The sequence below is a fragment of the Quercus robur genome, chromosome 9 (assembly GCF_932294415.1).
Source record: "Quercus robur chromosome 9, dhQueRobu3.1, whole genome shotgun sequence".
In the NCBI taxonomy this organism is placed as follows: Eukaryota; Viridiplantae; Streptophyta; class Magnoliopsida; order Fagales; family Fagaceae; genus Quercus; species Quercus robur.
In genome coordinates, this window is record NC_065542.1 from 17773707 (window position 1) to 17904814 (window position 131108).

Genomic DNA, 131108 nt, shown 5'->3' on the forward strand with positions numbered 1-131108 from the left:
TGTATAGGAAATTACAACGGAAGCGATGGAATTCGAGCTTGGGGACACAAAAAGTACTACTTGGTGCTAGTATGGACTGCAATTATTTGTCAATGTCTCTATTTGGGAGTAATACGAATCATTTTTTGCGCTTCGTCTTTGCTATCTGGTATTTTAACTATGGTTCTACTCCCCGTGACAGAGATCTTAGCTGTTATTTTCTACAAAGAAAATTTTCAGGCAGAAAAAGGAGTTGCTCTTGCACTCTCTCTGTGGGGATTTGTTTCATACTTTTATGGTGAGCTAAAACATAACAAGGAAGCAGACCCCAGATAGAGTCAGTAATGCCTCAAATTCCCAATTTATGACATAAAAGTTTAGTTTTTGCTAGTAGGAAATACCGTAGTATATATTTAGAATTTTAAATGTAAGCATGTCTCTGGATTACTTGGATCCATTTGTTCATTAGGGCCGGAATGCTCTAAATTTGGATTGCATGTGGAAATCTTAGAAGGGGAAATTCGATTATGTCCTATTTGCTAGCTTATCCATGTCCAAAGCAAAATGCTCAGGATTGTTAAATACATAAGAAATCTTTCCCTGAAATAGTAACATTGAAACACATTTCAATAAAGGATCTGCTAATTTTCACAAAGTTCTTTGGCTGTTTTGGAGTTTCTCCCACCATTACCATTTAGGTTGGAGAGCTGCTCCTTACTTTGAGGTCACATCACAGGACTTACTTCTCCCACCATTATCTTTTATGGATCGTTTATAGCAGTTCATTGTGCAAATTTATCACAAATGATGTGGCCGAGAGGTTGTGACAGTAATACTAAAATATAAAAAATGAAAGAGACCATAATCCGTCGGGTTGATCACAAGTAATTTGAGTCTCACTAAAGATAAATTGCCTATCACTATTTGTAGAGTCATCATTGACAATCAAATATCACATTATTATCAGCAACCAACCAATGTAAGTCCACCACACAACAATCAAACATGAAGCATTGCAACGCAATCACACAGAGAGCAATTACTGTGCAAACACGCTTGCGAAGATGGGTTCAACATATTCCCCCTTGATTAAGTTTTTTCTCATTTGTATTCAAACTGCTCTAGTAGAGTTTGTACTAGAACTGTTTCGTTATTGTTTTACTAGAAATGGTAATACTTGGAAATGGAAAGTATGTGTACTAGAAGCTTTAGGGGTTATTCCTACTTTCCATTTCCAAGTATTACCATTTCAAAATTTTGCAATCCACCAATCCAACCAAGAAATTTTTGCAATCCTCCTATCAGGTATTGGCCACGTTTTGTTAGAGTATAGCTGGTTAAGGAACTGATGAACAGGCTCTTAATTCATCATTACTCATCAATATGTACCCCACTGCTTTTCTAAATGAAAAAAATACCGCCTAGCCTCGAAGACCTTGTTGGCTGACCAAGGTTCAAAATCCATTTTGGTGCCAACCACCAACTTGAACCTTCTACCCAACACCAAAGAAGAGAGAGAGAACCACTAAAAAAGTCTGTTTCAAGGCAGAACAGATCGGTAACATTACCCATCGTTTAGCTTCAGAATTGAGTTTATTTCTTTTTTGGACAAGTAGAACTGAGTTATACAAATAAACTATTCAGTAGAAAAGGAAATCTTAATGAAAGATCCGAAAAGAATGGAAGACAGACATAAGTAGATGAACATTATTATTATAATATAATCAAAATATAACTAGTTCTATACAACAATAGTATGTGTGTACAAACACAGGACCTGAAACCAAAAAATAAGGGATTCAATAGCAAACATTGAGCCTGCAAATACATTGAGAATGGGAAAAAAATGTATAGGGAATGATTGTGAACCTTTTATCAACAAAAGTCCGAAGTTTGACAAAGGCAGCGATCCTGTTTCATTAAGGCTTTAGTCCAAATATCTTCATCAAAATCACCTTGGTCAGCTATCAGCCCATGGTTTTGTTCAGGAACAGCAGGATCAACATGAATAGAGATAGTTCAAGCATAAACCTAGGACCCGTTATACGTTCAAGAATTTGCTGCCACCTGTAAGTTCAACCAGTAGATAGCTGCTGGTAAAGCCTGTTATCCATTTCAGGATCTTCATTACAATCAGAAGAGTGACTAAAGGAGCTAACAATCTCTAGTCAAACATTCACCCAACTGATCTTTGGTAATTTGAGCAAAATTATTCAAAATATGAATGCAAGTTGAATGCTTCAATCCGATCATACTACTAATACTCACTAGTATGCAAAAATAAAAGAGACAAAGGTCAGTTTCAATGATGATACCCACTGAACCAAACAGAAGATTTCTGAAAACAATGGTTCCCTGTAATGGTTGTTTTTAACTGTCTTTATTTTGCCTTTGGATGCTGAAAATTAAACCAAAAACCCCACCTCTTTACAACCCGAGTGGAGGCTTATGCACATGAAACAAAGCGGTCTCCTAACAAGTAACAACCAGTTTATGAAAGATGATAATAAGAATCCCGCACAAATGGTTTAAGCTTCTCATCTGCTCTCACATAAAGCAGTATAAGATGTGCAGTATGCAATGTAAGAAGGCTACAACAGTGGTTTATGCACACAATTACATTATGCCTAGACTTGGTTTATAGTGGAAACTTACACCATTCATATAGTCATGACAGGTATCCAAGTTCAAAAGAATGATAAGCATCTTACACACACTATGAGGACCTACAACAACAACAACAACAAAACTCACCAATTTCCTTCAGCTGAGTTACCGTTTGAGGAATTTATTTCCTCCTCCGCTAATTCTTCAAGTATAGCACACTGGCGTTCATTTATTTCACTAAGAAATAGAATAAAACAGAACACAAGTGAGTCAATACAGCTCACTGAAGCAAATTAGCTCCAGAACTTCAAAAAAAAAAAAAAAACCAAAGCTTGATGAAGAATTTTGCTTTACTATAGTATTGGGAATGTAAAACACAATATCAGTCTTTGCAAAGAGCCGATTATCTGATAGTCCTCATAAAAATGGGTGATAATATTACAGACATTAGTAAACTCAAGTGATCAGAATCCAGCCATTCACATAAGTACACTCCAATGGAAACAATAATCAAAAGTATGCCCTAAGAGCTCTTATTGGGGAACCTAGCCACACTGATGAACAAGACAACAATAATAATGAAAAGAGGTACAAGGCACAACAAAGATGAGCCTGCCTAGAAAATATAGTATGCCCCTTACAATCAGTCACGTAAATCGTTCCCAATTTTTTTTTGCAGGAAGGAATGGGGTCACAAATAGTAACTAACATGCACAAACAAATCAAATTAGAGGCAAAACTTAAGGCATGTAAACAAGCCAAGCAGAAACATGAAGCTAGTTCTGGTTGAACTTGGTTCCAGTTTGACCAATCCCAACTTCATCAGCAAAGCGATTTCTTTATTAGTCACAACAATTTCAAGAACTCAGAGAAAACATTGCAACATTATGAGGTACCACGGCTCTAATAACCGGCTTCTCTTCATCATAAGCAATCGTGCATCAGCAATCGAACATATTTAATCCAATTTTATTTTGCTAGGAACCAATACAAAGCTTTTAAGAGAAATTTTCAATAACTCTTCTTATTACAAAGTGATACTGCAGTTATTAATTTCTCAATACTATCGGAAAGGTAAGGTAACAGACATGTATATAATATCACAATTTCTTCAGAATTTTTTTCTTTTTTTGAAACAGACAGATATATGTATATATAATATCACAAATTTCTTAGATCAAATATCAATATTCAAGTGTAAGATGAGATTAAGGCAAAAATTACTAAGGAAAAATCAAACAAAGAAAAATAAAAGGATTGGATTACGTACATCATAAGCTTCATTGATTTTGTGAAACTGCACTCCACAATTGCTTCCTCTGCATACGTCCGGATGATACTAGTGCCAAAAAAAAAAAAAAAAAAAAAAACCACACAATTTTAAATCAATCAGAGAAAGTTCTATTTGACATGAAAACAAAAAAAAACAAAATCAATCTTAAAGATCAAATTTTGAAATTTCATTTATATAAATATAAGCCAAGGCGATTTTTTTTTCTTTTGTCTTTAAAAAAAAAATCCTAACCAAACCTAGGATTTAACTTAAAAAAATTCAAACTAAACCAAGAAACCCAAGAATAAAAAAGAAAAAAACCTGCAAAGCAAGCTGTCTGAAAGCCTTCTTGACATCAGATTCAGAGGCACCAGGTTGGATTTTCAAAGTCTTGTAAGATACTATTATTGAGAGTTTTACATTGTCACAAGATACCATCTAACGTTAATCATGTTTAAAATCCGGGAACCTTTTTTTCTTATTGGTGAGTTACACTCACACCCAATGGGTATGAACCCATGATCCTGCCCTCCACTCACACTTGTGAAAGGAAGAAGATCTATTTGAGCCAAGGATCATTGGCTTAAATAACCAGGAACTTATCAAAGAGATGATGCATGTATACAAAAGGTCTCTTCCATAATTGTTTCTTGTCTTAAGATACTTTCCACTTGAAAAGTATGGTCGAGGTAAAACAGAAGTTTAATTTTCCAAGAGATATCTCTGTTGCAACTAAGTTATGACTGACAACAACAACCAAGCCTAGCGACCCCACCCCCCCCCCCCCCCCCCAAAAAAAAAACAACAGAATAAATAAATAAATAAGTTGGCACCCAAGTTTGGACCACTTCAAGTGTGTGATCTACATAGACTGTATGTTTAGCAAATCCTTGATTACCGAAAACTTTAAAGTTAGAACTCCATCTACTGTTAAGAGTTTTTATTTTTATTTTTTATTTGGGATAAGAAATTAGAATTTATTATTGAAAAAAAAAAAAAAAAAGTAAAAAAGAAGACACTATCCTAAATACACAAGATGTATAAAAAGGAAAAGCCAGGAAGAGAACACAACAAGAAACAAAGGCTACAGTTCCAAATTCACCATTATAGAATGTCATTCATACAAAAAAACAAAGAAAAAATAACTCCCCTAAATACACATTAAGTTCAACATCATCATCTGTGGATGAAGCTATTACAGAAAAAGGCAGCAACAGAATATTTGAGTATTTAGGCTAGAATTATAAAACAACAGAGAGTAAGAAGCCTACGTGGGAAAGTTAACATGGAAGCGAACATACTGATCTCCATGGTCTACAAGATTGGCAGTCCTGCAGCAACTTATAATGTATGCATAGTTTTTTTTTTTTTTTTTTTGGTTGGGGGGGGGGGGGGGGGGGGGGGAGAGAGAGAGAGAGAGAGGGTTAGGGTGGGGATGACAATATACCTTTGCCTCTTAGAACCAGAAGTTGTCCTGGCTGAACCCCTTTTGGTATTGAGAAGGCCAAAATTGTAATGCATCAAAAGTCAGTGTCAAATTGAGCTGGTGCATGTCCAAATAAGGGCCAAAAGATATTGTGTACACCAACAGACATGGCCTGGCATATTTTTACATAAAAAGGTAGGAACTTACAAATCACAACAATGAAAAAAATTCAGAGCTGCCATCATATCACTAAAATCATCTTCTGATTCTCAGAAAACTAAAAAATATTTCTTGATGTATTCTGTACAAAAGCAGTTTCTGAAGTTTCATCAGATCACATATAATCTTTTCCTCATTCTTTCTAAATAAAACTAAAAGGAGGGAAAAAAAAAATAAAGAAAAGAAGAAGAGATGGGAGAAAAAAACTTGGGAAGGGAATGTTTACAAAATTTGGGGAGAAAATCTAACTGTCATGCCGATTGCTTTTGGAATTTAGACTCTGTGCAAAATTGTTGATATAAATTAAATCCGTCTTGCCATTTAGACCATTTCTTCTTCAAAACTTTGTATATCTTTATTTCATTTGGCCCAAAGTTCTTGGCAGAAGTATCAAATCTCAAATCAATGGGGCAGAGATCATCGAACAGTTCTGGTCCAACGGTTTCCACCAAGCCATTAGGAACATGCTTCTTCTCAGGCACTTTAAAAATCAGGTTATCAAATTTCTCATCCTTAAAGACATTGTCCTGTGCATGATCCATGGTAGAGCACTTAAATGCAACTGGATGGTATAAACAAAAAGGTTTTGGTTTTTGAGAACTGCCCCAGATATCTTCTCTTTCATCAGCAAGGGAGACAGCTTGGTCGCCATGAAGCTCACAACTAGAATCTGACGAGGCCATTTCACTGGCCACCTGCTTGATTTCATCACATTGCAGGCTAATTTCCCTCTCTAAAGAAAATACACCTGCTTCTTCTTCCAATTCTGAATGGCCATTACGATACTCATGAAGTGTAAGTAAAATAGGAAGAGGAAGTACTGGGCCCACTAGAGCATCATCCCGCTGCACTTTGTGTGACCACTTATTGCTACGGCATGAAGGCCTTCTTAGGAAGAAAGGAGGCAATTGAGGTAGGTCAGGGACAACTAGAAATTCCAAAGATACTTTTTTCTGGTCCAAAAGTACCTCAAGGAACTCTGAGTAGTTGGAATAGGCCAGTTGTAAGAGTTCCATTGGCAGGCCTGCCCACAACCTTCTCAAAGCAACCTCATGTATGCTTGCTGGCGAGCTGATGTCATTAAAAATAGCAGAAACTGCAGGAGACGATCTCAATCGCCCGAACCCACAAGCCTTCAACTTCTCACACAAGATTTCATGAGAGTCTGAGCTAAAAGATTCCTTTTCTCGAGGACCCTTGCAAGGCTTTTTAAATTTTGAAACCAGGACTTCAGTTAGACTACCATTCAAATATGCAGAGAGTTTATCAAGTTTCACGTACTTAAATCTTCTAGGAAATTTGTACTCCTCATCATCCATAATATACAGGGAATTATCTTTAAAATGGAACCGTTCTGTGTGAAGTTCTTTCAACTTCCACGAGGCACAATAGCTTTGTGATTCAAGCTTCCCTGATGACATAAGTCTTATCAATGTAAAACCACCAAATTCATTTGATTCAGAAAGCATTGCTGATAGATCTTTGTCTAAAATGACAAAACCCAAAGCCAATTCTTTCTTATGCTGCCAATCAATCCATTCAGGAAGATCATCCTTCAAAATCTCCTCTCTCACAAGACAACTTCCACATTGACACTCACGACCCGACAATAAGAGATCTGAAGGGAGCTCCCACGCATAATGGGTTTTCAAAACTTTCGAAACTTCAGAAACAATGGATCCTCTCAGGGTTGGTAAAGTAGGTCCATAACAAAATAGATTAAACTCACAATTCCGAAAAGATCCCAATATAATACAAAAACCCGATTCAGAAGCCCACCTATATTTATCATCCATTGAGTTTGATCTCAATTCCGACAATCTAAATACATTAATATGGCACGGATTATCAAGACCGTGAGCCCATTGCAACAGTGGCATCATTGGTTTCCGCACATCACAAAGAACCAACAAACTATCTGAGGCCAATGCAAAACAGAAACCATCAGATCCCGCCATTGTAAACGTAAGGAACCGTTCATTTTGGACCGAAGTATACATCCTCAACATCTCAACCTTAGCTAAACAACTCACAGCACACCCATCAAACCTCAAATCGACCAAGAAAACAGCATCAGACCGGGCAACAATCAAAATCCTAGGATGCCAACTGAATTCACAGCTCAACCATTTACAGTTCCCCGAATCAGCATCAGCATCCCACGATACAGGCAACTTAGTCCCTCTAAAACGCGCATTGGAATTGGAAGTCCTGCTTCTTCTAAAACAAGACTCCAAATCAAACAAGAATAAAGCACCACTTTCTAACAAAACTACACTCTCCTCGGGTATATGCGGACTCCAACAAGCATACACAACAGAACTAGTCTTAAAAACCTTAGAACCTAAACAAGAAACTCTGGGAAATTTACCAGAATTATGAATTTCCTGAACAACAAACCAATGCACAGAGCACAATGTAGAAGCCAGCAAATACCCAACAACAGTGGAATGATTACGATTATTACCTGGAAAGGGAAAAGGGTTGGGGTTGGGGTTAACCGCGATCCTGAGAATGCGGTACTCGAACCCGGTACTTTCATGTAAAACGTCATCGTCTTTGGCGCCCCAGGTGTCGAAACGGGAAGCTTTGATAGAGAGAAGCAAGAAGCCGAGCCGGTCGGAGTTGGGACCGGTGGGGAAGAAGAGAAGGAGGGAGTTGGAAAGAGGGAGGCGAAGGAAGGAGAGGAGGTTGTGGGTTTGGGTTTGGAGGAAAGGTGGTGCGGCGTTTGGGAGAGATGGAGAGGTGAAGAGAAGAGAAAGGGTTTTGGGTTTAGGGTTGAAGAAGAGCGGACCCAATATGGGTTTTGAGTCTGAGTCTGAGTCTGTGAGGAGAAGTGGAGGTTTGAAAACTGATGATATTGGGAAGAGGGATTTCCAGTCAGACGATAGCTCCATTTTTCACTCATTCAACCTCTCTCTGCAATTGTTTATGAAGAGTTTTAGGTGGACTATATTTTTACAAAGCCCAGAAAAATAAAAGCCCAAACAAAAGAGCTTGGAGTCAGATAGGACGAGAGAAGAAGCGTCTGAGATAGAGTGAGAAGAGAGAAGAGAAGTTTGGGTCAGAGAGGAGAAGAGAGAGAATGGAGAGTTATAAATAACGTCTGTTAAGTCTATTTAGTTGTATTTGGGACCAAATTGGTTAGTTTTGAGTAGTTGTGGACCTGCTTGACATTACCTCAAATCACAGGGGTAATTAGTAAAATTTATATAAACAAAATTTTTTAAGCTTTTAAATAATATTATATGTTTTTTCATAAATTTTTTTTGACCCATATATATTTTTTAAAAATACAAATAGTATTACTAGTACAACATTATTAATATTGAATTCTATACATATATTGCTTAAAAATATACATATAACTTGATTGTGAGGGTATCAAATTTTATACGAAACTTGATTTTGTTAAAATTGAGTTTAAAAAATAATGGCATTTCATTAAATAATTAATATTTTTAAAAGTAAAGACAAAACCCCATTTTTCCGTACTTGGGTGCTAATTCTACGAGGCTTTTCATCGGCGAAAATGGCCAACTGGCCTTAAAAACCAAACTATCTAGTTAGTAGGCGAGAATTAGAAACATATTTTATTTATAGCATCTCGAGTCTTAAAGACTCGATTTTCGGCTTCAAAATCGAGTCTTTAAGGCTCGGTTTGTATGCTTGACCACGTCTGATGTGGCAGAGTTGCCATCTGGCATTGACATGGAAATCGAGTCTCTTAGACTCGATTTCCACGTGTATTCCAACCGGAAATCGAGTCTTAGAGACTCGGTTTCCAATTGGGGTTTTTCAAATTTAACGTCTTCGTCTATTGCATTTGTCTCACTTTCACTCACACTCACGCTCACACCCTCTCACTCTCACACAAACCAGAGCGCTCTCACTCTCTCACCCTCAGTCTTACATTTTCATTTCCCACACTCACAAAACTCTCTCATTTTCTCTCTATCTCTCACACGGCCTCTCACATTCACACACGCTCACACACACAGAGAACCCCGCCGGCGTCGACGAGTAGAGCCCAGCCCAGCCCAGCGACGACGCCGACGAGGCTGAGCCCAGCCATCGGCTCCTCTCCTCATCGATCTCTCTCTCCCTCACTAGGAGATCCTTTCTCCTTTTCTCCCTCTCTCTCATTACCACCCCCATACCCATTCATTTTTCCTCACCATACCCATACCCATACCCATTCCGATTTTGGTTGGTAAGTTATTTATATGATTTTTTGTTTTGATTAATGTGAAATTTTGGGTTTGGATTTGGATACTTAACATCTAGGTTATTTATTTAATTTTCAGTTTTAATTTTTGTGAAATTTGGGTTTGGATTTTGTGGTAGATACTTTATTTAATTTTTATTTTATGATTTTTATGAAATTTGGGTTTGGATTTGGTGAGTGCAGATGACATTGTTGCTTGGATAGTGCATATTGTTGCTGCCATCCTTAAGAGTTTCCAAATTTCTGCCTTCAGGTTAGATTGTTATTGCTGATTAGGATTATAGCTTTTACGAGAGAATTGTATATCTCATTAGGCCCATTTGCTTGTCTATTAGGAGCTTAGAACTTACAAGTTTATATGAAATAGTTATCTCATATATTTATAGTGCTTGCGTACCATTACAAATTACTAAATTATATGCATATAAAAAAGCACTTAGTAGTTTGCTATTGAAGAAACAAATTACATAGTCTTTTTTCAGTTATGTATTTTGGTTGATTGGTTATGATTTAGGTTTTTCGGTTAGGAATGGTTTTGTTTAATTAGTTTAAATAGATGGATTAGATTTAGTTTTGATTAAGGGATTTTGGTTAGAAGTTTTGTTTACGTTAGCTGGCTTGGCATAAATTGGTTTTAGGTATCTAGAATCGATTTTGCATATTTGGGTGGCTTTGATTCGGTGAACAAAGCACATAGAACTTACGGCTTTAAGCTACGGGTGCTTTTGAACTCTAGGAACCAAATGCCTCTTTGAAAACAAAACCTAAACCCTATTCAATTATTGAGGGGGATTTAAACGCTGTTTTCCTTATAAAAGAGATCAGGAAATGTCACTAAATTACAAGATTCTTGGCCCATTTAAACTGATTCTAAAGCAGAATTGGACAACAATATCTCTAGAAAGTTTAGATGTTCAAACAAGCATATCTCATCCAATTTAGTCTGATTTAGAACTGGGTTCTAAGTTGGCTATGGAAAAGTTAACAAATTTTTTTCTTAGTCATTAATATTAGTATAAAACACAAATAATGTGTCACATCATATTATTTTTCAAGTATAAGCATGATTTGTCAATTATCACCAAAGTTGTATCAACACCACTTTAAATGCTATCTTTACTAGCGTTGTCAACTTGTTGTTTCTTTTTTTATTTTTTTCTCCCCTTCTTATTTTTTTTTTGTTTTTGATCAGTCATTAGCTACTTCACAATTTGTCTACATCGGCATTCCTCTTTTATCAAACTTTTGCATAAGATTTCTCATTCCGAAGGGATAAAATAAAATAAAATAGAGAAAAGTCAAAATATCCTCCATTTAAGATTATGTCTTACTGCAATATCATATGGATCCAATCCACTTACGTGTGGCTTTGGACCATTATTCAATATAGGGAAAAAAATGGGAAGGTTATGAACACCTAAGTGTTCTCATTGGAGTATAGTAATTCTAGTAAGACCTAAGTGATCTCATTGAGATTCTAATCAGCAAGTTTATATAGCTAGTAAAATATTAAATTATCATATTTTTGTTTTATTTAGCTCAGAAAAAACTTTTGCACCATCATATCTATGTTTACTTGCAATGTCAATATTACGTGCTAATTGCTTATCATTCTTGTGCAGTATGGATGCTGCAAATGCTGGACGGATTGACCATACACGGCCTGGCCCTATTGACGATTCGGTGTTAAAGTTGCAGTCCACCCATCGGTCAGAAGCTATTTGGAATGGACAGGTACAATACAGCAGTAAATATTTATGTAAAATGTACACGTATTTAATTCATACAATATACATGCAGACGTTTGTCATATGTTAATCCAAGGATTCGTTTTGTGCAGGATCCAGGGGCCCTTACTTGCCGTGGCCGTACTGAAGAGTTCTCCAACCGAGAACCAATGGTAGATGATCGAGTTGTTGACATTATTAAGGCATTGGGGTTGGAGGGACTGCTGAGGCAGCCGGGTAGAGAGCTTGACCACGGCCTAATTACAGCCTTAGTGGAGCGATGGCGGCCCGAGACTCACACCTTCCACATGCCACATGGTGAGATGACCATTACATTGCAGGATGTGGAGGTGATTCTCGGGCTTCCTATCGATGGTGACGCTGTAACAGGGAGCACACAGAAAACTTGGACGGCTGTGTGCGAGGAGTTCCTTGGCTTTCAACCTATAACTCAAGACCAGCATAAGGAACTTCATGGCCAAAGGATTCTCATCAAACGGCTTTTGGAGCAAGTTGCTAATCCATTGCCGCCTAATGCCGAAGAGGATGAGCTGCATAAGTACGCACGATGCTATATCCTAGCGCTACTGGGGGACACAATATTCATGGACAAATCTGGCGATAGGGTGCATCTAATGTGGGTGCAGCAGTTGGAAGACCTTTGCAACCCACGAAGGTACAGTTGGGGGAGTGCTTGCCTTGCATGGTTGTACCGAGAGCTATGCAGGGCAAGCCATAAGGAAACCAGTCAAATCGGTGGATGCTTACTGTTGGTGCAGTATTGGGTATGGGCCAGGTTCCCTTATTTGTGCCCGGCAATTGAGCGTGGCCCACCAGTAGGCGCTTATGGTCCTCCAGCGCGTGGTCCTCTGTACCTGAAGTAAGTCTCTACCTTATAAGGATTATTTCTTATTGTAGTGATATTATTAATTGCCTAGTTTTTATCTATAACATTGTCTTAGTAGTTATATGTGATAACATTATAGTTTTAGTCATGACATTATCTTAGTAGGAAAGTTATAAATATTAATCTTTTGTTCTTGACAACACTTGTAGGTGGGCGTGGGTCCCAAACAAGAAAAACAGGCCTGCCCACATCTTCAGGGATAGGTATTGCCAGCAAATAGCTTCAATGCTGCCAAGCCAGGTATGAAAATGCCTTGTTTAACATGTTAACATGTTTAGGAACAAGATATATGTTTGGTGAATTTTGAAATATAAACATAGTTGCCTAATATGTTGCGTACTTGTTTTTGGGCTACTGTAGGTGGTGTGGCAGCCGTATGAAGCCGATTTTGAGGACCTTCCGCCATGGTGCGTTGCAGGGAGAGCTGTGTGGACGGCAACGGTGCCGCTTGTATGTTTCCACCTAGTAGAGATACATACACCAGATCGTGTCGTTCGTCAATTTGGGATGATCCAAGAAATTCCCGAAGATGTTAACACTGACCCCGTGCTTCATGCCATTGATTTGAGGGGGAAGGTGGGCGTTGATTGGATGCGGAAACATGCCACCCATTTACTAAATTGGGGTAACCGCCTTCAACGGTGTTGTCAAGCAGTGCTTGGTGATATGCCTCCACAGCATGAGTACTTCGACTGGTTCAAAAGGGTGACTCGAAGGTTTATTGATGTTCCTGGTGCTACATTGACTATACTGGTAACTTCTCCACATCTTGTACATTTTACCGTACTCCTTAGCATGAAACAATATTGCATGCATGAAGCAACATTACAAATTTGATAAAAATCAGTTTTAGAAAATTCGGTAAACATGTTACTAATTTATTCAAAAAGAGGGTATAGAAGAGCGGATATGAAGAAATTAGGTTTTATACCATTGGTGCTAAGAATAAGGAAGCATCTGTAACCCGGGAAGTTATTATCACGTTTGGCTGGTACTTCTCCAAACATTCAACAATAGGAGCAGCTCCTAGATATGTACTAGCACCCTTAATACATTAAGACAAAAAGATAGGATTCAGATTTACAAAGTAGTAATAAAAAAGAGGGGAATTTCAATAGTGATTAAATAATTCATTAAAAGAAAAGGTTTATTTATGCAAGCATCACATGCTAATGAAAAGGTGCCTCAGATTATGTAGCCAGTGTAGTCAAAGGGAAAAAAAATGAACTTAAGGCACATCCTCGTGAGTTGACAAAAAAGTGCTCACCTGAGTGAACCAAGGTACTGAACTCTAAATATAAATATTATAAATTGTATGTATCTAATGCTTGTTAGGCATGGTTTGAATTTTTCAAACTTTACAGTAATCTCATATATACAATTAAAAAAAAAAAAAAAAAAGGAGAGAACCAACTATTATTTCTAAATTGATGCAGAAAGAAAGAGAGGTGAGAAAGAAGAATGCAAGAGAAAGACACAGCCACTAACTTGAATTGAAGTATATAACTATCCTTTTTTGCCAAATTACAAAACTGCCTCTCTTTTTCTTTTTTTTCTTTCCTTTTTGCTGAATTTCATTGAGACTCTTGCCTCAAATGCCTTACAGTCTGTTTAAGGTGCTCAGGTGGTTGCCTAGAAGGCAAGAGTCTAGGCGAGTGCCTAGATGGCCTTTGACTACACTGTATGTGGCTAACATGTAACAACAGAAGTTTGAAAAATAAAAAAATAAGGAGTATACAAGTTTTTTTTTTTATTTGAACATCAAATACTAATGAAGAGAACATGCAAGACAAGAATCTTACGCCTCCCATTAAATATGATTTCTCGAGTGAGGATGGTGATCCTGGATACATAATTGCTGAATTTGTGTACATGTGGTTGTGGTGGGTTTGGTGTTAGGAGAACTCATGATCATGTTAATTGGAGGGTTATTCAAATATACGATCATATTAATAGAATTTGTGTACATGTGGTTGTGGTGGGTTTGCTAGTGCACATGCGGGTTATTCAAATATTATTGGAGGATGACAGCAATAAGAACCAACACTTAGCTCCAAATATTTGAGTTTGGTTATGGAAACTCGACATATTAATCAAGTTCAAAACGTATTCTTTCATTCTATTATATCCGAAATCATAGTTTTTTTTACATCTTTAATTGACAAGTGCTGTTTTGCTAATTTTATTAGTAAAAGTTTAGGACTTCCTCTACCTTTTTCGTTCCATTGACTAGAATCAAACTCTATTTTTTATTGGTGCATTAATTGCTCTACTTGGCATATGACCAAACCATTTCACATGACTCCCACCGATCTTTTTATTAATAAAGGCCATCCAATTTTTAAGCGAATTTCCTCATTTCATATTCTGTCTTATTTTTTTCATTTATTCATCTTAACATTCTCATTTCAATTACACTTATTTTATAAACATATTGCTTCTTAACAACATTTAGAGGGGCTAAGCCTCATGAAGTTGGGGAGTTTGAAAATGTGTTGTATGATTATGTTGTTTATCAGGACCGTATCTATTTTTGAACTTTGCTCTGTACGTAGGGTCCAAGGAAACTGATGAAAAGGCTACGAGGTTCTAAAGTTGGATATCTTGGACTGTTGGACGCCAGAAAATCACTATCGATGGACTGAATCTAAGTGTTAAACATTTCTAGGTTTAGACCATCGATAATGATTTTCTGGAGTCCAATCGTCCAAGATATCCAACTTTAGAACCTCGTCAGCCTTTTCATTAGTTTCCTTGGACCCTACCTCTGAGGTCCACGAAAATGGAGGTGTATCATAAGAAGTCGGGTAGGTGTATTCAATCGATAAGTGGACCAAATGGGGACTGTATGCCCGTCAGCTACTCCAACTCAGTACATGGTCTTCTTCTTCGGGCTCTATCTGGTTGCTTTGGGGGCTGGTGGGATCAAACCTTGTGTTGATCAGTACTGCCTTGATGATTTAGGTTAGTTTTTGGTGCGTGTAGCGCTGCTGCTTGGTTTTCTTTCCTTTTTGGGTGGACATCATACTATGTTGCTTTTGTCATGGTTTTATTTCTGCGCAAACGGCTTCTCATTTATTGAAATATCTTTGATATGGGTAGGAGCTGGCAGAACCATCGATAAGAGATGCATTTTTTTCTTGCATTCAACAAGGTGCAGATCATGTGATTGTAAGCCCATTTTTTCTCTTCCTTGGACGACACTGGCATTAGGTAGCTCGGCTTACTTTCCTCTGGTGCCTTGATTATAGATATACTGTACAGAATTGGTGACTAGATTGATTTTTTTTTTTTTTAAATAAAAATGCTTTGTGTCACTTTACAGGATATTCCTTCGTTAGCTGCAAAAGAACACCCTGATGTGTCATATATCGTTACTGCACCTCTTGGTCTGCATGATCTACTTGTGGCAAGGAGCGAGATTGTATGACAAGGTTTATATTATGAGATTTGTATTACTAGAAAGGTTTGCTCTATAGAAATTTGTATTACAAGATTTATATTATGAGATTCTATGTTGGGCATTTACAAAGTTGGACAGTAATGTTCTTGGTGTATTTTATAATAATGTTATATTTAATAATTTCAAAATGCAATACATTTTGTTTTTAATGTACTACATTCACGTTTTTGATGCTCTTAGAACTAGTCTAGATAGGTGATTACCGAATACAACCCTTTGAATCGAGTTTCTGGTTTACATCTACAGGAATGCAAAACAAATGAAAAGAAAAAAAAACTTCCCAGTGGAAATCGAGTTTCTAAAACTCGATTTCCAGTAAAATATTTACAAAAATGCCACTTCAATTACAGGAATGCAAAACAAATTAAAAAAAAAAAAACTTCCCAGTGGAAATCGAGTTTCTAAGACTCGATTTCCAGTAAAATATTTACAAAAATGCCACTTCAATTACAGGAATGCAAAACAAATGAAAAAAAAAAAAAAAAAAAAAAACTTCCCAGTGGAAATCGAGTTTCTAAAACTCGATTTCCAGTAAAATATTTACAAAAATGCCACTTCAATTACAGGAATGCAAAACAAATGAAAAAAAAAAAAAAAAAAAAAAAAAAAACTTTCCAGTGGAAATCGAGTTTCTAAAACTCGATTTCCATTTGTGTGGCATTATCGCAAATAAATGACACTAAGCAATTTACAAAAATGCCACTTCAATGGAAATCGAGTTTTAGAAACTCGATTTCCACTGGGGAATTTTCTGCCAACCCGAGAGCAAAATTTTTTAGGGGGAAGTGTGAGAGCAAACTTCCCAGTGGAAATCGAGTTTTAGAAACTCGATTTCCGTTGAATGTGGCATTTTTGTAAATTGGTTAGTGTCATTTATTTGCGATAATGCCACCCAAATGGAAATCGAGTTTCTAAAACTCGATTTCCACTGGGAAGTATTTTTTTTTTTTTTTTTTTCCGTTTGTTTTGCAGTCCTGTAGGTGCAAAACCAGAATTACTTTTGTCCCGTCCCCTACAATAGTAAAAGATATCCAGAACACATCACATGGTCAGCGGTAAAGAAGTAGATACAAGCATAATCACCAGTCAAGGAGAGAGTACATCAGATGCAAATAATTGGATTCAAACAGTTACTATTCATGGGCATTTTAGTTGCCCTTAGCACACAAAAACAGTCAATACATTATCATCGGTTCAAACAAGACTGCTGTGGTTGAAGTTGGCAAAGTAGTAGCTACATTGCCAATGCCATATCATTGCATTACAGGCAAAAGCTGCACAACGCAATTAATGTAACGAGTACAATGGATAACAAATGTTCAATTAGCACAATATTTAGCAATAAACAAAATACAAACTAAGTCAATACAACATAGTCTACATAGTCGTCTAACACTTGTCCATACTGATACAACATACTCTACATAGTCACCTATAACATTTCCATACTGATACAACATAGTCTCCATAGAATTTGCTGCACTTGTCCATACCGAACATAACCACAAGTCCCACGTACAATGCCATTCAAAAATCCAGTCTCCGCTCGCCTGACAACCACGAAGGTACAATTGTTAGTTTCCAAATGTGAAGAACAACAACTAAATGACATTCTGAGCATATTATATAAAAACAGTGACAACACTTGCCTAGTTTGCAGCACTACCACTTGTCGAAGCCCCATGGGAATTGGGACAGCATCTGCGGTTATGCCCCTCTTGATGACACACTCCACATCGTTGCCTTGGTTGAATCTCCCTCAAGTCCAGATCTTCCCTCCGGCTTCCCCGTTCTCGTTGTATCCCATCCATTTCATTCCTTAATCTTGACTTCACAGGACGACCTTTGCCCCGCAACAGCTGTGGGTTAGGCACCCACCGTGGTCCGCGAACATCCCTCCACAATGACTCTGATTTTGGCACCACAAAATGATGTGAATATGTCTGAACGGCGTTGTTCAAACTGTAACATGGGTCAATATAGCTGGTCGCATCGAGGTGCAGACCTTTAAGAACTTTAATTGCATGTGAACAAGGGATCTTCAAGTTTTGCCACTTCCCACAACCACATGTTTGCTCAATTACGTGCACTTCATGACTGTGGTTTCCCCCTCCACCTCTATGATCGTTATACGGGGTAACCACTTGATATACACCAATTTCATGATTAAAATTCCTCAGAGTGTGTCCTGTAGTTTTCTGCTCATTTTTGTTATAGATCTTCATTGCATAATCACTCCACACCTTACCTTGAGAGAGATCAGAAAGAATTTTTTCATGTCGATCGTAGAAATATGCAACAAGTTTGGACCATGTGAACTCAACCATTGCAGCAATGGGCAAACCGCGGGCACCTTTAAGTACCCCATTAAAACACTCAGAGATATTGGTTGTCATTGTCCCGTAACGTCTTCCACCATCCTGTGACTGGGTCCATTTATCAACATCCTCACTCATTAGATATGTGTAAGGCATATAGCGTAGGATGTGGCGATCAGTAGGGTCTACACCCCTCAGTAAATTAATCTTGGCCTCCTTAATGGTTTGCATTATGGACGTGAATTTTGCTTCATGAGTTGCATATCCAGCTTTCAAGGCCAATGCCTTTAAAGTCGGGTCCTTAAATTTTGTGTTGAAGTTGCTAGCAACATGCCAAAGGTAATATCGATGATATACCTGTTCTCTTCCGTCCTCACCTATAGGCCACTCTCGAATGGCGCATTTGATACCTTTATGTCAGTCAGAAATAATGCAAATGCCATCCTTAGGTATGACATGCTCTATGGAAGTCATAACACACTCTAAAAACCAACCCCAACTAGGCCCTGACTCCTTGTCTACAACAGCAAAGGCGAGAGGCAAAACCTTTTGGTTAGCATCAGTTGCCATTGCAATCATCAACACCCCTTTGTATTTACCATACAAATGAGTCCCATCAATACTGATCACTGGCCTGCAATATTTGAATGCAGCAATGCATGGAGCGAATGCCCAATATACATAGTGAAGTACCGCAATACCTTCGTATGGCCTAGGTATGGTGTGATAGCTGTACTTGGTACCTGAGTCCTGATCCAAGTATGCCAACAACAATTTCCGCAACCTTTGGTAAGACTCCTCCCAATCCCCAAATATCTTAGCAATTGCCTTTTGTTTTGCGTTCCATACTTTATAGTAAGAAAGCTCATGATTATACTTAGTACGTATGATCTCCCAGAGCTCATCAATACGAGCAGTGTGATTTTGTCGCAATTTTTCCACAATTTCTGATGCAACAAAATTAGAATCCATCATTCTACCGTCTCTTCGCAGGCCAAAAGGTATACAAGTGTGTGGACCCACATAAGACGTGACCACCCACAGACCATTAAGTTTATTCTTCATGAATGCCCCAACATACCACTTGCAGTTGTCATCAACGCATGCGACGCACAATTTTGTGGTGTTCGACCTCTGGGTTATAAAATTTCTATTATCATTTGCTGCGTATATTGTCAATGCACGTTTCACCGCCGATTTATTTGCAAAAGTCAACCCTTTACAAAAATGCATCCCATCTTGCCAAGTACAAACAAATGGTTCTAATAGACGTGAAGGATCAAACATATTTTCCCAAGTATTTGCGTAGAATGAGTCGGCAGGAGGTCTATAGCCAGTGGTCGTATTTGTATCACGCTGGATGCCAATATCATCGTCTGCATCATCTTCATCATGGAACTCCATATTTTCCTCTTCAAAATGGGGAACGACTTCATGGTCATCCACATCGTTCTCAAGGTCACCTCGTTCAATCCTCTCTTCGTACTCATCCACACCATCAATACTTTCACCATCATTCGTAGCATGATCTTCGTCTTCGTCTTCGTCTTCGTCTTCAACATAGTCTTCGTCTTCGTCATCCTCCTCTAAATGTGTCTCTTGACAATGGAGGGTTTCACCAGTATTTACAACATGATCTTCAGATGGGAGCATATAATCTCCCATTGTATACCCTCCCATTGCAGTGCATCCATCATCAAGGGCTGTAAATTGTAAAGACGTAGTTGTTTGTTGCACCATCTCAGTATCAACTTCCGCAAGCGGCTCTGAACTTATGTACAACTCAGCAGCATTTACTTGGGGCATTTTCTGGATCCTATTAAACATCATCTTCACATGTTTGTCTTCTTTAATCGCCATATACCCGTAATTTATCCGTTCATGTAGGACTTTTTGTGGGTAACGATAAATAATCTTGATGTCATACCAAGCAGAGTTCAAATTCAATTCGTCCATTATTTTCAACTTCAAATCAATCAACGTCTTCAACTTACGACGTATCATCATGGGGTAGCATTGGATACCCGGCCCTGTAAATGGAAATCCCTCAATCCCCCCAGGATTGTTAAGAGGTCCACCGTAGTATACATTTATATCAATATTCTTCAGATGTTGTGAACCTATTAAAGAGTCAAGTATAATATGTTAGCGACATATTTTTTTCTTTCATTTAACCTCAATTACAAAACCTTTTCTATCTACTCAAAGTACAAAAATCACAAATTCTCACCCCACAATTGCATATACTCACCCCACATCACATACAAACACACTCAATCATTATCATTTCGTACTCAATCAAATAAAAAAACTAAAAACAAAACTCACCCCCATTACAAAATTTCAACTCAGCTCTAACTAATATAAATAAAAATATCAAACCAAACAACAAGAAAAATAGCCATGATAAAAGCCTAGCAATACAAATATATATCTACAATATTTTTTACTTGTTATAAAATCCTAGCAAATATATACATTAACTTGCAAAAATAGTCATGATAAAAGCCTAACAATACAAATATATATCTACAATATTTTTTACTTGTTATAAAATCCTAGCAAATATATACATTAACTTGCAAAAATAGTCATGATAAAAGCCTAACAATACAAATATATATCTACAATATTTTTTACTTTGTATAAATCCTAGCAAATTATATACACTAACTTGCAAAATTAGTCATGATAAAAGCCTATATACCTAAATATATTTTTTACTTTGTATAAAATCCTAGCAAATATATACACTACCAAATATAACTTCTTACAAACCCCACATTTGCATATTCACATACAAACACACCCAATCATTATCATTTGTTTCCAAAATAAAATAAAAAATAAAAAATCATTAATTATACTAAAAAAAAAAAAAAAAAAAACTAAACACACAACTCACCCCATTACAAACCTTCAAATCATTCTATCAAAAATATAAAAAACAATATCAAACCAAACAAAAAAAATTAATCATGATACACATACCCATAAAAAAACCTAATAATATATATATATATATATATATATATATTATATTTATATATGAAACTAACAATTAGAGAGATTGAGAAACCTTACCTGACATGAGGATGTGGGGTGAGTTGAAGTTTATGCTGAAATGAAAATGAGTGAGAGGAAGGATGTGGGTCTCTTTTTCAAATTTGATAAATGTTGCTCCTATAAGAACTTAGTGCTCAGTGCAGTCAGGCTCTAACCTTACTTCCTCTAACCCTACAGGAGAAAGAGAAAAGTAAAAAGCAGCATGTGTGTACCTATAAGCCAGACAACTAAATGTAACCTACAATGAGTGAGCATGTGCAAACTGCAAAGGCTGACTCCTGGAGCTGTGGGACTTGACATGACCAGACATCAGACACGAATAAAGCAAGAGAACTGTACTCAAAAATCGAGTTTGTGAGACTCGTTTTCCAGCTGGAAATCGAGTCTTAGAAACTCGATTTTCACGTGGAAATCGAGTCTAAAAGACTCGATTTCCAGCTGGACCATTCCACCGTGTGCAGGCCAGATCACACAAGAAAATCGAGGCTTAAAGGCTCGATTTTGAGACCAAAATCGAGCCTTTGAGGCTCGAGATGCTATTAACGAAATATGTTTCTAAGTCTCGCCTACTAACTAGATAGTTTGGTTTTTAAGGCCAGTTGGCCATTTTCGCCCTTTTCATCAGACATGTAGTGTGCAATTCCGAATTAGAAATCCATTGCAAAAGTATGAAAGAAAAAGAGCGATTTCTGGGTATTGGGTCCATCCAATTCTTAACAAATGACATATTTACATGCTTCGGAGTTCAGTGTACCAAGTATAGAGAGAGAGAGAGAGAGTGAGAGAACATACCAAGCGACAAAAGCTAACAACTATGAACTGGAAGTCTCTGGTTTGATTCTCTTGAAATCTTAGCAGCGAGTGAGTGAGCTACGTAGATAATAATAGAACGATTCTTATTAGTTCACTTCAATGTTCAAATCATAGGATAGAAGCACGCAAAGGGAACTCAGCTGCTTAGCTCAACCAAGTTACCAAAAATAAAAAGAAAAAAGTAAAGAAAGAAGAAGTATCTCGTGGCTAAAAATAACACTCGCAGATACATTCAGATTAGTTTTTTTTTTTAAATCTGTATACAGTTTTTGAAAACAAAAGAAAATTTGTTCCCTTACACTTTGGGTTTTTTTTTTTTTTTTTTTTTCCAAACTATCCTTCAAACTCTTCCTATGATTTTTTTTATATGGCAATTTTGAAAATTTAATCGGTAAATTGCATATACTTATTATATCTTCTATACTTACAAAATTTTAAGAAAATCAAAGATAAATAGTTATATCATCACATATTTAAATTTCAAATTTTTGTGGTAAAAAATTATACTTAAAAAATATGTTTATTAATCAAATAGTAAATAATATCTGATTTGAATAAAATTTGACATACGTATTAAGAATATAAAGAATATGCAATCTAACGGTTAGCTTTTCAAAATTCACATTTAATTTGGAGAAAAACTTTATCCTTTTTTATTTCCTTGATTTTTTACAATTTAAAATTTTTATTCTGGCTTTTCATTTTTATTATGATTTCATATTGGATCTATTTTTGTTAGTAATCTTTTTGATAATTCAATTACAACAGGGACAGGGTTTTTAAACCATGAAGGTCTTGGAAAGATTAGGAAGTGTTAACTAATTGAGCTATCATGTTTCCATTATATGTATCCACCCTTTCACATTGGATAGGTCCATCTCCTACTACATTCTCATTCGGTACATTCTCATTCGGCTACAAGTAGGGTGCCTTTTGCATCCTATAATAGACTTTTGCATCCCACAACTATAAGGCACTTGGCATTTTCATTAGTCGATAAGTGCCTTTCATGTTTAACTCTTTCAAAAAATAATACCACTAAAATGTTGTGAAATGCAATAATTTCGTTATTGTAATGAGAAAATCATATTATGGATGAGCATGTTATGAACATAAATGGACTGCAAGAAAAGTAGAATCACCACTAAAGACCAAAATAAAATTTTAAAACATAAATGGCCAAAATGAAAACAATTCTAAGTGTACTTTAGTTTACAATCACCCATGCAAGCTTCAATTGAGACGTTACTAAGTAATGAAATATTATGGTGCTAGCAGTGGCAACAAAATTGACTCAACGTTACCTGTTTATGTATTTTATAATTTTTAGTATCTTATTTGCATTATTTATTTTAATCAAAAGATATAGTTTTCGGTAACTTTTATGCTAAATATGTGACAAAAAGCTACTTTGATTTATATTTTCAAAAATGTTACATACACCAAAAAAATTATAACATAATAATCAATGAGGATTCCTACTAGGGAAGCAACAATATGGAGCAAGAGTATTCACATCCATTCTGCTAAAAATTTAGCACGGTTTGCTAAATAAGTTAGTATTTAGCATACCAAAAAACTAATTTATTTATTTTAATATAACACTTAACAATATAGCTTACATCCCATATCCTATTTTTATACCACTTCATTTAAATATTCTTTTTTTTTTAATTCTTTATTAGTATTTCTTTATGCATGGAAGAGAAAGAAAATTGAATTAAGAACAATTTTTTAATGTTTAGTGTAGTAACAAGTAAAAGCAAATGAAGTTATGGCTCACCAGATGTAGATCTTTTTTTAGTAGTTGGGGTGCTAAGGAATGCTCTTAAAGACCATTATAGGATAATGAGGGAACATCAAAGGCAAGGGCCCAACTTAAAGAGAAGCTACAAACATTGGGTGAGTTTGGTTCAGCTTTTTGAAAAAGTGCATAATGAAAAAGTGGAGTTTCAAAAAGCTGAATGTTTGGTAAAAGCTGTTAAAAAGTGCATAATGAAAAAGCTGAGTGTTTGGTAAAAACTGTTAAAAGTGGCTTTTTGAGGGATAAATGACCAAAAAGGACAATGTATATATAAGGGATATTTCAAACTTTTTTTTTTTTTTTTTTTTTTTGTGGATGTGAGTTTATTTCATACTTATTATAAATCATCTATTTCATATACTTACTAAACAATAATAATAATAATATTAATTAAATCTAAATAATTTCCATCAACATGAAGCACAACATAAAGCTAATATTAGTCATAAGCTAATATTAGTCCTAAGCTAATATAGAGTATCACATAAGGTTGGTCACTTCTTTTACTTCCAAGAAATCAATTCTTGTAGGTACGCCAACTGTAACTCTGGCTCCTTGAAAGTTAGAAACATATCCCTATGTATCTTTTTTAGTAACGCTAAGGAAGCTTGAACCACAAACTTACTATCCACTCCAGGAAGTGCTCTCACAATCGCCATGACATTATCAACTGAACTTGGTGACTCTCGAGAAGTACCTTCAGACTTATTCTGACATACAGTTATTAATTCACTAATACGATTGTCCAACATTGCAACTCCTCCTATCTTCTTCTTTTTCTTCTGTGAGGGTATTGATTCACTAGTTCGCTTAAGTCCTGAACTACGTGATTGACTAGTATGTCCTTGTTGCAAACTATCAATGTCTAAACTCATGTCACATTGATTATCCTTAAATTCGGAGCTACCATCCGAATCACCAGCACCCTCTTGTGGCATTGTTGGAGGGAGTGTATTTGAAGAAGGGGTCCATGCAGCTTCTCCAGTTGCTGCAACATCCCTAAACATTATATCAAGCTGTTCTGGATTCTGTAGACCTTTCTCTCGAAATTTTTTAGCTTTGGGTAATTCCTACAAAATGTAAAAGTGCTTTCACTCAGATAGCAACAATATAAAAAAACTATTTCCAACTAACTACATATTAATAAAATACTCAACTCACCTTCAACTTTCGGTCCCACCAATCATCAGGAGCAAGAATTGTTCCCTTCGCTGTATCCCAACCTAAACCTGTGTCATGCATCCTCAATTTTTCCCACAATCTCCAATCACCTTTTAACACATCCCACCTACTTTTTAATTGCTCCCTATCATAATTTTGACCGGTTTCATCACAAAATTTGGTCACTATATTGGTCCAACCTAGGGTACTAAAGGCAGCACCTTTATTCCTATTCCCAAGTTGAATCTGTTCCACACAAAGATTACAAAAAGTAGTGGTCCAGCTTGAATTATTATCCCATAATGCTCTAGCCTTTTTTGCCTCGGGGTTGGAAGTTGTGTTTTTACCCATCTATAAAGTTAACCAATGAGGTTGAAGCATATTAGCAAAACTATAAATTTTTTATTAAGATCAAAACAAATAGGTACAAGGACTAGCAGGTCCAAACAGAATTATAAAGCAGAGTTAGGCTCTTTCTAAGGAGAGTTAGTCATGCATATATACATATTACAGAGGTCATGAACATCAAACATATCACAATCAGGGTAATAGAAGGTATGAGAAAGCATATACATGTATGATAGAGAGGGACAGAACTAAATCAAAGGGACTTAAGTCTTGCTCAGATGATAAGGTCAAATGAATTCATTAAAACTATAGATGAAAACTCTGAAACTTCACAGCTGTTTTTTTTTTTTTTTTTTTTTTTTCAGAAATTAATAATTAATTTTATATTTCAAGGCCTCCTTACTTTTTATCTCAAAATATGTATATCCCATAATTTCAGAGAGAGAAAAATGCATTAGTTTAACAAAAAACTTTTTAATCCCCTCCTACTCCCATCGTCACCACGCACCACCCCCTCCCACCCCACACACACACCTCAAAAAAAATAAAAAATAAAAAATAAAAAATCCTTGTCTTTGACACTTTCTCTATTTTCCAGGCTATATGTTGACATCAATACATAAGCATAAACGAGCACACAGTGACCACCTTCCTAGGCACTTGCACTTTTGGAAAACTTGAATTTGTTTAAGAACAAGTACTTAAGTGGCTGAGAAAGTTTCAAAAGCTATCATACATGCTTCTCACATTAAGAACTTCAAGTTCATGCAGTGACCAAAGTACAGTCACATATGCATGCATTGTTAAATCAGCAAAGTACAGTGACCATGTTATGTTATGTATATGTTATTTTTGCAAACTAAGAGAGAAGTTCAATACAGAGAAGTCTATGTTCTATAATTTATGTAAACAGAAACGTTGCAAACATCTCTATCAACCAATAAATGCAACCTCAAATATACATGCATGTTGTGAAGAATGAAGGTTGTCACTAAAGTTAAATGCATAATGAATTTGAGCAGTTTTAGAGAAAATCCTTGCAGCATCCTAAATCCTATGGCTACTAGGGAAAATTAGGACATCTTTACCTCTTTCACTTCCATCAATCTCATAACCTCCAATATTGGGATGAGAAACTAACATACTCAAATGCCAAATTACATAGCATAAGTTGTCTTATGTGCAATTCTATGAGAGGAAAGCAGTTGAATTTAATGACATGTTAAACTTAACATAGCTCAAGAAATGGAAAATTGAGCCTGTAATAACCAATGATTACAAGATTGTAAAATTTTAGTATAAGCCAGAACATAGCATTTGATTTCTCTAATTACGACTGAGGATGCATTGGCAGCTTCAAAATAACTTGCATTGATTCTAACAAAAGAAGATTTTTCTTAAAATCTACATTTTGGATTAGGAAAAGGACAAATAGTTTCATAATCAATCAGGAAAAAAATTGATTTTGACATATACATGCTTAAAATAAAAGGCACTTACAGAACTCACCTACATTACTGAACCTAACCCAGGCCCCACAATTCTCACTATAACTCACCCTAAGAATAAATGATTACGGAAAGCGATACACCTTGGATAATTACATTTGATGGGCGAATGAACCACTCCACCTCTACGTGACAATTTACACAGCACAGTGACACTAGAGACCATTGATATTGGTCATGCTATCCATTTTCACTAATCTAACCAACAGACACCCTGAAGATTTAACTATTTCATGGAATACTATCTCTAAATGTTGTGGAATGCAAGAATTTAATTGTAGGTAGAAAAACATATTATGGATGATCAAATTACTAATGGAAATAGACAGTAGAACTAATATGAAAATGGAATCAAACATAAAATGCCAAAATAAAATTTTGAAACGTACAAGGCCAAAATAAAAGCAACTCAAAATTTTAAGGGTCAAATTAAGTATCCTGGGGAATTAAAATAATTTAATCATATAACCTTTGCTAATACTTGCTTGAACTGCTTTGACATCAGTAAAGGAAAACACAGAAAAGTGAAATCTAAACGTCCATTACAGGGAGAGGCGAATAAAAAATAAATTGTATCATTGATCTAGACATTAAATGTTACAAACCAAAACACAAGCTAACACAACTGAAATATATAAGTTCTTCGAAGAGTACAAAATGTTACAACCAGTCTGTGAAGCATAACAATATCTCCAAGTTAATACACATTCATAGCAAGATCCGAAATTTTGTTATAACAAAACAAATAAACAAAAACACTTCATGAGAACATGTATATATTCCAATCAGCAAGATCCGAAAACAATACCCATTATATATTCATCAAACTAACACTTCATTATATATTCCAATCAGCAAAAACAAATAACAAAACAAGTAAAGGAACAATACCCATTCATAGCAAGATCCGAAATTTTTTTTCCCACACTCGGTAAAAAAAAAAAAAAATCAGATCAGTGTTGGTACCTGGTTTTTGGTAGCAGATCAGTGTTTCTGGTACCTGAGAAATCAAAACCCACACACCAAAAGTGAGAAATCAACCAAAGAACAGAGAAATCAAACCCAGATCCATGAGAAATCAACCAAAGAACAGAGAAATCAAAACCAAAAAAACCCAAATCAGACCCATGAGAATCAACCCCGGTTCGGTCCAAATCAAAACAACCCATACCCATGACAAATCAACCCAAAGAACACACAGAAAAATCATTACCCATAAAACAAACCACAATCCAAAACTACAGAAAGACTTACGGAGAGGAAGAACCAGAAAGAAAGAAAGAAAGAAGAAGAAGAGGAAGACGAAGCGGAAGAAGAAAAGGAAGACAAAGAAAAAAGACAGAGAGTAGAGAGACTTACGAAGGCAGAGCAAGGCAGAGAGAAGAGATGGAGGCGTCAAATGCGAAGGGAGAGCAGAGATGAGAGATGAGGGGCGTCAAACGTGTGGGTATTTCGGTTTTTCAATGATTGCAACGGTAATATAACAAAACGCGCATAGTGCGTTTTGATTTATGGACCGCTGATGGTCCATTTTCGTTGCGCGTTTTGTCTTCAGTTTTTTCTAAAAGTTCAAAACGCAACTTTTATAAAAAAGTTGCGTTTTGAACTTACCAAACGCAGAAACGGGCTTAGCTTTTTTGAAAACGCCCGTTTTGGGCTGAAAAAGTGGAACCAAACGGGCTAATTATCTTAATGGCTTACTAGTTACTAGTGATTAACCCACTTTGCCCTTTGCACAAGCTTATGTCCCTAATTTTTGTATTCAATTTCCAACCATCATGTATTATTGCAAACACTTTCACTAATTTGCATGGAATTAATTTTCTTAGAGAAACCCCAAGTCCTTGATCTGGAAATTAAGAAATTAATCTGCTTCCTAGCCAAAGAAACTTTGCTCCAAAAGAAGTACTCAATTTACATCTTTAGGCATGTGCTTTATAAAATCCTTGTTTTATTTTTTTTTTACTAAAAAATCCTTGTTTTATAATGCTAATAAGATTTTTTTTAAATGTATGTAAACATACTTACCAGAACCCCAAAAAAAAAAAAAAAAAAAAAAAACTACCAAACAAATTAATCCACTCTTACTAAATTTCATTTGGGCCCTTCCCAAATGAAATCGATTGTTTGGAATTTGAACGTGTTGTGAGATGCAAAAGGTGCCCTACTTGTAGCCGAATGTAGTAGGAGATTGACCCATCCTATGTGAGAATGTAGATACATACGAAAACATGATAGATTTTCTTTAGAGGGAGAGCAAGTAGTGATGAAGAGCAACAAATAGCAGGCATGCGTTGTGGGTTGGAATTTGGCACATCGTATGGAGTGACAGATGTTACACTAAAGGGGTCCAACAATACATCCTCAAACGCTTCTTGTCCATGTCCACCTCCCTGTGGCTCTCTCCACTGGATCACATTTTTGAAGAAGTAGGTTACGATAAGGAAGCATTCCAATCCATTTATTGGGCCTCAAAGTCTAGATCTATCAATAAAGCTCTTAGGCAATATTTGCACTATGTAATTCCATAGACAGGATAGGAAATGGCATAATGAACTTCCTACCATGTTCAATCACTTGATGTAACTCCTTTTACATTACATTTCAGATGTGTGATATTGATTAACACAATATGGGAATTTCATGTTAATTAAGAATTTTATCATGAAATTTTTTTTTAGAGAATTTTTTAAATTTAATTTAGTCCTTTGTGAAATTTTTTTGGCTCCCCATTGTATGCTAGCTTCCCCAAATCCAAAGTTCAGGCTCCATCTTGGTGGTGGTGGTGGTGGAATTAGTCACAATCTAGTGGTGCTTGTCACTGTCACAAATTGCCAAGCTTGGAGGTCGCATATCGGAGATTTGAGTTTTCTATCGTACTGCCACCAACTTTCATATTAGAGACTAGCTTGGTTTGGTTTTTGCGGTGGCAAATTTGGGTATTTAAAGGTTGATTTTAATCAGAAAACAACAACTCATATCCATCCATACATACTTGCATCCTCATATGCCAGCTCTTATATCAACCATTTTGATCTCATTACTATTTAGTAGTTGGCCTTTATTTTTCATCAATCCTAGTCCAGCATATAATCTAAGTTTAAATAAGGAGAAAATTTTTGTTTAGCAAATCATCCATTGATCATTTCAACAGGGGATATTACACAAAGCATGAAATTATAACATAATAAGAAGAAATGCCAAATCTCATGCTTAATCCAAGCATAATTATCTTTCAGTAGTTTTATGCGCTTGTAGTTTGAAAAAAAGTTTGTTAGTTCACAGTTTTATACATGGAAAACGACAATAGGAAGTTCATGGGTTCAAATAATGTGAAAATTTTTGTTTAGCATTTTGATTGTGAATGAGAAAATTAAGAACAATTTTTTTTAAAATACAACATTTAAATAAAAAAGTTTGTAAACATAAACATAATAATTTTATAAGCTAAATTACAAATTACCCATTTAATTTAGGCTAAAATTGAAATGAATTCAACGACTTTAATTGCAGTCAATTTAATCCTCTTGTTTTGATTTCAATCGTTTATTCCTCCTATTAATTTTTGTTGTGATTGTTGTTAAGTGCCCAGAACAATGTAATTATGATTTTTTTTTTTTAATTTCCATAAAAAAATTTCAAAAAATTAATAATAAATATTTTTTGAAATGGACATTTATAGTATTGTACAACTCCGTGTTATGAAAGAATGAAAAATTTAGATTATTTTTCATACTTCTTTAGGAGTGTATGGGAATTTGCTATGAATTGTACTTGATGGATTACGTAGTAACCACCACATCTGAATAATCTACTTAATTTTTTAGCTATCAAAAATACAAAATAAGGTAATTATTTTTATTTAAATCTCAATTATTGACAAAGTTAGCTTATATATATATATATATATATACATATACATATACATATATAAAAATTATATAAGTATAATTTTATTATTATTTAGGTTTGTGCTTAATGGCATTTTATTTTTCAATATTTAAATGTTTTGCTGTTGTCTTTTATCATTAGATGCTTAATTAATTCTAACAATCATGTTCACTTTTCATATACCATTTTAAAAATATTAAAGGGTTAAGATTCAATCACAATCCAAGAAGCTGTACTTGAAGCTGCCATCAAGGCTAGAGACTTGGGATACAACTTCCTTTTGTTTCTCAGTGATAGTAGGAGATCAGTTTTTGTATCCAACAGAAAATGTACACCCAACTGGCAGAAGAGAGTTTTGTTGGAAGATTGGTCTAACTTAGTCGACTCTGACTTAGTCTATCACTTTATGCATGTCCCAAGGGTTGTAATTAGTAATGTTAGCTACCTAGCCAAGTTGGCAACTAAAATGCCAATTAACCACTGTATGTTTTAATCAACTCTTTTGTAAGCTTTTCTAGATTTTTTTTTTTTTAAAAAAAAAAAGGTAAAAATGAAGAACCAATTTTTAAATACAATATTTAAAATAAAAACTTTATAAACATTGTTTTTAGAGTCAAAAACTATATAAACATAAACATTCAAATTTTCCCATATAGAGTATAGAATTTCTTTACCACTCTTGGGGTTGCTTGAGCTTGACACAATTGTAAAATGAGGAAAGCACTATGTGTTAGTTTAGAGATAACAAAATGGTAGCTTCGTTGTGCGAAGGACGACAATCACACTGGACTCTTCCATGTATACAATTCTTATTATCTTATGCACATATATATATATAGTCCAAAGGTGGTGCTATATTTTGGGGTATTACCCTTGCATTCGATGACTTTGCTGAACTTTTAAAGATTGTGGATAATCTTGAACTTTGACAATCAAAAAGTGGACAAAGAGAATTGAGTGCAACTATGATCAAATATTTATATATATATATATATATATATACACACATATATATAGGCCAAAGGTGGTGCTATATATTGGGGTATTACCCTTGCATTCGATGACTTTGCTAAACTTTTAAAGATTGTGGATAATCTTGAACTTTGACAATCAAAAAGTGGACAAAGAGAATTGAGTGCAACTATGATCAAATATTTTTTAAATGATTATTTGATATACATTGTCTATACTCTTTTTTTTTTTTTTTTTTCAATAAAAGTAGAATCTTACGATTCTCGATCCGATTCAATGATTCAATAAAATAGACTAGCTTGGTTTGGTTTTTGCGGTGGCAAATTTGGGTGTTTAAATTTTTTTTTTTTTTTTTTTTTTTTTTTTTTTTGTGGGTTTGTGTTGATATTTGGTTTGATTTGTGAGGTGGGTATGGTGGTTGATTTGGATTTAGATTGATTTTTGGTAAGAGAAAAAAATAATATTTAAATGAGTTAGGGATAGAGTATTGAGACCGATATAGTTATCTATTAATGGCAAAACTTAGGTACAATACTTAGGTACTATTCCTTAAGTTCACCTCTTAAGATTCTGTCATGCAAATTTTTTTTTTCATGAAATGAAAGTGTATTTTTTAGTTAAATAGCCACACAGTTGAATCTTAAAATTGGAAATTAAGGAACAACACCTAAAATACTATGCCTAAGTTTTGTCCATCTGTTAATAGTAAATTAGTGAAAGTAACAAATATGACCAAATTTCACTTAAAAGTGTAGCGGGGGCTGTGATGCTGTTGTGAATGCTCTACTTGTTATGAGTTCTCTGGTCATAAATTGAGCATGAATGCCTGAGTTCAAATTAACATATTCATTTTATTTTATTTTTATAGAATTGAGTTCAAGTTAACTCAATTTGTAAAGTTATGCCATTGGTTCAAATCCTAATAATAATAATAACAATGAAAACAACAGCATTTTACTTTCAATAATTATAAAAACTTTTTAAAAAAAATAAAAATGGACAACCATTCAATATTTTGTTAGTATTTGAGAAGTCGTAACCTTAATTAAGTAGCTTTTGCTTTGCTTGCATCCAGTACTCCAATGTAGACTCGACCGATGATGACCAAGTATCGTGTCGGCCTCATATTCGTCCAGTTTACTATAGTACTAAGCAGAAGCTTTCCCCTGTCAAAGGTTCTCTTGCAGTTTATTTTCATGTATTTCCAAAACTTATTGAATAGTGGGACCGGTATGCACCCCTAATGATAATGGCACGAAGGAACCAAAAATGTTTCATACAAGGCCATTAATGATATTTTGTAAGATGCTAATTGGTGGCAGAAATTATTTCTGTGGCTTATATGCGTTATAAAATAGTACAATTTTAATTTCATACCATGACATGCCGGTGAATTCAAAACGACATACTTATAGAGGAAGGACCTGTAACTATAACAATCGCTTGTAATTGAATGCTGGCATTTGCATTGGAAGTATGTAACAAGTTGGCCTGTATACTGTCTATTTGAAGGGATGTGTATTACACAGTATATTTACACAGTTTTATGCACAACTCAACAAATAACTTAGACCGTGGACCACTGCATATTCTTAATACGATGGTCACTCCATAAATATAAGTGCTTGTGGAGGGCAAAGATTGGGGTTCAAATCTTTAAAAGGAAGTTTCACACACATATACATTTAGATTAAGTTATTTGAAGGGACATGTATTACACAGTATATTTACACAGTTTTATGCACAACTCAACAAATAACTTAGACCGTGGACTAGCGCATATTCTTAGTGCGATGATTATTCTACAAATATAATTGCTTGTGGGGGGCAAAGATTGGGGTTCAAATTTTTAAAAATGAGCTTCACACACATATACATTTAGATTAAGTTATTTGAAGGGACATGTATTACACAGTATATTTACATAGTTTTATGCACAACTCAACAAATAACTTAGACCGTGGACCACCGCATATTCTTAGTGTGATGGTCACTCCACAAATATAAGTGCTTATGGGGGGTAAAGATTGGAGTTCAAATCTTTAAAAGGGAGTTTCACACACATATACATTTAGATTAAGTTATTAAATTAAGTTAAAGTAGAATTTCTATATTGTATAAAAAAAAAATTAAAAAAAAAAAAACTTAGACAATGAATTAAATTCATGATTTCCAACTATGATTTCCAAGCAGTACCGGCTGAATAGTGGAGCAAGAGAGGCGGTCGCCTAAGGCCCCAAGTAAAAAAAAGACCCCAAGTAAAAAAAAGGCTCCTAAATTTTAACCAATAGGGTTATTTATAATCAATAAATAAAATAATATTTTTTATCAAATGAAAAACAAATAAAAAATAGAAAAAAATGCAATGTTTACAATATTTTTTATAACACTTTTACAATTATGCTAAGTAGCAAGTTGTTACAACTTGTTATTGATGACAAAAAAATAATTATAGTGATATTTTCAAAGAGGAAAAAAAAAAAAAAAAAACTTAAAACCTAGGATTTATTGTAAAAAAATATTGTGAATGTTGTACTTAAAAAAAATAATAATAATAATAATAAGAGTTTAATTAGCAAACTTTTACTAGTTTTCGTCTAAGTTCACCACTAACACCATTCTTTTACTTACTATTATCAATCTACCATATCAACAAGTAGAAAAAATTTGTCATATTTTTTCTATTTATAAAATTTCTAAAAAAAAGAAAAAATTCTACATAATTTATGTTAATTAGTAGTAATTTTGCATCTAAAACAAGATAATCAATTTTCACCTTAGACCCCCAAATACATCAAGCCGCCCCTGTTCCCAAGTTAGAAACCGTGACTTTAAAGTCAAGTCATGATCTTAGTTGTTTTTTGAACTGCGTAATACTGTGTAAAACTTTATGTGTTCAACAAGTATACTGTTGGTAGTTAATTGTAAATTACTCAACATTGTCTCTCCTAAAAGTTTTGTATTTTCTCAATTACATGTAGATTCATTTCATGATTTATCTTAAATATTACAAATTCAAAGGTATGAAAGTTAATTAAAAATAAAATAAAATCTTAATCATAAAATGAAAACGTAGTGAAAACAAGAAACACTCAATACAATTATTTAAAAAAAAAAAAAACATATATACTATCAAATATAGCACCTTAGAAGTACCTCCTGCATTAAGTGTATTTAACAATTGTAAGGGGTTCACACAGCTGAGATTTTCTTCATTGAATTTCCCCCTATCATCTTCAGCAAACTTTTTTTTGGGTACCATAAGTGTAAGTGTATAACTGCTAAAATCTTAACCACCCATTTTAATTGCTTTGACTTTTGAGTGATGACAGGACTCAGGAATACTACAGAGTTTATAACCAAATATGTCACCCAACACAAAAGACAATTCAAATATTAATTAGTTATAAATGCTAAATTATGAGCTGTAATGCACATTTTTTTTGAAAAATAAAACAAACTTTTTAATTATTCATTGGTTTATGACCACAAATTTTGTGTGCTTTTTTTGGGATATATGTGTAAAGTTTAACTTTGTTTTTGAAAAAAAGTTACAAAATTTTTATTTAATAAAACATTAAATACACCTTAACCACTACCGGCAAGGCATTTGCGGCATTCTTTAACAAAGCCAAATTATTAGTTTTAGTATTTTCCTAACGGTTTCAATCCAACCCTCCATTAATAATTAATGATCAGATCTATTAAACACTATCCTATTACACACAAAATACACAATTCAATTTTTGAATTGAAATCATGTTTTAAAATCACAATTTCAATTCAAAACTTTTCGAACTAAAATCGTGATTTCAAGACATAATTTCAATTCAAAAAATAAAATTGTGTGTATAGTATATGCAACCAAATGTGTATAAGAGACACTAACCTAAAATTAAAGACGGAGACTTTTTAGAGGTGTATTAATTACTAGTAATCAGTTATTAGTTATCAATTATCACGCATACAAAGACCCACAAAGATCCATGCAAAGACGAGAAGGAGTGTGTGTGTCACAAGGACTTGTTAGAGCTCAAGCTTCAAAATAACCCAAGCATGAAGAAAGTACTTTTCTTACAAGTTGCATCCTATTATGTATAGGCAAATGGCAATTGCGGCGTCCCACTAATTTTCTGATGGAGATTCAGATGGTGATGTGTTTTTTTGCAACTCTTTTCTGCACCGTAGGGATGCTCATTGACAAGGACTTGAGGTATCTTTCCATCGGTTAACTCAAAGTGCACTTGAACTAATAAGGACTCTAACCTAACCTTCACTTCTTCCCATTTAATTAGATAATTATTCTTAGCTAAAACTTAGGCAATACCCATTAACTAATTTTAATTTTAATTATTTTAATATTGAAATATACTAACCCATCCTATACTTACTATTACAAAAGTTGGATTCTAAAAAGCATGATTGTATCAAATGAGTGAATGACTATCTTCTTTTTATGACAAGTGTCTACATTCTTATTAATTATTAAAATAAATTATTTTAGATTAAACCCTAGAATCTGCCAAGAGTTTTGTAGCTTATTATCATAAATTTCTAAAAATATTCCCTAAACCAATGTCCTTAAGACATTCATTAACTTTTCCATATTTTATTTTATTATACAATTAAAACTCTATTTCTAAAATTTTGAGTGACTCATTAATCATTGAAATAGTTTTTATGATAATAGTAGGATTTTTTTTTTTTTTTTAAATTTACATATCATTTTTATTTAATCCATGTAAGAATATGACCTATATATTGTATCGGAAATTACAAGGGAAGCGGTGGAATTCGAGCTTGGGGGCACAAAGTACCACTTGTTGCTAGTATGGACTGCAATTATTTGTCAATAATGTTTCTACTAAGGAGTAACTGTAATCATTTTTTGCGCTTGGTCTTTGCTATCTGGTATTTTAACTACAGTTCTATTCTCCGTGACAGAGATCTTGGCTGTTATTTTCTACAAAGAAAATTTTCAAGTAGAAAAAGGAGTTGCTCTTGAACTCTCTTTGGGGATTTGTTTCCTACTTGTATGGTGAGCTAAAACATAGCAAGACAAGGAAGCAGACCCCAGAACTAGAGTCAGAAATGCCTCAAATTCCTAAATTATGACGTAAAAGTTTAATTTTTTTAATTTTTGCTAGTAGGATATACCGTAGTATACATTTGGAATTTGAAATGTAAGCATGTCTCCAGTTTACTTGGATCCATTTGTTTATTAGGGCCGGAATGCTCCAAATTTGGATTGCATGTGGAAATCTTATACGGGGATATTCTATTACGTCCTATTTGCCAGCTTATCTATGTCCAAAGAAAAATGCTCATAATTGTAAATTACGTAAGAAATCTTTCCCTGAAATAGTAACATTGAATCATTTCAATAAAGGATCTGCTAATTTTCACAAAGTTCTTTGGCTGTTTTGGAGCTTCTCCCTCCATTATCTTTTGGGTTGGAGAGCTGCTCATTACTTTGAGGTCACATTACATGAGCTTTTTTTTACACCATTATGGTTTGTGTATAGCACTATAGCGGTTCATTGTGCATATTTATCACAAATGATGTGGCTGATAGGTTGTGACAGTAATACTAAAATATAAAAAATGAAAGAGAGACCATAACACGTTGGGTTGAGCACAAGTAGGTTGGATTTGGGTTGACCCTAAACCTATCACTGAATCCGATCACGTCAAGTTCGAAAGGAAACAAACCTTTACCGGCCAATCATCACCTAGAAATTGACCGAACAAGTCAAAGAGTTTGACGGTCAGATCTGTCGGATTTTTGGTTGGTGAGTTAATGGCGACAGCAACTGCATCGATAGATAAGGGGGGAAATGACGAAAGACGAGGGAAATCTTGACCTCCAAGATTGTCACTGCCAGATCTCAACCTCCAAGATTATATCTAGCCATCCCTTGCAAAATAGCAACCTAGCCAGCATTGAATGCCTCTCCCACTGCCGCAAATTCCACTGGCTATTGCAGGGAAAGAGGCAAAAGAACAAGGTAGGGTGGTTTCAACTATCTGAGCCCCCATTACCCGATATATGAAGAAAAAATTATCAGGTTTCTTGTCAAAGAACCCGCTACTGACCAAAGCAATGGCAGGTCAGACACATGGGTCGGATCCAACGATCTGTCGCCCATCCCCTACTAATTCGAGTCTCACTAAAGATAAATTGCCTATCACTATTTGTAGAGACATCATTGACAATCAAATATCACATTATTATCAGCAACCAACCAATATAAGTCCACCACACAACAATCAAACACGAAGCATTGCAACACATCTACTGAGAGAGCAATTACTGTGCAGACACGCTTGCTAAGATGGGTTGCACATATTTCCCTTTGATTATGCTATTTCTCATTTGAATTCAAACTGCTCTAGTAGAGTTTGTACTAGAATTGTTTCGTTATTGTTTTCAATTTGTTAATGTTTACTCAAAAAAAGAAGAGTATTTAGTGTGTGTTTGTTTTGTGATGATTCTGAGTTTGCGTTTGCATTTGGTTGGTCCATGGCACTGTTCATGGACCAGCCAAACACTAAAAACGCGTGAAAAGTTTTTGCTACTGTGTTTTTGCCAATTAAAAATTATTTTACTACAGTGTTTTCAACAATAAGTTTTTAGTTTTTAGCAATAAGCAGTATCCAAACAAACCCTTAAAGTTAAAACATCACTGTATCTATTAACCAGGCCCCCAAGTCAGTGCAACTAATTCTATCAATTATCATATAAGGTAACAAATCACAAGCAAATCTTCAATTGTCACAAATTTTTTGTAGCATAGAACTTGCAACGGGTCAAATTTGGGCTAAGCATTTACAAACTTGAAATGGTTAACAATATACACGTCAAACTCATCCCAAACCAATATGTTTATTTTATGAATTTGGGTGGGATTGATCTAATATTTACTCAACATTAAGAAATAAAATAATAGAAGATTATTGTATTTTATTTTAACATAAATTCAACAGTATAATCATTCAATTCACATGACACTTCATCAAATACTATGTCAACCAAATAACACCATAACTAGTTATACTTAAAAACCATCTAACAATACTAATAACGGCCCCAAATAAGATTCAAACTATCTTAGATTACATAGATTTTTATAATACACAAGGGTAAGGTCATGAAGAGAAAGTCTTGGCTGACAAAAAAGAGGAAAAAATTGGCAGTTAAGGGTTATAGGGACCCTAGGATTTCTGTAAATATTGTTAGTATTAGAAACATTTTAGTAATCACATTATTTAGTTGGATCATGTTAGGGTTCCTAATACCAAAAGCACCAACCCATCCCAAATCCTGTCAGGTTTTAGATTGGAATCGAAACTCCAACTTGAAGTCATTTTAGAATCTCAAACTTGTCCTATAAAAGTTGAAACAGGTCAGGAAACCTACCAAACTTTTGTTATGGGTTATGTGTACTTTTCAAAATAGAAGCTTTAGGGGTTATGCCACCTTTTCATTTCCAAGTATTACCATTTCCAAATTTAGCAATCCTCCAATCCAACCCAGAAATTTTTGCAATCCTCCTATCAGGTATTGGCCAAGTTTTGTTAGAGTAGAGCTGCTTAAGTAACTGATGAACAGGCTCTTAATTCATGATTACTCATCAATATGTACCCCACTACTTTTCTAAATGAAAAAAATACCGCCTAGCCTCGTAGTAAGAACTCGTTCGCTGACCAAGGTTCAAAATCCACTTTGGTGCCAACCACCAACTTGAAACTTTTACCCAACACCAATGAAGAGAGAGAGGACTATTAAAAAAATCTGTTTCAAGGCAGAACAGATCGGTAACATTACTCATTGCTTAGCTTCAGAATTGAGTTTATTTTTTTTTGGACAAGTAGAACTGAATTATACAAAGAAACTTTTCAGTAGAAAAGAAAATCTTAATGAAAGATCTGAAAAGAATGGAAGACAGACATAAGTAGATGAACATTATTATTATAATATAATCAAAATATAACTAATTCTTTACAACAATAGTATGTGTGTACAAACATAGGACCTGAAACCAAAAAATAAGGGATTCAATAGCAAACATTGATAGCCAGCAAACACATAAAGAATGGGAAAAAAAATGTATAGGGAATGATTGTGTACCTTTTATCAACAAAAGTCCGAAGGTTGACAAAGGCAGTGATCCTGTTTCATTGAGGCTTAGTCCAGATATCTTCATCAAAATCACCTTGAGTCAGCTATCAGCCCATGGTTTTGTTCAGGAACAGTAGGATCAACACGAATAGAGATAGTTCAAGCATAAACCTAGAACCCGTTATACGTTCAAGAATTTGCTGCCACCTGTAAGTTCAACCAGTATATAGCTGCTGATAAAGCCTGTTATCCATTTCAGGATCTTCATTACAGTCAGAAGAGTGACTAAAGGAGCCAACAATCTCTAGTCAAACATTCACCCAACTGATCTTTGGTAATTTGAGCAAAATTATTCAAAATATGAATGCAAGTTGATTGCTTCAATCCAATCGTGCTACTAATACTTGCTAGTATGCAAAAATAAAGCCCATCTTTTGAAGAGACAAAGGTCAGTTTCAATGATGGCACCCACTGAACCAAACAGAAGATTTCTCAAAACAATGGTTCCATGCAATGGTGGTTTTTAACTGTCTTTATTTTGCCTTTGGATGCTGAAAATTAAACCTAAAACCCCACCTCTTTACAACCCGAGTGGAGCCTTTTGCACATGAAACAAAACAGTCTACTAACAACCAGATTGTGAAAAATGATAATAAGAATCCCGCACAAATGGTTTAAGCTTCTCATCTGCTCTCACATAAAGCAGTATAAGATATGCAGTATGCAATGTAAGAAAGCAACAACAGTGGTTTATGCATACAATTACATTATGCCCAGACTTGGTTTATAGTGGAAACATACACCATTCATATAGTCATGACAGGCATCCAAGTTCAAAAGAATGATAAGCATCTTACACACACTATGAGGACCTACAACAAAAAAAACTCACCAGTTTCCTTCAGCTGAGTTACCGTTTGAGGAATTTATTTCCTCCACCGCTAATTCTTCAAGTATAGCACGCTGGCGATCATTTATTTCACTAAGAAATAGAATAAAACAGAACACAAGTGAGTCAATACAGCTCACTGAAGCAAATTAGCTCCAGAACTTTAAAATATCACAGGAAAGAGAGAAAAAAACAAAGTTTGATGAAGAATTTTACTTCACTATAGTATTGGGAATGTAAAACACAATATCAATCTTTGCAAAGAGCCAATTATCTGAAAGTCCTCATAAAAACGGGTGATAATATTACAGACATTAGTAAACTCAAGTGATCAGAATCCAGCCATTCACATAAGTACACTCCAATGGAAACAATATTCAAAAGCATGCCCTAAGAGCTCTTATTGGGGAACCTAGCCACACTGATGAACAAGACAAAAATAATAAAGAAAAAAGGTATAAGGCACAACAAAGATGAGCCTTCCTAGAAAATATAGTATGCCCCTTACAATCAGTCACATAAATAGTTCCCAATTTTTTTTTTGCAGGAAGGAATGGGGCAACAAATGGTAACTAACATGCACAAACAAATCAAATTAGAGACAACACTTAAGGCATGTAAACAAGCCAAGCAGAAACATGAAGCCAGTTCTGGTTGAACTTGGTTCCAGTTTGACCAATCCCAACTTCATGAGCAAAGAGATTTCTTTATTAGTCACAACAATTTCAAGAACTCAGAGAAAACATTACAACATTATGAGTTACCAGCTCTAATAACTGGCTTCTCTTCATCATAAGCAATCGTGCATCAGCATTCTGATTTACCTTCAACTTCTCCCACTCTAAGGCAGTATGTCAAACTACATGATCTTACCAGGTTTCCCTAAACTTATGAGTGAAAATATATATGATAATGAGTATGAACTTGGAAGCAACCATGAAGAAGAAAACTTCTTGATGGACACAAGTATGTGTTCTAATGAATGTTCAGAAAACATAAAAACTATTATTGAGAGACAAAGGTCTCTTCCATAAGTGTTTCCTGTCTTAAGATACTTTCCTCTTGAAAAGTATCGTCGACGTAAAACAGAAGTTCAATTTTCCAGGAGATATCTCTGTACCAACTAAGTTATGACTGACAACAACAACCAAGCCTAGCACCCCCCCCCCCCCCCAACCCCCCAAAAAACAAAAAACAAAATTAAATAAATAAATAAGTTGGCACCCAAGTTTGGACCTCTTCAAGTGCGTGATCTATGTAGACTGTATGTTTAGCAAGTCCTTGATTACCAAAAACTTTAAAGATAGAACACCATCTACTGTTATTTTTTGGGGATAAGAAATTAGAATTTATTATTGAAAAAAAATGTTAAAAATGAAGATGCTATCCTAAATACACAAGATGTATAAAAAGGAAAAGCCAGGAAGAGAACACAACAAGAAACAAAGGTTACAGTACCAAATACACCATTATAGAATGTCATTCATACAAAATCAATGAAGAAAAAATAATTCCCCTAAATACACATTAAGTTCAACACCATCATCTGTGGGTGCTATTGCAAAAATTGGCAGCAACAGAATATTATATTTAGCTAGAATTATAAAACAACAAAGAGTAAGAAGCCTACGTGGGAAAGTTAACACGGAAGCGAACATACTGATCTCCATGATCTACAAGAAAGCCATGCTTTGGTAGTCCTGCAGCAACTTACAATGTAAGCATAGTTTTTTTTTTTTTTTTTTTTTTTTTTTTTTTTTTTTTTTTTTTTTTTTTTTTTGTGTTTGTGGGGGGGGAAGACAATATACCTTTGCCTCTTAGAACCAGAAGTTGTCCTGGCTGAACCCCTTTTGGTATCTGAGAAGGCCAAAATTGTAATGCATCAAAAGTCAGCATCAAATTGAGCTGGTGCATGTCCAAACAAGTGCCAAGAGATATTGTGTACACCACCAGAGATGGCCTGGCATATTTTTACATAAAAAGGTAGGAACTTACCCGCTGCAATGACTTCCAACATAGCAGTCTTAAGATAGCTAACATAACACTTTTAGCATAGATCATAAGAAATATATTTCTTCTCTTTAATATTAATTTGGAGGAATAGAGCACTGAAGATTCCAGTGCTGCATAATTTTTTTTTTACTGCCACAGTGCCATGTCTACATTCAATTCTTCAAGACCTCACTAGTCACTACTACATGTCAAGTTCACATCATATCTGTGACTCATGACCAAGTTCATGCTAAAAGTTTGCCACTATTTTGTCAAATTAGCTCATTTTATCTGACAATATTTGATCCTTTGATCCCTTTTCTTAAACTATAGCACTTCCTATGCCTTCACAGTGAATCTTTAAAATAAAAGTTAAGCCATATTTCAACAGATTCCATTCCCATCACTGTTACATTGTTTATAAAAAATCAAGCAGTTTCCTTAGAATATGAAGAGGAAAGAAACATTCTGTTAAACAAAAAATAACAAACAAAAAGAACAATATAAAGAATAAAATTATTACTTTTAGTTGCGTCTTCCCTGATAAAGTTGGCACATCGACCGTGCCACCCAGAATAGCCTGAAAATGGTTCAAAACTCAAATTAATTGACCAAAGTATATTTATCTGAAAAATAAAATAAATAAAGAAAGAAGAAGATAAAGTTCATTTTACACCATCTAAATTTGGTGTAGTTGCCATTTTGGAACTGAAGTTTCAGCTGTTAATTTCATCATCCAAGTATACAATTGTTGTCAATGTGGTCCTTCCATCCACTGCCGTTAAAAAAAGTTGCCATTAACCCCATGAAAAAGACATCGTTTTCTTTTTTCCAGTTTTTCAATTCATTTTTTTTTTAATAAGTACTTTTTTTTTTTTTTTATAAATAAGTACTAAAAAAATTAAAATCTTTCAAATAAAAAATTAAACTTTAATATTTTTTATAAAAAATTCTTTCTTCTTTCACTCTTTCGCCTCTTTCCCTCTTTGTTTCTCTTTATCCTTTTCTCTTCTTCACTCTCTCTTTCTCAATCTAGCCCATCCAAGCTTCTCTCTCATCTCACTCTAGTATGGTCATTCATGGGTCATGGGAAACAGTTTGGTCTTGCCAATGAGAACCAGTTGGTTATTATGTTTCACACCAATTTAACCTTTCCATGGGACTGCGAAATCCTTTTGCCTCTCAACTCTAGTGGGTCATTCTTTTCTTTTGAGGTCCTACACTCCCCCCACCTCCTCATCTTTGCTACCCCATTTTCAAACTTCCCCAATAGACTCTCTCTCTCTCTCTCTCTCTCTCTTTGATAATTCAATTGTTACAAGTGGGGGAGGGGGAATTTGAACTCTAGTTCTACTTTTTAAAGGAGAATAAGCAATGTCATAGAGCGACAAGACTCTTGAAAACTCTCTTTTTTATGTGTTCTTCTCTGCAACCAAATATCTTTTTTTTTCTTCAATCTTGGTTTTCAATCGTAATATTCTTTTTTTAATGGTCATAAAAGATTTTTTCTTCAATCTTGGTTTTCAATCGTAATATTCTTTTTTTAAAGGTCATAAAAGATCAGAGTTCTAATATTGTATATGTCTAACATTGTTAATGAATTCCTTCATGAGTTGCTCACCATATCATGAAAGATATAGTACGCAGAAATCCCTTGATGACCACCTATACGGCTATACCCAGCATGGTTCATATCAAGGTCAAAAGGGACAAATTGATAATTATGCAGCAGCAGCTTGAAACTTCATAACTGAAAATATATGTCTATGATGTTGGTTTTCATGAGGGAGTTTGGGTCTCGGCAGTTATGGTTTTGGCCTTAGGCAGTGGCTGCTTATGGTGAGTTTGAAGGTCTGCATGTGGCCAGTGGTGTTTGCTTGGGGTTCTGTTGTGATGGCTCAGCCTGATTTTTGGCAGATGGTTGTTTTGGGGGTGCTCAACGGCCATGAGGGAAGGGGGTTTTCATGGGTGGGCCCCATTGGAGATTTGCACTTGTCAGGGTGGTGGTACTGCTGCAGTGCAAGGTGTTGGGGATTTGGCACAGGTGTAGAATTTTTTATGAATTTATTTTATATTGAAAAAAGGTAGTTATTGAAAAAGTATAGTAGTTTTATTTTTTAATGAGTGTATTTTCTATTATACTTTTTTAACATTAGTGGATAGAAGGTCCACATTGACAACATTTGCAAAATATGAGGACAAAATTGGCAAAATTGAAACTTTAGAGACCAAAGTAACAATTACCATAATTTAGAAAGTATAAAATGAACTTTTAGCTTTTTTTATTAAAAAAACAAGTACATTATGCAAAAATATAAATAAGGTGTTATAAATGATAATGTTCGCATTTTTTAACGTGGAAGGAAATTAAATTTTTCAAGTGTGACAGGTATTTACATAAGGATTTAGTTCTCACTTGGGTAAAGCTGATATTAGAGTTCACATAGATATCTGCACCGTCTCTAGTAAAGACAGGATCTTCAGCAACCTAATTTACCAAAACAACAGAAAGTTCAGAAGGACTATGACAAAAAGCATCCACAGCCAACAAAAAATGTTTACTTCTAAAGCAGCAAGCATTCCTCTTTTAGTCAAGTTCAAGTAAATTCACATTCTATGCTTCAAACATAGGTGTCCAGATACAGTCAAAAGGAACTAAAATTTCCAAAAGAAAAGTTATTGCACTGCAAAGATAGCATATTGCTGCTTATCAAGTTCATGACAACATATAATGCATATTAATAATATAAAGTCAATCTAAAGGAAGTAAAAGGAAGGGGCTTGCTTTAATTGTGATAAACTGGAATTGCACTGATGAGTTCATGAAAATACTCTGCCTCTGTGACAGACAGCTAAAGTGCAGGAACAATGTACCAAATGATTATCTATGCTATATGCACCTTTATCTTAAATATGCGAATAAGAGTTGCAGGCCATTGAAATGCACACGAAACATTGCAAACAAGATGGCTTTTTCTTTAGTTTTTCATTGGAGGGAGAAAGAGCAAGAGAGAAATCATTATTTTAAATGAGATAGAATTTTTCCTGAAGAAACTTTTGTACTTTTTTTGGTTGGTAATAGATTGGCTAATCTAATTTCTCCATGCAACAAGGAAAAATGAAACTAAACAAGGCATTATTATGTTCCTTAAAATAATGAGAGAGTAATTTTCAAAAGCAGGCTTAGAAAAATTAAAATGTTGGTTTCAGTTACTGTACACTAGGTTAGCATAATTTGCAAAACAGAAAATGAAAGGATGTCTACCAATTCTTAGTTCATAAGATTTAACAATGAGTGGTCGTTTGTATCCTTCATTAGTTCTCTCTATGAGTGGTCTTTTGTATCGAGTCTCACAGATAGTGACTTTTTTCAATTCTTCATAGAGTCAATTCATATGTACATATTATTTCAATTGTAATTCTTTAGGCTACTTCATATATTTTTTCCACGAAGTAGTCTCATTTCAATAAAATTAATACCTATAAAAAAAATAAAAATAAAACAATGTTCACAATTAGTTTATTATTGTTCATACCTATCAAAAAAAAAAAAAAAAGTTTATTATTGTTCATTTGCCCTCAAGACCAGGCTGAGAAAATATATTTAGAACAAAAAAAATACACCCCTTTTTTTTCATGTGGACCCATCTTTGATTTGACTGACCCAGGACTTTTTTGTAAGTTTATGCACCAATTTATGATAAATGCAGTAAAGTAAAAGAAATTTGTATTGATATTATTCTAATTATCTGGATAGATCAGCCTTCAGACACTAAATTATCCTTGAGACAACCAGGCAGAAATCAGGGACTAAGAGATCTGAAACAGTCCATATAATTAGCAAAATATAACAAATGCAAGTCTATTCTATAGAAACTTTTTGAAAATTAAAAATCATAATTTACTTACGTTTCCAATACATTTTTAATTGACATCAATGACCAAATATTTAACCAAGGAAATAATAGAAGCATCATATCAAAGTTTAGATAAGATTCAAAGTACTATCAAGGTTGGACAGTGGCTTGCTATGTCACATGATTTTAAATTACAGAGCAAGAGACCATTTAAAAATTCACTTCATTATGGTAAAAAAATTCAAATGGAAATAATGAACAAATTGGGAGGTGATATACATGCACACACATTGATAAATAAACAAATTAGGAGGTGATACATGTGCACAGTGTTTAGTTATTGATTAAACTTAATTCAGATAGTGAGAAAGATCCAAGTGCTTTGCTCATATATCATAACAGATTATTAGGACTACTCAACAGAAAACAAGAACAAAAATCATGTCCTTATCTTCTTCTTTTTCTTTTGTTCACTTCTTTTCTAATTTTTCATAGACAATGGATATGCTGTTTCCCACCATCTCCACAACCTAGAAACCTCACTTATTGAATTTCAACTACTTTTACCATCATGAAAACTTATAAGAAGTTGCAAGCATACAATCTTCCAGACTCCAGCAACAAATCTTTGAATAAGCTATATAATCAATAAGTAAAACTAGTTTAGAGAGAGATCCAAGTGTTTTTACTCATACAATATGACAGATTAGGACTACCCAACTGATTTTTTTCTTTTTTTCTTTTTTAGATAAGTAAAGAGTAACAGGACTACCCAACTGAAAACTAGAACAAAAATCATTCTTCTTTTTTCTTTTTCTTTTTTTCTTTTTTTTGGGTTTTATTTTTCATAGAAAAAGGTTATATGCTGTTGCCCACCATCTCCCAACCTAGGAACCTCCCTTAATGAACTTTTCATTTATTTTACCATCATAGAAACTAAGAAGAAGTTGCAATCACACACTCTTCCAGACTCCAGCAATGAATCTTTGAGTAAGCCATATTATGAATAAGTAAAACTATGCCTTTAGCTTAATGAATAAGTTGCCAGGTTGACTTCCTCGTCCTCCATTACCAGCTCCTGGTACACGAATCGTATCCCCAGAGTCCACACCTAATCCATTTAGAAAATAGAAATAATGATAAGATAAAATACATGAAATCCTACCAATAAGATCTATCTATAATAGTTCTTTGTCATTTGAGATAGATCACAACAAAAGGGAGGTTTTTCAGTAAAAACTTTTATTTTCCCCTTCTTTTCACCCTGTAAGGCATTCTGTATTCAATTTCAACTCCAATTCCTATGTGTCTATAGTCATATCGCTTTTCAATTTTTCAAAAGTTTGTGTTATTATGTAAACCTTGCATTCATGTCAAAGACAGAACCACTGCCTGTCCTTGTCATAGAGAAGATTCAATTAATGATAAATGAAAGAGAGAGAAAAATACAATAAAGAAAATCGCACCAAACTTCCATAACCATTAATGCCATATAACCTCTCAAAAGTATTTTTCCCAGTTTTAAAATCATATATTGAGCATTTACATGTGTCCGGACAATATTTGTTGGGCCAACCTAATAAAAAGAAACATGTTTCTCATTATAACTGAATGATAATATATGTGATAATTCCTTTGCAGCCTCTTTTTTTTTTTTTCCTTTTATTTGCTAGAATTAGATGTATGATTTTCCTCTGCACACCCCCAGGCCATGTCAGCTACATCTTTAGTGATTTCTGAGAAGAGAAGAGTCTACGACCAACCTGCTGGAATTGTAACTTTAATCTCCTTTACACCTTCAACCGTCCCTGATCCTCTACATGACATACAGTGTTCCTGCACCAGATGAACTAAAAAATCATTAACATATCTTATAATTAAATCAAGAATCAAGCTCAACAAAGTTATTCACTGAAATTCATATCAGACCTTAATGATTCGGCCAGACCCTTTACAAGAGCCACACCTTGATGTAAACGGAGGAATTGTTACCTGGTTGATGATTTAGATAGGATTAGAAGCAAAAGAACATTCAAACTATTAACCTGTCACACTTCCAAAATAAAAGGCAAAAGAAATCCTCCTCACAACGTGAGTCCTTTCAGAATGATTTATCCACTAATCATCATCAATGTAGATCTTCAAAGCACTTACACTCCCTGTGCCTCCGCAAGTTGGACAAACTTTTGTCTTGGCATCAGGTGGATAGCCACGCCCATCTACATCATGAGATAAACATGAAGATAAGAGCAGCCCAATCATTTATACGAAGTAATCAATAGTCTTAAAAGGGGATTACATAAAGGCATAAATAAGATCAAAGCATGCTTTACTTTAAACATGTTCATCAAGACAAAGCAATATTTTGAATATCCAATTGTTCATAATCGGTTCAAAATTTTTACAATAGACTTGTGGTAATTAGGTTTTCCTTGATAATGAAATAAAATTAGACCTAAGGACTCTACATGATTGGATGAAAGTCTTGAATCCACTTTCTTTCATGAATTTCTTGGAATTGTTAAACCTTCTAACTTTTAGATGCTAATTAAATGTATTCCAAAAAAATGGTTTTCCCCTGATGTGCTTCCTCTACTGCTATCTAGAGAGAGAGGGAAAAAAATTGTAATCACAATTATTTGATATGGCCAAGCTTAATCTCAACTTTACCATCAACTTTAAAGGTGACAAGAAAACATCTTGCTATATTCTTCCAGTCTGATTGAATTTTCTCCATTGAGCTTTGTTGGGCAATTTGCTATCACAAAGTATTATTTATATTATTAATGTTCTAATAATGATTAAATTCACCATTTCATAATAGTTTTAGCTTTTGGGACAAGTAATTATCATGATATCAAAGCTTGTGGTCCTAAATTCAAACCTTGTCTCTAATCTACCACCCATTTGAACAGTTAAAATCCCATGTGTTGCACCCCACTTATTAAGGGGGAGTTTGAGCTCACAAATGAGGAGGAATGTTAGAATGATAGTTAAACGATTAGATTCACCATTCCTAAAAGCTTAAGTTTTGGGGACAAGTGATAGTTTATCAAAACATAAAGCAGTTTAAAAAGGGGAAGGGGGGGGGGGGGGGGGGGGGGTTGTTGTTAACAACAACAACAAAAGAAAACCCTTTCTGCAGAGGTGCACCTGGTTAAAATGCACTGCACTAAACTTGATTTTATGAGCACAACTAGTTGCTACGTTACTATAAATTTTGTTTAAGTACTGACTTACTTGGAAATTTCTAGGATGTAGGCACTGTTTATCAAGCCATCATGGTATAGAATGTTTCAAGGCATGAGCTTACATCATTAAATATCCATTGAAGATTGTTTTCCTTACAGTCTTTAATCCCCAAACTCCTCATCCCCTTCCAATCCTATCAAATTAAATCAAAAAAATTTATAAAAAAGAAATGGCAAAGAGCTTCTCCCCATCTTGCCTTGCCTGTTTCCAAATTGACCCCTATGCCCCCCTTCTTCATTCCAGCTCTTCCCCACATCTAGTTTCAGAGTGATAACAATTTCATTTTGACAAGTCCGGGTTTAAAGTAAATGGTTTGAAAGAAATTTTGAGCAAGTGGTGATACTAAACATATGCAGCAGCAAGCTGGATAAACAGGCAAAAAGAGAAGGCGTCAAAAACTCCTCCACCTCCTACAACTACACAGGAGCAGTCATCCACTACTAGCACTGATACATTTAATCTTGACTGGTTGGGATTTCAGGCATATTCTCCTATACCTCCACACGGGTTCTTAGCGTCAAGTCCCCAGGCTCCCCATGTATGCTTCCCCATCTACTTATCAAAAAAATATATGCATCCATGTCCATATGTAGCAATGTATCCACACGGTGACAAATATGTTCACCATCCATTCCTCCAAGATCTTGTCCTTTTAGCCCTTTTGCCATGCCTTCTCCTAATGGGATGGCTGAGGCTTCTGGAAATACACCTGGCAACATGAACACAGATGGTACATCTGCTAATAGAGTTTATTCTAAAAGTTCTGCAATGCAAGTGAAAGTACAAGTGACGGGAGTGATATATTCTTAGCAAGACTCAACTGAAATCAGTGAGTGGGTAAGATTCTATGGAAGATGGTCAATAGGTTGTCCTCAAACCTATTACATCTCAAACTCAATTATAATTAAGTTAGGCTACTTGAATACTTATTATCCTCTATTTACATTCATGTAATTGACTTTTAATCCCATTTTACAGTAGGCCTTCAAGAATTGTTTTCAGGGACCTGAAACTGACAGATTTGGTAAGCTATAACACAAACAAGCACTTAAGCTGCAGGACAACGATAATTTAGACAACATCATAGCAAGTTTTTAAAAAAAATTCCCTAAATTAGAATGTGGAGTTAGAAGGAACCCATAAAAATTCTTACTTATACATTTAGAATAAAGGCACTTTCTGCAGTGATATCACACACATAATTAATTCCAACAAAATATGAGTTTACTTACAGCAAGAATCACAGGGCACAAATGCGTCAAAAGACAGATCCTTTGTGCATCCTTTTACAGCTTCAGAAAAGGAGAGTGACAGCTCGACCTTGGAAATTTCAAAAAGATTAAGATCACATGTTTTACCAAGGTAATACAGGAAATTAGCCTCATTTCATAATTGGAAACTAAAGGCAAAAGGAGTTCACCTGGATATCAGATACAAATGGATCGGCCTCTTCTTCAAAGATCTGTAAGGTATCAAATGACTTTTAAATTTATCCATGACAAATTGACAATAGACTGTATTACATTTAGGGTTATGAAAACTACCTCAGAGAATATTTTATGGAATGAATCAGAGAAATGAGTTCGATAAGCATATCTAAACCCCTCTGCATCACCAGCAGCATATTCTACATTTTCTTTACCTTGTGTACGCTTCTTTATTGTAAATAAAGACACATAAAAGAATTCAGTTAGTTTGAAAACCTTAAATAGGAGGTACAGGCTTTAAATTGCAGAAATTTTGAAAATTTCAAGAGACACAAACTCAGCAGCAACCACTGGATGGATGACAAACATTGTTACATTAATGAATGCACAACAAAGACAATAACCACAAAAACTAGCATAAGTTGACAGCCAAAAAAAAAAATGATAATAATATAGAAATCACAGATAAGCAAAGGAAGAAAGAAAAAAGTTCTTACCCTATCATACTGTGCCCTCTTCTCAGAATCATTTAAAATCTGAAATTCACCACAACAAAATGATGAACAAGATTACCAATTATATGCAAATTTAGGCAATTTAAGATACCATTTGAAAATTTCAGAATTTCAATATTAATTGGGAGGGGAACACAGAAAAATAAGTGTTTGATGTCCTGCCACCCAAACACAACTACAGACCTCATAAGCTTCTCTTATCTCTTGAAATTTTCTCTTTGCAGATGCGTTGTTCTTATTCGCATCTGGATGGTACTTCTTTGCAAGCTGCATAATAAAATGAAACTCAGCAACTTAAACAGAGAATGACAACGTTTTTGCTACAATGATTATATGCAAGCAGGTGCATTAGCCAAAATAACAAATTTCAAAATGATGCCCAAAAATGTATAAAATCAAAATGAAAATTCAATCTGCAAAGGGTCAAATGTTTGTCAATTATCACATTTGTAGTGCGATAGAAAATTAAAAAGGAACCATCCCATAGGGATTCCACTATTCTTTTAGAAACATAAAACAAATTAACACTCTCATGTCATGTTGTAAGTTAAATCTAAGGCATCTAAAACTCTTAAAAGAATACATCTATCCAACTTTTCCCCTGTTTTCCTTTTCACAAATTAGCCAAGATAACAAGCCCCATCATCTCAATTTGTTTGTATAATTGAGTGACCATTTCACTCACGGTGAGAATTTAGTTTTGCACTAAATTAAAGGTGTAAGTGATGCCATCTCATTTCAAATCAATTATCATTCATTATTTGAATGAATAAGTTTTTTTTTTTTTTTTTTTTTTTTGGGGGGGGGGGGGGGGATGACATAGGAGAACTTCACTCAGATTAGTTGCATGTTGCAAAGCATACTGCACAATAATTCTCACTGTTAATCAAACTCTTACGGCCAATTAACCCCACCTGCCAAAACCAATTACCAAGTAATCTAGGAGTTTTTCACCCCTAAAGGGCTAAGCAGTTTATCCTCATGCCCAAGAGGCTTGAATGAATAAGATTATAAAAAACATGGTACCATGTGCACCTTTAGATTAATATAAATTATATCTAGATCATAAATGGACCGTCTCCATTTCAAAGCAAATGGAGAGGATCATGATCCATTGAGGGGAAGCCACATTCGTGTTGGCTTTGGAGGCAGGCACCTTAATCACTAAATTTCACTCTTTCTCAGTTGCAATTGCCATTCTATACTTTTTTCAACCCCTCATAGACTGTATAAATCTAACTAAAGGAAAGACAAAAAATAATAATAATAAGATTCCATCAAAAAAGATATTTCGAAAATGATATAATTAAAATGATCCAGAAGAAGAATTTGATATTACATAATACAAGGCAGAACAAGACATTATTGAGTTCATTCCCAACACAGTATGTCCAAGTAAATGTGGGCAAATTTAGAATGGTTTTTATACCACATGCTTCCCTTACATTTACTGATATTAATTAAAATGCAAAATTTTGGGGTCGGCTATGGATCCTCAACAAACTAGTCAAGGTCAGCCATATATATTCATTTCCGTCATTCTATTGTATGTGAAATCATGCCTTTTGTTACTTACTTAATTGGCATTTTTTTAAACTACTTCTATTAATGTTATCTTTGTCTTCCTATACCTTTTTTTCCCCTCAGCTTGAATCACCTTACTCTTTCTCTTAATGCACTAATTGCTCTCCTCTAAACCATGACAAAACCGACTCTCGCAACTTTTCATCAACAGAAGCCTCGCCTCTCTTTAAGCAAATCTCTTAATGTCTTTCCATGTATTTCCACTTATCCATTTAACATTCTCATGTCATCCACACTCGTATTATGAATACGTTACTTCTCAACAACCCAACATTTAGCACCATAAAGTATAGCTAGTCTTATTAAACTTTCTCCTTAACTTCATAGGTATTTTCAACCGCGCACTAATAATCATAGAGTTACATATAGTGATTGGAACATGGTTAACTACATTGATAAATGTAAATTCCAAAATGTACTCACAGCATGGAATGCTTTTTTTATCTCATCTCGACTAGCATTTTTCGAAATGCCAAGAATTTCATAGTAGTCACGTTGATTCGAAGAACAAAATCCTACAAACACAAAGCACCTCAATAAAAACCAAATCCTATCAATCAATTAAAGGATCCAATTATTCACAAAAGTAATCGAAATTCGAAAAAAAACCTGTGGCATGAATATAACGATTTCCGAACCGCACTCTTCCGAGTGCATAATCAACAGGTTTCCCTAATACAAAACTGCAACTATGCAAAGCTGATTGCACCAAAAAAAACAAACACATAAATCAAAATTAAAGCTAATCACAAGTTAATCACTGTGAATTTTTAGACCTCACATTACCTTGTGAGCGAAATGAAGAAACTCTTCGAAGCAAATCATTGTTATCGATGGCCGGTTTTACTGTTCCAGAAGACAGTAAATGCCGCCGATACTGCGAACAGTAAAAAAAAGTTACCGAATTGATTGTTTCTGGTTGATTAAATGTGTATTGGAGTGTACGGATGGACTTACCAGCCCTAACAAACTGAGTCTTCCCATTTGAAGTAAACGAAGTGAAATTTTTTAGCAGTGAGAGTTTTTTTTTTAGTGTTTGAAAAAATTTGAAGAGAAATAGTGTGTGGTTTAAAAGAATGAGAGAAAAGTAAAGTAAAAGTTGGTATTTTTGTTATGTAAGAAAAGAATGATCGGAGAGGTGAAGAACTATGAGGAATTGATTCATCGGTGAAATTAAATTTTGGTGGCCGGGGTTTAGGGTTTAATGTGACTGTTAGCGGTTGCGTAGTGTGTACTGTATTGATACTTTTTTTTGGGGATTACGAAAAGTGAAACGGCACCGTTTTTTTTTTTTTTTTTTTTTAAGCTAAAATCTTAGAAACTTTTTAAAGCTAAAATCCAAACTTAAGGCGCCGGTTACCATGTTTAAACACTAGTGTTCAGTGTTTAAACACTGAACATTAGTGTTTAAAAAAAAAAAATGTTTGGTGTACCAGTTTTGTCCTTATTGTTTGGAAAACATTGTTCAAAAACTAATGTTATAAAACCCATTTTTTGAAATCAGCTCTGGATAGTTTTTAAACAATAAACACTAGTGCTTAGTGGCAATTCCGTAATTATCTCAAACAATAAACACTAGTGCCGGTCAGCTTTTTCATACTTTGTCAGTTTTTTTTTAAATGTTTTAGCTCTCTCCTTATTTATGGGCTTCTCTCTCCTAATTTAAAATATATTTATTTTGTACTTTGATCAGTTTTTTTTATCATTCAAAACACACATACCAAACACATATTTTATATTTTTTGAACACTGAAAAATGTTATTTAAACCATGATACCAAACACATTTTTTTGTTTTATTCACGCCAAAAATACGATTTTCAACAACATTTTTTAAACCACAATTTTCACATCTTTTTAAACAACAATTTTTGAAAACTGTAACCAAACGGGCCCTAAATTTCTGTCTCTCTTTTTCTTTTCTTTTTTTAATTAATTTATTTAATAAAGTTCATAAAATTTAACATCATTTTAAATTTGGCTTACATCCTTTTCCAATCTTTTTAATAAATAAAAAAATTTAAAAATATTAAAAAAGGCTTACATTCATTGCTTTGGTACATAAAAAGCAATAGCAATAGCATTAGGGTGTAAAAACCCTTGAAATTGCTATTTTAGCAACATACATTTTCAAATTGAACTATACCCGGGTGTTTTGCTGCAAAATTTTAGCAACCATGAACAATATGATTGTGTATATATAGCCTACTATAACTAGAGGCTAAAATTGAAATACTATATTTTATTGTCTCTCTTCCAGTTATCTTTTTTTATTATTATTAAGGTTGTAACTTGTAAATTAGTCGAACCAAGTCAAGTATTAAAAGTTTAGACGTATTTATTTAGTTTTATTTCAAACACAATTCAAACTTGAACTTATTATCAAATCAGATTATATGTTTAAGTTTGGTTATTTCCTTATCGAATAAATTCGAGCATATTTATGAATTACTTGATTAACTTATTATTTTTCAATATATAGTAAAATCATGACTTAAATTATGTACCCATCACAAATCAACTAGCTATATTATCAGTAACTACCAATGGTAATTTAATATCATGGACCTATTTACAAATTTACATAATGTAATCTCAAGTCTAAATATATATAGTTTAAACGAGACTTATATTCACTAATACATTATTATGTATGAGTTTGACTCATTAAATAGTCAAGCCTAACATTGGGCTTGAGTTTGGTTTGTTTATTAACATAAACAAACATTCAAGATGTTTATAAATAAGTCGGTTCATTAACAACGCTATATGCAAACATGTTTAAATATATGATCTCTTGTATTCATCGTGTCTAATACACTTGAGAATTGGATGAGAAGCTCTACCCATTTTGATTGTACCATTATACCATTGATATAAACCTCTTCACAAATAAAATGTTCAAAGCTCACGTGAAACTTTTTAAATACTTATTTTTTTTAGGTATAAAGTATTTGGCTTATTTGCTGAAAGATAAAAATAAGGAGAATAAAGTTTTCCTCCAAACTCATTGTATGACATTCATAAAATCATTTATTTGTATGAAAATAACATGACTCGGCAAATTATTTAAATAAATCATATGTCTCATTAAATATGTAATGAAAAAAGTATATTTGGATGATCATTTGAATTATTACAGAGTGAATTTGAAGAAATTTCCTTGTAACTAATTTTTGGAAATAAACTCTATCCAAACATAAAATAACGTTATAAGACACAAAAAGTGATTTTTTTAAGCAAATAAGTTAGTGGTTTTTTAACCTTTTTATTAATTAAATTTTTTTTTTCCAAATAGTGAGCTTAAATTAAAAGTATAATTTGGATTTTTTTTTTTTTTAAATGTGCCATTCATGTAACGGGTCAAAAGCTTTTAACAGACCTGGACCTAGGAAGTACCAGATCCGAAAACAGATAGCTCTTTAAATTTTACTGCCAAACTATACACCACCGTTACTCCGTCAAAACCTTCAGGAAAGCAGAGCACAGCACCGCTGAAACAGGTGGTTTCTATGGCGAACCGCTCGCTCTTTACCACTCTAATAAGACGGTAGGTCCCACCTTTCACCTCTCTCTCTCTCTCTATCTCTTTCTCAGTTCTCGCAATTGACACTTTGAAAATTTGAAACTAACCAAAAACGCAGCGTCAAGCATCAACTCGGAGCAACAAGTCCGTGGAGACCCATATCCTCAAAATCATCACCACTAAACGTTACTGCACAATCTGGAATCGGCAACAAAGACCTTATGAGCGAGATTCTGAGGCTCAAATCCCCAAAGCGCAGCGCAATTACCTTGCTTCAGAATCGAGCCGAGCAAGGCCACAAGCTCTCAATCTCCGAGCTTCGACGCATCACCAGGCAACTAATTAAGTCTAAACGCCATGACCACGCACTCGAGGTTTCAAGTTCAACTCTATCGCTTATAAATATAACCCATTTTCATTTTAATCCTGCCTAAACTAATATTCTTGCTTTATATTGTAACACACTAGCCACTTCTACATGGTACCCAATTGTATATATTTTTTTTAGATACAAACCCAGTTCTTTATTTGGCGAAAAAAAACTTTACCAATTGAGCTACAAGTAAATAATCACTTATATAGCCTGGGTAGACCAATGTGGACTCTTTTTGATAGATATGATTGGATTTGAACCTATCGCGTGTACTTCATGATGATTACTCTTTATTGTTAGGTCAAGAGATCAATAGAAATAGATTTTATTTTGGTGTAGGCGAGATTCAATCTAGGCTCTTATTTAAGTGACTTTATAAATTGAGCTAACTGGAACTCACAATGTGTCCTCAACACACACCTTCACAATGCTGTCACTGTGTCACACAATCCAATCCACAAAATACACAATACTTCATAATTGATGAAAAGTAATTCCACATATAAATTTAATTTCTGTCTCAATATCAATGCCAGTAATCTGTGTGAAGAATTCCATTGTGTTATTGCTAATTTTAGGTTGCACGTCAGTGTCACTACTAGTATTAGGTCACTAATAAGCACAGTCAAGTGGCTGGAAAGGAGTAGCGAGAATGTGAGATTATATTTAGCATGGCTAATTATGTTATTGTTAGGTAGTTCATTAAATAACACATAATGTGTTTGTTTAATGTACAGATAGTAACATGGATGGAAAATAGAAATGGTTTCCGGATGTCACCGGGCGATCATACTGTCAAACTGGAATTAATCATCAAAGTGTGTGGTTTAAGAGAGGGTGAAGACTATTTTACACGATTAATTGACAGTGCTTCGAAGAAAGCGGCATGTCTAGCTCTTCTTCATGGTTATGTCAAAGAGAGGGACACCAAGAATGCTGAGGCTCTAATGGTGAAGTTGAGTGGGATGGGACTGATTGTGACTACTCATCCTTTTAATGAGATGATGAAGCTGTATATGGCCACATCTCAGTGTGAGAAAGTGCCGCTTGTCATTCAACAGATGAAGCGAAACAATCTACCCCGAAATGTTCTGTCTTACAACCTTTGGATGAATGCATGTGGTGAGGTATCTGGGGTTGCTTCAGCGGAAATGGTTTACAAAGAAATGGTGAGTGATAAGAACATACAAGTTGGATGGAGCACCCTTTCGACTCTGGCTAACGTTTATATAAAGGCAGGACTTGTTGACAAGGCTATTTTGGTCCTCAAGAATGCAGAAGAGAAGCTGTCTACTTGTAACCGGCTTGGTTATTTCTTCCTCATTACGCTGTATGCCTCTTTGAATGATAAGGAGGGAGTATTGAGGCTCTGGGAAGGTAGCAAAGCAGTAGGAGGGAGAATCACATGTTCCAATTACATGTGTGTACTGTCATGCTTGGTGAAGCTAGGTGATATTGTAGAGGCTGAGAGAATTTTTATGGAATGGGAATCTAGTTTCCGGAATTATGACATTAGAGTCTCCAATGTACTTCTAGGTGCTTATATGCGGAGTGGAATGATAGACAAAGCTGAGTCGTTGCATCTTCACACATTGGAGAGAGGTGGGTGTCCAAATTACAAGACTTGGGAGATTCTCATGGAGGGATGGGTGAAAAGCCAAAACATGGTCAAAGCCATTAATGCCATGAAGAAAGGATTTGCTATGTTGAAGCATTGTGATTGGAGGCCATCACATGGTATTCTAATGGCCATGGCGGAGTACTTTGAAAAGCATGGGAGTTTTGAAGATGTAAATTGGTATATTAGACTTATCCACCGTTTTGGTCTTGCAAGTTTACCTTTGTATAAATCATTGCTTAGAATGCACCTTCAAGCTAAGAGACCAGCTTTTGACATCCTTAAGATGATGGAGAAAGATAAAATCGAGATGGATGATGAGACTTCTGCACTTGTTCAAGCCTTCAATGTTTAAGCAAAGTTGTTGCCAGGGATTAAGTCCTAGTGGCTTCTAGCAAAGACATGGAATACAGTTCATATTTTTGGATTGCCTGATTTGGGTTTAAAGATTCACGAGGAAAAATTGACGCATGAGGTGAAATCATTAACAACTGAAGATTCTTTTGAAGAGGATAGGATAATAGCTTATGTACCTGGCACAAGCTTTTCAAAAAAAAAAAATTTTTTAATAGAAGAAGCAGAAGTTTAATCCAAAAGCTCATTCTAAGTGTTCTGATTATAATTGTTCAGATATTGGAAGGCAGATGTCACTTGGGCACATTTCCTCCAGGGAGATTGTGGCAGTCAACTGATAAGATAATTAATTATCTTTTTGGAGGTATTAACATCCTGCAATTATTTTATTGAACTGCAGCATTGTATTTGTGATTGCAAAAGATGCATATGTATAATATTTCCTAGTAATTTTGCAATTCTTATTCATCAGATTTTGCTAATCTTACATGCATGATATTCAGATCAAGAATATCAGCTCAAGTCCACATCCTTTATAGTTTTATATAACCCACTAACAATCATTCATACGCCTTGTGCAGGTAGCCTTAAGTACGCGCTCAGAGATATAAAGACTTCAAGTCAATGCTGCAGTCAAAATTTTGTGTAATTCCTTGCTGTGCTCTAGCAATTTATCCTGAGGTGGCATACATTCTTTAATAAGAGGGATCCCAAGGAAATCTTGGAACCAAGAATCGAGTAAAGGCATGGTCTCTGCATCAATCAGCTTTATGCCTATGATTTCCCCAGTCATTTGAGCCCAGCATCCAATCCAGCCAGCAGCAATATCAACAAAGCCTATTGTTTCACCCCCAATAAAGCGCTTCCCCTCAAGACCACTTTCAAGAATCTTCAAATTCTCACAAGCTTCTTTCACAGCTCTCTCTTGTTCCTCCCCCTTTTTGCTAAATGCAGCCATCAGTGCTGGCACACACTGAAAAGAGTAGACTGATTAATGTTTTTAGAGTTTGAAATAAGAATTTGCTAGTCTATGCTAGTTAGCTTAGATGGAAATCTGAACATTAGGCCCACAACAAGGATAAATTTTTGTATATGCCAGTCTTGTGAGACCATTTTGTGGAACCCACATGTCAGTTAAACAATAGTCTGGTGAGCCTGGTGCAAAAGATACCACCTCCACAACAAGGGAGCACTAAACCCATTAGCCAAAAAATATATATATATACTTTAAAAAAAGTCTATTTTGTTAAGCTTAGGTCCAGTTCTATATGTTGTAGGTTAGGGGTGAATAATTATCAAGTGAAACTTAAATACATTGATCAATAAGCCACGTAGTTATGCTATATTGCTATATTGACAAAAAAAAAACTACATGAACCTAAGATGTACATAACTACATATACCTTAAAAACTATAGATAAATTTTATCCAAATCCCTATGGATGAATCCCACGCAAGATGGATCAAAGCTATTCTTGGAATATCCACTTCTATTCTTAAAGAGTTCATAGGTTCCCTATGGGTGATCCCAACATACTCAATCCTATATGTTGCTTTACTAATTGAGAGAAAATCTAGCACCACAACTTATTTTACAACTTTTTTGCCACAATTGTTATGTGGCAGAGTGTGAGTGGTGAAAGAAAAACGGTGGGTTTATGTGTAAGTAATATACAACCACTCACAATCTGTCATGTCAAAGTTATAACAAAAAGTTGTGAAAAGGTGTGTGATTCTAAAACTATTCACTAATTGAAGCTTAAATTAGATGATGAAGGACAAACCACATATGTTGCCATGCAATTGAACATACTCAAAAATAAAAAAGATGCATCCAATCCCTCACCTCCAACATCACATCAAAAAACAAAAGCACAAAAATACAGAAAACATGTACTTTCCAATATTGCATAGTAATTTTGCAATTCTTATTCATCAGATTTTGCTAATCTTACATGCATGATATTCATATCAAGAATATCAGCTTAAGTCCATATCCTTTATAGTTTTATATAACCCACTAACAATCATTCATACGCCTTATGCAGGTAGCCTTAAGTACGTGCTCGGAGATATAAAGGCTTCAAGTCGATGCCGCAGTCACAATTTTTTTGTGTAATTCCTTGATGTACTCTAGCATTTTATCCTGAGGTGGCAAACATTCTTTAATAAGAGGGATCCCAAGGAAATCTTGGAACCAAGAATCGAGTATAGGCATGGTCTCTGCGTCAATCAGCTTTATGCCTATGATTTCCCCAGTCATTTGAGCCGAGAATCCAATCCAGCCAGCAGCAATATCCACAAAGCCTATTGTTTCACCCCCAAAAAAGCGCTTCCCCTCAAGACCACTTTCAAGAATCTTCAAATTCTCATGAGCTTCTTTGACAGCTCTCTCTTGTTCCTCCCCCCTTTTGCTAAATGCAGCCATCAGTGCTGGCACACACTGAAAAGAGTAGACTGATTAATTGTTTTAGAGTTTGAAATAAGAATTTGCTATTCTATGCTAGTTAGCTTAGATGGAAATTGCATGTTAGCATGTACTAATAAACTTGCATGAAAATCTTGTGTTTATTTTAAGATTGTTGTCTTGTAAGAAAAATCTCTATATAAGTCATCTAGTATTTGAATTACCAATAGTCATCCAACTGATGCATGCATTCTTTTTAGAACAAAGTTTCTTTGGAGAGAAACTCTTCATACTTCTTATATGTTTCTTTTATGGGTGTGAATTTTGAAAATTTAACTGTTGAATTTCATGTTCTTTATGTTCTTAACATACATATCAAATTTTGTTCAAATTGAATGTTATTTACTATTTGATCAATTAACTTATTTTTTATATACAACTTTAGATCACAAAAACTTGAAATTTTAACATTTATTTGATGATATAGCAATTGATCTTTGATCTTCTTGAAATTTTGTAAGCATTAAGAATATAATAAGAACATACAATTTAACTGTTAGATTTTCAAAATTCACAGTTAATATAAAGATATAAAATGAGTTTGTAAGGTTTCTCTCCAAACTAGTTTGTAGAGAAACTTTATTCTTCTTTTTAATGAATAAGAGCATAATTTAAGAGCTATCCCCAATGATCAGGGCTGTGATAGTTGGTGTAACCAGCATAGTAGTTCATATAACTAAGCTCATGGAGAAGGTGGCTTCTTCTCTTACCTTATCATCAACGAATTTGGCCCAGAACCGTGCTTTGGCCCTTTCATATGGATCTATTGGAAGGAGGGGATTCTGCTTCCACACCTCATCAATATATTCAAGAATTATGACTGACTCTGCCAAGGGTTTATCATCATGGACAAGGACTGGAATTTTTTTATAAACAGGGTTGTACTGCAAGAGCATGGGACTTTTGTTTTGGAGATCCTCTTCCACATACTGGTACTGGATCCCTTTCAGTTTCAAAGCCCACTTTACTTTAAGGGAATAAGGACTTACCCACTTGCCTAGCAACTTCACAGAGTCTTCAGCCATTCTTAATTTCTACAAAGCAGGCATCTCATGGCAATTTATAGATGTACCTCTCCCAATGTCTCGAAATAAATTTTACTGAAAGTCTAAAAATAAACTTTGACTAGCTTTTTAAATAAATATTGACGTCTAGAATAATTTAGCCGCCTTGATGGACTCTTTTCTTTTCTTTTCTTTTCTTTTTTTTTTTTTTTTTTTTTTTTTGAGCACATGACAAATGAAAAGAAAAGAGAAGACAGGGGGAAAACCAATCCCACCATGGATGATGACAAAAGAAAAGAATAAAATCATCGATCAATCAATATCATATCATATTATATATAATAAAAGTTAGGTTTAAATGTTATGATTGTGCCAAGTAGAGACATCAAATTGCAAAAAAATTCTTAGATTTTTAAATTTAAAAAAATATATATAAGTTTTCTTGAAATATAATTTTTAAGTGGAGGGCTGTTTGGTACCCTATCTCAAACTCATATTTTTACATTTTAAATAATATTACATATATTTTCATATATTTTTTCACTCACATGTATTTTAAAAAACTACAAACAATATTTCTCAAACTACTCTACTAAACACCCTTCTTCAACTATAATTTTTAAGTGGATAAAAATCTTAATTTGATTAAAGTTAAATTACATTTTAAGTGGATAAAAACAGAATTAAATGTGAATCTGATGCGTATGTAGAGATGGTATGACACTTTTCCGAGGAAAAAGACTGATTTTAACAAAAAAAAAAAACAAAAAAAGACCGGCCTACAATGTGCGGATAAGGCTCCCATCAAAAAAGAAAAGGAAAGAAAAGTGTGGCTAAGGCCAACCGTTAATGGACACGTTGATCTGTGTATATTCTTCACGTGGCCCAGCAATTGGCATATCACATTGTGGTTTAATTAGTTTTAGACTTTTTGTTCATATAAAATTTTTCAACATGGAGTGTATGTATATATATATATATATATATCAAATATTTCATAATTAATACCTATTATATGTTCTTTTGTGCTATTATTCTTTTCTTCTACTAATAATCTCTATTATTCTCTTCTTCTACTTACAACTTTACAAGTACATATTTGTTTACTCTATTTTTTTTCCCATCAAATTGAATATATTTTGCGTATTTGTTTAAATTGATTTCCTTAAGTTTAATCCAATTTAGAGAATTGTTATGGATTGTCAATTGATTTTTTTTTTATAATGTTAGTTTGATTGTTAAGAAATTGAGCTTTTATGTCTAATTAACTAAGAAATTAATTTTTTAGTTTTGTGGTAACTCTTAGTCGGTTAACTAAGTTTTTTTAATTATATATTATATTACGTTTTTAATTTTTAATTGCTACTAAAGGGCTTGAATCAGGTTAGTACCTCCATGGAACCATAACTTTCACGGACCAATGATGCTGCATTGCAAAAATATAAATATATATATATATATATATATTTTTTTTTTTTTATTAACAAAAATATTATTTTTTTTTATTAACAAAAATATTATTTTTTAAATATATTATACTCTTTGCAATTGTTGTGCATCTTATTAATATGTTATTATGTTTGCATAATAAAAGTTGGGCTTAAATGCCGTGATTAAACCATATGGCTTCACCAAATTGCAGAAATTTTATTAAATTTTTAGATTTTTAAAGAACTAAAAAGGAATAGTGATGCAGATACGTTAAGGAAGAATAAAATATTTTAATATTTTATGTTGTTTTCTTTTTTCCTAGTTGAATTAGGATTTTAATTGTTTTTCTTTTCCAAGTTAAATTGTTTTTCCTTTCTCAAGTAGACGTAGGTTTATTATGTCTTTTCCTAAAAGGAGTAGGAGAAATTTTATTCCTATAAATACTCTTTATAGAGAGGTTGATTAATGTTATGTGTTGATTAATAAAAGCTTGTTAGAGAGGTTTTCTCTATTATTTTGCCTACTAGCCTAGTGTTCTTGTAGAATTTAGGTTTCGTGGAAGAATTGTAGTAATTGTGTGTTACAGATTCTGCTTCTACACGCCTACGCTGCATCAGTTGGTATCAGAGCAAGGCTAGGTTCCTACCATGGCACAAAGAGGAGCATGTGGGGGAAGACTTGTTGCCATAGATGACGTGTATGAATGCGATGAGGTTGCACACGATGCGCAATTAGAGGCGTTCTTTCAACGAACAGAGGAGTGGTTTGATGCGCTTTCAAAGCAGCTCACCGCCTTAGCCGTTGAAAACCAACCTCAAAACTGTCATCCAAATCCATGTTATGTGGAGGAGGAGGAGGAGGAGTATTTTGATGTTGAGGAGGAGGACTACGATATCAAAAAGGAGGATGAATACATTGAAAAAGTCTGTGTAATAAATTGGGATTCTCCACCAATTTATGATGACTATCCTGAAGATTTTAGTCAAGAAGACAAGATTGAGCTTGATAAAAATAAATTCATATACATACGAGATGAGCCAATAACTCACATCGTTGATGAGACTTTCGATATTCAGAAACAAAAGGTTTTTGATCCATTCTGGGAGGATTTTATTGAACATGAATTGATAGAGGTCAACAAGAGGCGTGAGCGAGTGATTTTAAGTAATCTTTGTCAAAGAGGAAATATGAAGTTTATGGATGTGTGCATGGATTTTTTTTTAGTACTTGCTTCATATATCCCGTCGTGGCAAAAGAGGTCAAGAATAAAAATCCGTACATCAAGATTTATTATGAGTGAGAAAAGATTAATAAGTAGCATATTGATTCGTCTTGTCTTGCGCAGAAGAATAGGATGGAGAGGATTATTCGGGGTTCCAATTGATCGTGGAAGATTGCCACAAAACTCAAGGACGAGTTTTCCCCAACCCCGAGAGAATGATGCAGATACGTTAAGGAAGAATAAAATATTTTAATATTTTATGTTGTTTTCTTTTTTCCTAGTTGAATTAGGATTTTAATTGTTTTTCTTTTCCAAGTTAAATTGTTTTTCCTTTCTCAAGTAGGCATAGGTTTATTATGTCGTTTCCAAAAAGGAGTAGGAGAAATTTTATTCCTATAAATACTCTTTATAGAGAGGTTGATTAATGTTATGTGTTGATTAATAAAAGCTTGTTAGAGAGGTTTTCTCTATTATTTTGCCTACTAGCCTAGTGTTCTTGTAGAACTTAGGTTTCGTGGAAGAATTATAGTAATTGTGTGTTACAGATTCTGCTTCTACACGCCTACGCTGCATCAAATAGTATACTACCAATAAGTAGCTTATCCCTTTAAAAAAAATAAAGAAATAATTAATCAAAAAAATAAATTATAGTAAGCATAAAATAAAAACTGCTTCATGTAAGATTGTAGGTAAATTAATATTAGATTAATCAGGACTCTAATTCATTCTTATCTCTAATTCATTATTATCTTAAAGTAAGTGTATCTCTAAAAAAAAATGAAATAAAAAACTGCAGATTAATATTAGATTAATCAGGACTTTAATTCATTGTTATCTCTAATTCATTGTTATCATAAAGTAAGTTAAATCACCTCTATTTCTTTTTAAAATCCCAATATTTGGAGTTGTCACTATTATACATGAATTCGTGTTCCTATCACACGTAAGAGACTAAAATGTTTCTTTGTTAAATATGTTGCAGGTGGAGAAGAAAGAAGTGCTAGAAGATTTCTGGAATAGAAGAGTGTTGCAAAGGATTTAGCAGTGTCTAAAGATGCTAAGGTAGACTAAGTGACTATTGTCAAATCTAACAGTTGAATTATCTGTTTCACTAGAGCCATACTTCATAAAATTTGTTGAACTACAATTAAATTATAGTGTTGTTTCTCAAAAAAAAAAAAAAAAAAATTCAAACACATAGATGCATTGAATTTAATGTTCTTTGAGAAGATAACTTTGTTTGTATCATATTGTTCAATACAATTATGTGTATGAATTTAATTAGAGAACCTAAGACACATTATCTAAGGAAATGTATCTAAGTCTTAGATCAAACATAAGGAAGTTACCCCCTCAAAAAAAGAAAAACATAAGGAAATTAGCCTAAACAAAAGGCAACAAATACATAAAATATATTTAATCGATACAATACTTAATATTGTAAGGGTTTGATCCAATTTAATTATTTTGTTGTCCAATATATATGTAAGTTGTCGTAGTAAATTCCAATCATAGACTATTAAATTTACATTCAATTTTGCAAACTATATGGTACTTTTGTTTTTTTTAACTCTGTTTAATTTTCTTCTAGATTTTTTTTTTTTTTTTTTTTTTTTTTTTTTTTTTTTTTTTTTTTTTTTTTTTTTTTCAGGTTTGTCAAAAAAGATTTCAAGCATCCTAAGAAAGGTTTGTAATCTAGATGTAGAACTTTGCAATTTTTTTTTAATTAGAACAAAGGTTTTATTCCTCCAATAGTTCTATCTTTAAAAAGTGGCCAATTTTATGTTACTTTGTCTAAATATTTTAATCATTAATATTAGGAAAAAGTTTAGCTATAAAACCATTTATAACCTAAGGCTACAAACTACTCTAATAAATTGACATGTGTAAAAAATGGCATGTGCATTGCACATGATTACTTAAGTAAACTTAACCCAACTAACCCTAGTTAACTGTACCACCTATTAAAAAAATAAAAAATAAAAACTAAGAAACTAAAATAGATAGGTACTCTCTCTCTCTCTCTCTCTCTCTCTCTCTCTCTCTGCGGCTTCTTTCTAAACCCAGAAACCAAATCCCTCTCACCACTGGTCACCCCCTAATCTCCATCTACCGTTACCACGTGAGTCTCTCTCTCTTTCTATTGTTCCGTTCTGCCACCAACTATTTTTCAATGCCCAACAATTGTTTGAAACAATGTCTAAATCAACATGTTTTTATTTTTCACCGTTGTTATTGATTGAAAACCTTTTCAAAGGTGATTATGACACATTTCGATGGATATTAAAGGTTTGATTAGTTTAATGGATATTGTATTATTATTGTAGAATGGGTTGTATAGTGGCTTCAAGGGTGCAGAAACTAAATTAAAATCTGACTTTGGGAAGAAACTAAAATCTTATGCGCTGAATATACATTGAAAAATGTGAAAGAAAAATAGGCCATTGTTGAGGATGGGGAAGACTCAGCCTCTAAGTTAAAGGTGAAAGGTTTTCCTTTCCAGAAGTCCTGCACTATCTATGAAGGCAACGGTATTGTGGCTCAGGTACAAATAATTGATAAATGTTGCTAGCATTGAAAACTGAAGCCTCAATGATTCAGATTTGCTTTGTGTTTTGTGGAATTTACTGAAAAACGCAACAAAGATATATATTGTTTTAAGCCTGATCAGTAACTTTGCAGAACCATATTTTGTTATTTACCAGAGGTTTAAGTACATGTTCAGCGTGTGTGATTTGTGTATAGACTAGAAATTATTGAAGATTTTTAACGACAGCATACATTTGATGACTAGACAAAGAAATATGTACTTGGTACAAACTTAATAGATGAACTTTTAAACCATGCTTTTCTTTTGTGGCCTTAATTTAAACCATGATTTTTAGGTCTTGTTCATCTCTCAATAGATTCATCTAATTTCTCATGCATGATTTTTTTATTTCATTCCTTGAATTTATGTCTCATAGATTTGTTAAGAGCCACTAGCTACTGCAATGTAAGTGTTGTAGATTGGTTATATTTTTTTTCTCTTAATTTTATAATTACAATTTTATTCATTGTGGTTTTCAACATAAGGTCTCACTCTTATGTTTTGATGTAGGTACAAGTTGCGGCAGTTTATGCTAAAAGGAATAAATTTTGACTAACCATATTTCTTGGATCTGATGATCATGCTTTGGTTGTGGCATTGGTTGTAATATTTCTAGATTGAAGATAATAGAATGGTTGTAATATTTCTAGATTGAAGATAACACTTGCGATAAAGCACCCTCCATAGTGCTATGTTTCAAGAATTAGTCATTGTTGTATTTAAGCTACAACTTCAGCAATAAAAGGCAACAAATATTTTCCATTTAAACTACTCTCTTCTCGTCTATTAATTTCTTGGAGGGTTGTCGCCTTGAATACAACTAATTCCTTTCAAACTCATTGGTTCACAGCACATAGCCTCTGGGGTATAGAACTAGACCAATTCTGATTAATCTACAAACAATAAATTGATAGATTCTAGAGGATCCACATAGCTAAATGATAAAATAAATATAATTTAATTAAATAAAAATCAAGCTTCCAATAATCTGCACCAAGTCATGTGCACATAAAGACAGCATTGTAATTTGTAGGGAAATCAATAAACAAAAACAGAGTTTTCTTAGTTTCCTATCAAGTATAAACTAGGAATGCAGAAAAAGTGGTATCATTTTGCACCACATACTTTATCTCACACAATAGCCAAAATAAATTCAGCCTAAACTGTAAATATACTTAACTTTTTCTCTCTATAAACTTTATATCAAACAATAACTTAATGCATTTCAAGTGGTACAATAGTAAGAAATAGTCATCAATCTACCAATGGTTTGACAATAAAAAAACCAGCTTCAATCTGCCAATGGTCTAACAATAAAAAAATAATAAAAAGTTAACAATTTGCCAATGGTTCTAAAAAACCAACTTTAATCTGCCAACGGTCTAAAGATTAACAGTTTGCCAATGGTCTAACAATAAAAAACAGTCTTCAATCTGCCAATGGTCTAACAAAAATAAATAGTTTTCAATCTCTAACAAATAAACTTGCATAGTCTTCAATCTCCACCCAAAATTCTTGCACCCTAACTCCAGTTTATTTAGTGCTTTTGCCAATATGATGCTCTTCTTGGATAACATCAGAAGTAGCTATTGAAACCTATAAATAATAGCAAAGAATAATTGTCACAGACTGTAAACAAATTTATGTGCCAACAAGATTGACAAATTATAGTGGAATGTAACATATCTTACTTTATTTAGGCTTCCAAGTGATTCAACTTGTCTCGCATTACAATCTTTTTTTTTTGTAAGCCACTAGCATGTTTTTTAGCATTTGTTGTTTTACTTCGAGATTTACCATTTTTCTTCTCTAATGCAGATTTCAACCTTCTCTTTGGACGCCCAACAGTAGGTTTGTTTTTAATCCTACATATGCTATCACTTTGTAAAACATCTGTAGTAACATCACCATGGATCTTTATGCAACTTTCCATATTATTCGAATGACATTTTTTTCTAATCTCTTGCAATTCCTTTATTAATTTTTCAAAACATTCTTTGGTATGTTCATACATTATCTCATTCTCTACTGTAAGTGTAGAAATTTCACGAGCATTGTGACTCAAATAAGAGTAGCGTTTTCCTATTGACTCTTGAGCATTACCTTTAATATCAATGCCATGATAGTCCTTGATAGAACCAGTCTTTGCATCTTGCGTCCATCTTTTCAATACATAATGAACGGGAAGTCTCTTAACATTTTTATGTTCAAGAAATTTCAAAGCATGGGCACACAAAATTCCTACAAAGTTGAACTTCTTGCAGCTGCATTCCACCAAAGTAGTTGAGGCTTCATATTTAACTAGGTGCTCTTGAATTCTTTGACTATATTTGACCTTGTATTCTATGATAGTATCAGATTTATTAGCCTTGTAAATAGTACAATCAGCAATTTTCATATATTCAACTTGAAACATTTGAAACATTTCTGGGGAGTATAGCTCTACAACATGTCTCAATATCTCTACATTAGACTGTAAAATCGGTTTTGTTTGCCTCATTTTGAACTCTGCCTGTAGTTCTTAACGTCTCTTATCAACCAAAACTCTAGAGTAATGTCCTGAAAAGCGCACAAAATCATGTTTTGGTTTCAAATATTTCTTCAACACATTGTTTATTGACTCACTACGTTGGGTGCTTTTCATATTGGTAGTGAACATGTGTCGACCATATACAATAGCCCATTTTTCTTTCACATCAAATATGCTACGCAACCATTTATTATCAGTAAGACCATATTCCTTAAGCATACAATCCCATGAAACAAGCCATTCATCTTCATCTTCATACTCATATAAACAATCACTAAAATCTTTTGCAAATTGCTTAAATGAATGAAATACATGATGTAGATTCTTAGCAGCATTCTGATAAATATGCCATACACACAAACGATGATTAGATTTAGGAAATACCTCTATTATTGCTTTAGCCATTTTAGCAGATTGATCTGTAAGTATAGTTCTTGGCTGTTTTCTTGACATTGCAGTTAAAAAAGTTTCAAACAACCATTTAAATGACTCTATAGTCTCATCATGAAGTAAAGCTATCCCAAAGATAATTGATTGTTTGTGATGATTAACCCCAACGAATGGAGCAAAGGGACAATCATATCTATTTGTTCGATAAGTTGTGTTAAAACAAATAATATCTCCAAAGTTCCCATAATCAACTATTGATCTAGCATCAACCCAAAAAATGTTCATGATTGGACCATCATCATCAACTTATATTGAATAAAAATAAGATGGATTTGCCAATTGCATCTTATGAAAGTACTCCATCATTGCAGGTCCATCTCCTTTTCTCAAAGCCATCCTTCTCTCATTATGTACATGATTCTTATAGTCAACATCCATAAACCCAAGATTTTCATGACCCCCAGCTTGCATGCTCAATAATTCAATGGTTTGTTTTATTGATATTCCAGACCTCTCTGCATCATTTGCAATGGCTTTTTGAGCAAGTGAAATTTTTCTCTTCGATCTTAACATATGTTTCATTGGAGAATGAGCAAACTTATGATTATGCTGGTCGTGAAAAGAAACAACATGTAACATACCATCCTTTTGAAGATGACAAGTCATCTGTGCTAAACAACCTGTTCGTGAAATTGGATGACGATAAGATGCATTTTCGCGACGTTTGTCAAAAACTCGTTCACCCTCTTTTGAGCAACTAAATGTTCTCCTTATAATTTGCCCCACATTTCCTCGCTTTACAGAATGTTTCTGTACACTAAAGCCGATTTGGTGAGCATAGTCTTTGTAAAATTCATATGCACTATCATCACAATCAAATTTCATGCCAATTGTTGGAGTATTTCATTTGTTTGGACTTCCAAGAGTAATTTCTACTTTAGCCTTCTCTTGTTGATTAGGTATCCAACCAATGAATTCATCTTCCAACACAATTTCTGGAACTTCTACAATTTCTTTGCTATATTTACTTGGAGTATTTGATTTGTTTGGGCTTCCATGAGTAGATTCTACTTGAGCCTTATCTTGTTGATCAGCTATGAAACCATTCAATTCATCTTCCAATAAAATGATTTGACTAGTATCCATCATCTATAGTCAAACAACATATTCAAAATCAAATCAAAAAAAGGAAAAATTTTATAAACAATATTAAAAAAGTAGTATTCCAATATTCTGGACCCATTAAAGAATACTCTCAATGAATTACTTAAAAACATTACAGTTTTAGAATGTCTAAGTCTAGAAGCCTATAAAGTTTACTTACCCTCAGTTGCTTATATTTTTTAAAATCAAGTCAATATGAACAAGAAAAACAAACTTTTTTAGATGAATCAAAGATAAATTCAAATTTAAATGAAAAAGGAATATAATTTCTACAACTCAGCTAAATTTAGTATCTCAAAAACTACAACAAAACCAATGTACAAGACAGCAAATAGCAGCACTATTACATATTAGAGAAGAAGAAATACACAATTTCATTTTTTTATAAGTAAATTAAATAAGATTTGGTAACTTATAAACTACAGCTAGCAAATCCTCTTTAGTTTTTTAAGGAATCAAGGTTATCCAAATACCAGATTTGCAAAATGTTCTAATGTCAAGTTCTTGCTAATAGTTGAATCATTTAATCCTTACAAGTAATAAGATGTTAAATTGCAATTAATACTTCCTCGTTATGTATACAAAATAACAAATCATCATTGAGGCTTCAGTTTTCAATGCTAGCAATATTTATCAATTAAAAGTTCAGCACGTATGATTTTAGTTTCTTCCCAAAGTCATATATTAATTTAGTTTCTGCACCCTTGAAGCCACTATACGACCCATTCTACAACAATAATACAATATCCATTAAACCAATCAAAACCTTTAATATCCATTAAAATATGTCATAATCACCTTTGAAAAGGTTTTCAATCAATAACAACGGTGAAAAATAAAAACATATTGATTTAGACATTGTTTCAAACAGTTGTTGGGCATTGAAAAATAAATGCAGAACGGAATAATAGAAAGAGAGAGAGACTCACGTGGTAACGGTAGATGGAGATTAGGGGGTGACCAGTGGTGAGAGGGATTTGGTTTCTAGGTTTGGAGAGAAGCTGCAGAGAGAGAGAGAGAGAGAGAGAGAGAGAGAGAGAGAGAGAGAGAGAGAGAGAGAGAGAGAGAGAGAGAGAGAGAGAGAGAGAGAGAGTACGTATCTATTTTAGTTTTTTAGTTTTTATTTTTTATTTTTTTAATAGGCGGTGTAGTTAACTAGAGTTAGTTGGTTAAGTTTACTTAAGTAATCATGTACAATGCAGATACCATTTTTTACACATGTCAATTTATTAGAGCAATTTGTAGCCTTAGGCTACAAATGGTTTTGTAACTAAACTTTGTCCCTTATATTATTCCCACCTAAATACAGAATTTTCTACATGCTAAATTACAAGAAAATTTGACACGGAATAAAGCTTACACATGGTTGATTAAATTCAACTTTACAATTTCCCCCTTTGGTTATTTCGTGACAAAACACCCTAAAACAGACTTTAGACTTAAACATGAGTTTAGGAATAATGGCAAAACTCACTTACACCTAAATCTAGAAGCTATGATGCACTTGGAACATATATGCATGTAACTTGAAACACTTGCACAAAACACATTAGACCTTCAAGGTAAAGCAAGTAATAAAAAGATAAGTATAATTTAACAAGTAAATTGCGATCAAGTAAACATGATGTGAAACATATGAGCAACTTGATCATACACCAAAACAGTCATAAAGATTTGATTACAATGATCACATACCAAAGCAAATGATCATTCGAACATGCATTCAATGAAGCATAATAGCATAAGGATTTATGCATGTCCAACACTCAACCGATGCAAGAACACTAAAGCAAAAAGCATTAGGTTTAAATTGCATCAAGGATACAAAATCCAACAAAGGCACAAAGTGATGTACTAAAGAACATGCAAAATATTAACTAAAAGTACTAAGCTACAAAATAAAGGTAAATAAAAAAAAATTAAAAAAAAACAAATAAAACAAAGTTTTCTTATAATCAAAGTCTTCTCCCCCTTGGTATATGCATCTCCCCTATGGTAATCTCTCCCCCTACGAATATGCATGAGATAGAATTTTCCCTTTAAGGATGTGCACAAGAGTCATTTAGAAATGACAAAACTCTCCGTTATACTCTCTAGAGTATACTCTCCCCCTTTTCGTCACGAATAGACAAAGGGTCAAGGAGAAATGAGGACAAGATATGAAGGTACGAACAATGATAATGATGCATAAGGAGTGTAAGATGAATAAAAAAATGAAGCTCAAACCTAAGACAAAACAAAATGCTACAAAGCATAAGGTACACATGATATGCTAAGATGAAGAAACAAGGTATAGACCAATGCATGACAAGGGTAACAAAAGTGTGTGTAAGAGATGGCTATGTGCAATGCATGATCAAAGTATGGAAAGTGCACATGTGGGGCAAGATGTGTTAAATACACAACCAATGAACCAAACATGTTTCTAATGAGGAAACATGAGAAACCCCAAAATTTGGTACTCATCAGAGTCCAAACAAGCGAGAAAATGCTTAAGAGGCATTTCATCAAACACCTAATGTGCACACTATGAACAACAATGTAAAACAATGCATGAATATCATGAAATCTACCCTTAATACATGTTCTTTTTGCCATAAGGGCCCAACATCCAAAGAAAATCATAAAAAAAACCAATTCCATACAAAAAATTGACAAAAATTTAAGTTTCCCCAACCCCTATGATGAAAATCCCAACCAAGAGTACAAAACTCTTCAAAACATAATCTAAGGATCCAAATCAATGAAAAGAGTTTAAAATTACTTTAGAAATGTTAATGGAATGAAAAACCATTCAAATTGATTGGGTTTTGATGTAAAAATATTGAAAGAGAGGTTTAAGAGAGGATGAGAAAGGTTTAAAATATGTTTCCCACGAAAAACACTTTAAAAAGTTGTTTCTGGAGTTTTGCGACTAGCGAGTCGCAAAAATTTTTTGCAAGTCGCGAGTGAGTCGTGAAAACTTCTAGATGAACTCATGACTGGGGTTTCATGATTGGGCGAGTCGCCAAAATGAGTAGCCAAAACTCGCTACTCATAAGAGTAGCCAGATCGAGTAGCCAAAAATTCTGACACCTGTTTTTCAACACAGAACATGTTTAAACAATGAAAAACAAAGTAAACACTAAACATGAATGCAAAGAGTGATAAAAATCACTTCCAAATACATATAAAATGATCAAAAATATTTTTGAATTGATCCATATATAGTTGAGAACACACACATCACATTTAAACAAGTACAATCGAACAAATGAATAAGGCATTCATTGAACATTAGGCATGTGTTGTGTGTGTATATCAAATGTGGAATAGTCCTTAGTCTAGAGTGAAGTTTCAATGATTAATTCAATCAAGTCATACACAACTAATACTAAGTCAAGCAATCTACCTCAATTATAGAAATGAACATATATGACCTCCCACAAGAAAATGATTACATATCTTTGAAGCTTTTCATTTGGCTTCTTTACAATTCATAACATTTGATCATTTTTTATCTTTACATCTCTTTTTGAGATTGATGCCTGAAATTTTTGATATTTTAATTTGATGAACAAGCCTTTGGCTTTTGGGCACCATATATTTTCATTACAAGTCACTTTCCCTTTTTCCTAGTCGAATACTAGTATGTGCAACAGCTTTTACAACTCATTATCTCTTTTTGAGATTTAACATTTGTTGAGCTCTTTAAGCAAAAAATGAGTGAAGAAATATAGGCAGAAGTTTACACATGTATCAAGATCAACAAAACTATTGACTAATTATTTATGACAAGTTTGAAGATCAATTTATAACAATTACACATAGATGTCAAAATTTTTCCCACAAAGATAGATGTGCATACATAACAAGCTAAGCTCATAAATGCACAAAACCATTTGTACGAAGGTATTAGGCCAAACACACATGTGATATGTGCTCAAACATATACAATCAAATTTTTTGAATATTTCACTTTTTATGTGGTTTTGGAATTTTTACTCATATAAAACTAAAACATAAAAGTAAGGTAAAAAAACAAAACAATGCATATAAAGAAATGCAAGATGCACAAAATGCATGAAGATATGACATTCAATGCATGAAGGGTCTTACAAAGATTAAAAGAATTAGATCAAGGATCAAAAAAGTAAAAGCTCAATCATAGGAACCCTTCCTTATCCAAACACAACGATTGTTTAGAGTGAGTGTTTCATGAGAAGTGAGACGAGAGTTGGAAGAATAAGAACCGGAGATGCATATAGACAAGGAGTTAAGAGCATTAAACACTTTCTTTAAAAACATGCTATTTTCACTCAAATCCAGTTTACTCTTTTTAGTACAGTTTCCAAGAAACTCAAGTTTATCTTTTCTTTTAATTCTTTTGAGAGCATGAAACTTAGAGTATTAAGGTCTTAAATGACCAAAGGCACCACAATGGTGACAAACAATGTATTTAAGCCCACTAGGCTTTTTGGGAATGGATCTAACAACAAGGTTTTGTTCTCTTTTCAACTTATGACATTGAGGTCTTATATGATCAATCACACCACAATGGTGACAAATTGAAACAAACTTAGATCCATCCAAAACCTTAGGTTCAGAACTAAACGGAGGCTTTAACTTAAGAGTCTTTCTCTCCACCTTTTGATTACTTTTATATGAAAGAATGTACACCGATTTGCCTTTAGAGGTAGAACACAAATTATGCACAAAATCGGGTACCACAATATGATTGCAACAAATATTTTCATCCTTTTTAGCAATAGGTTCGGCAATCAAACACTTGGCATGCATCTTAAGAGATTCATTTTCACATTGGTGAAAATCATATTTTTATCCCTACATTTTCAGGTGATTCCCACTTTGGTCCCTAAATTTTATTTTCACCGCTTTTAGTCCCTGAAATAAAAAAAAAAAACGATCTTATTTTTGTCCCTATCGTCATCTCACAAACAGAAATAGTCTACATGGCAAACGGAGTGCATCACTAACACACTAAATGCTGACGTCAGTATTAAAATAATAATATAACATTTTATTTAGCATTTTAAAAATGCCACATCATCTTTTAAAAACAAAAAATTAATTTCTGAATTTTAAATAAATGGTAAAAAAAAAAGGAAAAAAGAGAAATAAAAACCAAAAATCATATAAATTGAGATCTAACTTTATCTTGAGGAAGAACAAACAAGAACAAATACCCAGAAAATTCAAAACCCATTACACAAATTCACTGGAAACCGACAAGTCACAACTCAACAAGAATATAACATAAATTTAAAAAACCCTTCCACCTTCCCAAAAACCAGACCCATTACACAGATTCATTAAAAACTAATTCAACAAGAATTACCCAAAACGCATACATCCCATGATTCGAATTCAAGAACCCAACAAACTCCCTAACCCCAAAATTTAAAATTACCAGAACCCCGCATGGAAATTCCAAACCCCAACAATATAAATAATATCAAAATTTCACATTTTAATTCAAAACCCACTACAAGATTCACAGTAACCTCATACTCCATCAAGAATTACCCAAAATCGCACGCACCCTAAACTTCAAATTCAAGAACCCAACAAACTCTCTAATCCCAAAATTCAAAATCAGCAAAGCCCCACATTCAAATTCAAAAAATCACATCCACATTTCCAAACCCCAAATAAAAAAAAATAAAAAAAAAATCAAATTTTAACTGAAAAGCCATTACACAGATTCAAAATTGAAAATTTAAAGAAAATCCATTACAGAAAACCTCGAAATGAACATACCCTTGAGTCTGCAAGAGGTGTCTTTGCTATATAGTGGCACAAATGGACAACAAGGACAACAACCTAGCCCTTTTAATCTGCACGAGCTGGGGTTTCCTAAGGCCATCGAGAGCAAAATTGACCTCATCGATGTGCTCCATCATCTCTCCAAACTCCTGAGCCTCCATCAATGTGGAGGTTGCCGAAATCGAGAAAGAACAAGAACCATTAGCTTTCTTGGGCCTCTTGTTTAGCGGCCTCCTAGCGACATCGTTTGATTTGACTAGATGTTTTTGGGTTTTGAATTTTCTAGGTTTTTGTTCTTGTTTGTTCTTCCTCAAGATAAAGCTAAATCTCAATTTATATGATTTTTGGTTTTTATTTCTATTTTTTCCTTTTTTTTTTTCATTTAGTTAAAATTCAGAAATTAATTTTTTTGGTTTTTAAAAGATGACGTGGCATTTATAAAATGCTAAATAAAATATTATATTATTATTTTAATGCTGACGTCAGCATTTAGTGTGTCAGCGATGCACTCCGTTTGCCACGTAGACTATTTCCGTTTGTGAGATGACAGTAGGGACAAAAACTAGATTGTTTTTTTTATTTCAGAGACTAAAAGCGATGAAAATATAATTTAGGGACCAAAGTAGGAATTGCCTGAAAATGTAAGGACGAAAATGTGGTTTCCACCTTTTCACATTTTAGCTCATCAACAAATTTGTTAGACAAAACAAGTTTAGCATCCAAGTCCATGTTTAAATGTTCAAACTCTTTTAGCTTTTCAAGAGAATTTTCAGCAAGTTTCTTATATTTATCAACCAATTTGTTGGATTCATTAAGCTTAGCAATCAAATCATCATTTTCACAAAATAACTCGCTCAAACTTTTTCTTCAAGAGTTTGATATTAGGAATATCAACAACACCCAAAGACTCATGTAACATGTCATCACAATTATGAGGATTAACACTCATAGAGGCATTTTCACAAACACGTGGCATGCTACATTCATCATCAACTAAAACATGCATAGAAGCATACAAAGCACTATACATGGCAAATAAACACACAGGGTCAAGGATCACACTTAGGTATTAAAACCACAACAAGTTATTTGCTCTGATACCAAATGAAAGTTCAATTAGCGTATAAAACACCAATGAACGTTTAGACCCTTAATATCAAAATTACCAACACAAGCTTATACGCAAAAAATATATGTGCGGAAAGATGAATATAAGCTGAACCCAAATAGGTAAAACACTATAAACCAAAATTAATCACAAACACAGCAATAATTAAAAGGTAAAGAGTAAGGGAAGAGAGATACAAACACAAAGATAACACGGCGATGTGTTATCGAAGAGGAAATCGAAGAACTCTGTGAAAAACCTCTCCACTGCCCTCCAAGCGATAAATGATCCACTAGAAAATCAGTTGGGATACATGAATATTAATAGACCCTCCAAGCCTAATCTACCCGCTTCTTGCTCCAACTAGGTTACGTCGAACCTTGTCTTCTCTATCTTATCGGATTCCGCAATAAGCTCTATATTGCATCCACCATCCTTAGCATCTTCCAATGCTTCCCAAAGCTCCAAAAACACTCAACACTCTAAATGGGTGTGGGTAGTATTTAGGTACAAATTTTCTCTCAATGGGTATAACAATGGGAGAGGAAATGAGAAGAGACTACAAAGATTTCTCTCTAAGAATGAGTAGCTCTCTCTCTAATGAGGTGGGTGTGTTGTAGAAACCTCTCTTAGGGTTTTTCTTTCTGAATAGCCACACTTACATTTCATGGGAATAAGGGTATTTACAGTAGGGTATGTGAGGAACGTGGAAAGTTAGTTTTCATCCAAATAGGGCATTCTAGCAACTTGGCCTCACGACTGGAATAAGTCATGAGTTTGAGTCGCAAGATAACTTCCAGGCCAGACTGTACTTTTCGTCCTATAGTGCTCAGCTGTCGTGACCCTTCAGCTCCCTGCATGCTTCACATGTGTGCCACTTTGGTGACTTGCCATTCGCGAGATCCAGTCGCGAGACTCCTTTGAATGCACACATCTTGAGTTTCTTCACACTCTCTCACATACAACCCTTACATTATTCCCACCTAAATACAGAGTTTCTACATGTTGAATTATAAGCAAATTTGGCACGGAATAAAGCCAACACATGGTTAATTAAATTCAACCTTGCAAGATGGATCTAAAAAGTCATGGGAAATGTAGGAATCAAAAAAACTTTTCAATTTTCTGCATAAGACTAATTTCAATGCAAAATTGCAAGAGTCAAATTCAATTTATTGGGCAAATATTATTTGTCTCCACATCAATTCATTCAATATATATAAAAGCAGACACTTCATGTGAGAAAGCATGAGGTTTTGCCAAGTGGCACATTGTACGACATCCTTCTCATTTAAGCTTTCATCTCATCTAAATTTAGCATTTATGTCAAACTATTAAGTAATGGCAAATGCATTTATTTCAATGTATTAATAAAAATCAAAGAATTTGTATACATTATTACTTTACATGCTTTGAATTAATACGGATGAATTTAAAAAGTCATGGGAAATGTAGGAATATAATTCAAAGAATTTGTATACATATATAACTTTACATGCTTTGCCTTGATATGGATGGATCTAAAAAGTCGTGGGAAATGTAGGAATCAAAAAAACTTTTCAATTTTCTGTATAAAACTAACTTCAATGCAAAATTACAAGAGTCGAATTCAATGAATTGGGCAAATATTATTTTGTCTCCACATTTGTCCAACATAAATCCCCATTTCCAATGGACTTAAAAATTAAACTTCCATAATTTTCTCACAATATCTTTATTTTTCTTTCTGAGAAGTAGGTTAATTTTCAAAATATTACGTTCGTCTTAAATATTTTGTTTAGATGTTATGTATATGGATTTACTTATGTAGCTTTGAAATTTATTTAGGCTTATTTTTTCATATTATGTGCCAATTTATATTTTTGGTTTTCTGTATGATGCGTATACTTGGTAAGGATCTATTTTTGGCTACTTTTAGTTCAATTAAAATTTGGAGGTTAAATTGTGATATTATTGTATCACTATGGCATTATTTTTTTCTATTGTTGTATCATGAAATTCTAGAAGTTTTTATAGCTAATTGATATATAAAACATAAATAATACAAGAGAGACACCTAGGAACCAACAAGTTTGTAGGTGACAATTTCACTATGATCTAGTGACATTTCTTGGTTGCATGAATTAGAGGAATTTTCTCCCCAGTGTATTTAGTTTGAATTTAGTTTTAGTAGAAAACCCAAGTGTGACTAACAATGATAGTATTTATAAAATCAATGGGTCATAAATAATTTCTTACAAAATTTATCAAGATGCACTGCGCATCGCGCGGAATATCGACTAGTTGTAAGTAAGTCAGATTATTTTTGCAAAAGAAGTTTGAACATTGGGCCTACAACAGGGATTAATTTTGGTAAACACCAGTCTCATAGGACCATTGTGTGGGGTCCACATGTCAGCGAGACAATAGTTTCATGAGACTAGTGCAAAACATACCACCTCCATAACAAGGGAGCACCAAACGCATTAGCCAAAAAAAGAAGATGTTTTTGAAAAAGGTCTATTTAGGTTAAAGCTTAGGTCCAATTATTTCTGTTGTAGGTTAGGGGTAAATAATTGTTGAGGGCCATTTGTGAGAATCCAAGTGGAAAGAAAGAAAGCCCAATAACCAGGGCAACAAAGCAGACAGCAAAACCATTAGGCTCAAGTGGCAGGAATAATGGATCACAAGCCCAAGAAATAAACAAATGGGTCTTGAAGAGGCAAGTGGGCTTGAAGAAGCCCGAAAAGAGGGAAATAGCATCCCATGGGCAGTGTATGAGGTAGAAAAGCGAGAAAGGGCCACCGCAAGCCGAAAATAATGCAAACTAAGAAAGTAAGAGATTTATGGCAGGCCCATAAACCCTAAGGATGATAATAAGGTTATTGGGCCGGGGAAGCCCAATGAAGTTAGTAAAAAGCCCATAGGAATGCAAAGTTAGCAAAAGGGCCAAGGAAGCATAAAGAAAGCAAACGGGCCAAGGATGCCCAAGGGAAAGCCAAAAGGGACATAGGAGCCCATAAATAAAAGCAAACCAGTGACCATGCCAAGTCACTAGGAGAAGGAATAAACGGCTAGCCTAAAAGAGGCCCAACAAGATTAAATCATTACAGCAAGAATAACAGAATGATATTGCAAGAAATAAGGGAAACCAAGGAATGGGCCAAAGAAAGGCCCATCATCAAATAAAGCCCAACTCCTAAGGGGAGCAGGAAAACAAAAAGCAGCCCACATAAGAGGTCAAAGAACACGGACGGCGAGCCTCCAGGCCACGGCAGATGAACAGACAGCAGGTAAGTTTTGGACACATATGGAATGAAGGCACGCGCAAGGCCCAGGTACCACTAGCCTGTACCCAGCCAATACAGAGTATGGTGAGATCGGGGCGTCACAGATTCAGAGGGCATGGTTTGGTGGTGGGGAGAAGGGAAAAATCTATTTTAAAGGTTCCGGCTCAGGCTCTTTCGGGGAGGTGTCCTGCTGGGATGGCTTACTACCCAAAAGAGGCAAGCTGAGTTGGAACAATTAAGTGCATGCCATAAGGGATAGGGAGAGATAAATAACCCAGACTATAGCAAGAAAGGGTGCCATGGTAGACTAGCAAACAAAATACTCTTCCTTGTCTGGCGATGGGAGGGTGACACATAGACAGAATAGTGATGGTCGGCCAGTACACGCAGACCAGACAAAGGGAGTTAAGGGCTAAAACAGTAAAATCTGGACACGGCAGGCATTATAAAAGGAGGGGCTTGCCATGAACAGAAAAGGGAAAAGGAACAACGAAAACTGTGACTAAGAAATAGAAAACTTAAAAGAGATAGCAAAGAAAATGAGTGAGAAGAAAGAAAGGAATAGTGAGAATTAGAGCGGTGGGCATGCACCGATAGATTGGTCCCTTCTCTCCCTCATGAAATCCGGCCCTATGTGAAAACCTCGAGAGTATCTACGCAGAAAAACCACTCAAACCCGTTTCCTTTTGGACGGTTAATCTCCATGGCAGGACTTTTTCCTGAGAGATTGACCGCATTGAGAAGGAACGTTCTTCCCTTTGTGGCTCTGCTCCTGCGGATTGGATTTTTTATCGATTTTCCCTAATATTCTGACTAACCCATGCGTATTAACATTTAATGTCCTCTGTTATGCTTTTTCTCTTCCGTAAAAAAAGAAAACAATTAGTATTGCTGTTGTAATTGATTTTAAGGGCTATTTGGTCAATTCCCTATTAAGTGGTTAGATATTTTATGTTTATTTTATTATTATTATGTTTGCCTACCATGATTTGTCTGAAACAGTTTCGCCTGCCGTGAACGCATCCCTGGCAGACTTGGCCTAGTTTGCACACAAGTCGAACTAACTTAAGCTAAAACTGGGCCTGTCCCAACTCTCTTATCCAGAAAACTTGGATTTAGTGCAGCAAAAGGTAGCCCAACACCACTAGCACAGCCCACCCCCTTATAATTGGCGACTCCATTGGGGAGTTGGGAAGCAGATAGGGGTAAAAAATAAAAAATAAAAACAGAGCCCCTCGCAAACAATGCCACCAAAGTCCAGGACGACACGGAATTTAAGTGTTGTACCCTCGCAAGCAGAATCCAGGCCAACAACGCCCCACCAACAGCAACTTAACCAAACGGAAGGTGCCAACAGAACGGGGGCTGATCCTCAACCTCAGACAAGAGTCCCCACGGACAATGTCAACACCTTTATTGAAGTGTTACAATTACTGCAGCACTCACAGCAACAAATGATGGAAGAGATCCGTCAACTAAAAGCAGACAAAATAAAGGAGAAAGGCAGCCAGCATGACCCAAAGCATGTGGCAGATAGAGAGGAGACATTGGCAAGAGGTCTCCCATGGAACGCAGAACAGCGCTTCATTACTATGGCTGAAGTAGCAGCTCTCCTGGAGCAAGAAAGAGCTAGAACACCAAAGGAGAGGTTTTACGAACGAAGACCTCCTTACCCTCTAAAGGTACTCAGCAAACCATACCCCAAGAGGTATGAGCCAAGGGTCTTTGCACAATACGATGGCAGGAAGGGAAGTGCAGTTGAGCACATGAGCAAATTTATTGAGACCCTTGGCCCTTACGCAGCAGACGAAGACTTATGTCTGTGAGAGTTTTCAAAGTCACTGTGTGACCATGCATACACCTGGTACATCGGCTTAAAACCAGGATCGATCCCAACTTAGGATGACATGGTGGATGTATTTTGCACTAAGTACTTCCATGGAGAGGAAACGGTAACACTTGTAACCCTGCAAGTGACCAAGCAAAGGAATGGCGAGGATTTGATGGAATACATCAAGCAGTTCAGGGACATAGCACTTGACTGCTATGACCACTGTGAAGAAAGGACCTTAGTAGAAATGTGCATGACCAACATGATTCGGGAATTCAGAGCTGTCCTGGAAAATCAAGAAATTTCCCAATTCGCATAGCTATTGCAGAAAGCTAGGAAGACGGCTCAGTATGTAAAACCCAGTTTAGACAAAAGAAACGCCCCACAGGCTATGGCGGTGTCCACTGGAGAGCGGAGAAGGAAAACAGAGGGAAGGGAGTATGATACGCCTCCACCTTTACCATGTACTCCTAAGGAGCTGGATGTGCTACTAAACAAATGGATAGCGGACGGAATCTTTAAACCCAACCAGGTTTCCAGAGAGCCCACAGAGGAAGAAAGAAGAGATCCTCGCTTCTGCCGCCTGCACAACTATGTGCAACATCCCACCACAGAATGTTGGGCGCTTCGTAGGTTGGTGCACCGCAGGATTAAAGAAAGCACATTGGAGTTAACCCAGCAGGAAGTCCAAAGAAATCCACTCTCGAACCACAAGTCAAAGGGTATAGCAGCAGTGGTAATATGCGCAAACTCGAGAGAGGACGATGAAGAAAAATTGGCCCTGCCTGCCGCGGTGATTACCACTCTACAGCAAATTGCCAAGTTCAAAAATTTATTTGACCAGTTGGGACTCACAGCAAAGGAAAGAAAGATAGCCACGGAGGTTTTGGTGAGTATCGCCTCCAGGGCAGGGGTGGAGTGCTTGTCAGCAAAAATGCTAGAAGACAGAGCCCTCCTATAGGAATCGACGGAAATCACATTTAGCAGTGAGGATATGGAAGTGGGACACCCAGGTCATAGAAGACCTCTCTATTTAGCAACATCCATAAATCAAATCCCCATCAAGAGGGCCTTGGTAGATACAGGTGCTTCCGTAAACCTCATTCCGTTGAGCACCTTGCAAGCAGCAGGAATTTTAAAAAAAAAAAGATTCAAGGATGCGCGATGGAAGTAACAAGGTTCAGCGGAAGAGGTGAGTACAACGCAAGCCATATTTAGTTGTGGTTGAAAGTAGATCCTATAGCTTCTTTAGCTCGTTTCCATATGGTCAGAACGGAAGTATCCTATCATGTGCTCTTGGGAAGGCCCTGGTTACACAAACACCGACTAGTTTCATCCATCTACCACCAATGTGTGAAAGGAAGATTGAATGGCAGGATGATATGCATAGCTGCAAACCCCTCGCCATTCGAGCAAGCAAAAGCTCACTTAGTGGAAACCATGTTTTACAACCAATGGGCTCCGTCTAGGGAAAACTCTGTTTCAAAGCCGCGAGGTACCTTCATGCCTAGGTGGGAAGATGTCCAAGGTGACCCAGAACCCGACCTAAGAGAGCTATTGGCGCGAAAGAAGAAAAGAAAAAAAGCGCCTGCCGCAGAGCCAGATGAAACACCTCAATGCATCAGGGTCCGAGGCCTTGACGGTAGGATTGTGTACAAGTTATGAAGGCACATGGGGCCCACGAGTGAGATGCAAGTAGGTCCCACCCAAAAAGGGCAACACGAGGGTTTGGCGTGTTGCGTCGCTCAAGAAAGTTTGGGAAAGGAAGAAGAGAAGGATAGGGAAGTTGCGGCAAAATAGGACACACAGGTTGTGGTAGAGGAAGAATTGGAAGAAGTTGACTTAGGGTCTGATTCACGAGAACCAAGACCTATCTCAATTAATGCAAGCCTGACAGAAAATGAGAAGTCAGAACTGATACTGTTGTTGAAAGAATTCAGAGACGTTTTTGCTTAGGACTACAGTGAAATGCTAGGACTGGATTCCGGGCTAGTTGCACATACATTAAATGTAGACCCAAGGGCCAAGCCGGTGGCCCAGCCTGTCAGGATATTTCACACAAAAATAGAAGGGCAGATAATCAAAGAGGTGCAGAAGTTGCTGGCCACAGAATTCATCAAGCCTATTCAGCACCCTCGCTGGCCATCCAACATAGTACCAGTGAAGAAGAAGAACGGCCAGATAAGATGTTGTGTAGATTTCAGAAATCTCAATAAAGCCTGTCCAAAGGACAAATTCCCATTGCCAAACATAGATTTACTAATAGATTCTGTGGCAGGAAATGCCATGTTTTCGTTCATGGATGGTTTCAGCGGATACAATCAGATCAGAATGGCACCTAAGGATGCAGAGAAAATTTCTTTCAAAACACCCATGGGCAATTTCTACTACACTGTGATGCCCTTCGGGTTAAAAAATACAGGCGCAACTTATCAACGAGTAATGACGGCCATATTTCACAATATGATGCACCAGGAGCTAGAAGACTATGTGGATGACATAGCGGTTAAATCAAGGAGGAGAGAAGAACATTTTTGCGTGTTAAAAAGGGTATTCGAAAGATGCAGAGCTTTTAAGTTAAGAATGAATCCTCTCAAGTGCGCATTCAGAGTGTCTTCTGGGAAATTCCTGGGTTTCTTGGTTCACAGCAGGGGCATAGACGTGGATCCAACCAAAGCCACGGCCATAGCAATTATAAGACCTCCAGCCACAGTAAAAGAGTTGAAGAGCTTCTTAGGAAAAGTCTCATATATCCAGAGATTCATCCCTGGATTGGCATCAATTACCTCTACCATCACCAAGTTGCTCAAGAAGGGGCAAAGTTTTGAGTGGGGGGAAGCGCAGCAGACAGCCTTCAAGAGGCTACAACAGATAATGATGAACCTCCCCACGATGCAGGCCCCTATCCACAAAAGACCACTGCTACTTTATTTGGCCACCAACTCGTATGCCATCGATGCACTAATCACTCAGGAAGATGGAGGTGGTGTCAACCAACCAATATATTACATCAGCTGCACCTTAAAAGATGCAAAAACTCGTTACCTAAGGGCAGAGAGAGCATGCCTGGCCATTGTATACGCTTCGCAGAGGTTGCGTCACTATTTCTTAGCCTACGAAGTATGGCTGATGACTAAGTCTCATGCCATTAAAGTTCTGTTACAACAGCCGATCCTCTCCGATAGAATATCCCAGTGGTTGCTACAGTTATCACAATACGACTTGAGAATGGGGACACCTACGACAGTGAAAAGTCAGGCTATAGTAGACCTATTGGCACAGTTTCCAAGAGAGGAAGAATTCCCACTAGATGATGAAGTTCCAGGGGAAGTAGCCATGGCAGAAGAGGTCAGAGAACAATGGGTAATGAAATTCGATGGGTCTTCTACTACCCATTCTGGAAAGGTGGGAGTAGTTTTGTATCATGAAGAAGACAAGGCAGTGGCACTGTCATTTAAGCTAGAATTTCCCTGTTCAAACAACACGGCAAAGTACGAAGCCTACCTAACCGCTTGCCACGGCTCTCGAAATGGGAGTCAAACAATTGAGGGTATTGCGAGATTCGAACTTGGTTGTCTTCCAGGCCAAGGGAAGTTTTTCCTTAAAGGAGCCTAGCCTAGCCCATACAGAGCAATGGTCCAGAGGATGGAAGAAAAATTTTCAACCTTCGTAATAGAGCATGCTCTAAGAAACGAAAACTGGTTTGCGAACGCATTAGCCGCACTAGGTTCGCAAATAATCTTCAAAGGGAATAACACCAGGATAGAAGTCAGCAAGAGGGAAGAATCCATCATTGAGGTATTGAAGGAAAAGTTCCGAGAGGAGCAGGGCGAAGGGGATTGGCAGATCCCCATAAAGGAAATCTTGATAAAGGGAGACAATGTAGCAGAATTAAAGATACTAAAAGACTATGCCTTGGTAAGAGAGGAGTTATACCGCAGAATGCCAAGTGAAGTCTTATCCAGATGCGTGGGGCAGGAAGAAGCCCAGAGAAAATTGAAAGAAATACACGACAAGACTTGCGGGTCCTGTGGAGAAGTCAATCTTTACCGCAGACTTCAGAGGTCAGGCTTCTATTGGCCAAGTATGGGTAAAGATGCAGATCAAGTCCAAACCCAGTGTGGGACCTGCCAGCTTGCAGCTGACAGGGAGGAAAGTTACGCTGTATTCGTCAACGAGGTTTGGAGAAGCCCTTTCATGCAGTACCTAACAAAAGGCATCCTGCCACAAAAGCACAATGAAAGATACAAGCTTAAGAGGTTGGCAACACGTTACTTCTTGCATAACATGGTCCTTTTCAAAAAGGAATATGATGGAGACCCTTTGAGGTGTTTGGGCCCTGAAGAAGCAAAAGAAATGATAAAGGAAGTACATTCAGGGGAATATGGTGAACACCATGGGAAGAAAAAGCTTTACAGATGCCTGCTGCAAATAGGCTACTACTGGCCAACCATGAAAAGAGATGCGGCAGAATTTGTAAAAAAGTGCCACAGTTGTCGGGTATAAGCCAACTTGATTCATACCCATCCGTAGGATTTACACAGCATGGTCACCCCATGGCTCTTCCACACTTAGGGGCTAGATTTAGTAGAGCCAATCAACCCACCATCACGTGGATACATATGGATACTAGTGGCTACGAAGTATTTTACTAAGTGGGCAGAAGTAGTGCCACTCTGTAAGGCCACAGGAGGAGTAGTGGCAAATTTCATCAAAGAAAATATAATTGTAAGGTTTGGGTGCCTCACAGGATCATCAGTGACAATGGCACACCATTTGTCAATAGTGATGTAAGAAAGATGCTAGAGTTCTACCAAGTCAAGCACCACTGATTATCACCTTATTACCCTCAAGGGAATGGGCAAGCAGAGGCAACAAACAAAACCCTCATAAAGATCATCAGTAAAATGAGCCAAGAGTATACGAGAGGATGGGCGACGCACCTGCTAGATGCTCTCAGGGCTTACAGAAAATCACCAAAGTCAGCCACAGGCTTCTCACCCTTTTCCTTAGTCTACGGAACTGAGGTAGTGTGTCCGACAGAAATAATGACACCATCCCTGAGGGTCATGCAGCCAGGAGAAAAGGAAAAAAAGGAAGAAGTCTTCACGGCAGAAAGGTGCGAGGACTTAAAAGGGCTTGATGAAAAGAGAGAAGAGGCCCAGGAACGCAGCCGAAGATACAGACAAAAGATGACTGAAGCCTACAGCAGGATGACCAAGGAAAGAGTGTTTGCAGAAGGACAACTTGTGTTAAAGGTAGTAGACTATGTCAGGCGAGGCCTGGCAGGACCATCTAAGTTTGCACCAAAGTGGGAGGGACCCCTTGTGATAAGGGAAGCGCATCAAAGTGGGTATTATCGCCTAACTCAAATGGATGGTAGGGACTTAATGGATCCCATCAATGGGAAATGGCTGAAACGTTATTATACTTAGGGAAAAGAGTTATGTGGTTGTCCCTTTCTTTTGTTAAAAAAAAAAAAAAACTTTTATATTTCCTTCACTGCTTTTTATTCCTTCAAGTGATTATGTCATAGAAAAAAAGACTGTAACGTGCTTTCATGAATATATAATGAAAAAGTACGAAGTATTAGCACCATGTCATAGCAATAGTAAAAAAAAGTAGCAAGGTGTAGTATCATGATTACAAACCTAAACTGTGGCAAACACACGCCAAATAAATACTATAAGAAACATATAAGTGTTTTGTGCGGCATAACAAAAACAGGAAAACAAAGAAAAGGGAAGGGAACTGCGTCATCATCAATGGAGTCCGAAAATGAGAGTCTGGTCTCCAAAACGACTGGGCCCACAATGCCAGAAAGAAGGCGCTTGCGACAACCCTCCAAATATGCCACCTTTTTCTTCAGAAGCTCGATACGGGCGTCTATAGCATCAATGACTGGCTGAACTCTCCTTATAAAAAGGGCTCGGGCAACTTCACGGAGGTGATCGAGAACAAACTCCACAGCAAAACCCACGCTGATAAGCTCCTGAATCACAACCCTTTACTGCAGGATTCTTTCGGCAGAAACAGAATCAATAAAGCTGTGCTCAATGTCGTTCAGCACGCATCCCAACATCTTCAAGAAATGCTCCCTAGCAAAATGGCCAAGACGGAATTCTTGCATAAAATTGCCACAGCTGCTGTAGATCATCACCAACTGAGAAACACAATCCTCGGGAACTCGGAAGCCATAAAAATCCACGTAAGGAGGACCAGAAGCCCAGAAGTCTGCCAGGTCAAGGTCGTTAACCTCCGGCTGGTCAAAGCGGGCAAAGAAGGTTACAGCATCATCCGGGACGAAGGCGAAACTGCTACCCACCTCAAACTGAGAAGGGGCAATATGAAGTGGACCTAAAAAAAAAACGCAAGGCAAAATGAGAAGCCATGGTCTGGGAAGAGAAGACTTACAAAAAAAGAAAGAGAATATAATAAAAGGGAAAGGAAACTTGCTGGAGCTACCAGGAATGGGAGCTGCGGGTGTAGCGGAAACAAGTACTGTAGGTGCAGCAGAAGCAGGAGCAGTAGGTACGACTGAAAAGGGTGCTGAAGGTGCGATAGGAATGGGGGCTACTGGTGTGGCAAGAGCAGGAATTCCCACGCCTGCTGCAATTCCTGGCCCCTCAAAAGTCTCTGCAAGCAAGGAAATAGGCGAACAAATGAAACGCAAGTACACATAAAATAAAAAATAAAAAAATAAAAAGGGAGGAAAGATACATACCCATGAAGGCAGGCTCGGGCGAAGCACTCTCCTCTTCATCAGAATCAGAAATCCTCTTCTTCAAGATAGGCGCATCATCAGGATCATCAAGAATGTCATCGTACCCCTCAGAGGATAAGTCCGTATCAGGACCACAATTAGCGGAACCAGGAATGGAGAAATGAATAACAACAAGGGAAGCACCGCCCTTTGCAGCTTGGGAGATAACTGCAAAGGGGTCACTGGTGGAGATAACAAGTGGCAGAACAGAGGGAGCAGTCTTGGTTTGAACAGCGGTAGAAGAAATGGCTCTCTCTAGAGGAGCGAGTGCCTCGGCAGGCAGAGGTGTAGTCTCACCAACCCTTTCGGTATGAGTACCCTCTTCTCTGGGTACCGGCTCGGCGGAAGGGATGGGAGCTTTGGCAGGAGCCTTATGTGTAGCAGTAGAGGGAGCAGGTGTTGCGAATACCACATCGGCCCCATTGAAAAAGCCTTCCATGGGTACACCCATGGAGGCGGAAATCTCCTCGGCAGTAAGGCGATATTTGGATAGAGGTTCAGACTCCTCCTAAAAAAAGGGGGGGAAGAAGGTGAATACAAATACTGATGTGAAGGCCAAAGGAGTTATTAACAATGAGAAGCAAAACAAAAGAAACATAGCAGAGGGAACACGTGCGAAAAAGAAAAAAGAGAAGTGAAGAAAAGAGACGTACCTCAGATTTTGGTTCATCAAGCAGAATAGGGCGGGTAACTGACGAGTCCTCCTTATGCTTAGACTAAAAGAAAGGAGGAATAGGAAATTAGCAAAGTTAGCCGCAAGAAAGTTAAAAGGTATTTTCTTTCAAAAAAAAGGAGAGATAACTTACCCTCCGCTCAGCAGCAAACACAGGATGAGGGGTTGTCTTCCTTTTGCTACCTCGGGTTCTGCTAGCCAAGGAAGCACCTGTAGGTGGTAATAGGGTGGCAGGCTTGGATTTGCCGACAGATTTAAGCTTGGCAGAAGCTTTCTTACTCGGTACAGAGATGTTTATTACTTTGACCTTTTTCTCCCAACCGGGAGGATAATCGCTAGCATGCCAGTACCATCCCTTTTTCTCTGCGTCCCACTCAAAGATGGCTGACCGGTTCTATCTCGTAGCATACGCCAAAACAAATTTGGAAGGAAGAAGCAAGTGAGGGTTAACCAAGATGACCATACCAAGCCCATCAGAGGGAATAAAAGAGAAGTCACGGCTACCCACTAGCTCATCCACGAATATAGTCATCACTGCTTGCCAATAACCGTGCATGGGAGGAGTACAGAGGCCCCCCCTTAGTGAACCGGGAACTGTAACGGCACTGAAGCGCTGCCTCCAAAATTCAAAGGTAGTATGCCGCAGAAAAGGGCGAACCGAGGTAGGAGATTCTATAAGAAAAGAAATGTCATCGGGGATATCCTGATCTAACCCAAACTGCTTTCTTACCCAGTTAGCAGGATAGTGAACGAACCTAATGCCTTCGTCGGTTAGGTAAGGCAGCCATTCGGCATTAGTGGCTGCCAGATAAGTAATCCCCGTTTCATCAAAATTAGCCAAGGGGGTAGTTGTCCCAATGGTGTCAACAAACGAACCCATGGCAGAATCTATACATGTGTAATTTGCACCCAAGTTTCTATAGGCCCTCCAAGAAAAACCGATGCCCTCATCAAAAGACTCAACAACAGAATAACCAATGGGCTTCAAGCCAGACCAGCGGAAAATCAGACTCAAACCTACCGTAAAAGTCAGTAATTATCCTCGGACATGTTTGGTACTTATCTCTGGCAAAACGAGTAGGTCTACACTTTGCCAAGTATTGAGCACAACGCTCAAATAATAACTGCTGCAGTATGGTATAGTGGACGGAAGAGGTCACTATATGGCAGGACCTAGCTTGACTCTCATCACTACGCAGAATATCTAATTAGACATACAGATGCCCCAAGAACATGGGGGCCAGCGGCAGGCTCACCCCAGTAGAGATTTTGATGGCTAAATGAAAGTACAAAGGCTTTATGGCATAGTGGGGGTGGAACCCAAAAACAAATTTACAAAGCCAAAACCCAACAAAAGCTGCGCGGCGAGCAGCTTCAGAAAACTTAGAAGAAGAACTAACCCAATATGACAACTTGGCGTTTCCAGCCATCCTTTTCCTTAGTTCGGCCTCAATAGCCTCTTCTTCCGAAGAAAACTCTAGAGTGGCAAGATCGGCATCACCAAGAATAGGCAGAAGTAACTGATTGGCCACATCTTCGAGGGTAACGGTGAGTTCACCGCACGAGAAAAAGAAGGTGTGAGTGGCGGTACACCACCGTTGGACCAAATGTCGGAGGTTGTAAAGGTCCCGAAAGTTCGACAAGCAGTGAGATGAGACAATAGCTTTCAAGACACCGGCTTGTTGCAACAACCCCATGAAGCCCGCATCAGATAACTCACTGTCGACCCATCCTCTCCAACCCAAGGCAGTGCCAGACCCAAATTCGAAATGAATAGGTATGGGGAGCGAGATACCTTGGTGAATGGCTAGATCAGGGATTGAAGACGCTAACAGAGCCCAAGAGACGCCGGGGTTTCGCCGGACAAAGGCAAGCCATACGTGACCCGGTGGCGGGGCATAGTCACCAGGAACTTTCGGAAAGTGAGGATGGACTTCATACCACGGATCGATCAAAGGGGCGCATTCACTGTTGGGGTCGTGCTATGTCTCTTCCCCAGCGAACTGCTCCAACTCGGAGTGTTCCGTCTCCTCGCCTACGTCAGGAACGGCGAGAGAGTTAGAAGCGATTGCCTTCCCTTTACGACGGGAAGAGCCTTGGCTTTTCACCAGCGACATGGTAAGAGGACTTAGTCGGAAAAGATGGGTATGGGTGTTTGAAAAGGAAAAGACAGTGAAGAGTAAGAGACGGAGAATATGTGTTCTTGGAAAGGAAGGAGTTTGTGTTTAAAATGCAGAAGGATTCCTCTTTAAATACCCGGGTCATTAATAACGGCACGAAGGAAGGCAACGAGTCAGCCATCAGAATGGGATGAAATTAATGAAACGGCAGCTATGCTTAGAGAATAATTGCCAAACTGGGAAATTCGAAGAGACAACCCTGTTAGCAACAGGAAAGAAAATATATATATATATAATTTATATATATATATATAAGAAGGGGTCCACGACTTAAAAAGACCTGCGAAGAAAGAAGAAAAAGATGAGAAGAGAGAGGACAGAAATGTCTTTTCATTCACATATGAACCGTAGGAACGTTTCATATGTTCAGGGGGCTAAATGTTGAGGGCCATTTATGAGAATCCAGGTGGAAAGAAAGAAAGCCCAATAACCAGGGCAACAAAGCAGATAGCAAAACCATTAGGCCCAAGTGGTAGGAATAATAGATTACAAGCCCAAGAAATAAACAAATGGGTCTTAAAGAGGCAAGTGGGCTTGAAGAAGCCCGGAAAGAGAGAAATAGCATCCCATGAGCAGTGTATGAGGTAGAAAAGCAAAAAAGGACCGCCGCAGGCCCAAAGGAATGCAAACTAAGAAAGTAAGGGATTTATGGCAGGCCCATAAACCCCAATGATAAGAATAAGGTTATTGTAACGGAGAAACCCAATGAAGTTAGTAAAAAGCCCATGGGAATGCAAAGTTAGCAAAAGGGCTGAGGAAGCCCAAAGAAAGCAAACGGGCTAAGGATGCCCAAGGGAAAGCCAAAAGGGACATGGGAGCCCATAAATAAAAGCAAACCAGTGACCATGCCAAATCACTGGGAGAAGGAATAAACGGCTAGCCTAAAAGAGGCCCAGCAGGATTAAATCATTACAGCAGGAATAACAGAACGATATTGCAAGAAATGAGCGAAACCAAGGAATGGGCCAAAGAAATGTAAGGCCCATCATCAAATAAAGCCCAACTCCAGAAAGGAGTTGGAAAACAAAAAGCAACCCACATGAGAGGTCAATGAACATGGACGGCGAACCTCCAAGCCACGGCAGATAAACAGGTAGCAGGCAAGTTTTGGACACATATGGAACGAAGGCACGCGTAAGGCCCAGGCACCACCAGCCTATACCCAGCCAATACAGTGCATGGTGGGGTCGGGGGGTCAGAGATTCAGAGGGCATGGTTTGGTGGTAGGGAGAGGAGAAAAATCTATTCTGAAGGTTCCGGCTCAAGCTCTTTCGGGGAGGTGTCCTGCTGGGATGGCTTACTACCCAAAAGAGGCAAGCTAAGTTGGAACTATTAGGTGCATGCCATGAGGGATAGGGAGAGAGAAATAACCCAGACCGTAGCAGGAAAGGGTGCCACAGCAAACTAGCAAACAAAATACTCTTCCTTGCCTGGCGATGGGAGGGCAACACACAGACGAAACAGTGACAGTCGGCCAGTACACCCATACTAGATAAAGGGAGTTAAGAGCTAAAATAGTAAAATCTGGTCACGGCAAGCACTATAAAAGGAGGGGCTTACTTTGAACAGAAAAGGGAAGAGGAACAACGGAAACTGTGACTAAGAAATAGAAAACTTAAAAGAGATAGCAAAGAAAACGAGTGAGAAGAAAGAAAGGAATAGTGAGAATTAGAGCGGTGGGCATGCACCGATAGATTGGTCCCTTCTCTCCCTCATGAAATCTGGCCCTCTGTGAAAACCTCGAGAGTATCTGCGCAGAAAAACCACTCAGACCCGTTTCCCTCAGGGTAGTTAACCTCCATGGCAGGACTCTTTCCAGAGAGATTGACCGCATTGAGAAGGAACGTTCTTCTCTTTGTGGCTCTGCTCCTGCGGATTGGATTTTTGATCGATTTTCCCTAATATTCTGACTAACCCATGCGTATTAACATTTGATGTCCTCTGTTATGCTTTTTCTCTTCCGTAAAAAAAGAAAACAATTGGTATTGCTGTTGTAATTGATTTTAAGGGCTATTTGGTCAATTCCCCATTAAGTGACTAGATATTTTCTGTTTATTTTATTATTACTATGTCTGCCTGCCACGATTTGTCTGAAACAGTTTCGCCTGCCGTGAATGCGTCCCTGGCAAACTTGGCCTAGTTTGCGCACAAACCGAACCAACATAAGCTGAAGCTGGGCCGGTCCCAACTCTCTTATCTAGAAAACTTGGGCTTAGTGCAGCAAGAGGCAGCCCAACACCACTAGCACAGCCCACCTCCTTACAATAATTATCAAGTGAAACTTAAATACATCGATCAATAAGCCACATAGTTATGCTATATTGCTATATTGACAGCATAAAAAAAAAAAATACATGAACCTAAGATGTACATAACTACATATACCTCTAAAAAACTATAGACAAATAATAAATTTTATCCAAATCCCCATGGATGAATCGCACGTAGGATGGATCACAGCTATTCTTGGAATATCCACTTTTATTCTTAAGAGTTCATAGGTTCCCTATGGGTGAACCCAACATACCCAATCTTGCATGTTGCTTTACTAAGTGAGACAAAATCTAGTATCACAATTTATCTCACAACTTTTTTTGCCATAATTGTTATGTTGCAAAGTGTGAGTGGTGAAAGAAAAATGATAGGTTCAGGTGTAAGTAATAGACAACCACTCACAGTCTGTCATGTCAGAATTATAACAAAAAATTGTGAAAAAGTGTGTAGTCCTAGAACTACTCAATAATTGAAGCTTAAATTAGATGATGAAGGACAAGCCACATATGTTGCCATGCAATTGAACATACTCAAAAATCAAAAAGATGCATCCAATCCCTCACCCCCAACATCACATCACAAAACAAAAGCACAAAAATACACCAAATTGCCGAAAACATGTACTTCCAATATTGCATATATATAATATTGCCTAGTAATTTTGCAATTCTTATTCATCATATTTTGCTAATCTTACATGCATGATATTCATATCAAGAATATCAGCTTAAGTCCATATCCTTTTTTGTTTTATATAACCCACTAACAATCATTCATACGCCTTATGCAGGTAGCCTTAAGTACGTGCTCGGAGATATAAAGACTTCAAGTCGATGCTGCAGTCAAATTTTTTGTGTGTAATTCCTTGATGTGCTCTAGCAATTTATCCTGAGGTGGCATACACTCTTTAATAAGTGGGATCCCAAGGAAATCTTGGAACCAAGAATCGAGTAAAGGCATGGTCTCTGCATCAATCAGCTTTATGCCTATGATTTCCCCAGCCATTTGAGCCGAGCGTCCAATCCAGCCAGCAGCAATATCCACAAAGCCTATTGTTTCACCCCCAAAAAAGCGCTTCCCCTCAAGACCACTTTCAAGAATCTTCAAATTCTCATGAGCTTCTTTGATAGCTCTCTCTTGTTCCTCCCCCCTTTTGCTAAATGCAGCCATCAGTGCTGGCACACACTGAAAAGAGTAGACTGAATTAATGTTTTTAGAGTTTGAATAAGAATTTGCTATTCTATGCTAGTTAGCTCAGATGGAAATTGCATGTTAGCATGTACTCATAAACCTGCACGAAAATCTTGTGCTTATTTTAAGATTGTTGTCTTGTAAGAAAAATCTCTATAAAAGTCATCTAGCATTTGAATTACCAATAGTCATCCAACGGATGCATGCATTCTTTTTAATGAATAAGAGCATAATTTAAGAGCTATCCCCGATGATCAGGGCTGTGATAGTTGGTGTAACCAGCATAGTAGTTCATATAACTAAGCTCATGGAGAAGATGGCTTCTTCTCTTACCTTATCATCAACGAATTTGGCCCAGAACCGTGCTTTGGCCCTTTCATATGGATCTATTGGAAGGAGAGGATTCTGCTTCCACACCTCATCAATATATTCAAGAATTATGAGTGACTCTGCCAAGGGTTTATCATCATGGACAAGGACTGGAATTTTTTTATAAACAGGGTTGTACTGCAAGAGCATGGGACTTTTGTTTTGGAGATCCTCTTCCACATACTGGTACTGGATCCCTTTCAGTTTCAAAGCCCACTTTACCTTAAGGGAATAAGGACTTACCCAGTTGCCTAGCAACTTCAGAGAGTCTTCAGCCATTCTTAATTTCTACAAAGCAGGCATCTCATGGCAATTTATAGATGTACCTCTCCGAATGTCTAGAAATAAATTTTACTGAAAGTCTAAAAATAAACTTTGACTAGCTTTTTAAATAAATATTGACGTCTAGAATAATTTAGCCGCCTTGATGGACTTTTTTTTTTTTTTTTTTTTTTTTTAGCACATGTCAAAAGAAAAGAAAAAAAAAAAAAAAAAAAAAAAAAAAAAAAAAAAAAAAAAAAAAAGAAGGCAGAGGGAAAACCAATCCCACCATGGATGATGACCAAAGAAAAAGAGAGAAATTATCAATCAATCAATATAATAAAAGTTGGGCATAGAAGCTGTAGTTGCGCCAAGTGGCTACACTAAATTGCAAAATTTTTTAAAAAATTTAAAAAAAATTAATATTTTTTTTTTGTACTTATCTTCTTCTCCTATAATTTCTAAATTGATAAAAATCTTAAATTGACTACAATCCAAACTCTTCATCTAATCCTTTTATTATTATAATTTATAAGTTGATAACAAATTTTAATTTGATTACAATTCAAAGTCTTCATCTAATCCTTTTTTTTATTTAAATCAATATAATAAAAGTTGAGCATAGAAGCTGTAGTTGAACCAAGTGGTTGCACTAAATTGCAGAATTTTTTTTAGAATTTAAAAAAAAATTAATATAGTTTTTTTTTGTACTTATCTTCTTCTCCTATAATTTCTAAATTGATAAAAATCTTAATTTGATTACAATCCAAACTCTTCATCTAATCCTTTTATTATTATAATTTATAAGTTGATAACAAACTTTAATTTGATTACAATTCAAACTCTTCATCTAATCCTTTTTTTTATTTAAATTATATTACTACATGTAATAAATAAAAAATACGCTCTCAAAGTGATAGAGAAAACAAACAGGTTTATTCTTTATTGTCTTAATTTATTGTGTGGGGATTTTCCCGCACACGCTGATTGTCCGTTTTTGCTCTCAGTACCAAGTATGGGATTTGGGATTTTTTGGGTGCTTTGACCCTATAACAACCTAGTCCCACATCGGCAAGAGAAACGCCCCACGCATGCCTTATAAGCCCTTGGAGCAAGGCATGGTGTACCACTGTGTGGCTGAGTGGTACACCATGCCTTGCTCCAAGAGCTTATAAGGCATGCGTGGGGCGCTTCTCTTGCCGATGTGGGACTAGGGTGTCACAGAGTCAAAACACCCCAAAAATTCCAAACCCCATACTTGGTACTGTGTGTGGGAAAATCCCCACACATTTATAATTTGTGTTAATTTCTTAAACTCTTCTAAAAATTTTTTAAGGGGTTGGTTTAAAAAAATTGCAAAGTAATTTTCTAATTATAAACTACTATGCGCTAACTTCTAACTACCAAAACCCACAATTGAAATACTAATCCATATGAGATACCATTTCCAAAGATTAATATCTTAGCTATTATATATTAACGCTAACTTTTATATATATATATATATATATATATATATATATATATATATATACGAGGGGTTTTCTACCTCCTTGCATAACAAATGGACTATAACAAGAATTAGCTAGACAGGGATAAGACTACACCACCTCTTTTCTACAATATATGTTAAATTCAAATCATTTTTCATGCATATTCACACGCTACACGAAGGAATTATAATAAGAATTAGCTAAATAGAGGTAATACTACACCACCTCTTTTCTACAATATATGTTAAATTCATATCATTTTTCATGCATATTTACACGCTACACAAAGGAATTAAAATAAGAATTAACTAGACACGGCCACAGGGGTAAGATTATACCACCTCTTTTCTACAATAAATATTAAATTTAGATCATTTTTCATGCATATACACACACATGTAGCATGCAATGCACAAGACTTTAAGTTTAAACTTAAACTTGGTATGGTGAAACTCACTTGAGTTTCAGTGCCTTCTTCCATGCTTTCAAGGACAAAAATTAAATTCTCATGTGAGTCTCTCTCTACTTCAAATTTTTAAATGTTTAATAATTTAGATTGTTCTTAATTATTGAATTGAGGTTTCACTTAAACATTATTTCAATTATTGTTTCAAATAGTTTTTAATTATTAAATTCAAGGGTTTTCCATTTAAATATATATATATATATATATATATGTGTGTGTGTGTGTGATTAATTGAGCCTTAAAGTTCAATGTATTATTGAAAATCATTATATATATATATATATATATATATTTTAGGTATCTCTACCATCTTCCATTCAATTTTATATATATATATATATATATATATGTGCATATTATGATACCTTAGTTTCACACAACATGCATTCATTATATAACTTAAAAGTAAAATATTCATTTATTTTTATTATTTATTTTAAGTAAATTAATATAAAAAAAGAGTTTTTCTAGACAAGGATAAGACTACACCACCTCTTTTCTATAATATATGTTAAATTCAGATCATTTTTCATGCATATTCACAAGCTACATAAAGGAATTATAATAAGAATTAGTTAGATAGAGGCAAGACTACACCACCTCTTTTCTACAATATATGTTAAATTCAGATAATTTTTCATGCATATTCACACGCTACACAAAGGAATTATAATAAGAATTAACTAGACAGGGGTAAGACTACACCACCTCTTTTCTACAATAAATATTAAATTTAGATCATTTTTCATGCATATACACACACATGTAGCATGCAACGCACAAGACTTAAACTTGGTAGGGTGAAACTCACTCAAGTTTCAGTGCCTTCTTCCATGCTTTCAAGGACAAAAATTAAATTCTCATGTGAGTCTCTCTCTACTTCAAATTTTTAAATGTTTAATAATTTAGATTGTTCTTAATTATTGAATTGAGGTTTCACTTAAACATTATTTCAATTATTGTTTCGAATAGTTTTTAATTATTAAATTCAAAAGTTTTCCATTTAAATATATGTGATTAATTGAGCCTTAAAGTTCAATGTATTATTGAAAATCATTTTATATATATATATATATATATATATATATATATATATTAGGTACATGTACCATTTTCCATTCAATTATATATATATATATATATATATATATATGCATATTATAATACCTTAATTTCACACAACATGCATTCATTATGTAACTAAAAAGTAAAATATTCATTTATTTTTATTATTTATTTTAAGTAAATTAATAAAAAAATAATTTTTCTTGACAGGGATAAGACTACACCACCTCTTTTCTACAATATATGTTAAATTCATATCATTTTTCATGCATATTCACACGCTACACGAAGGAATTATAATAAGAATTAACTAGATAGAGGTAAGACTACACTATCTCTTTTCTACAATATATGTTAAATTCAAATCAATTTTCATGCATATTCACACGCTACACAAAGGAATTATAATAAGAATTAACTAGACATGGGTAAAACTACACCACCTCTTTTCTACAATAAATATTAAATTTAGATCATTTTCATGCATTTATACACACATGTAGCATGCAACGCACAAGACTTAAACTTGGTAGGGTGAAACTCACTGGAGTTTCAGTGCCTTCTTCAATGCTTTTAAGGACAAAAATTAAGTTCTCATGTGAGTCTCTCTACACTTTGAATTTTTAAATGTTTAATAATTTATATTGTTCTTAATTATTGAATTGAGGTTTCACTTAAACATTATTTCAATTATTGTTTCGGATAGTTTTTAATTATTAAATTCAAGATTTTTCCATTTAAATATATGTGATTAATTGAGCCTTAAAGTTCAATGTATTATTGAAAATCATTATATATATATATATATATATATACATATATATTTTAGGTACCTCTACCATCTTCCATTCAATTATATATATATATATATATATGCATATTATAATACCTTAATTTCACACAACATGCATTCATTATGTAATTTAAAAGTAAAATATTCATTTATTTTAAGTAAATTAATACAAAAAATTATTTACCTATAAATTTTGATTAAATCGTGCATCGCACGGGCATAATGCTAGTTATATATAATAAAAGTTGGGTTTAGACGCCATGATTGCGCCAAGTGGCAACACCAAATTGCAAAAAAAATAAAAATTTAGATTTTTAGATTTTTTTTTTTTTTTAAATATATATATATATATAAGAGTAAGTTTTCTTGAACCATAATTTCTAAGTGGATAGAATTTTTCTTCAGCTATAATTTTTAAGTGGGTAAAAATCTTAATTTGATTAAAGTTAAATTACACTAGCTGTATTTTTAAGTAGATAAAAAAAAAATCATAACAATTAAAGGAATTTGTCTTTCACTTAAATGTGACTTAATCTGACGCGTATGTAGAGATGGTATGGCACTTTTCTGGAAAAAAAGACTGATTTAGGCTGGGTTTGTTTTGGCTTCAAATCACTTTCGGAAATGTTTTTCCGTAAATGCGGGTGTTTGGGTGCGCAAGGAAAATTGGGTCAAACGGAAAATCATTTCTGTTAATCATAAAATATGCCTTCTGACCCTGTAAAACCATTTCCGTTTGTATTTACCTTTAAATGAATTCCGCCCCAAGAAAATAGAAGAGAGAGAAAGAGAGAAATAGCAAGGAGATCGCAACAGAAGCACGGTCTCGTCGCACCTAGCACTGGCGAGATCGCGCCACCTGAAACACCGGCGAGATCGCATCCCAGCACCAGCGAGATCACACCCATCGGCGCCGCCACCCAAGCCCGATCATCTCCACCCAAGCCCGATCCACCCAAAACCGATCTCGTCCTCGACCCACCAAAGACCGAGCTTGTTCTCGACACACCGGTAAAGCCTAGATCATCGTCCTCAACCCACAGCCCCGCCGTCGTGCATGCAACCACGATTTGGGTCAGATCGTCTACTCACGATCTCGTCGCCACCACCCATGACCGATCTCGTCATTTTTTCTCTTGATCTCGTCGTCACCGCCGCCGCCTCTAGATCGACCCACCCATGACCGATTGCCTCTATCTTTTTCTCGATTTGCCTCTCTTTTTTCCTCAATCACTCACTCTTTCTTCCTCCCTCTCTCAATTTGATCGAGGATACAGTGTTTGATGAATGGTTTTTTGTTTTGAGTTTTGTTTTTTTAAGTTTATATATTGAAATTTTCTATTATAAAATTTGTTTGGGAGCTGAGAAAATGTGAAAAACTTGTAGAAAATAAGCATTTTCAGAATGAAACCGAACACCTGAAAATATTTTCCAAAGTAATTTTCATAATGCAACCAAACACTTGAAAATATTTTTCTTTCCTGAAAATAGCATTTTTGGAAAATATTTATTTTCCGGAAAATATTTTACATTGAACCAAACACAGCCTTAACAAAAAAAACAAAAAAAGACCGACCTACAATGAAAAGTGTGACTAAGGCCAACTATTAATGGACACGTTGATTTGTGTATATACTTCACGTGGCCCAACAATTTGCATATCACATTGTGGTTTAATTAGCTTTAGACTTTTTGTTCATATAAAATTTTTCAACGTGGAGTGTAGGTGTATATATATATATATATATATATATATATATCAAATATTTCATAATTAATACCTATTATACAATTCTTTTGTGCTATTATTCTTTTCTTCTACCTACAATCTCTATTATTCTATTCTTCTACCTACAACATTACAAGTACATATTTGTTTACTCTATTTTTTTTTTTCCATCAAATTGAATATATTTTGTGTATTTGTTTAAATTGATTTCCTTAAGTTTAATCCAATTTAGAGAATTGTTATGGATTGTTAATTGATTTTTTTTTTTTATAATGTTAGTTTGATTGTTAAGAAATTATATAAGAAATTGAGCTTTCATGTCTAATTGAAATTAATTTTTTAGTTTTGCGGTGACTCTTAGTTGGTTAACTATGTTTTTTTAATTATATATTATAATATGTTTTTAATTTTTAATTGCCGCTAAAGGGCTTGAATCAGGTTAGTGCCTCCATGGAACCATAACTTGCACAGACCAATGAGGCTGCATTGCAATTTTTTTTTTATTAACAATAATATTATTTTTTAAATATATTATACTCTTGGCAATTGTTGTGCATCTTATTAATATGTTATTATGTTTGCATAATAAAAGTTGGGCTTAAACGACGTGGTTACGCCATGTGGCTTCACCAAATTACAGAAATTTTATTAAATTTTTAGATTTTTAAAGAACTAAAAATAAATAGTATACTACTAGGACTCTAATTCATTTTTATCATTAAGTAATTTATCTCTTTAAAAATAAAAATAAAGAAATAATTAATCAAAAAAATATTTTATAGTAAGCGTAAAATAAAAACTGCTTCATGTAAGATTGTATCTCTAAAAAAATTAATATTAGATTAATCAGGACTCTAATTCATTGTTATCTTAAAGTAAGTGTATCTCTAAAAAAAAATGAAATAGAAAACTATAGATTAATATTAGATTAATCAAGACTCTAATTCATTCTTATCTCTAATTCATTGTTATCATAAAGTAAGTTGAATCACCTCTATTTCTTTTTAAAATCCCAATATTTGGAGTTGTCACAATTATACATCAATGAATTCGTGTTCCTATCACACATAAGAGACTAAAATGTTTCTTTGTTAAATCTGTTGCAAGTGGAGAAGAAAGAAGTGCTGGAAGATTTCCGGAATAGAAGAGTGTTGAAAAGGATTCAGCAGTGTCTAAAGATGCTAAGGTAGACTAAGTGACTATTGTCAAATCTAACAGTTGAATTATCTATTTCACTAGAGCCATACTTCATAAAATTTGTTGAACTACAATTAAATTATAGTGTTTTTTCTCAAAAAAAAAACAAAAAAAAAAAATTCAAACACATAGATGCATTGAATTTAATGTTCTTTAGGAAAGATAACTTTGTTTGTATCATATTGTTCCATACAATTATGTGATTGAATTTAATTAGAGAACCTAAGACACATTATCTAAGGAAATGTATCTAAGTCTTAGATCAAACATAAGGAAATTACCCCCTCAAAAAAAGAAAAACATAAGGAAATTAGCCTAAACAAAAGGCAACAAATACATAAAATGTATTTAATCGATACAATACGTAATATTGTAAAGGTTTGATCCAATTTAATTATTTTGTTGTGCAATATATATGTAAGTTGTCGTAGTAAATTCCAATCATAGACTATTAAATTTACATAAAATTTTGCAATCTATATGGTACTTTGTTTTTTTAACTCTGTTTAATTTTCTTCTAGAATTTTGTTTTTAGGTTTGTCAAAAAAGATTTCAAGCATCCTAAGAAAGGTTTGTAATCTAGATGTAGAACTTTGCAATTTTTTTTTTTTAATTAGAACAAAGGTTTTATTCCTCCAATAGTTCTATCTTTAAAAAGTTGCCAATTTTATGTTACTTTGTCTAAATATTTTAATCATTAATATTATTGTTAACAATAATGCAAATCACTTATTGTAGAATCATTAGACATAAAATTCATATGCAAATAGTTTGGTACATGTAACTACAAATGATATTATAGCACAATTGGTATGTTAGAAGATAATTTTGTATTAAGGTGCTATTATTTTAGATAATTTTGTATTAAGCTGCTATCATTTTATATTTGATGGTTGTTATACCAATGTAATTTATTCCTTTTGTTATAATAATTACTTATTTGGTTATAATAATTATATATGTTTGACAAATTTTAACATAAAACCATGCAACGCACGAGCCTTCAACTAGTATATATAAAAGCAAAGACTACATGTGGGAAAACATAAGGTTCTACCAAGTGGCACATTGTTTGATATCCTTTTCATTTAGCCTTCCAACTCATCTAAATTTAGCATTTATGTCAAACTATTAAGTAATGACAAACGCATTTATTTCAATGTATTAGTAAAATTCAAAGAATTTGTATACATTTATAACTTTACATGTTTTGAATTGATATGGATGGATTTAAAAAGTCATGGAAAATGTAGGAATAAAATTCAAAGAATTTGTATACATTTATATCTTTACCTGCTTTGAACTGATACAAATATGAAAGTTCAATTAGCGTATAAAACACCAATGAACGTTTAGACCCCCAATATCAAAATTATCAACACAAGCTTATACACAAACAATATATGAAAGATGAATATAAGCTGAACCCAAATTGGTAAAACACTCTAAATCAAAATTAATCACTAACATAGCAGTAATTAAAAGCTAAAGAGTAAGGGAAGAGAGATACAAACACAAAAATAACACAGCGATGTGTTATCGAAGAGGAAACCGAATAACTCGGTGAAAAACCTCTCCGCCGTCCTTCAAGCGGTAAATGATCCATTAGAAAATCAGTTGGGATACATGAATAGTAATAGACCCTCCAAGCTTAATCTACCTGATGCACCTAAACCCTCCAAGCTTCTTACTCCAACAGGGTTACGCCGAACCTTCTCTTCTCTAGCTTACTGGATTCCGCAATAAGTTCCATATTGCATCCGCCATACTTGGCATCTTCCAATACTTCCCAAAACTCCAAAAACACTCAACACTCTAAATGGGTGTAGGTAGTATTTAGGTACAAATCTTCTCTCAATGGGTACAACAATGGGAGAGAGAATGAGAAGAGACTACAAAGATTTCTATCTAAGAATGAGTAGCTCTCTCTCTAATGAGGTGGGTGTGTTGTAGAAACCTCTCTTAGGGTTTTTCTTTCTGAATAGCCACACTTACATTTCGTGGGAATAAGGGTATTTACAGTAGGGTATGTGAGAAATGTGAAAAATCAGTTTTCATCCTAACAAGGCATTTTGGCGACCTGGCCTCGCGATTGGAATGAGTCATGAGTTTGAGTCGTGAGATAACTTCCAAGTCAGTCTATACTTTTTGTCTTGTAATGCTCTAGTTGTCGTGACCCTTCAACTCCCTGCATGCTTCACATGTGTGCCACTTTGGCGACTTGCCAATCGCATGATCTAGTCGCGAGACTCCTTTGAATGCACACATCTTGAGTTTCTTCACACTCTCTCACACACAACCCTTACATTATTCCCACTTAAATACAAAGTTTCTACATGCTGAATTACAAGCAAATTTGGCACGGAATAAAGCCAACACATGGTTGATTAAATTCAACTTTACAATCTCTCCCTTTAGCTATTCCGTAACAAAACACCCTAAAACAGACTCTAGACTTAAACGTGAGTTTAGGAACAATGGCAAAACTCACTCACACCTAAATCTAGAAGTTGTGATGCACCTGGAACATATATACCTGTAATCTGAAATACTTGCACAAAACACATTAGACTCTCAAGATAAAGTAAGTAATAAAAAGACAAGTATAATGTAACAAGTAAATATAATATGAAACATATAAGCAACTTGATCATACACCAAAACAGTCATAAAGAAATGACTACAATGATCACATGGCAAAAAAAATGATCATTCGAACATGCATTCACTAAAGCACAATAGCATAAGGATGTATGCATGTCCAACACTCAACCGATGTAAGAACACTAAAGCAAGAAGCATTAGGTTTAAATTGCATCAAGGATACAAAATCCAACAAGGGCACAAGAGTGATGTACTAAAGAAAATGCAAAACATTAACTAAAAGTACTAAGCTACAAAATAAAGGTACATAAAGAAAAAACAAACAAAACAAAGTTTTCTTATAATCAAAGTCTTCTTCCTCTTGGTATATGCATCTCCCCTATGGTAATCTCTCCCCTTATGAATGTGCATGAGATAGAATTTCTCCCTCTAATGATGTGCACAAGAGTTATATAGAAATGACAAAACTCTCTAGCATACTCTTTAGAGTATACTCTCTCCCTTTTTGTCACGAATAGACGAAGGGTTAAGGAGAAACGAGGGCAAGAGATTAAGGTACAAACAATGATAATGATGCATGAGGGGTGTGAGATGAATGAAAAAATGAAGCTCAAACCTAAGACAAAATAAAATGCTACAAAGTATAAAGTAAACATGACATGCTAGGATGAAGAAACAAGGTATAGATCAATGCATGACAAGGGTAGTAAATGTGTGTGTAAGAGGTGGCTATGTGCAATACATGACCAAAGCATGGAAAGTGCACATGTGAGGTAAGGTGTGTTAAATACACAACCAATGAACCAAACATGTTTCTAATGAGGAAACATGAAAAACCCCAAAGTTTGGTACTCATTAGAGTCCAAACAAGTGAGAAAATGCCTAAGAGGCATTTTATCAAACACCTAACGTGCACACTATGAACAATAATGTAAAACAATGCATGAACATCATGAAATCCACCCTTAATACATGTTCTTTTTACCGCATGGGGCCAGCATCCAAAGCAAATCATCAAAAGAAACCAATCTCATACAAAACATTGACAAAAATTAGGTTTCCCTAACTCCTATAATGAAAATCTCAACCAAGAGCACAAAACTCTCCAAAACATAATCTAAGAATCCAAATCAATGAAAAGAGTTTAAAATTACCTTAAAAATATTAATGGAATGAAAAACCATTCAAATTAATTGGGTTTTGATATAAAAATTTTGAAAAAGGGGTTTAAGAGAGGATGAAGAGGAGAGGTTTAAAACAGGTTTCCCACGAAAAACACTTTAAAAAGCTATTTCTGGAAGTTTCGCGACTAGCGAGTTGCGCGATGAGTTGCAAAAATTTTTGCGAGTCGCGAAAACTTCTAGATTAACTCACGACTGGGGTTTCGTGACTGGGCAAGTCACCAAAACGAGTAGCCAAAACTTGCTACTCACAAGAGTAGCCAAAATGAGTAGTCAAAAATTTTGACACCTGTTTTTCAACACAGAACATGTTTAAACAATGAAAAACAAAGTAAGTACTAAACATGAAAGCAAGAGTGATAAAAATCACTTCCAAATACATATAAAATGATCAAAAATATTTTTGGATTGATCCATATATAGTTGAGCACACATACATTACATTTAAACAAGTACAAATGAATAAGGCATTCATTGAACATTAGGCATGTGTTGTGTATGTGTATCAAATGTGGAATAGTCCTTAGTCTAAAGTGAAGTTTTAATGATCAATTCAATCAAATCATACACAACTAGTATTAAGTCAAGTGGTCTATCTCAATTATAGAAATGAACATATATAACCTTCCATAAGAAAATAATTACATATCTTTGAAGCTTTTCATTTGGCTTCTTTACAATTCATAACATTTGATCATTTTTTATCTTTACATCTCTTTTTGAGATCGATACCTGAAATTTTTGATATTTTAATTTGATAAACAAGTTTTTGGCTTTTGGGCACCATACATTTTCATTACAAGTCCCTTTCCCTTTTTCCTAGTCAAATATTAGTATGTGCGACGGCTTTTGTAGCTCATTATCTCTTTTCGAGATTTAACATTGTTGAGCTCTTTAAGCAAAAAATGAGTGGGAAGAGATATAGGCACAAGTCTACGCATGTATCAAGATCAACAAAACTATTGACTAATTATTCATTACAAGTTTGAAGATCGATTTACAACAATTATACATAGATGTCAAGATTTTTCCCACAAAGATATATGTGCATACATAACAAGCTAAGCTCATAAATGCACAAAGCCATTTGTACAAAGGTACTAGGCCAAACACACATGTGATATGTGTTCAAACATATACGATCAAACTTTTTGAATTTTTCACATTTTATGTGGTTTTGTAATTTTTACTCACACAAAACTAAAACATAAAAGTAAGATCAAAACAAAACAAAACAATGCATATAAAGAAATGCAAGATGCACAAAATGCGTGAAGATATGACATTTAATGCATAAAGGGTCATACAACACTCGAAAAAATTAGATTAAGGACCAAAAAAGCAAAAGTTCAACCATAGAAACCCTTTCTCATCCAAACACAACGATTGTTTGAATGAGTGTCTCATGAGAAGTGAGATGAGGGTTGGAAGAATAAGAACTGAAGATGCACATAGACAAGGAGTTAAGAGCATTAAACACTTTCTTTAACATGTTATTTTCACTCAAATCCGATTTACTCTTTTTAGCATAGCTTCTAAGAAGCTCAAGTTTTTATTTTTTTTTAATTCTTTTGAGAGCATAAAACTTAGAGCATTGAGGTCTTAAATGACCAAAGGCATCACAATGGTGACAAACAATGTGTTTAGGTCCACTAGGCTTTTTGGGAATGGATCTAACAACATGATTTTGTTCTCTCTTCAACTTATGACATTGAGGTCTTATATGACCAATCACACTACAATGGTGACAAGTTGGAACAAACTTAGATCCATCCAAAATCTTATGTTGAGACCTAAACAGAGGCTTTAACTTAAGAGCTTTTCTCTCCACCTTTTGATTTCTTTTATATGGAAGAATGTACACCGATTTGCTCTTAGAAGTAGAACATACATTATGCAAAAAATTGGGTACCACAACATGATTACAACAAATCTTTTCACCCTTTTTAGCAATAGGTTCAGCAATCAAACACTTAGCATGCATCTTAAGAGATTCATTTTCACATTGGTGAAAACCACATTTTTTGTCCCTACATTTTCAGGCGATTCTCATTTTAGTTCCTCAATTTTATTTTCACCGCTTTTAGTCCCTGAAATCAAAAAAACGATCTCATTTTTGTCCCTACCGTCATCTCACGAACAGAAATAATCTACATGGCAAATGGAGTGCATCGCTAACACACTAAATGCTGACATCAGCATTAAAATAATAATATAATATTTTATTTAGCATTTTAAAAATGCCACATCATCTTTTAAAAACAAAAAACATAATTTATGAATTTTAACTAAATGGGGAAAAAAAAAAGGAACAAACAGAAATAAAAACCAAAAATCATATAAATTGAGATCTAACTTTATCTTGAGGAAGAACAAACAAGAGCAAATACCCAGAAAATTCAAAACCCATTACACAAATTCACTGGAAACCGACAAGTCACAACTCAACAAGAATATAACATAAATTCAAAAAACCCTTCCACCTTCCCAAAAACTAGATCCATTACACAGATTCATTAAAAACTCAATTCAACAAGAATTACCCAAAACACACACATCCCATGATTCGAATTCAAGAACCCAACAAACTCCCTAACCCCAAAATTTAAAATTACCAGAACCCCACATGGAAATTCCAAACCCCAACAATATAAATAATATCAAAAATTCACATTTTGATTCAAAACCCATTACAAGATTCACGGTAACCTCATACTCCATCAAGAATTACCCAAAAACGCACGCACCCCAAACTTCAAATTCAAGAACCCAACAAACTCTCTAACCCCGAAATTCAAAATCAGCAAAACCCCACATTCAAATTCAAAAATCACATCCACATTTCCAAACCCCAAATCGAAAAAAAAAAAAAAAAAAATCAAATCAAATCAAATTTTAACTGAAAACCCATTACATAGATTCAAAATTGAAAAATTAAAGAAAACCCATTACATAAAACCTCAAAATGAACATACCTTTGAGTCTGCAAGAGGCGTCTCTGCTATACAGTGGCGCAAATGGACAACAAGGACAACAAGCTAGCCCTTTCAATCTGTACGGGTTGGGGTTTCCTAAGGTCATCGAAAGCAAAATTGACCTCGTCAACATGCTCCATCATCTCTCCAAACTCTTGAGCCTCCATCAATGTGGAGGTTGCTGGAATCGAGAAAGAACAAGAACCGTTAGCTTTCTTGGGCTTCTTGTTTAGTGGCCTCCTAACGACATCGTTTGATTTGACTAGATGTTTTTGGGTTTTGAATTTTCTGGGTTTTTGTTCTTGTCTGTTCTTCCTCAAGATAAAGCTAGATCTCAATTTATATGATTTTTTGTTTTTATTTCTATTTTTTCCTTTTTTTCATTTAGTTAAAATTCATAAATTAATTTTTTTTGTTTTTAAAAGATGACAAGGCATTTTTAAATGCTAAATAAAATATTATATTATTATATTAATGCTAACGTCAACATTTAGTGTCTCAACGTTGCACTCCATTTGCCACGTAGACTATTTCCGTTTGTGAGATGACGGTAGGGACAAAAACGAGATCGTTTTTTTGATTTTAAGGACTAAAAGTTATAAAAATAAAATTTAGGGACCAAAGTGGGAATCACCTGAAAATGTAGGGATGAAAATGTGGTTTTTGCCTTTTCACATTTTAGCTCATCAACAAGTTTGTTAGACAAAACAAGTTTAGCATCCAAGTCCATATTTAAACATTCAAACTCTTTTAGCTGTTCAAGAGAATTTTTAGCAAGTTTCTTATATTTATCAACCAATTTGTTGGATTCATTAAACTTAGCAATCAAATCATCTTTTTCACAAAAAAACTTACTCAAATTCTTATGAAACTTCTTAGTCTTTTTCTTCAAGAGTTTGATGTTAGGAATATCAACAACACCCAAAGACTCATGTAACATGTCATCATAATTATGAGGATTAACACTTATAGAGGTATTTTCACAAACACGTGGCATGCTACATTCATCATCAACCAAAACATGCATAAAAGCATACAAAGTACTATCCGTGGCAAATAAACACACGGGGTCAAGGATCACACTTAGGTATTTAAGCCACAACAAGTGTACCTGCTCTGATACCAAATGAAAGTTCAATTAGCGTATAAAACACCAATCAATGTTTAGACCCCTAATATCAAAACAACCAACACAAGCTTATACACAAACAATATATGTACAGAAAGATGAATATAAGCTGAACCCAAATAGGTAAAACACTCTAAACCAAAATTAATTACAAACACAACAGTAATTAAAAGGTAAAAAGTAAGGGAAAAGAGATACAAACACAAAGATAACACAGTGATGTGTTATCGAAAAGGAAATCAAAGAACTCAGCGAAAAACCTCTCCACCGCCCTCCAAGCGGTAAATGATCCACTAGAAAATTAGTTGGGATACATGAATAGTAATAAACCCTCCAAGCTTAATCTACCCACTTCTTGCTCCAACAAGGTTACGCCGAACCTTGTCTTCTCTAGCTTACTAGATCCCGCAATAAGCTCCATATTACATCCGTCATCCTTAGCATCTTCCAATGCTTCCCAAAGCTCCAAAAACACTCAACACTCTAAATGGGTGTAGGTAGTATTTGGGTACAAATTTCTTCTCAATGGGTATAACAATGGGAGAGGGAATGAGAAGAGACTACAAAGATTTCTATCTAAGAATGAGTAGCTCTCTCTCTAATGAGGTGGGTGTGTTGTAGAAACCCCTCTTAGGGTTTTTCTTTTTGAATAGCCACACTTACATTTCGTGGGAATAAGGGTATTTACAGTAGGGTATGTAAGGAATGTGAAAAGTCAGTTTTCATCCAAACAGGGCATTTTGGTGACTTGGCCTCGCGACTGGAATGAGTTGTGAGATAACTTCCAGGCCAAACTGTATTTTTTATCCTATAGTGCTCCAACTGTCGTAACCCTTCAACTCCCTGCATGCTTCACACGTGTGCCACTTTGGCGACTTGCCAATCGCGAGATCCAGTCGCAAGACTCCTTTGAAGGCACACATCTTGAGTTTCTTCACACTCTCTCACATACAACCTTTACATTATTCCCACCTAAATACAAAGTTTCTACATGTTGAATTACAAACAAATTTGGCACTAAATAAAGCCAACACATGGTTGATTAAATTCAACCTTACAAGATGGATCTAAAAAGTCATGGGAAACGTAAGAATCAAAAAAACTTTTCAATTTTCTGCGTAAGACTAATTTCAATGCAAAATGGCAAGAGTTGAGTTCAATTTATTGGGCAAATATTATTTGTCTCCACGTCAATTCATTCAATATATATATATATATATATATATATATATATATATATATAAGCAGACACCTCATGTGAGAAAGCATGAGGCTTTGCCAAGTAGCACATTGTACGACATCCTTCTCATTTAGGATTCCATCTCATCTCATCTAAATTTAACATTTATATCAAACTATTAAATAATGACAAAAGCATTTATTTCAATGTATTAATAAAAATCAAAGAATTTGTATACAATATAACTTTATATGCTTTGAATTGATACGGATGAATTTAAAAAGTCATGGGAAATGTAAGAATATAATTCAAAGAATTTGTATATATATATATAACTTTACATGCTTTAAATTGATACGGATGGATCTAAAAAATCATGGGAAATGTAGGAATAAAAAAAAAAATTCAATTTTCTGCATAAGACTAACTTCAATGTAGAATTACAAGAGTCGAATTCAATGAATTGGGCAAATATTATTTTGTCTCCACATTTGTCCAACATAAATCTCCATTTCCAATGGACTTAAAAATTAAACTTCCATAATTTTCTCACAATATCTTTGTTTTTCTTTTTGAGAAGTAGGTTAATTTTCAAAATATTACATTCGTCTTAAATATTTTGTTTAGATGTTATGTATATGGTCTTACTTATGTAGCATTGTAATTTATTTAGGCTTATTTTTTCATATTATGTGCCAATTTATATTTTTGGTTTTCTGTATGATGCATACACTTGGTAAGGATCTATTTTTGGCTACTTTTAGTTCAATTAAAACTTGGAGGTTAAATTGTGATATTATTGCATCACTATGGCATTATTTTTTCTATTGTTGTATCATGAAATTCTAGAAGTTTTTATAGCTAATTGATATATAAAACATAAATAATACAAGAGAGACACCTAGGAACCAACAGGTTTGTAGGTGACAATTTAACTATAATCTAGTGACATTTCTTGGTTGCATGAATTAGAGGAATTTTCTCCCCAATGTATTTAGTTTGAATTTAGTTTTAATAGAAAATCTCATAGATTAAGTGTGACTAACAATAATAGTATTCATAAAATCAATGGGTCATAAATAGTTTCTTACAAAATTTATCAAAATGCACCGCGCATCGCACGGGATATCGACTAGTTGTAATTAAGCCAGATTATTTTTGCAAAAGAAGTCTGAACATTGGGCCCACAACAAGGATTAATTTTTGTAAACGCTAGTCTCATGAGACCATTGTGTGGGGCCCACATGTCAGTGAGACAATAGTTTCATGAGACTAGTGCAAAACATACCACCTCCATAACAAGAGAGCACCAAACTCATTAGCCAAAAAAAAAGATATTTTTGAAAAAGGTCTATTTAGGTTAAAGCTTAGGTCCAGTTGTTTCTATTGTAGGTTAGGGGTAAATAATTATCAAGTGAAACTTAAATACATCGATCAATAAGCCACATAGTTATACTATATTTCTATATTGACAAAATAAAAATAAAAAATACATGAACCTAAGATGTACATAACTACATATACCTAAAAAAAACTATAGATAAATAATAAATTTTATCCAAATCCCCATGGATGAATCGCACTTAGGATGGATCAGAGCTATTCTTGGAATATCCACTTTTATTCTTAAGAGTTCATAGGTTCCCTATGGGTGAACCCAACATACCCAGTCTTGCATGTTGCTTTACTAAGTGAGACAAAATTTAGTATCATAATTTATCTCACAACTTTTTTGCATAATTGTTATGTTGCAAAGTGTGAGTGGTGAAAGAAAAATGGTGGGTTCAGGTGTAACTAATAGACAACCACTCACAGTCTGTCATGTCAGAGTTGTAACAAAAAGTTGTGAAAAAGTGTGTAGTTCTAGAACTACTCACTAATTGAAGCTTAAATTAGATGATCAAGGACAAGCCACATATGTTGCCATGCAATTGAACACACTCAAGAATCAAAAAGATGCATCCAATCCCTCACCCCCAACATCACATCACAAAACAAAAGCACAAAAATACACCAAATTGCCGAAATCATGTACTTCCAATATTGCATATATATAATATTGCCTAGTAATTTTGCAATTCTTATTCATCATATTTTGCTAAGTACATATTCTTTATTGTTTTATATAACCCACTAACTATCATTCATACGTCTTATGCAGGTAGCCTTAAGTACGTGCTCGGAGATATAAAGACTTCAAGTCGATGCTGCAGTCAAAATTTTTTGTGTAATTCCTTGATGTGCTCTAGCAATTTATCCTGAGGTGGCATACATTCTTTAATAAGAGGGATCCCAAGAAAATCTTGGAACCAAGAATCGAGTAAAGGCATGGTCTCTGCATCAATCAGCTTTATGCCTATGATTTCCCCGGTCATTTGAGCCCAGCATCCAAGCCAGCCAGCAGCAATATCCACAAAGCCTATTGTTTCACCACCAAAAAAGCGCTTCCCCTCAAGACCACTTTCAAGAATCTTGAAATTCTCATGAGCTTCTTTGACAGCTCTCTCTTGTTCCTCCCCCTGTTTGGTAAATGCGGCCATCAGTGCTGGCACACACTGAAAAGAGTAGACTGATTAATGTTTTTTAGAGTTTGAAATAAGAATTGGCTATTCTATGCTAGTTAGCTTAGATGGAAATTGCATGTTAGCATGTACTCATAAACCTGCATGAAAATCTTGTGCTTATTTTAAGATTGTTGTCTTGTAAGAAAAATCTCTATATAAGTCATCTGGTATTTGAATTACCAATAGTCATCCAACGGATGCATGCATTCTTTTTAATGAATAAGAGCATAATTTAAGAGCTATCCCCAATGATCAGGGCTGTGATAGTTGGTGTAACCAGCATGGTAGTTCATATAAATAAGCTCATGGAGAAGGTGGCTTCTTCTCTTACCTTATCATCAACGAATTTGGCCCAGAACCGTGCTTTGGCCCTTTCATATGGATCTATTGGAAGGAGAGGGTTCTGCTTCCACACCTCATCAATATATTCAAGAATGATAAGTGACTCTGCCAAGGGTTTATCATCATGGACAAGGACTGGAATTTTTTTATGGACAGGGTTGTACTGCAAGAGCATGGGACTTTTGTTTTGGAGATCCTCTTCCACATACTGGTACTGGATCCCTTTCAGTTTCAAAGCCCACTTTACTTTTAGGGAATAAGGACTGAACCAATAGCCTAGCAACTTTACAGAGTCTTCAGCCATTCTTAATTACTACAGTACAGGTGTCTATCATCTCATGGCAATTTATAGATGTACCTCTCCCAAGGTCTAGAAATAAATTTTACCGAAAGTCTAAAAATAAATTTTGACTCGCAATGTTTGTTATTAAATAAATATTGACGTCCAGAATAATTTAGCCGCCTTGATGGACTTTTTTCTTTTTTTTCTTTTTTCTGAGCACATGACAAATGAAAAGAAAAAAAGAGAAGACAGAGGGAAAATCAATCCCACCATGGATGATGACAACAGAAAAAGAGAGAAATTGTAATTAAGTCAGATTATTTTTGCAAAAGAAGTCTGAAGTCTGAACAGTAGGCCCACAACAAGAATTTTAATTTTTGTAAACATGCCGGTCTCATGAGACCATTGTGTGGAGCCAACATATCAGTGAGACAATAATTTCATGAGACTAGTGCAAAAAATACCACCTCCATAACAAGGGAGCACCAAAACCATTAGCCAAAAAAAAAAAGATATTTTTAAAAAATGTCTATTTAGATTAAAGCTTAGGTCCAGTTGTTTCTGTTGTAGGTTAGGGGTAAATAATTATCAAGTGAAACTCCACATAGTTATACTATATTACTATTATACTATATTGCTATATTGACCACACAAAATAAAAAATAAAAAAACTATGTGAACCTAAGACGTACATAACTACATATACCTAAAAAAAAACTATAGATAAATTTTATCCAAATCCCGATTGATGAATCCAAGTAGGATGGATCAGAGCTATTCTTGGAATATCTACTTCTATTCTTAAGAATTCATAGGTTCCCTATGGGAGAACCCAACATATCCAGTCTTGAATGTTGCTTTACTAAGTGAGACAAAATCTAGTATCACAATTTATCTCACAACTTTTTAGCCATAATTCTTATGTTGCAGAGTGTGAGTGGTAAAGGAAAAATTGTGGGTTCATGTGTAAGTAATAGACAACCACTCACGGTCTATCATGTCAAAGTTGTAACTAAAAGTTGTAAAAAAGTGTGTAGTCCTAAAACCACTCACTAATTGAAGCTTAAATTAGATGATGAAGGACAAGCCACATATGTTGCCATGCAATTGAACATACTCAAAAATCAAAAAGATGCATCCAATCCCTCACCCCCACACCCCCAACATCACATCACAAAACAAAAGCACAAAAATACACCAAATTGTCGAAAACATGTACTTCCAATATTGCATATATATAATATTGCCTAGTAATTTTGCAATTCTTATTCATCAGATTTTGCTAATCTTACATGCATGATATTCATATCAAGAATATCAGCCTTAGTCCATATCCTTTATAGTTTTATATAATTCACTAACAATCATTCATACACTATATGCAGGTAGCCTTCAGTATGTGCTCAGAGATATAAAGACTTCAAGTCGATGCAGCAGTCAAAATTTTGTGGAATTCCTTGGTGTGCTCTAGCAATTTATCCTGAGGTGGCATACATTCTTTAATAAAAGGGACCTCAAGGAAATCTTTGAACCAAGCATCAAGTAAAGGCATGGTCTCTGCATCAATCAGCTTTATGCCTATGATTTCCCCAGTCATTTGAGCCCAGCATCCAATCCAGCCAGCAGCAGTATCCACAAAGCCTATTGTTTCACCCCCAAAAAAAGGCTTCCCCTCAAGACCACTTTCAAGAGTCTTTAAATTCTCACGAGCTTCTTTTGCAGCTTTCTCTTTTTCCTCCCCCTTCTTGCTAAATGCAGCAATCACTGCTGGCCCACACTGAAAAGAGTAGACTGATAAATTTTTTAAGAGTTTGAAATAAAGAATTGGTTATTCTATGGTAGTTAGCTTAGATGGAAATTGCATGTTAGAGCGTTTGCATCAATGCAAAATAGAAAAAGTATCAATTTTACACATTCAATCTCCAAAATCACCCACATTAGTCAAGCTAAAAATGTGTAAATTTGCAAAATTGTTATAGTAACGGTGTAAATTACACTAACACAATTCATTTTGCATATAGTTTTTTATTATTTTATTATGTATCCCGAGACCGAAGAAATAAAGTAGATTGTAGTTATTGTATATGAAAAAAGATGAACAATTAAAAAACCATGAAAATTTGATATTTTAATGTAATGTAATGTAGTGTAAAATAGATAATCTGATGTTGAGTGTTTTGAAAAGTGAGTATATAAAAATAAAAATAAAAAGTTCTTATGCTAAAATAGATGAAATTTTTTGCTTGAGTTAATGTGAATGTTCTTATAATGTAATCATAGAGCTGCATGAAAATCTTATGCTTACTTTAAGAAGTAAGAAAAATCTCCATATAAGTCATCTAATATTTGAATTACCAATAGTCCTCCAATTGATGCATGTTTTCTTTTCAATGAATAAGAGCATGATTTAAGAGCTATCCCCAATATTCAGGGGTGTGGTAGTTGGTGTGTAACCAGCATAGTAGTTCATATAACTAAGCTCATAGAGAAGGTGGCTTCTTCTCTTACCTTGTCTTCGGCAAATTTGGCCCAAAACCGTGCTTTGGCCCTTTCATATGGATCTATTGGGAGGAGAAGATTCTGCTTCCACACCTCATCAATATATTCAAGAATTACGAGTGACTCTGCCAAGGGTTTATCATCATGGACAAGGACTGGAACTTTTTTATAAACAGGGTTGTACTGCAATAGCATGGGACTTTTGTTTGGGAGATCCTCTTCCACGTACTGGTACTGGATCCCTTTCAGTTTCAAAGCCCACTTAACTCTAATGGCAAAAGGACTTGCCCAATAGCCTAGCAACTTCACAGAGTCTTCAGCCATTCTTAATTTCTACTAAGCAGCTGTCTATATTATCTCATGGCAATTTATAGATGTACCTCTCCCAATGTCTAGAAATAACTTTTGACTCGCAATGTTTGTTTTTAAATAAATATTGACGTCTTGAATAATTTAGCCGCCTGTATAGAAATAAATTTTGACACGGCAATGATTGTTTTTAAAGTTATACAGTGGCTAAAAGAAGACCCATATGCACCACCTTTTGTTCCTTTAATTGATGATTGTAGAAACCTTATCGGGTAAGAGTAGACTATCCATCTTCTTCATGCTTACTGTGAGGCCAATACGGTAACAGACAGACTAGTAAAGAAGGAAGTTCACAAGAAGACGGAATTTTTTGTTTATGAGAAGTATATTAGGAACAATTTTCAAATAGGCAATCATAGAGAAGTGCATGCAGATGGGATGTGATCCTGTAATATGTTTTCTTTTAAATAAAATTCATCTTTGCACCAAAAGATAAAAAGTTTGTTTTTAAATAAATATTGACGTCTAGAATAATTTAGCCGCCTTGATGGACTTTTTTTTTTTTTCTGAGCATATGACAAATGAAAAGATAACAAAAGAAGACAGGGAAAACCAATCCCACCATATGACAAAAGAAAAAGAGAGAACTTGTAATGAAGTCGGGTTTTTTTTTTTTTTTTTTTTTTTTTTTTTTAATTTGGCAAAAGAAGTCTGAACATTAGGCCCAAAACAAGGATAAATTTTGTGTAAGCAGGTCTCATGAGACCACCACAAGAGCATATGGGAGCACTAAACCCATTGGCCGAATAAAATAAATAAGTCTATTTAGGTTAACACCTAAAAAGGCCTTAAGCACATGAGAAAACATTCATTCCAGATGGGGTGTAAAGCCCTCCAATATAAACACTCCACATGAACATTTTACTAAACAAAGAATTGCACTTGCCGCACACAATTACTCCTTAAAACTCCATTTCATAACCTTTTTTTTTTTTTTTTTTAAAAAAAAAACCATTTTTCAGCTCCACGGTATAAAACAAAAAAAAAAAACAAAAAAACAAAAAAACAAAAAACAAAACAAAACAAAATAAAATGCTACAGCCACCACAGGTGCTACCGTCAAAGATTCTGCCAGTGCAAACTGATACAACTAGAGGAAGATAAGATTATGGATAGGTTAATTAATCGAGTGAGGAAAATAAATGATTGTATGTGGTAAGATTTATTCTTTAATTTGCATTAAGCTGATATGGCACAATATAATTGAAGAATGTAAAACCTGAGTTTTATACCCCGTCTTAATAGAATTTGCACTTTTAAGTACATTGATCAATAAGCCACATAGTCATGCCATATTGCTATATTGACAAAAAACTACATGAACCTAAGATGTATATACACGTTAAAAAACTATGCATAATAAGTTTTATCCAAATCTCTATGGATGAATCCCACGTAGCAAAATAAGGATGAATGAATCAGAGCTATTCTTGTAATATCCACTTCCATAGATTCCCATGGCTATGGGTGGCGAACCCAACGTACCCAGTTCTGCACATTGCCTTACTAATTGAACCTTAAATTAGATAATCAAGGGACAAGCCACATATCACAAATGTTGCCATGGAATTGAACATACTAAAAAATCGAAAAGATGCATCCAATCCCTCACCCCAATATCACACCACAAAACAAAAGCACAAAAATACACCAATTACCGAACACAATTACTTCCTGTGGGTCAGAACTAAATTGCAAAGAGGACAAAAAAGATCTCCTATTCTATTATTGAATATAGCAAAAAGCAACATTCCTGTAAACTGTAAAGTAACATATAAAAGAAGTTTACAACAATTAGTGAGTCAGTTAACTGATAATTTGGCTTAGTTGTGCCCGCCTCATAGTCAGATGACAAAGCCTTGGGAGACTGAAAATGCTGCCTTCTTGACAAAAAAATTGTGCATGCAATATCAGCAACTCAGTGTTTCCCAAGACCAAACTCCCACCATTTTATAAGAACAAAAATTGTGCTTTCTTCTCCTGATTATTCCACAGGACATACATGGAATGGAACCAATGCAATATTTTAAGCCTAAATTACTGTAAAGAGGCCAGAGCACGTGCAACATTTTGAGAAATTCGATCATGTATTGGCTCCTGCATGAAAAAAGCAAAATTATGGTTTTATTTATGACATATAACAATAATAATATATGTCATTAATTTACCTCCATCAATGGCATCTCAAATTTTGATTTTGTTATTGTCTCGTACAAGAAAATGTATCTGTCAACATAAAAAAATGTTAGTGTTCCCAACATAAATGAATGAGAGATACATACCATTTGAATACAAAAAGTTTGAAAGTTAGTACACAATCTTAAAGAGTGAATCTACAAACGCATTATTGAAAATAAGTCTCAATTATAAACATGATGATCAGCTTTTTTGTAACAAAAATGACTACCTATTTGATGGTGTAACATATTCATTACCAATAAAAGACCAGGCAGTACAAACAGCTGCCACATGTGCAATAAACACAAAGGTGAGCTTCCTTATAGGCCAGAAAAATACACAAGATGTGCCAATCACCACCTCGTAAGTTTCCTTAAACAGGTCTTGTTCAACTAAAATCACCTAAAAAAATAATTTATTTAGGCGAGAAAACCAATATTACCTTGATTTCATTGGTTCCTTTGCAGATCATAACAAAGGTTCTCCATGTAGAACATTTTACAAGTACATTTGTGAGTTTACTTGAATCTCTTTAAGAGTTTCAAAAGCCTCTAGCATGGGCTGACCAAGAAGGTCATTAGCTACTTACCCTCCCCAGTCCCCCCCACACCCCCCCTCCCCCAACCAAAAAAAAAAAAACAGAGTGCGTGAGAGAGAGAGGGTTATGAGCAATGAGCACAGAGATTATGTTCAGCTCAAGTTTCCCTCACGGGCTACATGATTGCTTATTTAACACAACATAACATATCACTTTCCATTTACACACAGCTAACATCCAAGGCATCAGTAGCTCATGGTCACCAGGGCACAAAGAAGGAATTAAATGCCTAATTCTTACGGATCAAACAAATCAAAACAAATACCCTAAAATTACGAGGGAGAGTGGAGAGAGGCTATATGAACCAGAATATAATTACAACAATAAATTAAATATATAAAAATCATAGAGAGATGAGAACAAAATTATAGAATATAAATACTGGAGAGAGACAGTATAGCTGCTGTTATTAATGGCCACAATGGCTTCATTCCTACAGACATTAACCATATGTTATTGGCTAATTTTATCATTATTTATTTAATTGTAAAAGCATAACACTTGAAGTCCGGGGAAATAGCAGAAAATACATACCGCCAAGCTAGTTCACAAACAAGATCTGCAGGGGCATCAGGGAGGACCTAAATATTGTATCACCAGTGACATTAGATGCTTATGCATATGCACAAAACTCAAGAAGCAATTTCAATAGGACTTGAGAATATGAAATACCTCATCTTCATATGGATTGCAATGATCTTTGAACCACAACCGCAGGAACTCCTATATTAAATTTTAATCCACCATTAGTAGTCTATGAGACATACAGAGTCCTACCAGACTGAAAAGGCCACATGTATACATCCGTGAAACCTTACATTAACACACGCACAAGTTATTATGCTACAGAGATAACTAGCAAACATCACATAACAAATAACAAACCTTATCAACATTTTCAGGTTCAAGACCATTCTGAAAGCGTTCATCATAAGAATTGGCAATCCAATATCTGCTTGAATCGGGAGTATGCACCTAGAATTTCAAAACAAGAAATGTAATCCAATCACAATAATATTACTTTGTGTGAGTATGAGGGTGTATGTGTAAGAGAGAAAGAGAGATCAGTGCTTCAAAGAAGATGACAAACCTCATCAATTAAAACAACTGAACCATCATTTGCCTTTCCAAATTCATATTTAGTGTCTACCAGTATCAAGCCATGTTCCAAAGCAACGCGCTGCAATATTAACCAAATGATCAAGCAGGTTAATTTCACAATTATAAAAAGGCCACATAACAACCACATTGTAAGGCCAAATACAAATAAATATGATTTATAGTGTGATTAATGCAGTCCCATGATATGAACCATTACATCTCAATGAGATCATGACCACAAAAATTAGCAATAAAAGCTAACCAACAAAGCTTATCTACCTGTCCATATTCAAACAAGCTCAATGCTTTCCTACTTGCTTCATCATAATCAGCTTGAGTCATCAGTCCACGTTTAACTATCTGTGAGACAAATGCATCACATGAGCCACCCAAGCTGGCTAGAGAAATCATTGTAAGCAAATTAGTGAAGCTTGCTGAAATATATGATACCAAGGTCATTCCGTCACAAGATACCAAAAAATAGACAAATAACAAAAACCACCTATATTTAGCCATAAGAATGTTGTGATGTGCTTTCCAAATTGCTTCACTACCAACAGGACTAATAATCATAAATCATTAGCAATTCAACTGAATGAATCAGAAAACAGTTCGCTATAAATTTTTGGTCCAAATCTTGATCTTTTGAGTTTTGACTTTCAAAGTTTACTTATCATATCAGCCTGACAGCTAATAGCTCTTTTTGTCTTGCCAAGATTGGTTGCGGGTACTCTTTTTGGTTGGTGGAATTGGCTTGGAAAGCATCCGTCTAGCATTTGGAATTTAGCTCCTTTATGCTTAATGTGGTGTCTTTGGAGGGAGCGAAATAGGAGGACATTTGAGGACATGGATGGTTCGGATGACCAGCTATTGGCTTCCCTTAGTGGCTCTCTGTTTGACTAGTCTAGGGCTTGGGGACTCACCTCTAGTGATTCTATCCCTAGTTTTCTTAGCTCTCTCCTATGTCTTTAGTATCTTTTCTTTTCTTTCTTCTTTTTTCTCTTTCTTTTCCCTTTGTATTTTCTCTCTGCCTTATGTATTTTTTGCATAAGGTAGTGTTATTGAATATATATCATTATTACTTATCAAAAAAAAAATAAGTTATTTCACTTGATTCTTTCTTTGTTTTCTTTCAAAACTATGGTAGTTGTGACTATAAATTGTACATAATAACAGAAACATAAGAGACTGATGATATCAAAGAGATCAAACCTCATCTGGAGTTACAGGGACATCATGATCAGCTGCCTTAGTTGTTGGTGTGAGTATATTTTCAGGAAGCTTTTGGCTTTTTACCAAGCCTTAACACATATTAAGAGACCATCAGATAGGGAATGAAAATAATAAGATAAAAAAAGATAGTGAAACATTGATTGATATCGCACCATCTGGGAGCACATTGCCACAGTAATTTCGGACACCTTTCTTGTAGACTGTCCATAATGATGTGTCAGTACTTCCAGTCACATAGCCTCTAACTGCAAATTAGAAGCATATTTGGTGTCAATTGAAGAGTTGATGGTCTAACAAACAAATGGGAAAAGGATGGCTAGTTGGCTACAAGAAACCATGTCTTTAAAAGTATGCCATACTGAAAAAAGATGCGGTATCTTGTGTAACAGTTGGATACAACACCCCTCTCACATAGGATGGGTCCCATGCTTGTGAGTCCATGTCCAAGTGAGACAGCTGTTGTATCATGTAACAACATCTGTTGTTACATTGTGGGAAGGCTTATCGGCTGTGGAGTTTTGTTTTTAGGATTTTTGGGATCTCTTGGGTTCCCTCTTGTATGGTGAGAGATTTTCTATTTAGTTGGTGGAATTGGCTGGGAAGAATTCATCCTCCATTTGGAACCTAGTTCCGTTGTGTTTGATGTAGTGTATTTGGAGGGAACACAATCGGCGGACGTTTGAGGATTTAGATAGATCTGAGGACCAATTGCTTGCTCTCTTCTCTGGTTCCCTTTTTGATTGGGCTAGTGCTTGGGGACTCACATCTAGTGACTCTATTCCTTTATTCCTTAGCTCTCTTCTTCTTTGTATTTTTTGACTTTTTATGTTTTTGCTTTTTCTTCTCTTTTGTAATTCTGTTCTGCTGGTGCTTTTTTGCATCTAGTAGTTTTTTTAATATACTTTTTCTTACCTATCAAAAAAGAAAAAAGTATTAACAGACCATGACATGCATAAATCTGAAAAACAATATACTTTCCATGCAACCAGGATTGGGAAAATGATTTATTAAAAAAATAAAACCAACCAACAATCAAGAAGATCAAGTTTAATAGATAGTTTTCTGAAATAAGACCAATTGAGATTAGATTGATCACTTAGGACCTCATTACAACAAATTATCGGCCATAGTTATTGTTTAATATTCGCCGTAGGGGGAGGGGGGTGGATTATACCCACCTCTCTTGAGGTTTTACGAAATGATACTCCCAGCAAATTACAAACGAAAATGACACTCCTAGGTATTTCATAGTGCAACAGATAAGTGCACCCTCTCACACAGTGACTTCCCTAACGGATTTTTTATTTTTTTTTTTATACAAATTTTTCTACTCATTCATATAAACCTCAAAGGGGGAGTGTTGTTCATCTAAAAACCTCAAGGAATGTCATCTTGTCCATTGTTTGGTTATGCTGAATAATTTTTAAAACTGAAATATTCCGTTAGGAAAGCCATAGTGTGTGAGAGAGAATACAATTATCAGTTACATTTATACAAACCTCAAGGAGTGTCACACCTTCAAGAATTTTGGAGATAATATTTCATAAAACCTCAATTGCATTGGTGTAGTTTACACCCAACAAATAAAATGTTAGCAAGCCAAAAGAAAATATAGACCAGTATGCTTCTAATAACTCACCAACAAATTCAACAGGAAAAACAGAACATTTCTTTGCAATTGTAACATTTTTATCCGGTGAAGACACAACTGCATTCGAAGTTATGTGTCGAGTTTTGTCAAACCACCACAAACTCGTCTCGTTCAGAACCTTAAAAAAATAAGAATGTCTTTTACTAACACTCTTGCAAACATCAATTTTCTTTTCCCATAAGTAAAAATCCAACTAAAACCAGTAAATAAAAATAAAAACCTGGCCCTTGAAGGGAATGGAAGCAAGAATTCTGTCAAAAGCGCTTTGCCTATCAGTAGTGACAAGAACAAGATAGTCCCCACTATCATAAATATCTCTAACCTAAACACACACACACACACACACAACAAACAGTACAGTGAGTGAATTTCTGGATTATAATACAATAGAATGAAGTTTTGGTGTCAGAGTTGAAAAGGGTTTACCTTGCCTCTGGTTTTGGATTTGAGGCCAGGGACAGTGAGGTGGAGATTGGTTTCAGAGAGACAATTAGACAAGGAGCTTTTGATTGACCCAAAAAGCTCATCTTTGCGACTACTACTGATGAGAGAGTCCAATGAGAGTGGTGGGTGGTCTTGGTTTTGGCTTGGCATCACTGAGGCAGAGATTGTTGTGAGTTTTTGGAATCTGGGTCTTGTTTTGAAGGTAAAGATTGAAGGGAAAGATGGCTTCTTTATTGAGATTTTGGGGTTGATCAGGGTTTTGGGTGGGTTTAAGCTAGACATACACTGAGACATTTTTTTTTTCTCTCCTCCTTCAGTGTTTGTTACCTTTCAAGAGCGACAATCAGATCAGGACAACCGCCTCCGTCGCCGTCGCTGATGGAAGTTTTCGCTTCCGGCCACCGTGTCCTCACACTGGAGTTCCTCTTCGTCGCAAAGTGGGTCAGTGATCAGTGGCGAGCCTGGCGGTCTCTCTCTCTCTCTCTCTCTTTTTTCTTCTTTTCTTTTCTTTTTTTTCCTGAATTTGGTTTGGGTTGTAAAACTGTGGGGTGGGTTAATTGGGTTTTTTGGGTTGGTCTGGTCGACTGGGCTCTTAGGGGAGGCCGGAGGGGGCTAAATTTTTTGAAGAGAGAGAGAGAGAGAGGCCCAATCCTAAAAAATGTCAAAATATAGCTAATAAATTATTTTCTTCTTTTTTTTCTTTATATGTTATCTGATATTGGTGTTTTGATACCATTTTTAAGTGTGATGAGGCTGGAGTTTGATTTTCTTTTTCTTTTTTTTCTTTTTTTTTTAATAGAATACTAACTATTTTAACACACATGAAAAGAAAGGAGAAGATCTTAAAGAAATTGACAGTAATGTATATCCATAAACTGTCATTCCAGTCTTCCAGATACATTACTTTATTATGTGCCAAGGGTCTTCAAAGCAACTGGCACTATTTTTTTTTTTTTTTTGAATTTTCCTCCTTCACTTCAAATTTATAATTAATAAATGATATTTTATTATGCATCAATTATAATATACAAACACCATATCAACGCGCATCCTTGACATGATGGTTACTCCACGAGTATAAGTACTTGCGAGATGTGAGAGAACAAAATTCAGAGTTCAAGTCTTTAGGAGAGAGTTTCACACACATAAACTTAAATTAAGCTAGACTATAATTCTATCTTACCACATTGACAATTAAAACAAAAAACGGCATCGATAATTACCTAACACAAAGAAGTTGCAACTTTGATTTTCATTTGTGTTTGCCAAATTTTGTTGAACAAGTTTGTCCCAAGGATTACGTAGATGAAATTCACTTATTTCTCAAACAAAAAAAGAAAAAAAAAATGAAACTCACCTTTATATGTGATGTGTGTCTCTCTCTCTCTCTCTATATATATATATATATATATACACACACACATAAAACCCCTTTTCATATAGAGGTGTATAGCTAACCTGCTGATTAACAAATTATATTGGATTGGTAGGTTGGATTGGATTGTCAAACAAATTTTTACAGTGGGTCGGAGTGGGTACATATTAGCAGATTCATAAATTCGCTTAACCTAACCCGACCCACCTAGGACTGTCCACCCAACCTGAAAACCCGACCAACCTACCTAAACCCGAACTGCCAACCGCCCGAACCGACCACTCCGACAGTCAGTGGCAGGTTGCCGCCCATGAAACCTGGCATCTTCGGGTCAGTTAGTGGGTTTCCTCCTTAAAACCTGAGCCACTCGACCTGATCATAAAAATAAAAAAATTATGGAGATATTCGAAGGTTTTCTAACAAAAACCAGCGATATTTGGAGTTTTTCGACGAAGAATTACTTGAAATCCCACTAGATTTGACAAGATCTAATGAGATCTCATCAAGATCTAGTTGGGATCTCTTCGAGATATAGTCAAGCTCCAGCGAGATCTCGATGAGATCTGACAAGATCTCGTTGTGATTTGGCCAGATCTAGATGGATTCGACCAAATAACAACACCAGCAACAAAACTCGAAACCGACCGATACAACCCAAAACCCGACGAGACTCGAACCAGATGATCTGACTAGCATTCCGAGTCGGTTTCGGGTTTCGGGTTTCGGGTTTCGTTTTCACCTACCCGAAAGTTTCGGGTCGAGTCCAGGTCGGGCACAAACCCAACCCGTGGATAGCCCTAGACCCACCTATATTTAAAATATATTATACAATATTATTGTTTACTCTTTTGTTGTTTATCAATTGAGTTAGGAGATCTGGCGATATCTCGACGGATTCAGCCAAATAACAGCACCAACGACAAAACCCGAAACCAACCGGTACAACCCAAAACCCGACGAGACCCGAACCAAACGATCCGACTAGCATTTCGAGTCGGTTTTGGGTTTCATTTTCACCCACCTAAAAGTTTCGGGTCGAGTCCGGGTCGGGCACAAACCCGACTCGACCCACCCCGTGGACAACCCTAGACCCACCTATATTTAAAATATATATTATATAATATTATTATTTACTCTTTTGTTGTTTATCAACTGAGTTAGGAGATCTGGCGAGATCTCATTGTGATCTAGCTAGATCTCGACGAATTTGGCCAAATAACAGCACCAGCAACAAAACCCGAAACTGACTGGTACAACCTAAAACCTAACGAGACCCAAATCGAACGATTTGACTAGCATTTCGGGTCGATTTCGGGTTTCGTTTTCACCCACCTAAAAGTTTCTGGTCGAGTCCGGGTTGGGCACAAACTAGACTCGTGGACAACCTTAGACCCACCTATATTTAAAGTATATATTATATAATATTATTGTTTACTTTTTTGTTGTTTATCAACTGAGTTAGGAACTGGGATAGAATTATATTATATCCTATTAACTTTGAATCATTAAAAAAATAGTTTGCGTTGGTTTGGTGCTATGCTTAGGTTTATTAGATTATTAATTTGTTCTTGTTTGTATTAGTTTTGTTCTAATGCTCAATTAAAAAAAAAAAATCCAACCCATGGGTCCAACCCGATCCAGGTGGGTTGAATTGGGTTGGATTTTTATTAACATGACCATGGTAGACCAGATTAGAAAAACTCCTCAACCCAACCCATATATACTCCTACTACTTCATATATGTGTTACTCGCTAATTGTTGTAAATGCCTTATTTGGTAGGAAGGAATTAAAGTCGTCAAAATTTGTTACGTGTTTTTGTTCCTTTTTTGTGTTTTATTTTTATGTAATGCCAAGATTACTACCTTTTTTGTTAAAATACCTTCTTTTTTTTTTTTTTTCTTTTTTCATAAACTAATGTAGCATCCTACGTGGAGAATGCCGCGCTGTTTATTTAACACTTAGATTAACGCATTATTAATTTACTTTTGTATAACAAATAATAAAAATAGACCCTTTGTTTATCATTTCCTTTGATAAAAACCTACAAGCAAACATCCCCAATATGTCGGCGCCATCGCTACCACCAAAAACCCATAATCAACTGGAATCCATGTAGAATCCAACAATTTATGGTAGATCCATTCAAAAAAACCAAACCTACTACCCTATATGCCAACACCAATTGACATTAAAGCTAATCACGTTTGGCTATGAAGAGATGAAAGTGAGAATGGGGCTCGGTTTGGCTTTGAGACAAACTGTGAGCACATCTACAGAAAACAATTTAAAGACCTTTATCATTGTTACTCCAAACAATATGGTTGAGAAAGCAAAGCCACATTTGACAACTTTCCAAGCTACCTCAGGTTTTATTGAGATTTCTACATTTTTTTCCCATTATATATATGTGTGTGTGTGTGTTTATGTTATATTTTCTTCGTTAATTATTATCATTGTTCTTGTGCAAACCCCCCTTCTCCCCCCTTAGATTGTAGGGCATGGTTTGTTTGTTTGTTTGTTTAATAATTGTATGGTGAAATATATGCAATCTCAAGGTAGTCGTTGACCACATTTACGTGTCTTGCCTTCTATATTCATCGGATGGTTTTTATGTCGATCGTATAGATGTTTTCCCAAACTTTTGTTAGTTTCTTATCATTTGTGATATATGATTAATATAAGTGTTTAACTTGTAAATCTCTCATCATTGAATAAGGGGACTTGAGTTGAATCTCACCTATACAAAAAAAGTCTAGCCTAGAAGTCGTGATTGCGTTTTTCTTTTCTTTTTTGAGGAATATATGCAAAAAGTCTAGCCTAGAAGTTGTGATTGTGTTAAATGACTATCTTTTATCTACCACAATGGTTAAATTCTCATTAGTTATGATAAATTCACCTTAGGTAAAAACCTATTAGCCAAATTTCAAGAAATTTAAATAATGTAAGGACCAGATTT

At 35.1% G+C, this 131108-nt stretch overlaps 10 protein-coding genes across 29 annotated transcripts; 1 reads left to right on the forward strand and 9 right to left on the reverse strand.

Annotated features, from left to right (window-relative positions):
- Positions 1–1676: 1676 nt before the first annotated feature.
- On the reverse strand, positions 1677–54599 carry LOC126700082 (chaperone protein dnaJ 1, mitochondrial). Of its 17 annotated transcripts, none has more exons than XR_007647001.1 (20): positions 54306–54599; positions 54135–54225; positions 53958–54047; positions 53772–53863; positions 51948–52031; positions 51747–51785; positions 51367–51477; positions 51243–51284; positions 51055–51142; positions 48725–48789; positions 48500–48562; positions 48334–48406; positions 47593–47681; positions 45111–45201; positions 43237–43293; positions 42530–42578; positions 42352–42421; positions 40725–40814; positions 39747–40075; positions 1677–1756 (listed from the first exon to the last, which is right to left on the reverse strand). XR_007647001.1 is itself a non-coding variant. In XM_050398063.1 (20 exons), the coding sequence occupies exons 1-20, from the start codon at positions 54330–54332 to the stop codon at positions 1947–1949; spliced, it is 1392 nt and encodes a 463-aa protein (XP_050254020.1). In that variant the 5' UTR covers positions 54333–54598; the 3' UTR covers positions 1677–1946. The 17 variants fall into 17 exon arrangements, 6 of the variants coding, with proteins under 6 accessions (XP_050254020.1, XP_050254021.1, XP_050254023.1 ...); XR_007646999.1 differs by having other exon boundaries at positions 45130–45201; positions 54306–54598; XR_007647000.1 differs by having other exon boundaries at positions 39747–40094; positions 45130–45201; positions 54306–54598.
- Positions 24291–28524, reverse strand: LOC126700083 (L10-interacting MYB domain-containing protein-like). Its single transcript, XM_050398069.1, has 3 exons — positions 27814–28524; positions 24992–25342; positions 24291–24900 (listed from the first exon to the last, which is right to left on the reverse strand). The coding sequence occupies exons 2-3, from the start codon at positions 25340–25342 to the stop codon at positions 24334–24336; spliced, it is 918 nt and encodes a 305-aa protein (XP_050254026.1). The 5' UTR covers positions 27814–28524; the 3' UTR covers positions 24291–24333.
- A 2116-nt stretch (positions 54600–56715) lies between the features above and the next one.
- LOC126700352 (pentatricopeptide repeat-containing protein At5g27460) lies at positions 56716–60362 on the forward strand. 2 transcript variants are annotated; one of them, XM_050398454.1, is made up of 5 exons: positions 56716–56897; positions 56992–57247; positions 57984–59339; positions 59495–59582; positions 59800–60362. In XM_050398454.1, the coding sequence occupies exons 1-3, from the start codon at positions 56860–56862 to the stop codon at positions 59217–59219; spliced, it is 1530 nt and encodes a 509-aa protein (XP_050254411.1). In that variant the 5' UTR covers positions 56716–56859; the 3' UTR covers positions 59220–59339; positions 59495–59582; positions 59800–60362. The 2 variants fall into 2 exon arrangements, with proteins under 2 accessions (XP_050254411.1, XP_050254410.1); XM_050398453.1 differs by having other exon boundaries at positions 57984–59582.
- Positions 59658–62786, reverse strand: LOC126700354 (glutathione transferase GST 23-like). 3 transcript variants are annotated; one of them, XM_050398457.1, is made up of 3 exons: positions 62396–62776; positions 61463–61661; positions 59658–59992 (listed from the first exon to the last, which is right to left on the reverse strand). In XM_050398457.1, exons 1-3 carry the CDS (start codon positions 62708–62710, stop codon positions 59835–59837), a joined length of 672 nt encoding a protein of 223 aa, XP_050254414.1. In that variant the 5' UTR covers positions 62711–62776; the 3' UTR covers positions 59658–59834. The 3 variants fall into 3 exon arrangements, with proteins under 3 accessions (XP_050254414.1, XP_050254415.1, XP_050254413.1); XM_050398458.1 differs by lacking the exon at positions 61463–61661 and having other exon boundaries at positions 59658–60191; positions 62396–62786; XM_050398456.1 differs by lacking the exon at positions 59658–59992 and having other exon boundaries at positions 61125–61661; positions 62396–62769.
- A 6722-nt stretch (positions 62787–69508) lies between these two features.
- On the reverse strand, positions 69509–70432 carry LOC126700794 (protein FAR1-RELATED SEQUENCE 5-like). Its single transcript, XM_050398979.1, has 2 exons — positions 69730–70432; positions 69509–69528 (listed from the first exon to the last, which is right to left on the reverse strand). The coding sequence occupies exons 1-2, from the start codon at positions 70430–70432 to the stop codon at positions 69509–69511; spliced, it is 723 nt and encodes a 240-aa protein (XP_050254936.1).
- A 21-nt stretch (positions 70433–70453) lies between these two features.
- LOC126700795 (protein FAR1-RELATED SEQUENCE 5-like) lies at positions 70454–71737 on the reverse strand. Its single transcript, XM_050398980.1, has 2 exons — positions 71189–71737; positions 70454–70798 (listed from the first exon to the last, which is right to left on the reverse strand). The coding sequence occupies exons 1-2, from the start codon at positions 71735–71737 to the stop codon at positions 70454–70456; spliced, it is 894 nt and encodes a 297-aa protein (XP_050254937.1).
- A 24750-nt stretch (positions 71738–96487) lies between these two features.
- LOC126700353 (glutathione transferase GST 23-like) lies at positions 96488–97742 on the reverse strand. Its single transcript, XM_050398455.1, has 2 exons — positions 97405–97742; positions 96488–97065 (listed from the first exon to the last, which is right to left on the reverse strand). The coding sequence occupies exons 1-2, from the start codon at positions 97717–97719 to the stop codon at positions 96706–96708; spliced, it is 675 nt and encodes a 224-aa protein (XP_050254412.1). The 5' UTR covers positions 97720–97742; the 3' UTR covers positions 96488–96705.
- A 17789-nt stretch (positions 97743–115531) lies between these two features.
- On the reverse strand, positions 115532–116849 carry LOC126700357 (glutathione transferase GST 23-like). Its single transcript, XM_050398460.1, has 2 exons — positions 116409–116849; positions 115532–116068 (listed from the first exon to the last, which is right to left on the reverse strand). Exons 1-2 carry the CDS (start codon positions 116721–116723, stop codon positions 115727–115729), a joined length of 657 nt encoding a protein of 218 aa, XP_050254417.1. The 5' UTR covers positions 116724–116849; the 3' UTR covers positions 115532–115726.
- Positions 116850–117904: 1055 nt separating this feature from the next.
- LOC126700355 (glutathione transferase GST 23-like) lies at positions 117905–119607 on the reverse strand. The gene is made up of 2 exons (XM_050398459.1): positions 119211–119607; positions 117905–118479 (listed from the first exon to the last, which is right to left on the reverse strand). The coding sequence occupies exons 1-2, from the start codon at positions 119523–119525 to the stop codon at positions 118123–118125; spliced, it is 672 nt and encodes a 223-aa protein (XP_050254416.1). The 5' UTR covers positions 119526–119607; the 3' UTR covers positions 117905–118122.
- Positions 119608–121222: 1615 nt separating this feature from the next.
- Positions 121223–127324, reverse strand: LOC126699297 (phosphoribosylaminoimidazole-succinocarboxamide synthase, chloroplastic). The gene is made up of 12 exons (XM_050397024.1): positions 126758–127324; positions 126552–126653; positions 126320–126449; positions 124833–124925; positions 124660–124748; positions 123727–123807; positions 123437–123526; positions 123232–123321; positions 123019–123069; positions 122881–122927; positions 121739–121796; positions 121223–121667 (listed from the first exon to the last, which is right to left on the reverse strand). Exons 1-12 carry the CDS (start codon positions 127067–127069, stop codon positions 121608–121610), a joined length of 1203 nt encoding a protein of 400 aa, XP_050252981.1. The 5' UTR covers positions 127070–127324; the 3' UTR covers positions 121223–121607.
- Between the last annotated feature and the right edge of the window lie 3784 nt (positions 127325–131108).

What these genes read in the sequence shown, in the direction of transcription:
- LOC126700795 (XM_050398980.1), bottom strand. Translation starts at nt 71,737, where the DNA reads ATGAAATTTGATTGTGATGATAGTGCATATGAATTTTACAAAGACTAT. An exon ending in ACTTTCATAAGATGCAATTG is followed by an intron (nt 70,799 to 71,188) that starts GCAAATCCATCT and finishes CATATTTATCAG; the next exon opens with AATGCTGCTAAGAATCTACA.
- LOC126700083 (XM_050398069.1), bottom strand. Translation starts at nt 25,342, where the DNA reads ATGGGTAAAAACACAACTTCCAACCCCGAGGCAAAAAAGGCTAGAGCA. An exon ending in GGTGGGACCGAAAGTTGAAG is followed by an intron (nt 24,901 to 24,991) that starts GTGAGTTGAGTA and finishes TACATTTTGTAG; the next exon opens with GAATTACCCAAAGCTAAAAA.
- LOC126700353 (XM_050398455.1), bottom strand. Translation starts at nt 97,719, where the DNA reads ATGGCTGAAGACTCTCTGAAGTTGCTAGGCAACTGGGTAAGTCCTTAT. An exon ending in CCAAATTCGTTGATGATAAG is followed by an intron (nt 97,066 to 97,404) that starts GTAAGAGAAGAA and finishes TACTCTTTTCAG; the next exon opens with TGTGTGCCAGCACTGATGGC.
- LOC126700355 (XM_050398459.1), bottom strand. Translation starts at nt 119,525, where the DNA reads ATGGCTGAAGACTCTGTGAAGTTGCTAGGCTATTGGGCAAGTCCTTTT. An exon ending in CCAAATTTGCCGAAGACAAG is followed by an intron (nt 118,480 to 119,210) that starts GTAAGAGAAGAA and finishes TACTCTTTTCAG; the next exon opens with TGTGGGCCAGCAGTGATTGC.
- LOC126700354 (XM_050398456.1), bottom strand. Translation starts at nt 62,710, where the DNA reads ATGGCTGAAGACTCTGTGAAGTTGCTAGGCAAGTGGGTAAGTCCTTAT. An exon ending in CCAAATTCGTTGATGATAAG is followed by an intron (nt 61,662 to 62,395) that starts GTAAGAGAAGAA and finishes TACTCTTTTCAG; the next exon opens with TGTGTGCCAGCACTGATGGC.
- LOC126700082 (XM_050398064.1), bottom strand. Translation starts at nt 54,332, where the DNA reads ATGGGAAGACTCAGTTTGTTAGGGCTG. An exon ending in CAGGGAAGACGCAACTAAAA is followed by an intron (nt 42,579 to 43,236) that starts GTAATAATTTTA and finishes TGGCCTTCTCAG; the next exon opens with ATACCAAAAGGGGTTCAGCC. An exon ending in TCTGGTTCTAAGAGGCAAAG is followed by an intron (nt 42,422 to 42,529) that starts GTATATTGTCTT and finishes AAGTTGCTGCAG; the next exon opens with GACTACCAAAGCATGGCTTT.
- LOC126700352 (XM_050398453.1), top strand. Translation starts at nt 56,860, where the DNA reads ATGGCGAACCGCTCGCTCTTTACCACTCTAATAAGACG. An exon ending in TTTACCACTCTAATAAGACG is followed by an intron (nt 56,898 to 56,991) that starts GTAGGTCCCACC and finishes CCAAAAACGCAG; the next exon opens with CGTCAAGCATCAACTCGGAG. An exon ending in GCCATGACCACGCACTCGAG is followed by an intron (nt 57,248 to 57,983) that starts GTTTCAAGTTCA and finishes TTTAATGTACAG; the next exon opens with ATAGTAACATGGATGGAAAA.
- LOC126699297 (XM_050397024.1), bottom strand. Translation starts at nt 127,069, where the DNA reads ATGTCTCAGTGTATGTCTAGCTTAAACCCACCCAAAACCCTGATCAAC. An exon ending in AATCCAAAACCAGAGGCAAG is followed by an intron (nt 126,654 to 126,757) that starts GTAAACCCTTTT and finishes GTGTGTGTTTAG; the next exon opens with GTTAGAGATATTTATGATAG. An exon ending in TCCCTGTAACTCCAGATGAG is followed by an intron (nt 123,808 to 124,659) that starts GTTTGATCTCTT and finishes TTTGTCTCACAG; the next exon opens with ATAGTTAAACGTGGACTGAT.
- LOC126700794 (XM_050398979.1), bottom strand. Translation starts at nt 70,432, where the DNA reads ATGAGGCAAACAAAACCGATTTTACAGTCTAATGTAGAGATATTGAGA. An exon ending in TGCATTAGAGAAGAAAAATG is followed by an intron (nt 69,529 to 69,729) that starts GTAAATCTCGAA and finishes TATTATTTATAG; the next exon opens with GTTTCAATAGCTACTTCTGA.
- LOC126700357 (XM_050398460.1), bottom strand. Translation starts at nt 116,723, where the DNA reads ATGGCTGAAGACTCTGTAAAGTTGCTAGGCTATTGGTTCAGTCCTTAT. An exon ending in CCAAATTCGTTGATGATAAG is followed by an intron (nt 116,069 to 116,408) that starts GTAAGAGAAGAA and finishes TACTCTTTTCAG; the next exon opens with TGTGTGCCAGCACTGATGGC.